We start from the raw sequence: 144,179 nt of genomic DNA, 5'->3' as shown, positions 1-144,179 counted from the left end.
AAAAGAGCAAGTGATTTATAAGGGAAAGAAAAGGAAGTTATCATCACATTCTTTGACATTATATTATTATGTCACAAGAAAATGGAGTAATACATTTAAGATGCTCAAGGAAAGGAATCATGAGCTAAGGATTTTATATTCAGCCAAACTGAATCTGAATTATAAAGGGCATACAGACTTCTCAGTATGTAAAACTTTAGGGAATAATGTTGCCACAAGCCCTTCTTGATCCTGAGGAATCGACTGCAGAATGAGTTTCACACAAATTATGAGACCATGACATAAGGATTGGTGATGAGCAGTAATCATATATTGACTTGTGAAACTAAACTTTAATGAGGAATAAAGGGTGAGAGTATGATATGTAATGACTGTATCTTTAGCTTACCTTTTTAAAACTGGAAAAAATGGGGAGAATGTATGCAAAAACTTTTAACTACTTTCAGTAGTTATACTAGTGATGGTATTAATACTGTTATTTTGAGACTGTTGTATATGTAATGTGGAAAAAGTAAGTAATTATAGGATATCCTAAATTCATCGTTTCGTGTGTCCTTGAAAGAATCATGATTTTCAATGTGCAAGAAAGGAGATAAATATGCAATATGATAGAGGCTAATAAGTAAAATATTCTGGGTATTGGAAATATCAGTTTAAACTCACAAAGTGTATCTACCTATATAGCTCTATCCACTGAATTGGTCTATAAGGACCAACCTAGTAGCTTTACACACTCCTAGCATTTAGACTGGTGTTCTGAAGTGTCACTTCTCACTTAAAGAAACCAGAACTCCTGGGAGAAATGGCAGGTTTCAGTTCCAGGACAGGAATTTACAAAATGAGCCTTAAACCTCCTGTTTAATCATGCTATATTCAGATAGCAAGAAAGCTATTAAAGATTTACTAGGGTCATGTCAAAGGCCTTGGGAGACACTTAAAGAGGCTCTCACTGGCCAAAGATTTGAACTTCAAAAAGAATAGTAATCGCAAATAACTGAAACCCAACAGGTATTTTAAATCCATGAGTTCATAATGACATCATATTATAAAATAAAGCCTAATAGCTTATCTTTGGGGGAATGATGGGAAACAAATTCATTATCTTAAAAATTGATAAATATAAGGAAAGAATCAAGCATTTATCTTGCCTTTCCTATATAAACTGTACTAAATTGCAGATAAAATTGCTACTTATAAAAGCATTCCGATAGATAGATGACAAGGAAATAAAAGAATTAGAATAGCACCATTTTGCTGCCCCAGTGAAATAATGGATCTATGCCTTTGCTGCATTGGTATCTGCCAACTTCACAAAAACAGGGACAACCAGACATTATGAGCCTTCCGTCGAGAGAACACACCACCAAAGGGATAGAACATGAGTCTCATTAAGCCTCTGGACCCAGCTGCCAATCTGCAGGAAATACAACCAGTTGTGATGTCATATGGTCTTAAAGATCTCTGCACTATGCAAAATCATGCATGAAAAACTACAGGACTTAGGGCAAAAGTGAGGTACAAAAAAACCCTTTCTCAGTGACACATTAAAATATAGAGTAACCTGATAAAAACAGTAACGGTTTAACATGTATTTTATGGTCAAGAAACAGAAATACTATAATAAATTTGGCACTCTACCTTGAAAGCTCCCTGATGTTTGAGGAGGTGGCATGGGAAGAGTTGCAGCTTGTGAGTGATGGTGAGGTGGTGGAAGGAAGGCTCTCTGAAATCGGAGGCAGGTTGTAACATCAGATGTGGCTGGATGTGGTGGATGTGGTGACCTGCGGCGGACGTCTGAGGTGTGTGTGTTCCTATGCAGCTCCGTTCGGCTGGGAGCCATTTTCTACATTTACTTGGTGTTTCTCCTAGACATTGCACATAAACACGGGCGAGCTTCATTATGCTCAGATGCTCCCAATATATCAATCAAGTTGAAACTAATATGCCTTCTCAACACAAGTATTCGAGGCCAAAGGACAGGACAGAGAACACAGAAACATACGGAAATGCCCCACGCAGGTGCAATCAGCAAATTTTGGACTGGGAAAAATCCTAGAGGTTAAACAGCTCCGGTTTATTAACAGATAAGAGTAAGTAAAGGGATAGAGGCAGACCTTGAAGATTAAAAGAGACTTAAAAGTCATAACAAGTCTTTTAAAATGGTAAAGACTGGGGTTCCTGGGTGGCTCAGTCGGTTAAGCATCTGCCTTCGGCTCGGGTCATGATCCCGGGGCCATGGGATCGAGCCCGCGTCGGGCTCCTTGCTGAGCAGGGAATTTGCTTCTCCCTCTCTCTCTCTCCCCCTCTGTCCCTCCGCCCTGCTCTCTCTCTCTCTCCCTCTCAAATATAATCTTCTAAAAAAGGGAAAAAAATAAAATGGTAAAGACTAAACCATACTACGCAGTAACTACTAATAGCTATGGACTAACTACTAACACTATTGACCTGAAGCCTTATCAAAAACATGAACAGTTGATTAACACATATTTTGTATGTTGTATGTATTATATACCATCTTCTTACAATGAAATAAGCTAAAGAAAATGTTAAGAAAATCATAAGGAAGAGAAAATACATTTACAGTTCTGTACCGCCTTGAAAAACATCCACATATGAGTGGACCCCTGCAGATCAGAACTAGTGCTGTTCAAGGGCCAACTGTATGAGGAAACATTAAGCATGAGAGCATTTAAAAGTCGGGAGTGGTTACTTTTGAACCAGACAAGGCACTTAAGCTGGACTGAGTGGGGATGAAAAGGGTGTTTCCCTTATAATAACTAATAAATATAACTATACATTAGTTTTCTATGGCTTTTGTGTCTAAATTTTAATACAATGAAAAGGTGTTTTTTTTTTTAAAAAGTAATACTGAACCAATACCAAAGTGAAGGGAAAAGGAAAAGCCAATTTCCTTCTAAGTGCATGTGGAGCCAGCTTTATCAAATGAAACCGGGTGAGTGACCCCATTTATTTATTTATTCATTAATAAAACACTCAACTCTTAGTTAGGTGCCTACATGGTGCTAGGACCTTAGGAAACAAAGATGATATGACCAAGCTTCCAGCCTCAAAGATTTTAGGTTTGGTGCAGACAGATACTTAAACAGATTAGCTTACAGGCACAGTGCCAATGGCAGTTACAGAGGAAGCACTGAGCACTGTGGGAAAAGAACCAACAGCTGCCTGGGAGAGTTGGGGGCGGTGGCCTGGAGTAGCTTTTGAATTGGGTCTTAAAATAAAAGATTGCAGATGGGGAAGGGATGTTCCTGGATGCTTTCCTGACAGGCTTAATCCCTGATGAGAATCCACCCTATGGGTCCACCCCACGGCTGCTGTCAGATCACCCGGACTCCTGTTTGGAGGCACAGTCTCAGACAACTTGGGCCTTCTGTCCAGCAGGAGATACATCTCTTAGCTCCTCTCCTTGCCTGCCCCCTGCATAACCCTGTGCCTCTGCTGATGGTCCCTCACTCCTATCCTTACACTGTTAGGGAGATTTAGTCTCCAGATGGAGGCGGCTGTCCTCTGGTGTCAGGGGGAGGCCCAGTGTGTTTAGGGAAGCTTCCATTACTCGGGATGTCTGCAGGTGCAGAATTAGAAACTCAGTAACCCATCAAATGAAAAGGAGAGATGCCCCCAAGGAGAGATGAGTAACTGCTCAGAACAACCATGGGTTTCCCTCCCTCTTTCAGGCCCTGGGGGATGTGCACACAGCAGCCAGCCGGTCCCTCCTCCTCCACATCTCTCTCATTGAACCCTATTACCATGAGCTGCAGGATTGAAACCCGGGGCTTGCTAAAAACGACTACAACCACAAAACTCACTTTTATTAAGCTGAGCACAGTGAATTTAAAAGAACGTAATAAATTATTCAATTAGATGATTATTTTATAAATTGGTTAATCATTTTTTTAACTTGAAGAAAGTCTATTTTGCTTTGTTTTGAATCACAACTTTTTAAACAGTCTTCCCAAATTCCATTCTGAATGTTAGAAATTATTAACCCCTTTTTCCCCCTTGTATAATATCCCTAATCCTTCTCACTGGCCAAGGACTGGCAATTAGGTGGTTTGGGCTGACTAGAGAAAATGTCATTTATACAAAAAGCAAAAGAAAAATATTTTAAAATACTGTATTATCCTTGTTACGTTAAGTAGACCAGTTTGTTAATATTAGCTTGTGCCCTAATTCACAGATACAGCACTTAACATCCATTTGTCTAATTCTTAGATCTCCTTGCCTTTAAATGAAAGTGTTCGGGGTGCCTGGGTGGCTCAGTCGGTTAAGCATGTGCCTTCGGCTCAGGTCATGATCCCGGGGTCCTGGGATCGAGCCCCACATCGGGCTCCCTGCTCAGCCGGGAGTCTGCTTCTCCCTCTCCCTCTGCCCCTCCCCCTGCTCCCTCTGCTCACTCTCTCTCTAATACATAAATAAAATCTTTAAAAAAATAAATAAATGAAAGTGTTCATTAATAAAAGACACAGAGCCTGATGTACTGTCAGTACTGAATAACTGAAAATAGTATGGTCTGGGTAGCCATTTAAGGGCTATTTTTTAAAAAATTGTGAGACATATATGGAAAGTGCATATGCACAAAACATAATTATGAAGCAAATCCCCGTATTACCAACCTTGTCAAGAAAGAAAAATTGCCAGCATGCCAGAAACACCCTATTTATCCATCAGCAATACTCCACCTCCCTCAGAGGTAACCACCAGCCTGCCTTTTTTCCTTGCTTTCCTTGATAGTTTAACCACCCATGTGTGTATCCCTAAACAATAGTTAAATTTTGCCCATTTTTGAATTTTATGTAAATGGAATTACACTGTAGGCATTCTTTGTGTGTCTTGCTTCTTTTGTTCATGCACTGCCTATGAAATTCATTCATGTTCTGTATAGCTGGAGTCCTCTCATCACCAGTGTTCAATATTATAAATACACCCTAAGTGTTTATCCCCGCAAGTGTTCATGAATACTGGCTATTCCTTCCTAATGTCACACACACAATCAACATGTTTACTTACAAATGCTTCGTTAAAGCAACAATTAAAACATGCTAAGTAGCACACTTTCATATACTTTTATATGATAATAAATAGTGAATAGCTGTTATCAAATATGATGGTAAAAATAGAACAGTTGGTTTACAAAATTGATACTGCAGGATTCAGGTCAGATTTTTACTTGATATGATTGCCTTCAGCAAATTACATGGAAATGTCCTAAACTGTCTGATTATACTTTTTTTAAAAAATATTTTATTTGAGAGAGAGAGAGAGAGAGCGCATGAGGGGGGGGTGTCAGAGGGAGAAGCAGACTCCCCGCTGAGCAGGGAACACCAATGGGGACTCGATCCTGGGACTCCAGGATCATGACCTGAGCTGAAGGCAGTTGCTTAACCAACTGAGCCACTCAGGCACCCTTGTCTAATTATACTTTTACCAGAGAGAATGCATGGCAGTCTTCCCAGACTTGTGGTAGTTGCTTCCTTTGTAAGCATCAATGAGCTTTATTTTAAACAGATTCAGAAACCGATTTTCTTCAGCACATAAAGTCTGATTTCTATTTCAAATAGTTACATGTTACCCTTCATGTTGTATGTTACAAATGATGCCAGTTTTGACCACAGAGCAGTAACTCGATTGTGTATCTTATGGTAAGTGGTAGAGGTGGGAATTCCTGAGTCACAGACAATGTAATGAGAGGGTCCTGAGATCCTACCATAGCTTTTAAACTTCCTTCCATGCCTCAATTAACATGACCTAAAAATAAAATTATGACTAATTTTGCAGGTTTAGCCAGCACTCAAATTTTAAATTTTTCTATTTTTGCCCGGCAATAAAAAAGACGTTTTTTGTTCTTCTTATCTCAAAACATTTTTTTGTAGGTTGCTGAAATTTTTCCTTTCCATTCAGAGCTGCTAATAGAGTGAAAATAATCTAGAATAGTTAATTATCCCACTCAGACAAAGTGGGGGGGGGGACGGTTGTTTGACTTATGGATCCGTTTTTTTCCCTGTCCTCAAAAAATTATGTGAGCACATTAAATTTACATTTTTTATATAACTGAAAAGTCTTAAGCTCTGCACTTAACCCTCAGAACACACTAGGCATTGTAAAAATATTTGTCAAATAAACAAATGTTGAATTAAACCTGGGATTTTCACTCTCCACCTTGTTACTTGTGAAAAAATATTTCTCTAAGGACAGAATTTTATTTCGAACTCCATCATGCTACTGGCTCTGATCTATAAGTGGATAATATGCTCCCGCGAGGCTGGGGGTCCACTCCATTCCCCAAGTGAGCTGTGGACGAGGCACCAATGGCCCAGTCCTAGCTGCAGCTCATGCTGAGTTCATATGGGAAGGCCCCCACCAGTAACTGTGTAGAGAACAGGAAGGGCGGGGGTTGGATCCCCTCCCCTCAGTGGGATGCTTTCCAGGAATAATTCTACCCAAGGGCCTTACCTGGTGTGGCAGAGTCACCGAGTGACTCCCCTCTGCCCTGCCATTACTGCCAATCTTGAAGCGACAAGCCTCAGGTCCTTAAGTTCCACAGCAACATTCTGTTAAAACAATCGTTAACATAGTTACTTTTCACCCATTTTTTGAGGTAAACACACTTTAAATTTGTAAGTCAAGGGCTGCCTATACCTATATATTAACTTTAAAAGTTAAATTTTTTTTTAAATTAACATATAATGTATTATTTGTTTCAGGGGTACAGATCTGTGATTCATCAGTCTTACACAATTCACAGTGCTCACCACAGCACATACCCTCCCCAATGTCCAGTTAATTACACCTTAAAATTTCTCCCACAATCATAGAACTTTGCGTAAAAAAAGGTTACAACCCTATAAATTTTCTTTCTTATTGCTTACAGAATTTAAGAAAAAATTTATCATATATCTAAGAACAATGACAAACACTGTTTTGTTAAAACTCTGAATCTTTACCTTGGGCAGATTTCTGTGCCATGTAATTTTCTGTAAAATTAATGGATTATTTCTTAATTCCCTTGAAATGAATATGGAGCATCAATGTGATTATATAGACTCATTTGTACAAAAGTGCTTTACTTGCATTTCACAAGATTTCAGAGGTTTTTACTCAGTTGCAATTTAACAAGCGAAAAGTAACTACTACGGATATGGCTTCATTGCTTAGTTGGTTTAGCTTTGAAACTTCGAATACTTAGCAACTGCAGCTTCAGGAAATCTTGACAGTTAATGCTCATACCTCTCAAATATTCCCAGGATTTTATAAGGTTACTGAATGAAAACTTTTAGTGAATTCTTCTTCCACCACTTCCTCTGTGTTTCTGAGTTTGGAGGTAAATCTTACTTTATGCTAGAAATGGCACTTCCTGAAAAAAGTGGCCTAATTCACCACCATACAATTCTCTTTACTTGCTAACCTTACACTAAAACAAAAAATTTGAAAAAAAATCACTTTCCACAAAATCTTGGTCAATCTATATAAGGTTTGAGATCAAAATTTATTTAAAGACTACTAAAAATAAGCATGACTTCCTTTCTTTTCATCCCCAACATTTAAGGCCACATATCTGCCAGTTAATGTGCTAGGAGGCCTTAGGAGCAAAGTTATATTGAGACCTCCTGCACACAGTAGAGAAGAAAAGCCATGTCATCAATGGCATAGGTCACAAAGACTACCACAGAGGCCTGTATAAGATGCCATGAGGGCAAGGGTCAGATCCAAAAGCCTTCTGGAAGAGGGTATTTTTAATGATCACAGTGGTAGTTTGAATGAAATACTACTGCCAAACAGCACAAGACAATGTGCTGATCTTTATTCCTCAGCGATGTCCTTCCTTTTACATTGCTAATTTTCTTAGCATACTTGTTTTTAGCTACAGTAATGATAAACTGAAGGTGAAGAAATGTTCAAAATAGTTCTAATGAAGACTTTCTAGCTTATCTTTTTTAACAGCCCGGTTGAGTGAAATATGAAACAGAATACAATTTGGAAATATTTTAATGACCTACTATGTATTGTCTTTCCTAGATGAAAACTTTTCAATTCCTCATAATAAAAGGGGAGTTCTTGGAATGGCCAACAAAGGCCGTCACAGCAACGGGTCACAATTCTACATCACACTACAACCAGCGCCCTATCTAGATAGAAAATATGTGGCTTTTGGGTATGTACATTATAAGCTTGTCTATATATATATATGGTTTGGGGCACCTGGGTGGCTCAGTTGGTTAAGCGCCTGACTCTTGATTTTGGCTCAGGTCATGATCTCAGGGTTGTGGGACTGAGCCCCAAGTCAGGCTCCGCACTCACCATGGAGTCTGCTTGTCCCTCTCTCCCTGCTCCTCCCCCTGCTCACGCCCTCTCTTTCTCTCCAAAATAAATAAATAAAATCTTTTTTTTTTTTTTTTTTAAATGTGGTCCAGGGGTGCCTGGGTGGCTCAGTCGTTAAGCGTCTGCCTTCGGCTCAGGTCATGATCCCGAGGTCCTGGGATCGAGCCCCGCATCGGGCTCCCTGCTCCGTGGGAAGCCTGCTTCTCCCTCTCCTACTCCCCCTGCTTGTGTTCCTTCTCTCACTGTGTCTCTCTGTCAAATAAATAAATAAAATCTTTAAAAAAAATAAAAATAAAAAAAAATGTGGTCCACATAGTTTATGGGTAACTGAAGATGTAATTTAAAAGCAAAAATAATACAAATACAAACATTTAGAATAAATATTTCCTAGGAAGCTTGCTATCTATAAAAACACAGACACCATTAAGGTACAGCCATTATAATGTTCTGACTATCCATCCATCCATCCTTCTATCTTCAGCCTCAAGGATATCGTCATTCTTATTTACTATGAATAATACCATAGTGCTTAATCACACAGATATATTTAGATGCAGAAGTGAGCTGAAGCCATTTAAGTGCCTGTCCATGAACACTGTGAAGAGATATATGAAAACTATCCAAATTACAAGTAACTTTTTTAACTGAACAATTTAAAATATGGAAACACCTCAGGTAATAATGACTCGACAATTATTAGCAAGTTGCTTATAGGCATGTGGACCTGAAATGGAGATGGACATACTCTTTACCACTCCAGTGTTTATGTCTCTATTTGATTAGTGGAGTGAACATAAGTTGAAGCTTACTTGGTCTTCCCTGAAATGATGCAGAGTGTTAGAGTTTTTCTGAATAAGGATTAGATTATTCCAGCTATTCCACAGGGATAATTACTGACTCTTCATCCCATGAAAAAATTTCATAGCAGTTTTGATTTAAACTACAATTATCCCTTCAGTGTAATGCAAGTGATATTTCTAGACTGAAAAAGCAGAAAGTGTATTTTCATCCAAAAGACGACTTTATATTGATAGATGCATAACCTAAAATGATGTTATCTTCTATTCTCCCTGGTCCTAATAAACTGTATTCTGATTTTGAAAACGCATTCTTCAATTATTTTAAAATCCAAATAAAACTCACAATTTCTTGGATCATTTAAGTATCTTCCTGTCATCTTAACCACATGATTAGGTGATCCTTCCTATCTTTCCAAAAGGTTCCTTTTCAAACACACACATGACTACTTTAAAATGTTTTATGTCTCCTTTTTCACCACGTCCACCCCCAGATGCATATAGCCTAAAGTCTAGAGTGGCATTCGGGGCCTTTACTGCTGACCCCACATCTATTTCAGCTTTCACTTCTGTTAGCCTCCTCATTCATTCAACCAGCATTTTATTAGGCACCTACTATATGCCAGTCATGGTGCTCAGTCCTGGGGAAAGAGTGAAGAGGCACAGTTTCTGCCCTTTAGGGAGTCTATAGTGTATTAGAAAACCAACAACTGTAAGTGAGACATAGGCAATGACAGTTCTGTAAGAGTGCACTGGGGGTACAGGAGAAAGGGAACACAGCACCCTCCAACTCCTCTAGTAAAAGCAAGCACAGATCCTTACATGGCAGGGGCGAGGAGGATGTGGTCTCCTTTTGACGATTGTTATTTTCCATGTGATTCACCTTCCTCCAAGGGAATCTTGCTGAATTTCTTTGTCACCACCACACTAGTTTTGGGGCGGGGCACTGCACCTCTCTTATTGTTCTAGCCCAAGTATGATCTCAATCGATCCCTTAAATCTCCAAATCAGAGCTGAGTCTGAGCTGAGATATTTAAACAAGACCTTAAAGAACACTAGGGAGAAGCACCATCATAGGCAAGTAGATGCTCTGACAAAGTGTAACTCCTTCAGGGGTATCATCCTTCTCCACTGTAGGGCTGCCTCTGGTGTTAATGCTTTTTCTTCCGATCGTCTCAGAGCGTCCCCAGGTTTATCTGAGCTTCTGGAATCCCAGACATGGTTAGCAAGGTCCAGAGACAGACCCTCCTTTTGAGCCCTAGTTTCTGGTACATGAACTTGTCCCTTCAGCTGGATGACACTAGGAATGCCCTTCAGGGGAGACTGTCTCGCCCAATGGTTTCATAGGGAAAGAATGTCAAAACACAAGCCTGTAAGATCCCCATTCACACGCGCACAGGTAGAAGGAGTACATGTTGGGATAGTGTGGGGGGGGGTTGATTTCGTTATAGGGGACTCCCAAATGGGGGGTGGTCACAAAAAGCTTCATGAGAAGGTGAGATGAGTATTGAAATTCAAGTAGAAGTTAGCCAGAGGAGGCTGAAATCAAAATGAGTAAAATCAAATTTTAGGAAGAGTGAAAAGCCTTTGCAGGGGTCCCTAAGGAATAAGGAGAGCCCCTTATCTATAGTTCATTTGGTCTGGCTAGAGCTTAGCACCCTAGGGGTGAACGGAGGGAGAGAGGAGGAGACGGTGAGGCCCAGGGCCCAAAGGGCTATGAGTGCCATGCTGCCAAGCAGGTCCCCCACCCGAAGAGGATGGGAAGCCATGGAGGAATTAATTGGGAGCAACACGACCAGGTTCTTGTTTTGAAGAAATTCTTTTCAGCAGAAGTGGGGAAGTAATTGGCAAAGGATGAAAATGAGATTGGCAAGTCCAGTTAAGAAGCGATGATAATAGTACCATAACTGAAGTTCCGGTCCAAGGCACTGGCAGTACAGAGAAGTGAGGGATAAACAGAAAGACTCAAGAGATACTCAGAGCTTAGATTCAACAAGACTCTATTGACTATTTCGATGGTGGTGGTGAGGTCATGAGCAGTGGTATGTAACAGAATCTTCTGCAGTGATGCAAACGTACTACAATCTGTGCTGTCCCGTGTGACAGTTGCTAGCCACTGAGCACTCAAAATATGACTGGTACAACTGAGGAACTAAATTTACTAAGTTTTAAATTTAAATACCCACCTGTGGCCAGTGGCTACCATACTGGGTAGTGATGGTCTAGAGAAACTCTTAGGATCTTAAAACTGTTTGGATGGTTGATGCCGTTCACCAAGATAGAAAATATGAGGATATGGGAGGTAAGATTATGGATTTAGGATGGACAGGTTATGTTTCAGATTAGGATACCTACACGTGAGACAGAAGGCAACTCTGGGATACCATAAGCAGGTATTCAAGGGGGCGCAAAGGCTGGAAATGGAGATTTGGAAACACCATGGCAACTGAGCTGCAGCCAGACCAGAGTACCAACACTCCCGGGACAGCCTCTGGGCCTTTGCTCATCTTGTTCCTTTCGGCCAAAATCCCGTTCGAGGCTTAAGTCAGAAACCTCCTGATTACCAGAATCAAACTGCTTCTTTGTCCTCCTTGGCGCTCTGTAAAAACTTGCATCTTCTATTCTAACACCCGTCACAGCGGAGAGATGCACACAGTAGGTGCTCCTTCAGTATTTGTGAAACTGGTCTGGAGACCAGGCTCTACATCCTCTTTGGTCAGAGGTGAATCTGTCCATTTATCCCTTGCTCCTCATCCTCAGAATGTACCTTGTGTCGGGCACTGTGTCATGGTTTCTGACTGGGACAGCAGGGAGGCGGACAAAGAGATGACTACAGCATGCTCAGTGTCAGCACTGCTGTGTCCATATACAAGTTCATGTAATGGACATTGTACCTTCCCCTCAGCCACTGCCTCAACTCAAACACTGGCAAAGGGAACCAGTCCTACGTGTAGGGCTGTCTTTCTAGCCCATGTTACTCTCTTGCAGTTGAGAGAACCATCTTTTTTTTTTTTTTTAAAGATTTTATTTATTTGAGAGAGAATGAGAGACAGAGGGCACGAGAGGGAAGAGGGTCAGAGGGAGAAGCAGACTCCCCACTGAGCAGGGAGCCCGATGCGGGACTCGATCCCGGGACTCCAGGATCATGACCTGAGCCGAGGGCAGTCGCTTAACCAACTGAGCCACCCAGACACCCCGAGAGAACCATCTTAAGTCCAGCTCCTCTCAGGGAGTTCCAGCTCATGGCCAGTGAATATCTACAGAGATCCAAACTGGCATGGCTTTGAGCTTTTATTCACGTATTCAGCGATGTTGATTCAGTGCCTCCTATGTGCCAGGCACTGTGTTAGGCACTGGGTACTAAGTAAAAGCATGAACTATGTCCTCATTGGAGAATCAGAAATTAATCAAAGCAGCATACAAATAAACGTCAAATTATCCCCAATAACTCCTCTAAAGACAACTGGGAGCTTGACATAAGCAAGGAGTGATGAGGAGTGACGACTGAGCTGAGATCTGAAGGAAGACCAGGAGGTAGGGAGGTGAAGGGGAAGTGGGGGGCAGGAGCACAACAGACAGACGTGGCAGGAGAGCAACATGGGATACTGAGGTACTGAAGTCAGTCCAGCTGAGGCAGAGAGCCAGCGGAGCAACGCCCCAGGACAGCACCAGGGGGCAGCGGGGAGGCAGCCCATGGCAGGCCATGGTGGGAGATTTTTGGTCTTTATCATAAGGATAATGGGAAATTACTCAAGTATTTTAAGTGGGGAGGTGAGAGCAGACTTGCAATTTTTTTTTTTTTAGGTTTGCATTTTTAAGAGATCGCTCTGACAGCAGTGAGGATGACAGATTGAAAGGGTCCCAGAACAGAGGTGGACGAACCATGGCAAAGTGGACACATCTAGGGCTATTTATATTTATGACCGATAATCTGATTTATAGGAAATAGCCATAGCTAAACAGAATAAGACTGGATTTAGGAATGGAAGCTAATGTGAAAATTTCTGACTAAATTTTCCATTTTTTCCTTCTATACAGGCAATTGACTGAAGGAATCGAAGTTCTTCAAAAACTAGAATTGGTTCCAACAGAGAATGAAAGACCAAAACAACGGTGTATAATTGTTGACAGTGGAGATCTTTATGCCTGATTTTCATATCAATATTTTCTGACAACTTATTATTATGCATCTGATCAGCTGTTTCCATATTTAATTAAACAGTACTTGATAAAATTTAATTTGAAAGCTGTACAGATGCTCTAGGTTGGCCCTCCCAACACCCAATCCCTCCCCATTTTCCTTTCTTGCCTCTGCTGCAGAGACTATAAAAAGCAAAACACTTAATTTCCCAGCCTCCTTTGCAACCAGTAGTGGCCATGGGATACCATCTGGCCCGTGAGACAAGAGTAGAATGCCAGTGGGCCTGTCCCTTCCCCTCAACCAGTCTTGAATGCAGACAGGTCAGAGCCGTGAAGGAAAGGCCAAGAGATCTGGAGATGTCAGCCCCAACTCTTGAGCTGCAGAACTAATACCAGCAAGCAGCTATCTCTGGACTTTTTACTGTGAGACAAATAGGCTCCTGCTTGTTGACATTACTACTGGTTGATTATTTTGCAACCCGTAGCCAAAACCACTCAATTTAGCAGCAGTACCTACCGGCCTTCCAATCCTAAAGCATTTGGAACAGAACTGTGTTGTTTGTAAACTACATTTCTGCCCTAAGAAACATGGTAAATAACCAAATAGAAAAGAGGCAATAGAAAAATTCATCATAATATTTCACAGTTTATACACAGCATTCAGAAAAAGGCATATACCTTGGATATTGTTATCTGACATGAAGAGAAGGCTTAGCTCTGAGCTACACCAACCATAGGAAAACCAAGGGCTTGGGTTAATCATCCCAACCCAAATAAACCCTGTAGTGGTTGACTCCTGAGATGTTACTGGGGATCCTGCTTTATCAGCTGCTCCTTAATCTGAGATTCTCAAACCCATCACCTGGGGAGCTTTTAAAACACAGACTGCTGGACCCTGGCCTTGATCTACTGAGTCAGAGTTTCTAAGTGTGGGAAAGGGACTCTGTGCATTCATTTAGCTCAACCCAGAGGTTCTTGTTTAGCCAGCTGGGCACTAGTCATTTGGGAATCACTTTAAGACATAAGTAACTGGTTTCAGCCCTCTCTTTGTAGTTACTGAAGTGCATGACTCTTGTTGGTGGTGACCTTGCTCAGCTGCCTCCACCGCCACTGCCACCGCATTCACGCTCTGCTCAAGGCCATTACATTTTGAGTTTTTCTTGCCCTTTGCGGAAGGTCTGTCTTCCAAGAATGAGCTCTCTTTGAGCCAATCTTAAGGAGACAGGTCTCTAATTGACTTGAAGGTTGCCAAAAGGAGGCATATTTTTTTTTACTTTTCATTATGAAATGATTATAAATTTATAGGAAGTTGCAAAAATAGTACAGAGCAAGCAGTCCTGTGTACTGATCACCCAGGTTCTTCGATGGAGATACGTTACACAACTAGTGTACAATATATCAAGCAGGCAACTGACATCAGTACCGTGTGTTATCATTTTATCATGTGTAGATTCATGTGACTGATACCACAGTCAAGTCATGGAACGTTTCAAAAAGACCTCCCCTGGGCTACCCCTTTATGGTTACACTACTCCCCTGCTCCCCACCATCCATCCCTAACTCCTGACAACTGAAATGTGATTTTTTTTTTTTTAAAATAACAGCTTTACTGCTATGTGGTATACGGTTTTATACTAAGATTGGAGGTGGTTGGGGAGAAAGCATACTGCCTATGTCACATTCTCAGGTGACCCAGAGGCAGCAGAGTGTTAAGAATGTGTGTTCTGGAGCCAGACAGCCTGGGTTTGAAACCTAGCTCTGCCATTCCCTAGATGCATGGACTCAGGCAAGAGCTTCCCTGTGCCTCTATTTCTTCATGTCAAAGCAGAGTACCTACCATACAGAGTTGTTGTGAGGGTCCAAGGAATCAATAATTTGTAGGCAGGATCTAGAATAGGACCTTTTTATGCTGTATGTACTCATTAAATGTATGCTCAACAAATTACTGGTGTATAACCTTCAGGGGTTGGCCTAGGAAGTTGTGTTTTTTAAAAGTTCCTCAATGACTCTGATTAATAACGAGATTTGAGAAACACTAAAGAGGAGACGGTTCCTCTTCCTGTCTTCTGAAGAGGTCTGGCCAGCCTGAGAGGTTAAGCTGTTTGCATGAAGTCTCCAGATCCATTCTCTGGACCTTTGGATGGGTTCCTCTGGTCATACCGGTGACATTCCAAAGGGGAGCTAGGCCTGCCACGGGGCCTCTCACCTACTAGTGAAACATGTGATGAACGAAACTGATGCTCTGCAGAGATCCTAGTTAAAACAAATTAACAAGCATTAGTCATGTAATAACAAGCAGCAGAGCAATTCTTACTTGCTCTTACTTACTTGCATGAAGCCGTATACTAGGGAATTAAACATTTTATCTGATATTGTGAAAGAACTGAGATATTTGCATGGGTGTAAGAAACTGATTCCAGCTCTCTTTTTTTTTTCAACTTACCTGCAATGCAAAGGTAGAACTCTGCCAACCTTCTAAAGGATGGCAAGTCCCCGGTCCCTTCGTCCGCTCCCACTTCCTACTCTCTGGCTGTAGAAACTTTAATCACAGATCTGTATATGCAGTGGTTCTTATTACCACCATTTAAAGGTACACACAGTGATACATCTGTATCAGAATGTATTCTGTATCGGAATATGTATGTTTAACCATGTCATTTGAAGAAATTGATTCAAGGATTCAAAAGCTTATCCCAATTAACTCCAAATATAAGACTTTGATTTAATCAAATTGAAAGACTCTGATTTGATTAAACAGAAGGAATTCTAGACTTTTCCGTGTCTACAAATATGAAAGTAAAGGCAGTCTGATGATTTATACAAAATGTTATGTGATCTTGCCCTAACTGCTGATATGGCAAAGTCAAACTCATATCCTGTAACTTACACTAAGTCATGTTAATAAGGGGAGTGTGGTATCTGGACATTTTTCTCACTTGGGAGATTTGAGATAAACATTTAAAATTCTATCTAAAGAATTTGTTTGCCCCAACTGCAAACCATGCCCATTATTTGTTCATGAATGAACCAATCTGGCAACCTCAGGATTCCGTATTTTGAGTTTTTGCACTTTATACATATCTTAAATTAGGAGTGTCTTAGTCCCGGTTACCTAGAAATGTAGCAATCACATAACTTAGTCTTTCACCTTCCTTGTAGAAAGAAGAGTTGGAAGAAGCTGTTAGCTCTGACTCTAAAACTTTAGAGATTCTCTGAGTAAATTTATGAAATCAATAACAGTACTACTTACTTTGGGTTTCAATTTCATTAGTAAAATGGGGATACATCTTTCTCACAGTGGTCAGAGGGCTGAGATAATACGTGAAGACACTTCTGATGATGCTTGACATGTAGCAACTATCCAATAAAAATTAGCTTCCCTTCTGGAATGTTAACCCACAAAAACCAGTCAAGCTGCCACTGACTGAAAGAATATCATCATCATCACTTCAGGAAACACCAAGTCCCTCTTATGGTCAGTCTTAGCTATTGTCCTTAACATCACATTAATTTTCAATTGACTGAATTCATTCAAAAGTATATCCTCAAAATTAAAATGGATTTCCATCACACTTAATGATATGCTCTCATTTTTTAAAATTACTAGGTTGATTATATTATCCACCACCCTTCCTAAAATGGAATAACTTAAATTGGCCAACCTAGCCAGTCCGTATCTCAAATAAATTTTAAAGATCATACAAAATTTCTGTAACAAACTCGAGAGTAACATATACAACTTAAAGTACAAAGTTTGGTATTTGATTAGAGGGCTTTGAAAATGTGATAAATCATAGGTTCTTTTACTTCGGTGTGCATGAGAAATGCTTGAGCCTACCGACAAAAAACAGGTTCCTAAGCCTCACCCCAATTTCTGATTCAGTGGGTCTGGAGTGGGCCAATCTGCATTTTTAACAAGTTCCAAGTGGTGCTGATGCTGCTGGTCTGGACACCCCACATTAAGAACCACCGGCATGTATTAAAGACATAGATAGGGGGCCTGGGTGGCTCAGTTGGTTAAGCACCCAACTCATGATTTCAGCTCAGGTCACAATTTCAGGGTTGTGAGATCAAGCCCTGTGTTGGGCCCTGCGTGACAGGGGGGGGCTGTTTGGGATTCTCTCTCCCTCTCCCACTGCCCCTCCCCTTGCTTACACACGGTGTGAGCACATGTGCTCTCTCAAATAAATCTTTTTTTCTTTTAAGATTTTTTTATTTATTTGACAGAGAGACAGCGAGAGAGGGAACCCAAGCACACGGGGAGTGGGAGAGGGAGAATCAGGCTTCCCGCTGAGCAGGGAGCCCGATGCGGGGCTCAATCCCAGGACCCTGGGATCATGACCTGAGCTGAAGGCAAACGCTTAATGACTGAGCCACCCAGGTGCCCCTCAAATAAATAAAATAAAAAGACATATTCGAGACTTGTGGCATGCAGGTATGTGCAAGAAAAGGTTATAAAATGCAAGATGTGACAACAGAATAGAATAAGAAAAAATGATGAGACAAAAAACTTTGATTTCATCAAGGCAGCATAGACATGCAAACATTGACCCATCAGAAAGGACAGCAACTAGAGGCCGGCTTCAGGGTCCTGGAGCTCCTGCTGGACTAAAGGTGAGCCCTCCAACTGCAGGAGAGGCAACAAGGCAGAGGGGTCTTAGGTCAGGGGGACTGGACTCTTAGCACTCAGGACAAAATCCCCTGAATATTTTAAAAAACCAGAATGTCCACCTGGGAGTGTTCTGGCTGAAAATCAGCTCTCCAAGACAGGATGAGGAGGAACCCAATAATACCTGGGCACAGGAGGAAGTTGTAGTAATGCATGGTATAAGAAAGCTGCCTGGGGCGGGGGGTGGGGGGGGCGCGCCTGGGTGGCTGAGTCGTTAAGCGTCTGCCTTCAGCTCAGGTCATGATCCCAGGCTCCTGGGATGGAGCCTCACATCGGGCTCCCTGCTCAGTGGGAAGCCTGCTTCTCCCTCTTCCACTCCCCCCTGCTTGTGTTCCCTCTCTCGCTGTTTCTCTCTCTCTGTCAAAAAAATAAAAATCTTTAAAAAAAAAAAAAAAAGAGAAAAGAAAGCTGCCCGGGGTGTAGTTTAGCTTGTACTTGGGTTGTTCCAAAGGGATATGTTAGAAAAACAGATTCCTTCTGTTTTCTAAAGGACTAAGAGATATAACGGAAAAAATTCTAGCAGACCCGGGGTTTGAAGCAGAGTAGAAATAAAAATAAATACATCTCAGGTGCCTGCCTAGACAGAATCTACATCCAAGAGTTTTGCATTTGTACCCTGCCCTTATATTTGTAAAACAAAACAGAAACTTTACAAAATGTTTTGCTTGATGTCATCTTGTAGATGAGGCACTATTAAGAACTGCAGCAATTTAGGAGGATAATTCTCCACAGGTTATAATGTAAAGCAGTCTTCTCAAACTTTAAAACATATGTACATATGGACCTCAAAAAAAAAATGCAGATTACCATTTGGGAGGTCTGAGGTGAGGCCCGAGATTTTGCGTCTCTAACAAACTTTTGGGTGGTATGAGTGTACCAGTTCGTGAACCACACTTTGAACAGAGTAAAGCTGTGGTGTTCAACTTAAATTGCAGATTAAAAACACCAGGAGAGCTTTTAAAAATCCTCATGCCCAGGCATTTTTCCAGAGTAATTAAATTGGTACCCTGGCATCAGGATTTTTCAAAACTTCCCAGGTGATTCCTATGTTCAGCCAAGGTTGAGAACAACTGCTCTCAAGCATAATGCTCCCTTCTGAAACCCCAGAACAGTTATGGAAGAAATATCCATAGTCAAAGTAAAGAGCTTACTTATGATAGTATCTCCAGTATTTTATCATCAATCTTAATCACAGTGTTAATAGTTAAGAATGTGAATCTACAATTTCAGCTATTAATCTTCGATTTATTACAATCCTTTGTTGAAACTTAAATATTACAATGTTTAATATATGTTGTTAAAACTGTGTTATAGACGCCAGTCCTTGCTCTGGAACAGTGAAGTGACTTTGGAAGTCTTCCCTGAGCTAGCTCAACAGATGTCATGAAAATAAAATAAGCCAATGCTTTCCTAGTCTTAAGAGAGTGAAATGTCCTCTTATAAAGACTATAAAAATCTGAAGACTAGAGTTGAACACCCAGATGACAAATTGTAAAACAATGTCCTCCACAATGGGGCGGATTGATCCTAGGGTGTAAACAAGGTGATCCATGGGGGTATGGGAAGAAAACAGAACTTCTAATTATGTTTTTAACCTTCCAAAAACAAAAACAAACTTGACTAGTGCCTTTCTTTGGGCGTCAGATGGTACTGTGCATACTGTGGAAGCCATACCCTGAGAAGAGGAGAGGGTTCAATGAAAGCGGATAATGGGATCTCATTTAAATACTTGGCTGCACTTTCAATTCTTCTGGCCATAGGTTGGATCAAACATCGCGTCTCACGTTTACATCAAGCGAATCGCCAGCTGGTGTAATCAATAGAACAAATGCTCATAGTCAGGAGGGTACAAAAGAGGCCGACTGATTAGATTCTAGAAAGTTTTAAAGCCCTCAAATTGAAACGAAAAAAGGTTAAAACGTTTATAGAGTCAACTTTTTTGGCGTTTTCATAGCAAAGCGGATCTCATAAAAGCAATTAATGCTCGTGTTTTATTTTATTAGGGTAAATGTGCATAATTAAACTTCCGCGATAAATACAAATAACTGAAAAAAACCGGCATTAAAAACAGCTTTTTAATCCAATTTCTACTCGTCAAAAAAAGCACGATGAGTATTGTGAGACTGGACATCAGATGGCGCTCACCTTTCCGAAAACCCTAAGCAGTGGCAGAACATTAACGGGCATTTCAAAATTCAGTCCTGATGTCAAGCATCGTGTTTCGGTCAAGTCACTCTTCCTGAGTCTCGGTTTCCTCACCTGTGAAGTGGGGGTGGGAGCGGACCAGACGCATTTCCAACCCAGCTCGTCTTTGATTCTCTGTAGTGGTGGCGTTGACTGCTGCTATCGCTGATTGAAATAGCAAGAAATTCGGAAAAGACAGGTTGGGAAAGTGGGACGGAGGTAGACGGAGTACAGCTCTGGCTGCAAAGCGGGAGGCCGCTTTCGGTGTTTTGGCCGCTCACACTAGGTGGGTGGCGGAGCAGAAACTCAACCACGTGGCTTCTTCGTTTCCCTGGGGGAACCCAAAGCAGGGTTACTTCCAGAAAAATTCAAGGGAGAGAAGCGCGGGTCCTACTAACGACCTCTGCAAGCACCTTCGGAACGCGGGAGCACACCACAAACTTAATTCACGGGCTAGTTCCAAACGCACCCCACCATGACCAACACCCGTCGGACTCGGGCCCGGGAAGCGAAACCCCAAAAGTCACGTGGGACCGCGGATTTACGGCCTCCCTTGGGTGTACGCCGAGCGCCACCTCATGTAGGTTATTCCATCCAAGCCAGGGTGGGATCTTTCCCTGTCGCAGGAACTAGAACAGCCCAGCTGTATCTTGGGTGGTAATCTGAGGGAAAAGGAAATATGTTACTGCGTCTGGCGAGCTTCTTCGCTACATTTCAGTCGCTGTGAGGGACAGCCACCCTCGCTTTCCTCTCGATGTCCCTGTTCCCCCTCCCGTAGGAGTGCAGTTGGTATCGTCCGCGGCCCGCCCCCGCACGCCGTGGCCGGGAGGGGGCCCTCACGTGACCCCGGCGCGCTCTCGCAGGGGGCCAGACTCTCCGAGGCGGTGCCGCAGGAGACAGAGGGACTGCTGGAGCGGAGTGCGCCGTAGCTTTCGCCCGAACGCCAGCGCGGAGGACGTGATGTTGGGGCTCTCTCGCCAGCTGCCTTGGGCCGCCGCCTGCCTGGCCACGCTCTGTGTGCTGACCGCGGCTCAGAGCCCCTCCCCGGCCCCGAACGTGACTGTGATCACGACTTTAGCGACCACCACCAAGACAGTTCCGACGACGGTGACGACTCTTGCGCCGGTCACCATTCCAGCACAAGGTGGGCGCCGGCCCAACGGGCTTCCTGTACTCGCCCGCCCGCCGTGCCGAGCCGCCCGCTCTGTTCGCTCTGCGCGCGGGGCCGGGGCCGTGCTCCAGCAACATGGCGGCCCGTCCGAGTCCCGCCGGGGCCGGGATCGGAGTGACGGGGGTGGGGGAGCGACCCGGGGAGCAGGGGCGGCCGAGCCTCGGTGGCCGTTGGGTTCTTGGCCACCCCGAAGTGTCCGACGCCGAGGTGCTTTTAAAAAAGTGCCTCGTAATCCCCAGTCTCACTTCAGTTGGGGAAGAGGGGACGTGGCTTCCTCCCGCGGTGGTGGCAGTGGGGTTGATCGTGGGCGAGGCGACTCGCCTCCAAAGTTGGCGATCAGGTCGAACTCCCTCTCTTTGGTGTTAGTCATTTGCCCACCCAGGTCCTGTCTCCGAAAGAGGGCTTCTCAGGGACTTGGCAAAAGAGGGAAAGAAAGTGAAGACGTTAATGCTCGCCTTGGGTGTCTCAGACTTGGGTCTGAGAAAATAAGTTGCCTGCAATCTAACTATTTTGATTTTGGGAATAGGTGTGGGGTATATTTGAGGTTTGGGCATTTGGTTAATTAAAACTTTAAACTTTGTGCCAAGGAAGAAAAGTACCCCATTCGTGTACGCGATGCTTCATATATTCTTTTTGGTATTTTAGGCTAAATTGGAAGATAGGTGGTGAAATCTAGGAGGAAGATGGAGATAAAGTAACTCTGCTGGGAGTGTAGGTTTAGTTGATTGTGAAGGTGGGATTGGAACCCAGGTCTGTCGATTTTTTAAAACCCGATCAGGAACACACCCTTTGTTAAGCTCTGCAGTCGTTTTGGGTATTGGTTGAGTCGTACACTGAATCTTAAAGCAGAAATTGGCGATGCCGTGACAGCACAAGAGAGAGGGGAAGATAAATTTGAGGTGAAAAAGAACCCTAGGTATTTAAAATCTGAAATCTAGTGTGATTGGCTATTACCAATAGTTAATATCGAGTAAGGAGCAACTGGCATCTTGACCGAAGAATTGCGAAAGTGTCAGAATTTTTACCTTGCCCCCCACCCCGGCTGATCATACTGTTTTGAGTGTCTTCCTTTGGTTTTTGTGTTTTGTAGAAGTTTAATAAAATGTATAATTAATATTCAGAAAGATGTAGTAGTGAAATACAAAAGTTGTTAAATGAGGAAAGTACATTGCAGTACAGTACTGGACATTCTAACTGCACTGTTTTTAAGATGATAGAGCACAATATGTTTTGTCTTCTGCTTATTTGGCAGTTTCTTCCCAGAATTGTAGTTTTGGAGTGTGTGTTTTTCCAAAGTGAAGCTTGGCATACCCAAGTTAATTGCCTTTTTGTAATTGAAAGTCATACAAAGGAGATGATTTGTTTTCTGTAAGTAGCAGTTGTATAAAGCTGCAGCCTAAAATGAAAGGTAACAAGTTTAGTTCATTGTAAATAACATTGATTGTGCTATTCAGACATTAGTCGTTAGGCACAAAAGATTTTTAGACAACTAGCATTTTATATCAGTACACAAACCTCTGCAGAACTTATTTTTTATTTTGTGAACCCCTTACTCAAGGGTATTTTATATGTCCCAGTCCCTGATAAATTCTGGTGATAAAATAATGAAATGCATGCCCTCTGTGCAGAACGGGTTTTTTTGTTGTTTTTGGCATAAGGAAAGCAAATGTGAATGTTTTTTGGAGACATCTAGCTTCCAGGAAAATGGATAGAGCCCTAGTCTAGACTTTTGTAGCCATTTGGCCTAAATTATTGACAAAGACCCTGCTAATTTGTTAAATTGTATGTGCATGAAGGTAGCCCCTTCCAGATCTTACTGTCTTTTATCCTCCAGTCACAGGCACAGAGGACCCTGGACAGAGTGGATCATTAATGAATTACAAATCTCGGGTTTTCAGAATGGGCATCATCCGAATTTGGGTTCAACCTGTAACAAATCTTAATTACTATTAAAAATTTCAGTGTCTTAGCTGATGTTTGGGGGCAGTGATTTCCCTTTGTGTAGTGTTGGCCTTATAACACAGCCTTTTTTCCAATATTTTTATTTTTTAAGGATGCTTTAAAATGGCTCAAGAAACCCTGAGTGTCTGTGAAATAGTTGTCCTGTAGAAAAGGGTTGTTTAGATAGGTACTGAGCATTCCCAATAGTTTGTGCGGTTTTTTCCTTCCCTTTCTCTTTTTATTTCAGCTTCAGCAGTCATTTATAATGTTTGGAATTTCTTATTAAGCCAATTTGTGAAGTGTTTTTGTGTTTGTGGTTAAAAACACAACATGAGATCTACCATCCTAACAAATTTTTAAGTGTACTGTACATTATTAATTGAAAACACAGTGTTATGCAGAAGATCTCCAGAACTTTTCATCCTACTTGAAACTATACCCTGCTTGAGGAGCAAATCTCCCATTTCCCCACCCTCTAAGCAGCTATCATTCTACCTTCTGCTTCTGAATTTGACAATTTTAGATACTTAATATAGGTGGAATCATGCAGTATTTGTCCTTCTTTGAATGTCTGACTTGGCATAATGTCCTTAAGGCTCATCCATGTTGTAGTGTACAGCAGGATTTCCTTTTCTTATGGTTGAATACTATTCTATTGCAAAATGTAGAACACATTTTTTAAATCATTCATCTGTTGATGGACTATAACATTTTACCATTTTTCTGAATCAGTAAGTCTGGTACTGTACTTAATAGTCACTTTTGTTTAAAAAAGGTTAAGTTGTACAAACTCAAAGTGAGGTATCAATTGATTGGTTTTATATGCCCCTCCCCACCAGAAATCTGTGAAAACCGCAGCAGCTGTGTTTCCTGTTTCAATGTTAGCCTTGATACTCCTTGCTTTTGGATAGAATGTAAAGGTAAGAACCTTTGGGATTGCTTTAATTTTGAGAATGGAAACTGTTTTGTTATAACATTTTAAGATATTCTACAGGGTATTCCTGAACACTTAAAAATTATGTAGAAAATTAGGTATATTATGTACTATTTATTTTGAAAAACAAATACTTTTTTAAAGATTTTATTTTTTTATTAGAGAATGAAAGAGAGCACGAGAGGGAAGAGGGTCAGAGGGAGAAGCAGACTCCCTGCTGAGCAGGGAGCCCAATGTGGGACTCGGTCCCAGGACTCCAGGATCATGACCTGAGCCGAAGGCAGTCGCTTAACCAACTGAGCCACCCAGGCGCCCAACAAATACTTTAAAGTTCCTATTGCTTAACACTCCCCCTAAAATCTCTGGTCTCTCATTCTGTCCCCACCCCTTTAATTTCTTAGACTTGATAATTAAGGTTCAGTAGCTTTTAAAGGAAGAGAGATTTTAAAGCTTTGGAAGATTAAATGGACAAGTACACAAATCAGCTGTGAAAGAAAGTTGTGAAATTTTCCCCTGAAAACAGTTTCCCGGAAAAAGGAGGCGTTTATCTTCTGCATGTGTCCTGCTAGATGAACTATAGAGACCTTATAAAACTTAGTTGGATACTTAGATGTGGGAGAAGAATGAGATGGAAAGAGAGTTGGTGTTTTTGTTCAATCTTAAAATTAACCTTTAATTTGAGGGATAAAGAGCTAGTTGGAGATACTTTGAAATGCTAGTAAGGTTTTTGTTAGAACCGTGGGATTACAGCATATTCTGTTTTCTTAATGTAAGCTAGTTACTTTTTTTTTCTTATCAGTAAAACAGTTTATCTGGGGGGTGTGTGTATGTATGTGTATGTATATATAGACACACACACACACACACACACACACACGTAAAAAGCCAAAGCTTTATGTTAAGCTTTTTTATTCGTTAAAAAAATCTGAGTTCTGGGCATTATATCACTTCATAACAAAGCTTAAAAACTTCTTTTAAAATTAAGGTATTAGCTTAATTTGGGATTAAAATTTTTATTGTGTAAGAGTCACCTTTTTTTATGTCATAAAATGGAATTTAAGAGTGTATCCTTCCCCCCCCTTGTGTATGGCAGAGTTGGCATGTTTTGGGACTTGAATTCCCTACTGTAGGATATGTTGGGGAAGGGTCTCCTTTACTCTTGCTACAAGTTTGACCATCAGGAGAGCAGTTTTAGAAAAGTATAGAAAGCAGAGATCTGAAACAGAGGTCCGACCACTACTAATGGGGTACCTCCTGTGGTTACTAAGCCTTTATTAGATCCTGACTGCTCCCTATGATTCAGCTGTCTTGTGGATTCTAGCAGCCTTTGCTATATAGTAGTCCTGCCACAATTCTCTGATCTAAGTGTTCCTGATTTATCTGTTCAATGTATTCATGTGGAGTTTAGAAGAATATTTGGAGGGATCCTGTGTAATATTTCTTATTCAATGAGGGAAAGAGAATAACAGAGTATTTTCTTGGTCTGTGGACTTCTAAAGTGTTTGTGCCTGAGTTTGATTTTTGGAAGCAATTCTGGAGCTTAGTAACAAAGTCAAAAGATAATATAAACAAATGATTGGTGCTCTGTGTCTTTTCCCCCCCATAACAGAGAAAAGCTACTGTTCACATAATACAACAGTTAGTGATTGCCAGGTGGTGAATGGCACACAGTTCTGTTCTGGTAAGTATTCACATTGGCTGCTGGGGAAAGTGGCCAAGAGGTGAGGAAGATCTTTGCCTCAGGAAGTCTTCTTTTAATATTTGGTTTGCCATTTCCATAATTCTCATCTTGTTAGAAATTTGGATATAAACGCGTATTCGTACTGATCTAGAAGGACAGTGTTTTGAAGCTTAGTTTAGTGATTTGGGTATACTGTGGAATGCTATAGGTATAGATGACTCCTCCTTTACTTTTTTTTAACTCTTCTGGAAACTTACTGTAGTTCAGATCCTCTCTTTATTTGCATTTTACTGGACTGGACAATCTTGTTCTGGCCCTTCTCCTGATTATGGTGCTGGTGATTGTCACAGTCTCTAGCATAGTTTGTGTTTGGGTTGAATCTTTTCTGTATTCATCTGTTTTCTCATTTTTGTACTTTAATTTGAAGAAATTGGTAACTCTTTAACCTTAACTCTTTGCTCAGGAAATAGTTAAAATTCCTAGATGAAACAGCTGGTTTTTCTAACAAGATTACAAATGGACAGGGAAGTCAAACTTCCAATTTGATGCATAGATAATAAATAGAGCAAAAGAATTTTCTGGAGTGTGTCAGTAACCTTGAAAGACTACCTGTAACAATTTACTTTTAGTAAATTAGTCCAAACTTGAACTTCATGACTGAGAATTTCATTACTGTGACGTCAGTCATCCTCTTTGTAGAGTTCATATAATTTGGTTTAGGTGGTAAAAGAACATTTTTAGTATCTATTTTAATGTGTGTGTCAGAAAAGAATAATTATATCAAACCTGTGGTTTCAAGAAAATAATTGCTTAGAAATAAGGTTAAGTAAAACCTTTTAAAAGATACTAATTTAGAGAAAAATTGAGTAATTCTACTTAATTTGATGATGTATCAGAATTAGTTTGTACTGTGTAGCACTCTACATCCAATAAGGACCCAGGCTGTTTACTGTCATTGCTCAAAAATATCTTTGACCTTATTCTCCGAGGTGAGTGCTCATGTTCCAGCCATCAAATTGGTTTTCCTGCCAACAGGAAGAGGAAAGAGGCCTGTATCTACCTACAGATGCTTTCTAGAAGTTATACTGGGCTACCTACATGCAGGGGAGGCTAAGAAATGTTTGTCTTTCCCCAGGGGAGGGAAATTCAACTATAGATCAGTGCTTCTATTTCTGAAGAAGGGGAGAGCAATATTGGTTAGAGCAACTGTCCGTCTCCTCCACAAGGTGGTACTTAAATGTAAACATCGGAAAAGGGGTATTCAAATGACTGCAATTTGAAAAATAGTGTAATAGATTGTGATATTTTAGATTGCTTTGACTTAATGTTTGTTTGTTTTAAATAGCACCCGAGCCCACTCTGATGCCAACGAATTCTACAGGTAATACAAGATAATTGACTCTTCCCCCCTTTCACGATTTGTAAGGTCTCTTGATGGACTTTTTAGTAATTAAATACCTAAAAGTTAATATAATTTAAAAACTTAGTAGATGTATTTGGTCTTGGACCATAGTGATCACATTAGTATGAACTGCTCGTGCCACTGGCACAGAACTCTAGCAATTCACATTTATTGAATAGGGGAGGATTTGCCATATCTTTGGACATTGAGTCCACAAACTGCTTTTTGTGGATTTTTTTGAAGATCTTGGGAAATACAGAAGCCTAAAGGAAATTAAACTTTCCTATATATGTTCCCATCATCCAGAGGTACCCCAGAGTGTCTTCAGTAATAAGGTTCTCCCAGTCTTCTCTGTGTGTATCTCTCAAGAGATGTACTTATTATGAACTTGGATAATATACCCATGCACATTTGGATTGTTTTTTCTCTTACATTGTTGTATACACTTCACTGTCCTACACTTGGTTAGATAGTTAGGTTGTCTTTCATTCTCCATGTAGCAGATGTCCTACAGGGAAATATTTGCTCTTATCCTTGATAGGTTTGATTCAAACAGCATTCTTAGGTCAGAGGATAGGATTATTTTAAGACTGAATATTGATTGCTTTCCAGAAAGATACGCTTTTCATTTCCAAGAACAACTGGAAAGTTTTCACTACCCCTTCAACAGGATTAGATAATTTCTCCTTTCAAAAATCTTTACCAAAGTGATAACGAGGAATAAATCATTAAAAAACAACTACTCCAGGACAGGTAGTAGGTAGGCTGGATGATAGGGATTGGAAACAGAAGACGGCATTTCGTCTATCATAGGAACTGTGAAAAGGGTAAGTAAGCGCAGACATTTGTAGGAAGGTGTGTATATGGAGTAATATGGCAAATATGGTGACAGCTTCCTGGAGATGCTGACTGAATCTTGAAATGACCCTGGTAAAACCTGAGGACAGCTTCCCCAGTGGAGCAAGGCGGTCAGTATATGTGAAGGAGATGTGAAAGAGTATAGTGAGGTCAGGGAATTTCATTTGGAAGTGCACGGTGAGGAATGGTTGAGCTGGACAGTCAGCAGGTCAAGAGCCAGATTGGGAGGACAGATTGGAACAGGAGACAAGAGTGAACACAGGCAGATTAGAATAGATAACCTGTGCTGGGATCTGGAGAACTAATAGGGGAAGAGTTGCAGGTGTATGCAAATAGACTTGGGAAGTAGGAGGGATAGGACTTGGAGGTGATGGCAGACTCTTAGCTGAGAGTGCGGTGAGCTGATCAGTGTTAAGGCAGGACTGTCCACTGGCGCAGCTTGTAGAGAGACCAAACTCCAGGCGACGGTAATGTCTAAGGGTTGAGAAGACCAGAGAGGAAGCTGAGTAGGGAGGGGCAGACAGGTGTGTCCAGGAAACTGTGTGTGTGTGTGTGTGTGTTTTAGGTATAGTTTTTCAGAAGAAAAAGTGGTCAGATGATGTAGCAAGGACCAGAACTCATTTTGAAAGACTTGGGCAGTGGTGAGCTAGCTCATAGCAGGTTTTGGTAGCCAGCCAGTGATACTGTGTTGGTAGCTTGAATTACGGTGGAAATATTCGTGCCATAGAAATCTGCAAATGCTTCAGAACTTTTGGAGAGTACACAGGGGTAGCACGCATTAGAAGTCACTGACTAGGAGGATGTTAAAGACTGATGAAAGCAGAGAAGTTGAGAGAAAATTAATTTCCAGAAGGTGGGACGTGAACCGAAAGGCGGAAAGGGGGGAAACAGTTTCTTCAAAACCACTGTGGGTTCATTTTTAATTTCTTCTCCATGAACCTTGATGTAGTTTTCATGCTTGATCCACACTGGGTTCTCCAGTGAAGTACCATGGAGTCTCTTGTTTTCTCTCTCTGGTTCTGTAAGTGAAAGGAAACCAGGGCTTGCTTATAGAAAATGCATCTGTTGAGTGGCAATTAGTGGTTGAAAAACAAACCTTTATATGGTCTCTTTCCATGGCTACTGCTAAAAGAGAGCAAGTGAGAAATTAAGGGATTATTAAAGAAAGGATGCAAAGAGAATCTGATTTATGTAGAAAGGTGCTTATTGGGGTTAATTAAAATAGTCTTCTGTTAGTACTGATAAATAGTATAAATAAAAATACTGGTAAATAACCTCTTACAATAGAATGACTAGATTATGTCAGAAATATAGTGGGAAATATTCATAATATATTAAGTGGGAGACAAACCACTAAGTTCTACTTTTTAAATTTTTCTGTTACATAAATGCCTAGAGAAATGGCCGGCAGGAAGTAACATGTTACTTTGAGTGATGGGATTACTAAATTTACTGTATTTTTAAAATTGTCCATCACCAATAGCAGCTTTTGTAACTGCTGAATTATTATTTTTTTATGAAAGGAACATACTGTAGGTCAATAGAAATATATTCCGTAAATATTGTGTAATCTTGAAAATTTTGCCAAAGTAATACTTCGGTCAAAAGTAAAAGTGTGTAAATGTTTTGCCTATTTACAAAAAATAGAATTAGTGTGTGCGGTGTTCATAGGGTTGGTAGTAAGAATCAAAAGGCAAATTTGCAAACTTGTTTCCCTACCATTGTCAGACAAAATTTAAAAAGTATTTTAAGATTGAAAAGAATATATGCTTGTTTAGTTTGTAAAGTGTTATTTTTTGCAGCAACTTTTTAAGGGATTAAAAATCTGAAAATAATCAGACCCTTTAATCTAGGAATTATGTTTAAGAATCAACCCTATGAGAGATGAGATCAGCTATTTCCCTGCCAGGTGTTTATAGTATGGAGAAATGAGAGATGACCTAATTGTCCATCCAAGAGCAGGGTAGGGAAAATGTGTGCGGCAGTGCTCATAGTGAGAGAAAAGGATACAAATATGTAACCCGTCAGTATTCTTAACATGTCATTGACTAGAATCTGTTAGTAGTTATCAGTACTAACAGAAGTCTGTTACTACAGTGCTTTGGTTCCTGAAATGTGTTTACATTCAAATTAATTCTTCTCACAGGAGTTCATTTTCTTTACAGGCATCATCAGATAATTTAAATTGGGGGATCTGTGGCCCCAAGGGACCTGTTCTTAAAATTTTATTGGAATGGAACGATGCCTATTCATTTGCACGTTGTCTTTGGCTGCTTTTGCACTACGCACTGCACAAAGCCTAAAATATTTACTCTCTGCCCCTTTAAGAAAGTCCGCCAGCCCCTTCAAGTGAAGAATATAAGCCAACCTTGATACTTGCTTGAGAGATCCTGAGCCACACTTGTTTCTTACCATGACTTTTTAAGTTAATAGTTTTTGTCATAGAAGCATAAAAAAACCTATAGTTCCCTCACCTAAACACTGATTCTTGCCCTCCTGTGTGTCTTTTTGCAAAACTTTATCTAGATGTATACGTAGATTTCCTACTTAGATATATAGATTGATGTTAACATAGATAGAACTTCATAATTGCTTTGTGTTTTCAAAAGTGTAATTTAAAGGCTAGTAGTCTGGCTATGTAGGTGTGTTAGTGAACCACTACCTGAAATCTGGCCTTTATTTAAAAAATGGAAAGCATGTTGAAGTTGGCAGCATTATTTTAAAAAGACAAATGGCTAGGTACTAGGAGGTTTGGAAATGTAAGTTTGTAGTAAGTTTTGTTTCTATCACAGCCAGAACCACCACCCTGCCTGCCTCTACGACAGCCACCACCACGGCTACTACATCAGGTAATGGGGGTCACACTAACGGTGGGGTAGGACGGGCTGCAGCCCTGCCTTATACTGTTTTTGCCACCATTTTCCAGTTGCTTTCATGAATGGCTGTGAACCAAACATTTGGAGGACCAAGATTGTAGGCTTTTAATGCAGTAATGGTAGGTTGGCTGCGAGTCCTCAGTTTTTAATGTGTAGCCACGTTTGGCATGACACATGAGAGTTAAGAGAGAGTGTTTTTCTAAAATCCTTTTACTACGACTTGTAGGTGAGATCTCATTTCTTATAAATTAAATACTGATGACTGTTAGGGATTAGTTGTATGCTGTGCTAGATCGTGGCAATTGCAGTGAAGATAGTAGAGCCGTCCTTTTTGCTGAGAAAGGCCTAAAAAGCCAAGATCACTGCAGATGTGCACCTCAGCCATATTCCTCACTGTTTCTTTACATTCCTTTATAACTCTTAAAAGTGCATGTGAAAAGTAACTTTACTAATTAATGAGTTGATGTATTATAAACTAAATCATATTTAGGTGATGCCATAGGACGTTGCAGATAACACAGGTTACGAATCCTCTCTATCCCTATTTAAAATACTGGTGTTTGTTTTTGTTTTTAAAGATTTTATTTATTTATTTGACAGAGAGAGACACAGCGAGAGAGGGAACACAAGCAGGGGGAGTGGCAGAGGGAGAAGCAGGCTTCCCGCAGAGCAGGGAGCCCGATGCAGGACTCAATCCCAGGACCCTGGGATCATGACCTGAGCCGAAGGCAGACGCTTAATGACTGAGCCACCCAGGCGCCCCTTGTTTTTGTTTTTGTAAATTCTTTTGGCTTATTCTTGTGCTACCTCTCTTAGATTCAGGGAAACCATTTTGTCTTCGCAAGAATTACAGAACGGTTGTAATTAATTTTAAAGCTTGGGGTGCCTGGGTGGCTCAAGTCAGTTAAGCATCTGCCTTTGGCTTAGATCCTGGGATTGAGCCCCACATCGGTCTCCTTGCTCAGCGGGGAACCTGCTTCTGCCTCTGCCCACCTGCCACTCCCCCTGCTTGTGCTCTCTCTCTTGATTGCTGTCTCTCTCTGACAAATAAATAAATAGATAATCTTAAAAAATTTAAAGCTGTCCAGCTTACTAAACAGCCACCAGAACCAGTGTTTATTTGAAACTCCACAAAAAAATTTATTTTAAATCTGAAATTGCTTTTTATTAAAATGGTGCTCAACTTGAAACCTTCTACTCCCTAAAAAGAAATTTATGTTCTGTTTCCTCTTAAAGCATTTTATTCCCTGAAAAGGGAATTCAAACTTTTGTGCTTTTATTCCATATGGTTTGGTAGTGCTCATAATACAAAATTTTAGAGTAAGATTTACAATACCTTTAATAACAAGTTCTTTTGTTTGTTGAAATTATAAATTGCAGATACTTAAGATAATTTTTGTACTTTGAAAAATTGCAACTGAATTTTTGCTTACCTTGTATATTTAGTAAAATTCAAAAGTTATATGAATTCCCAACACAGATATTAATATTTACTGTAACAACAACATGTTATCTGAAGAAATTGCAAATTTTTAAAGTGCTTGACACGTTCTCAGGGCATAATTTATGTACCAGGAGAATCTTTTTCTGTCATTTCCATATTTGAATTTCTATGGCAGCTTTGACCACTTGTTATCACTGGATGGAGTAAATGGGATCAATTCTAGTTGTAAAGACTTGACTCAAGAGCAAATACTTTATAGAATTTAACTCATGGCAAAGTCAAAGTAGAAGCTCAGGTGGGTCTTGAAATTATGGGGAGAGGATCATGGGACTTCCTGAGTCTTGTTATTTTTTCCTTCTTCTTTACCAGGTACAACTAATACCACTTTAACTCCAACTTCGCACCCCGGCCGGAAGTCTACCTTCGATGCAGCCAGTTTCATTGGGGGGATTGTCCTCGTCTTGGGTGTGCAGGCTGTAATCTTCTTTCTCTATAAATTCTGCAAATCGAAAGAACGAAACTACCACACTCTGTAAACAGACCCATTAAATTAACAAGGACTGGTGTGCAACTCACTGAAACCAAAATATTCTCTTTCAAGATGTCCCACAGGGAAGACGCTATTCCGGGATCTTTACATGTTCAAAGGATGCATATAGGATACTTGGGAGCATCGTCCTCGAAGAAAAGTCACTTAGGTCATTTTGCTCAACAGGAATATTTCAAATACTCTGCATGAATCCTTGTGGCTGTCTTCTTTTATTTTAAATGGCTGCTGCTGTGGGATTATGTTATCTCTTCTTGACGTACCAAATGTAATTCTGTAAGTGAGGGGAAGCATCGTCCTGCACAGACAACCTCATGACTCTTTTGGCAGTTTAAATTTAGTCATTTTAAAGCCTGAAAGCTGCATTATTGTCATCCTATCTCAGGATGTAGTTTAGTGACCAGAATTGAGAAGAATGTGCCAAATGAGCATCAATCGGGTGGACTTTGGCTGTCCTTTCAAAAGTGGAATAAATCTATAAATTTAGTATCCTTAGAGTAACATTTTGTGCTTGATGACAGTTATTTTTTCTACATTAGAAATAAGATGCCACACAGGGAATTACATTCCAGATTTAAAGAAACAAATAGGATACAAACCGTTAACAAATAGCAGGTTATCGCTCATATCTGTAAAGCACCTTAAATCACTGAGAAAATAAAGAACAGTGCCTTAAAAGACAGACTGAAAGGTAGACTGTAACTTCAGATGTTTGTGATTTGTTCTTTCCACATTAGGGAAGGTAAAAGTTGGTCTGATGATGTAACTTGAGCTGTAGCAAACCTGCTTTTAGTAGATACCATACTGTTAGCATTTAATTGAAAACTTACTATTTTATTTCAGACCTGAGCAAGTTAAGCTAAAGGATGTTCTACAAAGTTGAAAGCCTTCGTATATTGTACTTCCCAACATTTTTCTTAGGCTGTTAAAAAGTATAAAGTTGATGTACTTACATTTTCCTTTGTGCTTCACGAAGTATCCTGACACTGTTATACCTTGAAAGGATTTTCACCAAGTTTCCTTGAAAACTTTTTCAATGAGGCAAGAAGGAAATCAGTTGTTTTAGGGTCATTTACTAACTCTTGAATGAGACAAACATTTTAAGTTTTGAGACCAGAAATGTGACCAGTGTAATTTCAGAAAATCTAAGGATTTTCACTTGATTGGATTAATGTAGATTTTTGATGATGATTGCGCGGATAGACAGGTGGTGCTCTCTCTCCCCTTTCTCCTCTCTCCCATCCTTTCTTCTGAGTTTCAATTCCTGTAGTGTAATAAGCATGCAGACTACAGTTTTTTGTTTTAGTTTTCTTAGGAAGCACTAGTTTTTTTAGTTTTAGAGGGATACTTCTCCCCTGCCTTTGACATATTGGATTAGTTCAGAGGTTTTCATTAGTTTTAAAAGAAGCTTTTGCTTTTGTAGGTCATTAAAGTTTTTTTTTAGTTTCTTTAGCCTATAGAGGCTGAGTTTAGCACTTGGTTTTCAAATATTTTGTAGTAGGAACTGATGAGTTGCTTTGGTCCATTTCATAAGCCAAAATTCCTTGCATTTAGATATGATTATATTCAAGGTTCTTAAAATGAAGATTTTACTGTTTCTTTGTTACTGCCAGTACAGCTAAAGTTTGTTTTACTTGCACATTTGTACGTACACTTAATGTTTTCAAGTGCCTTAATTGTTTAAAATCTCTGGCTTCAAAGGTTTTTGGGAATAGGTAGGATTTACCTCACATTTTTGTGTTTTCATTAGTAATATTCTGATATCAGTTCTAGGAACCTCACAGAAATTTTTATTATGGTGCCATGGCTGTTTTTAGTGAGTGCTGTAAGATCCAAGAATCATTTGAAAATATACAGAATATCCATTTCTCCCAAAGTGGCAAAATTTAGCTACAGTGGTATATAATTATTATTTGCCTAGATGCGAATACCTTGTCACACATAAATGTCAATACATACAGCAATTTTTGTGAAAATGTAGCTGATGAAGCTTCTCCTCTTCTCCTCTTCTGTAATTCTGAATACTGCTCTGACAACAAAACCGTAATATGAAACCAGTTAGATTTTGCAAGAAGAGCTCTTAACAACAGAACTCATGGCCTTCCACCCCTCCCCCTTCCTTTAGTATCTTGAGCCATTTGGGTTGGTTTGTTTTTTTTTAATCCAGAAGGTATATAGAAACCTTTTCAGATTTTTCTCTTGATTTGTTCATGTGGATGTAGTTCTATCAAAACACCTGATTTTACCTTACAGATATTTGTTGCACAGGCAGACGCTGCTGTATTTAGAAATTCCTATTTCGGTTCATTAAAAACTGCAAAACCAATCTGTATCATGTACCAAACTGATTTAAAATAAATCTACATGTTTATTGAATTAATCTGTTCCTTTTTATTAACTGAAGTGTTTTTGCATTTTGATTATGAAATTTAATGTTAGTTGAATTTACCTTACCAGTCTGTTTGGGGATGGGTTGTCTACTCTCTTTTTATTGCTCTCCAAGACCAGCAGATCGTAAGCTACGCATTCATCAGTGCAGGACAGAGCTTTAGAAACTTGCAGTGCTTTAGTGCTTTCAGCACTTCAATGATGTCGTTCCGGTGTCTTCTCACTCGCATCGTTGTTCTCGGGAATTCTCTCTCGCATTGTTTTCGGGGAAATCTCACTCGCATTGTTGTTCTCGGGGAAATCTCACTCGCATTATTGTTCTCGGGGAATTCTCACTCGCATTGTTCTCAGGGAAATCTCACTTGCATTGTTCTCCTCGGGGAATTCTCACTTGCATTGTTGTCCTCGGGGAAATCTCACTCGCATTGTTCTTCTCGGGGAAATCTCACTCGCATTGTTCTCCTCGGGGAATTCTCACTCGCATTGTTCTCCTCGGGGAATTCTCACTCGCATTGTTCTCGGGGAATTCTCACTCGCATTGTTCTCGGGGAAATCTAACTCGCATTGTTCTTCTCGGGGAAATCTCACTCGCATTGTTCTCCTCGGGGAAATCTCACCCGCATTGTTCTCCTCGGGGAAATCTCACCCGCATTGTTCTCCTCGGGGAATTCTCACTCGCATTGTTCTCCTCGGGGAATTCTCACTCGCATTGTTCTCGGGGAATTCTCACTCGCATTGTTCTCCTTGGGGAAATCTCACTCGCATTGTTGTTCTCGGGGAATTCTCACTCGCATTGTTGTTCTCGGGGAAACCTCTTCATCTTCTGTTCCTCTGCACGTGTCTTTGTTTTCCTTTGTTGCTTTTTGAGATTTTTCTCTATCACTGGTTTGAGCAATTTGATGATGATGTGCTGTGCTATCATTTCTTGTGCTTGGGGTTTGTTGGGTTTCTTGGATATATGCTTTTCATCAGCTTTGGACATTCTCCGCTGTTAATTCTTCAAATATTTTTTTCTATCCTTCCCCTTCTCTGGTGGGGATTTGGTCATCCATGCACTGTTTAGTTTTTTAATCTTTTTCTGTTTCATTTCAAATTACTGTGTTCAAGTTCACTAATGGCTTGAGTTTATCTGTTAATCTTACCCAGCGTGTTTTTCATTTCAGATGTCTTCATTTCTAGTTCATTTTGGATGTTTTTATATCTTTCATGTCTACATATCCATTCTTTAGTTTTTGAACATACAGTGGGTTTCGTTGGTGTTTTTTTTTTTTTTAATGCCTATGTCTGCTAATTTTAATACTGGGTCAGTTTGATTTTTTTGCTCATCATGGGGTCATACTTTTCCTGTTTCTTTGCATGCAAGATGTAAGTTATAACCCGTTGGGTGCTGGTTATTTTTGTTCTGGGACAGAGAAAACAGTTTGATCCTTTTTAGGTCTTGAGTTTGAACTTTGGTTAGGTGAGAGAAGAGCAGCATTCATTGGAGGGCTAATAGTTGCCCAGTTCTGAGGCAAGACCCTTCTGAGTAGTCAGTGTCCCTGGATTATGAGGCTTTCTAGTCTGGGCTCTGGGGACAGGCTCTGTTCCTAGCCTTGTGTGGGCTTCCCGGTGCTGTTTCCTGGGAACATTTGCCCAGGCGTGGGTAGTTAATCTCATGCGTATGCTGATCAATATGTTGCTGAGACTGCACTCTGCAGATCTCCGGAGTTCTCTTTCTGGGGCCTTCCACCCTGGTGCTCTGCTCTGGAACTCCAGCTGCCTTCAGCTGCCTTGACTTTCAACTCAGGAAGCTCACTGGGCTCTGTCTGCGTGTCCTCTGCCACATCATGGCTTAGAAATCCAAGGCAGGCTGGGTCAATAGTTTCCTGTCTTTCAAGGATTGCTGTCCTTTGCCCAAAGTCCAGTGTGTTGAAAACTACTGTTTCGTGTGTGTTGTCCAGTTTTTCAGTTTGAGAGTAAATGCGGTCTCTTACTTCATTTTGCCCAGAAGAAAAAATTCAAGATAGGGATTTTAAAGTTTTAATTTTTAATTCAAGGAACATACAAATACATACTCTTAAGTTTTTTTTTTTCTTAAACTATACAAGATAAGTGTGTCTGCTTTGACCGTCCCTCAATCCCTTCCCCTTGCTTGTTCCTTCACTTTGCAGAGGTAATTACTGGAACTGGTCTGATGTTAAACTCCCCCTCTGCCAGCATTGTTTATATACTCTCTGTATCCTTAGAAAATACATAATGTGGATTTTTGTTTTAACATCAGCCTGCAACAACTTCTCACTACTTCTTGGAGATCTTTCCAAGTTAGTGTACGTAGCTATACCAAATTCTTAAATTCTCTTAAGGTCATATGTAATGTGAGTATCATAAGTATCTACCTATTGAAGGATAGTAGGTTTGCAGTTTTTAGTTTTTAGTAACACTTTTGCAGAGCGTATCTTTGCACCTGCCCCCTTGTTTATGTGTGAATTTCTCTCGAGTAAACATGGAGAAGTGGAGATCTGCATCATAGGGTTTGCACTTTGAACTTTTTATATTTAACTCATTTTTTTAACTTAAATTGATATATAGTGTATTATTAGTTTCACAGGTGGAGTTCAGTGCTTCATCAGTCTTATGTAATACCCAGTGCTCATTACATCATGTGCCCTCCTTAATGTGCATCACCCAATTACCCCATCCCCCGCCCCCTCCCCTCTAGCAACCCTCAGTTTGTTTCCTATGACTAAGAGTCTCTTATGGTTTGTCTCCCTGATTTCATCTTGTTTTATTTTTCCCTCCCTTACCCTATGCTCCTCCGTTTTGTTTCTTAAATTTCACATGTGAGTGAGATCATATGATAATTGTCTTTCTCTGATTGTCTTATTTTGCTTAGCATAATACCTTCTAGTTCCATCCACACTTTCTACATTTTAACAGACTGAGATTGCCTTCCAATTTCCACCAGCCAGGGTACCTGAGAGTTCTATATCCTTTCCATCTGATGTTGGCAAAGTTAAATTTTAATACTCTGGTGAGTGAAATGATTTACTTGGTTACTGTCCTTAATTTGTACTTCCTCTGTGAATTGTCTTTTTTTATTGTTTTTTCTTAATTGTAGGATTTTTTTTAAAGTTTTTATTTATTTGAGAGAGAGAGAGATCACAGAGGCCGTGGGAGAGGGAGAAGCAGGCTCCCTGCTGCACAAGGAGCTGGATGCTGGGCTTGATCCCAGGACCCTGAGATCATGACCTGAGCCGAAGGCAGACGCTTAACTGACTAAGCTACCCAGGTGCTCCTTAATTGTAGGGTTTTTTATCTTAAAATGTGCTGGGTTCTCATCTATGGTCAACGGATTTTCTTTAATATTTTCTTCAAGTCTTTGTCTTTGATTATCGTGTCTGTATCACCGGATTACAATCAGGAGATAGAAGCCACATAATACAAACAGAGGAAGTTTGACCTAAGAGTGGATTGGAGTAATAGGACATATTATCTGTAATATTTTAAGAAATACAAACAAAGCAGTAAAGCATTCTAAAGAATACTGGCATGGAAATAGAAGTGGCCACTATCTGTTCTCCCTCAAGCCAGAAATAATTAGGAAATAGCCGTGACTCTCTGGATGAAGTTTGTGGTAGCTGCAAATCCACTACCAGGCAGCTATGGGGAAATGATATACCAGTGGTAACCTGTGAAGTTATCCAAGGGATGCAAGGTAAGCCATGCACAGGAGGTACCACACCAGGGACACCCCACTGCTAAGCTGTGTGCACTGCTAGAGTTTTGCCCAGAACCAGGAAAAGAAATTCCTCCAGTACTGTCTACTGACAAAACATCATGCCACCTAGCAAAGAAGTATTCACTCATATGGTTCAACTCCATTGTCATAATGGTGGAGTGGGCAACAGGTGGATTCAAAGCTTAAAGCCCTTCTTTCTGTTGATTTATGACCTCCCACTATTTAATATTTATTTTGCCCTTGCTGAGAATCTCAAGTGGTCAGTTCTTTTCCTGGTGGTGACCCAAATATTACTACCAAAGGGTCTGAGTCTTCCATTGTTCTACCTGTTTTGGTTGCATAGTTTTTCATTAATCTTTACTATTGGGTATGGAACTACTCAAGCACCCAGAGAACCCTCTTGTTCCAGATACAGTCCTTGCCTCCATTGTGTACCAGCAATACAACCTCCCTTTGGTAATCAGGATTGACCATTCCAGCCAGTAGGGGTAACACCTTTTGCGGCCTATTGGTTTAGTGGCTTATGAATCCCAAGATGGTCAAGTGGCAGTCTCATTTTAGGTCTTATATCAATAGAACCATTGTTGTGTCCCTGGTTGAAACAAATCTTGGGAACTAAGACCTCCAAACCAGCTCAGCTTAAGGTTCCTGAGATGAGAAGTATAATTCTGAGGAGTCTTGCCCACTTCTACCCCTGATTCCTGGGTTCATATGCTACCTCCTGTGAGACAAGTCCATCCTTTCAAGGTGGTATCTCCCAACAATTCCAACTGAGTTTTCAATGAATTATTCCACCTTTCAATCAGACCAGCCCCTTCTGGGTGTTGGGGGATGTTAATTTCACAGGCATGAGTTCACCTCAACATTTCCTTTACTGTGAAATTGATTCCTTAATTAGAAGCCGTGCTATAGGCAATGCCATGACAGTGGATAAGGCATTCTGTGAGTATGTGTATCAGATAGTAGTGCTGGCAGAAGCCTTATAGACCATACCCAGAATGTGTGTGTATTCTACTCAAGATGAATCTCTGTCCTCTATGATGGAAAAGGCCCAATGTAACCAAATTGCTATCACATGGATGGCTGTTACCCGTGAGATTAATACCATATTGCAGCCTCAGTATTGGCCTCAGCTCTTGACAGATTAGGCAGTAGTGGGTAGTGCATGTCAGCCTTGGTAAGGGGAGATCCATGTTGTTGAGCTCATGCATAGCCTCTAGCTCTGCCACCATAGTCACGTTGTTCATGGGTCCACTGAGCAAGTCCTGGGGTAGCTGGGGAATGAGACTGACTGACACCCGTAGAGTGCATTATTTTATCCACCTGATTAATAAGAGGCTTCTTTGCTGTAGATGCCCTTCAGTGACATGGGCTACGAATATCTTCACAGTGTGTTCCCATTCCGAGATCCATCCACATACCTCTTTCCACATTTACTTGTCACCAACCTTTACTATTTCCTCCAAGTCTCTGACTCTCCAACCAAACCATTAGCAACTACCCAAAAATGAGTGTGAATTTGTACTTCTGGCCATGTCTCAGATCAGACACAGTGGACAGTCAAATGTACTACTTGCATTTTGCACAGGGAAGATTTTCTTGCACTCCTTTTATTTAGGCTTGCTCTTGAGTGGAGGGTGGGGGTACAGCTGTCCACCTTTGGGTGGATCCAATATATCCTACAGACCTATCTATAAACCAGGTTTGATGTTTTTTTTTCTTGGCTAGCTAGTTGTTAGAAACACCCCAGACCAGAGGTATTGACTGAGGAAGAGGAGGCAACAGGAGTTGGTGTTGAAAGAGTCTGAGCCACATGTTCATGGAAGCTATTTGTACCTTTCAGAAGTGTTCCAGCAAGTTAACAATTGTAAACTATTTCCATTGATGATAGATTGCTGCTGTGCATGCTCAAGTTTATGACTAGGTAGATTCTCCAACACCCAACTCATGATGTGAAGGTCAGGCTACCTGCTCACCTACCATCCCATGGCTGGGTCATCAGTCTCTATAAGGCATAAAAGGAGAATAGTTATCTTCAAAAGAGGGCATGGATTTGCTCCAAAATCCTAGGGTTAAGCCCTGTGTTTCTGCTTGACAAAGGCTCTATACATGCCGGGACACTTTTAGAATCACCTGCTCTGCTGGATCATAAGACCTATATGGCAGAACAGCTTATACTGTAACTCAAATTCATGACAGAACCTTCTCTTGCTCTGCTCACCACTCAAAATTGGTAATCTTATAGGTAACTCTAGAGGTGGGTTGAAATAGCAAACTCAAATATGGTACATGTTGCCTTCAAATCCAGAAAGGCCTACTGAGCATCATGCCTTTTTTTCATGGTATATAGTGTGAGCTGAAGCAAACTGTCTTTCTCCTTAGAGGGAGATATTTAACATGCTCGAAACCACTGAACCCACCCAGAAACTACACGGGTTAATAGCCCTAAATTTCTGTGGAATTGTTTCTTTTACCTTCTAGTTCTTGCATGTTTTACTAAGGCGCCAAAATATTTACTGCCTCCTACTCGTCATATCCAATCAGCATAATGTTACCAACATAGGGGACCAATGTGATTTTTGTAGAATATCATGATGATCAAGGCCTCTACAGACTCTATCATGGCAGAGAGTAGAATTGACAAAGTCTTAAGGCCAGACTTCAACAGTATACTGCTGCCGTACCAGGTAAAAAGCTAACTGCTCCTCATGGTCCTTACAATTTGTTACGGAACAAAAGGTGTAAGAAATTGGGTCAACAACCCCATAACAAATGCCAGGAGGATACTCATTTGCTCCAGTAAAGATACTACATCTGAGATAGCAGCTGCAATTGGAATCACCACCTCATTAAGATGTGAACCTGATAGTCCGTAGTCATTTTCCAAGATCCACCTGTTTTCTGCACAGGCCAAAGTGGTGATTTAAGTGGCAGTGTGATAGGTATCATCACCCTTGTTTCCTTTAAGTTGTGATGGTGGCATTAATCTCTGCAGTTTCCCCACGGATATAATATTGCTTCTAGTTTACTTTCCTGAGAGGGGAAGTTCCAGGGGCTTCCAATGATCTCTTCCTACAATAATGAGCCTTCAACTCATGGGTTAAAAACCAATATAGGAGTGTTTTCAGTTGTTATTATGTCTATTCCAATTATCCATTCAGGAACTGTGGAAATAACCACATGGTGGGTCCATGGATTGACTGGGTCCACTGTAATTTGAACCTGAGACTCCTTCTGTTACCTCACTGTAAGCCTTCATTTTGACTGGTGAGCCACAGCGTGTTTTGTGTTCCCAGGAATTACAATTTTATTTTTTAGGAAGGTTCCATACAAAATGTGGGGCTTGAATTCATGACCCTGAGATCAAGAGTCACAACGCTCTACCAACTGCGCCAGCCAGGCATCCCTTGTGTTCCCAGGAATTAGAATTAATTTGGAGGTAGTGCCTATTCTTCACCAAATAGTCTAGATATTTCTTTTTCTCTGATGAACAGTAACTCTAGGAAATGATTACAGATCCCTTAGGAAAATGTTTTGAAGAAGATTTATGATGTGTACCTACAGCAGTGGTATAGGGTCCTTTCTCAAGGGGATCCAGCCTCCCAAGAGGTCAAGGTCTGTAAATTGACTTAGGTATGGAATCTGAGAGACTATGACTCTCCTCTGTGCTAACTCAAGCCAGGTGTTTGGCTACCAGAGTCTTTCCTGTTGTATAGATCAAGCAATATTTTAATTGGCTGCCCATATGATTTCATTCAGGGGGACACGCTAACCACCAAAGATACCTAAGTGCCAGGTCTATAATCTGAATACTGATATGTCCCTGATGCCCTTTATAATAGACATACCCACCTTGTCCTTGGCAGTTGCCTTCTGCTATTCTGGGATTGCACCATGACCATTGAAATGAGAGCCCATCTCAATAGCAATGAGAAATGACAGGATTGTGATTTCAACTGTCATTATCATTTAGCATTCTGCACAATTAAAATTTATGCTTGATTTTTTAGCAGTATTACCCCTGTGACTACAAGAAATAAGAGATTTTTTTTTTAAAGGGTGCCGTGGAAGCTCTCTGGTTTTCAGACCATGATCTGAGCTGAGAATTAAAGGACCAGAGCTTGTCATTTTCTTCTGTAAGTGCTAAAGTGTTATACGCAACAAACGAATCATTGAACACTACATCAAAAATTAATGATGTAATATACAGTGGCTAATGGAACATAATAAAATAAATAAATAAAATGAAGTGCATCCAAGAAAGTCCATCCCACACCCCAGTATTTATGGTCATCATTATTGCCATGAGAGTCAGTATAGTAGCAAATTAGGCTCCCAAGGCATATGCTTCAGTAGGCTTCATCACAATCAACCACGGGTAATAACTTGGTAAGTTGTCATGCCACTGCATGCAAAGGATTACTAGTATTCCATTTCTTATTGTCAAGGAGCTCAGCACTGTGTTCAAGCCCAAGGGTGCAATGAAACAAATCCCCAAACCCCATTTTTGTGAGTCTGTCCCCTAAGACCACTCCACTACTGGTATCAGTTCTGTATTACTCATGGGCCAATTAAGAGATAGAAACCACCCAGTAATCAAATTGTGAGAAAGTTTAATATAAAGGATTATTAACTATAACAAGGGGTTGAAGTAATGGGAGGATTGGCTGGGAAGCAATAAAGAGAACTCTGAAGAATATAGGGATAGCAGAAATAGTGAGCAGCCACTACCCTCCAGAGCTGACATCCATTGGAGAGGGTGTGACCAAGGCTCACTGGATGGCAGAGAAGGTCATTGAGGCTGGGAAGCAGCCCTCACAGAAGGGGAGCAGGAGGAGAAAGCCCTTCACAGAAGGCACCATGCCAGTGGCCCTCCACCAGGAAGCTGCATGCTCTTCTGAGCATTCCTGCACTGAAGCCTGGTGCTACAGAAGCCATGGACATGGCAGGAGCCTGCCAAGAGGAGCACCCCAGAACCTCCTTCTCCAAGGTCCCTTCAGTACTCTCCCCTGACAAAGCTTAAAATCTTGCAGTGGGCAAAGAAGAAATATTTACAGGGTCCATATTAATCATATCACAGCAGACAAGAATGAATTTAGAGCTGAGAGGCATAAATTAATAACTGGTACCATACCTAGTCATGCTGAATTTTTAGCTTTGACATCAAAGTCATCAATCTTCCTCTTAGCTTTTGTTTTTCATGTTCTATTTCAGAAATAAGTTTGTGTGTGTGTCTTTGTGCATGTGTGTTTGTGTGTGTGTGTGTGCACGCATATAGATCTTGAATCCATTCGGGATTCATTTTGTATAGTGTAAGTGATAATTTATTCTACTTCAAATAGACTCAACCTTATCCTTAATTTGAAAAACTATATATATCATATTTAAGTTTATGTATGTAGATGTTTCTCTGGTCTGTTCTGTTCCAGTCATCTACCTATTTATTCCCTTACCCAGGATACATTTTCTTGTCTGAACAATAAGACTTGGATCAGGACTTTACAAAAGTCTGAAGAGGGTTTCAGTATTTGTAGGAAGGATAAAAAACTGTTAAGAGAGGATGATGTTTTTAAGTGAAACAAATAGAAATAAGTGCTCTGAAGTTTATTTAGATTAATCCGTTCTGGTTTTTCATTTGCTAATAAATACTGCTTAGCAGCAATGCCCTCTCTCCTGGTTCCCACCACCTCATCAGCAATCTAGAACCCATAATGAGAGGCTGTTGCTTGACCAAAGGCAAGGCCTAGGTTGTAGAAATGTGGATCAACTCTAAGTTCTCAAAACCTAAGGCCAAACCCTACCTCACTCGGGACATTCGGATATAATCATCTCAGTCCTTCCACACTTAGTACTCTTCATAGTACTTTAATAAAAATTAGGTAAAGTTTTAATGGAGGTTAGAATCATTTTTATTCATTCAAATGCTCAAGGAAACAAAATGTGGAAAAGCATATATGATTACCAGTCAGGTCCTTATGGGATTATAGATGGAGCTGTGCGAACTTGAAAAGCTGAATGTTGAACATTTTCTGCCACATTGGGTAGAAAGACGTTGTCAGACCTTTTTTTTGTGTTTAATAGGTACCTGTAATATAAAGATTAAATAGATATTGGAGATATCATTAAAAGTCACTGTTACTCATAAGACCAAGATCATTGGGTCAGTCTGGGTTAGGCCATTTAGGGTGCCTTCTTGTATTTGCCACTTGTCATAAAGGGAACTGGTCATGAATTAAATCTATCAACAGAAAGCCATTTTCATCTAAGGAAAAAAGATATCCCATATGTGGAGTAATCTAAAAGTTCCTTAATAGTTTATCATTTGTCTTAGTGCAGTGTTTTGTTTTATAGAAAATCATTGGCGGTCTTACATTCCAGCTATGTATAAATTCCTCTTCAGTCTGTATTTATCTGATTTGTCTCATAGGCCTTTCTTAAGAAGCCAGAGCTTAGATTCGAAGAGCCTCCAATTCTTTTGTGCCTTTCCTGGACCTTAGGCTTTTTGCTTGGGGTTTTTATAGTGTACACGAGTTAATGGGCCACAAAACACTCTACTTATTAGGGTTTGTTTAGAGCATCACCCTTTTGAATCTTTCGAATACAGTGGATCTCCTCAAATGCATTTAGTGACTTAAGCAGCCTTCTTAGCCATGAGTTATAATCCTCAACTACCTCCATGAGAGCAACATTTGCTTTTGGGAGTGAAATGGGGATGGAGTGAATCTTAAAAGCCCTTGTGGTCCCATACACACCAACTGAATATTGCTTCCTTTTGGAAAAGGCTTTTTCAGAAACAAACAGCCATATACTAGAATTTCACCTTTTGGTGAAAGATGACTGCACAGAGATTGGTAAGTCAAGCAAATGGCGGGCATTAATAATGTGGTCCTACTTGTTCAAGGACCTCAAATGGATATTCCCGACCTGTTTCTTCCCTTTCTGTGTATGACTCCTTAACTACATGTTCAGAAATACTGCAACAAATGTTTGGTCCAATAACTAGACCCTCAGCTGCAGAATTACACCCTCAAAAAAGACCTTAGAATTGGCATATTTTCTCTGACAATATGATTAAATCTTTTTCTTTTACTTTTCCTCAAAGCAAGAGGCAGGAATTCTTAAATGTGTTGACATGTAAACTTCTGGAGGGGATTCTAAGAAACAATGGAGCAAAGAGTGTAATACTTATCAAAGTAGTGCGGAGAAGGCAGTGGAAGAGGGTGTAAATGTTTTACATAAACTAAAAGCTGAAATGTTAAAAAAAAATCTTCATATACGTGCTATACCTTGACCTAATCTGTGTTCCAAGAATTTCTTTGGAGGGTAGATTTCTCACATGTTTTTAAAATGACTTCTGAAACTTTCTGCTCTGCCAGGGAACTCAGATAACTGATCTCATGCTGCTAGTTAATTATTGTAGATGATGGAAGAAAAAGAAGAAATTCAGAGAAGAAATTCAGAGACAGAACACAGCAAGGTGTTGATACTGACTTCCACATCCATTTGTTTAATTGCAATTGAGTAAGTGCTTTTGGGCTGAATTGTTTTGACATCAGAATTCTATTACTGAGGAATAGCATCAGCAAGATGTCAGAGTGGGAAACCCTGGATCATCCTTCTTCCCACAAATGCATTGATTCAGAAACAATTCATGAACAAATTCCCCTGTGAGAAATCCAGAATTTTATTATCTAGACCCAGGTATCTAGATAAGAGCCTGATATTTTTAATGTAAGTTTGAAGTGAACCTAAAACCATAATTTCATATTTACATTTTCATTGTTTCACATATATAACCAAATTGATCATTACTTACAGTGTCTGGCCTTTGAATCCTTCTTGTTATTTTACTGCTCATAAGATTAGTCTTTAAAAGGTGTTGCTGTGAGTGTCTGGATGATGTGGGCGCAGAACGGAGGGAATACTGAGCCCGAGGTATAAGGCCTATAATGTTAAAAAATATTAAATTATATCTCTGGTTGCAGTGTATAGGCCTAGATTTGATCCATAAAATTTTAGAGCTTAAAATGAACATCTAATCCAGCTTCGTCAATTCTGAGTGAAGATGTCAAAACTTGGATGGAATCTTTTGCCTGAGGGTCACATGACCAAGTGAAAGAGAAGGATATGATAGGTGACTTGGACTGTGGTGGGTAGAAGTGGACAGACTTAGGGATATTCAAATTAATCAGACTCAGTAATTAACTGGATTTGCAGGGTGACAAAGAATAGCTCCTAGATTTCTGGCTCAAGCAACTGGATAGATGTTAATTTTATTTTATGGTGGATTTTATGATCCTGGCACATATATACTCAATAGGTCACAAGATTAGAAGGGTAGATGGGTGGGAAATATGAGCATGTAGAGAGAAAGCAGATAAAAATTAGTTCAAGGCCCCTGAAAAAGAAGGACCAAATGGGATCCCATGCATTGGGATTGGCCCCAGGAAGGGGCACCTTCTCCATTTTATCAGGAAGGATGGAGAAGCAGCTGAGTATCTAATGTAGGTGGGCTGGGTTCAAGATATAGTGGGGGGTTCCCACTGGATGGCTTTTAACTGCTCTGTGAAACTGAGGTACGGTGTTGGCTGGAGAGGAGGACAGTGTTTGAAGGTCTGAAGAGGCCAGGAAGATTTAAAATAGTTACTGGGAAGAGGAGAGAGTGAGCTGACCCCATCCTCAGCTCCAGGGGAGGGACATGTGAGCTGATCCTAAGCGCACTGAGCGTCTTAGTCTCTGGCTTTAGTGATTTGCTCAAACCCGGGCACGTGACTCGAGTCAGCCCAGTCTGAGGCTGATTCTTTTCAACTGTCCCATCTCCGCACTGACTCCGGCCCCAAGAGCTGAACAGAGCAGGGGAGCTACAGCGGTGGCAGCCATCTTGCTTCCCAAGGCGCTCCACTTCCTCTCTGCTCCCAGCATTCTCAGAGCCCAGAGGCTGTGAGAGAGAAATCAGTGCTGGTGAAAAACGTCAAACCGGGATCAAGCGAACTGAAACCAGTCTACCTCTCAACATTTCACAGTTTTGTCAGCCAAATGATTTCATTTGTTTTTCCCTTAAGTATTTTAAGAATAACTGCACTAGAACATGTTATAGTTTCCCAGGAGTTGTGAGATCCTAAGGGGAATCCATGCTAATGCCAAGTAAAGAGAGCTCGCCCCTTAACTCTGTCCTTGCCTCTGATGCTTCTGATGTTGGGAGCATCATAATCAACATTTGCACAGTTATTTAGTGTTTTTAAACAACTAAAACAAGTGTTTTAGTGTTTTTAAACAATGTGGCAGACGTGCATTATTTCGTTTAATCCTCAGAATACCCTTTTGAGGTGGAGAGTCCCAGTTTACAGAGAGGCTAAATAGCCTGTCTAAGGTCACATAGCTAGCAGTGACAGAGTCAGGATTTGAACCAAAGCTCACACCCTCAACCACCAGGCTACACCGGAACAGAAAAGCAGAGGCTTGACTGATCTTAATAATAAGTCAGTTGTGTATACTGATATTTGATGATACTTTTGATAGATCTAGAAAAGAACTTAGAATGTATTTCATCCTCAACTTATAGGGGAGGAAGCTAGTTTAGAGACATCCGGGGTTTGACCCCTGCTCCGTGCTGCTTGCTAGCTACATTGCCCAGAGGGCTGTTTTGATTGCCATTTCTATAGGACTCCTCCGGTCCCCAGCTCCCACGAATCATAATATACTTTATAAATAACATCTGAGAAATGTGGTCATTGATGTCCCAAGGCATTAAGACAAAATATAGTGAAGTACCCAATGTTCTGTAAGTGGTATATTACACACTTCTGAGACCAGTTTTTATGACTAAAACCTTTTAGTATAGGATGTCAGTACTCTAAGGTGAACTAAAGTAGAAAGTTATGACTACAAATCAGAATGAAGTTTTTTTATTCATGTATCATTCATTCATTCAACAGCCATCATGGAGCACCCACTCAATAACCACTGCGTTGTTATGGCTAGACCCTGAGATCCTCCTCATTGCAGACCCCAGACCCTGGGAGTTTGTGCTAGCCAGAGTAGGGGACCTGCCCACCACCTGGTGAGCTCATCTGGACAGACAATCGCTCGGCATCATTAAGCTGACTTTGTAGCTCTTGTACGCTCTGGAAAGCATCCAGCTTCACACTGCGCTCCTGGGCAAGCCGGCTTCTCATCTGAGGGGAAAAGTGCTTAGGAAGCAGAGATACTTTTTGGTGCATACTTTAGTTCCTGGGGTTCCTCGGAGAGTGTGGGTCCAGGCTGCCCCAGGAATACAAGCCCTCATACAGTCCTGGTCAGGCTGAACTCAGCCTTCTAATGAGAGCTCCAAGAAGGCCAAGAACTTAACCAAAGAGGAACAGAGGCAGCCCTTGGATCCCCTTATTACCTTATCATAGCCAGGAGTTCTCTCACAACATTTTTATCTTTTATGTTTATATCACCACAGGGGAGGGGAGGGGAGGGGAGGAAATGGAGAAGGGCCCAGTTCACAGAGGACCTTGTGGGTCAAAGCCACGAAACTACCCCAGGGATGGGAGGGAGCCCCTGGGCAGTTTCAAGCAGAGGAAAGACCCGATCTCTCTCCCAGATCTCTGTTTGGTTCAGCTCATCATCTGCAGGGACGCCCTGAGCACCGTCTCCCAGGCCTTATGCGAGGCCCCTACCAAGAGGTGACCTTTGTATTTACTCATGTGGCTCTCTGCTAGCACAGCTGGCCCTTAGACCCCCAGCCAGAGTGTGGCTGGGTCCAAAGTGCACCTCATCCACAGAGAGCACAGGTAGTTTTTTCTTTTGAAACATTTTTATTTATATAAATATAAATTTATATAGGTTATACCAAGTAATTTAATTATAAAAATTACTAAAAGTATAAAAAGTAATGTAATTATAATTATAAAATTAAAAAGTATAAAAAAGCAATAATAGTATAGTGGATTGAATAGTGTTCCCCCCACAAAAAAAAATTCACGTCTACCTAGAACCTCAAAAGGTAACCCTACTTGGAAACAGTCTTTGCAGATGTAATTAAATTATGATGAAGTCATATTGGGTTAAGAGTGGGCCTTACATACAATGACTGATGCCTTTATAAGAAGAAGAAAGGGTTCAGACACAGAGTGACACCTAGGGAGAGGGCCATCGGAGGGGGAAGGCAGAGATCGGAGTGATGTCCGTACAAGCTAAGGAATGTCAAGGGCTATAGGCTGCCACCACAAGCTAGGAGAGAGGCAGAGAACAGCCTCTTCCTCAGAGCCCCCAGGAGGAGCCAACATCTTGATTTCAGCCTTCTGGCCTCCTGAACTGTGAGAGCATACATTTGTGTTGTGTTAAGCCATCCAGTTTGCGGTGATTTGTTACAACAAACTAATCCACATGCTAATATCAAAAATTCAGCCACATGTGTTTTAAATCCTACTCCTGTCTGCATGGACCCAGTGAGAAGGCCTGTGAACTCCTGAAGCTGTGACCACAGGCTCGTCTTACAAATGTTAAGGGGCAGTTTCTTGTGTGTACAGATGCTCTCAAGTGTGGTTTAACTTTCAGTAGGAGATCAGATCCCCAGAGTTAGGAAAACGTCCTAATACAAATTAGGCCCAAGGTCCCTGTATGTACTCTAAGTATTGGTGTAGGCTCCCCAGTCCCCATGGGCAGGAACCAGGAAAAACATGTCAAGACTCCCTGAGCCGGGCTGGGGCTAAACCAATTTGAAGAATATTCGCAAAGGAGAAAAACATGCTTAGGAAGGATCTTGTGTTGTGTTAGGACCTTAAAAAGGATCCCAGCCCACTTCACAGAGGTAGGTGCAGTGATTTGCCCAAGATCCCACAACCAGTTAGTGGCAGAGCCAGGATCTGAAACCAGGTCAATCTGTTTCCAAAATTGTCCACTTTCATTCATATTCCCAGCAAAAAGACATATAGCCAATATTTATCAAGAGCTGTGTATCAGTTTCAGTTCTAAGTGCTTCATTGGAATTACCTGAGTTAATCCTTCTAAAAAATCCCACGAAATGAGTATATTGTTCTCCATTGTACTGATGAGAAGACTGAAGCACAGAGAGACCATGATCTAGCCTAAAGTCATGCAGTGGAAGGCCCCGGGGTGTGAATCAGGAAGTCTGACTCTAGGGCCTCTGCTCTAAATGGTGGCCCCAGGAGCAGGAGGTAGGCAAGGACAGTCATGCTCTCCAAGGTCAGATGGTCAAAATCTGCCCTTGGAATTGGAGGTTGGAGATGGATTAAAGAAGTCACTGTGGGTCGTAGGGGCTCTTGCTGGCTGAGGGTGGATTGCTAGTTGGTGGGGAATGGGACAGTAAGCCCAGGGGCACAGGGGCTGCCAGCAGAGGTAGAGGGGTGGTTTAGGTTGTTACATACATATACTAAAAACATGTATTTGTTGAGAGAAGCCTCAAAACATTTGTTTTGACTACTTTTAGATTCTTTACCATTAGACAAAAATTAGTTAACTAGAGAGGACTTTGAGAAACTAACACTTTATGTATGTATGTATGTATGTATGTATTTATTATTTATTTATTTTTAAGTAGGCTCCATACCCAGTGTGGAGCCCAATGCAGGGCTCAAACTCATGACCCTGAGATCAAGACCTGAGCTGAGATCCAGCAGGACACTCAAACGATTGAGTCACCCAGGTGCCCGCTAACACCTTATTTTTGTGGTGGTTTTTAGAAAAGCATAACTTGAAAGATAAATATGTGACACCAAAATTTTCTTAAGGATTCAAGTCATATTTTAGTTTAGTTTTCATAAAATAAATGTGAAATTCTAATTTTCTTTTAGTCTAAAGCTACTCGTTTTTTTCTCCATTTCTCCACAAATATTTTCTCTAGCATTGCCTCAATTCAATTTTTGCCCTTTTTTATTTTTGTAGACTTCTCATTGATCTCCTCTTTAAGCACCTGAAACACTTGGCCAATAATTTAATTTAACTGTCCAACTTCTGTTTCCTAACATCTCTGGTGAATTAATTAAGTGATTTATTCCTTTGGCGAATGCATGAGAAGTGCCTGCTCTGGAAGGTGCTACTTCTTTTGCCTTTTATATTGGATTACATTCTGTGGTCTCCTTTGTTGGAGCTTGCATTAATCCACATCTACATCTATTGTTTCTTCCTTTTTTTGCTGTAGGGGTATATTTAACAAAAGTATATTGTGTCTGGAAGTCACTTTTGCCTTTCCTTTTTGTCTCTGAAGTTCCAGAAATACCTTGAATAAAATCCTCTTATAATAGCTTCCATAATACTTTCTGCTCTTCCAGATTAACTGTTGGAATTTTCTAAAGGATCCCTAGTTCAAAAATTATAGCCAAGTGGAAACATGTTTTTCATGTGGGTTATAAAGGTGCCAAGATTCTGGGCCTTGAGGCAGTGAAGCCATCATCCTCCTCTCTCACCATAAACAGCCCGAGCATCACCGCAGCGTGGGCAGAAGTATTTCCATTATCCTGGTGGGCCTAGAAATGACAAAGGTGAGGGACACCAGAGGCATGGAAAATTCCAGAAGAAGGCCCCAGCTCTGTCTGGTGCATCCTGATTGGCTTCCGAGCGGCAGCTTCCTCTCTCTGGAGTTACCTGTTGGAGTTCCCTCTGACTTCTCTTCTGCTGCAGCTGGCCCAGTCTGGAAGCCCTCTTAGCCACTTCCGTCAGGAGCTGCAGGTGCTGTTCCTTTTGCTCCACATCTTCCAAGAGCGCCCCCATGCTGGGGGTTTTCAGTAGATCCATCTGTTGCTGGTGGCGAGCCTCCTGGGTTGCTCGGTGTTGCAACTCTCTCAGCAGTCGAGCCTGTGGCAGGAAAAGGCCAGAGGAAACGAAGAAGGCACAGAGTCTTTCCTCTCAGCAAAAGGCAGGGAACGAGAAGTTGCCCAACGGGATAACCATCCCCTCCAGTAGGGCCCAGGGGCCCGACTCTGTGGCGTACTCCTGGGCTCAGGGTCCTAGAGCCCGGCCGTTCAGGTCCGGGCTAGCAGGCAGCAAGACTACCAGGACCCAGGCCGGCTTGGCATTTACTGTAAGCCCCGAGGCAACAGTTGGGGAGGGAAAAAAAGGAACAAACAGGAAAAGCCAGGCAAGTGGTAATGCCACCAGCAATACCAGGTCAAACAGTTCGGACTTCCGGTGCCCAAACGTGATGATATGTATGTTACTCAGCTTATTAACCACATAGTTCTATCTACCTCATAGTACATGTGCAGTGTCACTGAGCATTAATCACAAGATAGCAGGGAAGGGTTGGCCCGTGGAGAAGGGGTGATGTAATACACGCTATGAGTGGACAAAGGAGGTTCTAATCTTGCCTCTGTTTTGACTTCCAGAATAGCTCTGGGGAAGCCAGGTTCCAGATGGCTAAAGAAGGAAAAGAGTAGTAACAATTTGGTCCTGTTCTGAAATTTTTCTAAGCAGTAGCACCATAAGCACCAGAGGGTCCATCCTCAGTTGTAATACTAACACTGTTTGTATGGTGACGTTACAGTTTGCATAATTATACACCATTGTTCACCTGATGCACAATAATGGAGGATGTAGGGTCTAGAAGGAACAAATTATATGTTAGGTTTTAAATATGCCCAGCTTTCCCAGGCTCTTATTACACTCGGCTCTTCTCTCTCTACACCTAGGGTCTTTCTGCTTCCTTCATGATCAGAGAGTTGGCACAGTTATCAAGGGCTTAAACTTGGAAACACCTTTCTTTTGGTGCTGGCCCCTCCTGAGCAGCAGTAACTTCTGAAATGAAGACTTAGTATGGATCATCCGGAAAGGACGCAAGACTCAGTTTGGGGAATAATGCTGATGGCTGGGCCACACTCCACATGCACAAGGTTGCTGTCAATGGAAAGTGTGCTTGGAGATGGAAGGACTGTGTAAAGGGCAGAGACCTCCACCCCAAGATGCCCTCTGGGTAATAAGATCCTCAGAGAAACACACACGTACACACTACACTGAAGAATGGTCTTCTGTATGGGTAGTACTTGCCCATCTTAGCCAAATACAAACAAAACCAAAAGCCTTTTGGCCACTCTCCTTGGTTGCTGGGCTAGAGAGGAGGGAGAAGGGAAGCTGAGGTCTGGGCAGTGGTTCTCTGGCCGTGCTCTGTGCTCGGCCTCACACTGTGGAGCCCCGATGACTGCTCTGGGCAGCTATGGTGCTGCTTCCACTACCACATGCAGCTTTGCAGAGCGAGGTTAGAGAGAGGGAGGCAGAGGGCTCCTGAGGCTCAGATACCTGGTTATCCTGCCGCTCGTGCATCCTGGTGTTGTCGGCCTGAGCCCTGGCCAGGGCCTGCCTTAGAGCCAGTAACTGTTGACGAAATAAAACCACTTCTTGTTCTGCCATAAGCTGGATGCTCAAGCACTCTTTTTTACTTTGCAGAGCTTCCTGTGAACATCCCAAACACAGTGAGATAGAGAATAAGTTTCCTTTCCATAGTTTTAGTTTATAAGAGTCTCTAGACCACTTCAGTTACCATTGTTTTTTAAAGCTTCCGGTAGCAAGGAGCTCCCACCGGTCACTTCTTCTCTGTCTTTGTTTAAGTACAGTGTGACAGATCAGAGTAAACAAAGACTTTCAGAAACACTAAGTGAAAGTGTCCAAACCACTAGTATTTTGTGTTTTGGTTTCAATTCGCCTTGAGGGAGATTTTCGATTTGTTACTTCATTTTCCTCAGATAATCATGTTTGAAACTCAAAGATTTGCAGTATATTTTGATGAAGCTGCCTCAAGCCCTTGGTAAAGTCTCCCCCTCCATCTTTCCCCTTCCCTCGTGCTAAATTCTCTGATCTGTTCTCCCATTTGCTTCTTTGCCATTTACTTCTGGCTCTTTCCTGTTTCTCTGGAGGCTCTGACACATTGCCACTTCCCAGGAAAACTCCCCAACGGTCAGATCCTTTAAGCGTGTTGGTCTTGCCACGGGCCACCAGGCCACTGGGGCAGGGAGGCCGCCAAGGAAGCCAGGCGCCACCCACCTCACGGCTCCCTGCTGGGTAGGGCCTCCCTCCCCTGGCGCTCACCTTCTTTGCCCTGTTCAGCTGGCCCTGGAAACGAGCCTGCTGCACAGCCAGCCTCTAGTGGCCCAGGCTCCTCACTTTGCACACAAGTGCAGCCAGGCTGCTGCTGTCCTGCTCCAAGGCCTGCAGCTGCTCCTGCTGAGAGAGGCTCACTTTCAGGAAAGCCTGCCCCCAACACTTTTCCCCGGAGGGAATGGCACAAATCCTAACATCAGAACCATGCCTTCCAGAGGATGACACAATTGTGCAGTGAGCCCCAGTGCCCCTTTTAAATGCCTGATGCAATGCTTTCTCGGGGAAACCACAGACTGGAACTCATACAGAGTGAGCTAGGGGTCAGATGCTGGGAAGAAATGCTGGTATCTCATTGCTAAATGAAATCACGTACTTTGGCTGGGTTTTCTTTTGTTCCTTCATCAGGTCTGGCAGAACCGCATTTTGTCTTTAGGCCCTTCAAATTGTCAATCCCTTCTGTTCTTACTTCGCCGATGAGCTCACACACTTTCTGGATCAAATTAATCTGATGCTCATCCAGCTTTTCCTGCAAATTGCAGACTCAAGTTCAAGAAGGGCAGGGAAGGAAGAGTCACTTTGCCTTCTAAAACCCAACTTTCAGAAATGATTTCATGTGAAAAAACCATCCACCCAATTATTCCCTCAGGTATTATCTGGGAGTCTCACTAGCAGCCCCTTTAGCGTTGTCTTCAATCCCCAGGGCTTCATTATGTGGACCCCTACACATCTTAAAGCTCAGGCTGTCAGCTGCCAAGGTAAGTTGAGTGGATAGAAAAGTGGAAGGTCACAGGTAGAAAACTGAACCACTCCTCTTCTCCCAAAAGGTTGCTTGAGAATTTGAACCTAGGGATTTTTGCTATCAGGTTGACTCAGCAGAATCCGACCAGATAGAACACTATAGATGAGCCACAAATGAGGAACTACATTAAAAATAGATAAAGTAGAGGAAGGAATCAGGCTGGCTACCTTCCCATTTAGGTTCCAGCAGAAATCTCATTATGAAACAGCCTGTTCTGAATGGCTTGTGGATAATGGCTTGTGGTTGGAAGGGCTTGATCATCGCTAAGTATAACTACAGACCCTGCATCCTTGGGTGAGGGGGGAGAGTTGGGTGTCCTCTCATCTCTGAACCACTTCCCTGGAGAGGAAAGCAGGAGGGTATTGCCCAGTCTGGCAGCCATGGCAGGATGTCTGGCTGCTGGCCACATGGCCAAAGCTTCACCATCCACCTGGGACCCTGGGGTAGAACAGGGATTCTCCACTTGTGGGGGCCTGTGGAACTGGTTTAGCCTGGGAGAAGTAGAGAATCCACTTTCTGTCTAGGAATCAGGCATAAGTTAAAAAAAAAAAAAACTTAAGAAAATTTTCAATAATTTCATACCCAAAAGATGACTGAGCAAATCCCAGACTTCACTGGCTGTTCATCCCTCTCCTGCAGTACAAGGCCCAGTGCATTTTGGTTTTGACCCTACAATATTTGTAAGCATTTGTATTTTGTGGCTCCTTCATAAGTAGGAAGGACTCTCCAATCCTCTCTGACACCCACCAAGGCAGAGCACTGGTGGAAGCTCCTCTCAATGGAACAGCTTCAGGGACTGGCTGGAATGCCCCAGGAGAGACAATGAAGTACAGACTCATTGAGGGGGCTGGCTCTGGGAGCCATCCAATAGCAGGAGAGGGGGCAGGTTTGTCCTGAAGTTCACATCTGTGGGGCAGCTGGACCAGGCTCTGTGATGGCCCATTTTAGGGCCTCCGTCTTACAGCTGCTCAGACATCATAAGAAAGCGACAGGCTTTCCAACCCCCACCCCCCTGTGTGGGCATATGGGCACCCCATCTCTCCTCTTCCGGATGGACGACCTTCCCTGACAGGCCAGCGGCTCCCAGACACTGGATGGAAGAAATAGGCTGACAGGCATTTGACGGGTTGAAAACCTCTCTGAAAGCGAATTCAAATTCTGAATCTGCCCAGTGAGTTTTCAGAAGGCGCCTCTCGCTACCGACACTGGAGTCTGGCCTGGCTCAGGGCACTGCACTCTCCTGTTTGGACGGTGGCACTCAATAGACAAAACCGTGATATCAGCTATTGGGATTTCAGAGGAGACACCCCCCACCCTGCCTTAACAGCAATCAGATGGCAGCAACGGCAACCAGCAGCAGAGTGAGGAAAACAGCAACCATCTAAATTGTCTAAAACTCATGGCAAAATAATGACAACCCATTGCTGACCCCTCCCTGCCACGAACACAGAGTGCTGGAGAATTCATGGGCCCTGTAGGCTCTTGTTACCACACACACTCTGTCGTTGATCGCTGTGTGTGCAGCGGCTGTGGAGGTCACTGAGCCTCGGCTCCCACGGGATTGCCCAGACGTCCGAGACAGGTCACTTACTTTTATGTGCACACATGTCACAAACAAAGCTCGGATTAAGGCTTCGTATTCTTCCTGGACTTCTTTTCTAATCTGCTTGTTGAGATTCAGATTTTCCTGTTCCAAATCTGTGAGTCGAGCTCTTAGAGCAGTGATTTCCATGATCATAGTAGGACTGAGCTCTGCAACCTAATGGCAGAAATATTGTTTTAATGGAAGATAACTCAAGCAATCCAAACTGCCACTATAGAATAGTTCTTTGTATATCAGTGTCAGATTTGCTCTTCTACCTTAAATCTAATGAAAGAGGTGAACATCCTGTTGTACAAATATGGGTGAAAGAATCTAAGGCTGGCTTAAGGGTCTCGGAACAGAGACAGACACATAGTAGGTGTCCAATGAATGGTTGCTGAATGAATGACCCCAGAAGAGACACACTTAAGCACTTTTTAATTGGATAAAATACTTCAGCTGTCTTCGTCTCCATTTCCAAATGGGCCTTCTTTGACACCTCAACCTAAATACCTTTACTTTGGAATTCACTTAAGCTGGCCTCAAAAGAAGACAAACGAAGCCCCCAACCCCAAACCCAAAACTAACAATAAAAAAGAAAAATCAAAGCAATAAAAAATAACAAAAACCACCAAAAAACTAAGAATAAGAAAGCCCTATTGCTTAAAAAGTGAAAGCACACTCCTTAGGTGTTTCTGCAGTAGATCTTCAGTGATGAGAATTCTATAGGCCACTCTTGACGGGGGGCACAAGAAAATGACGCTAGGAAGTCCCCTGTCTGGCTACTGCTGAGAATGTGGATTTGTGAGTTGGAAAAGAGAAGCTTTTTGGTAAGAATGGACCTACCTGACCAGCGTTGTCTTCAAGTGGATCTGAACTTCTTCGGATAATATCTAATTCCTGAACAGGAGAAAACAATGCACAACCAAACTCAAACATTTATTCTTCCAACCATGGCTCAGTTCAGCACAACATGCTCCATACACCTCGTATTTGTGTTAATGGAGCTTCATTTTCAGATCCTTGGGCTCCATCTGGAGCTTGACTGCGTTTGTTGCCCCATTGGACTTTAGGACGCCTAACATGAAATCAGAAGATAGCATTAACTTCCGGGTATCCACACTAATGCCAAAGACTTGGCTACAGGGATAAGCCAAACTGGGGGTGAAGCTGAGACTCATTTGATATTTGAATGCTTCATTTGATTTTTTTCTCAGACTTGTGCACTTTTCTTAGGTAAAAAGTAATATAACATTGAACCTCTAATGCAATCCATTTAAAACAGTGTGCAATCTAGGACAGGAGAAGTGACTCTTGGATCCCACCAGGGGGACCTCATTTTAAGGAAGTCTCATCAGTGAGACCCATGATGTACATCCTGAAGACAGAGTTTACTCAAGGATCCTGGCTTCTCTGCTAGACCAGGAACAGCATAAGGTGCTTTGTGTTTGCTGAGGTGAGAAGGTAAGCTATGTATCTTCCCTGAGGGGCAGCTCCTTTGTCACTAATGTTTTATATTCCCCACTAGACACTTCCAAAGCACACAACCCAGTGTTGCTGGGCCATCACCCTTGCAGCTGAGAATACCAGAGCCCAAGAAAATGAACCAGTAGGAGGAGACATTTGAGGAGTAGCTTTTACCCTCTGTTCTTGCATGAGAACATCTCCCCCACCCTCTGTTCCAGTCTCCTCTTTGGAGTGAGTCCTGGGCCTCCCTACCCATACCTTCCCCATCACACTTCTTGTCTCTCTGGGAACATACCTGCTCTTTCTGACAGAGCTTCTGCCTAGCATGCTCCAACACATGCTCATAACACATGGAGTAGCTCTCGAAGTTGCTGTGTTCTCTCGCCATCACATCACAACCCAAGGAAAGGAGGCAGGCCTCAAGGTGGTCTTTTCTGAATGTGATCTGAAAAGGAAGGGGCATTATTCACAGCAGCTCCAGTAGGATGGACTCACGTGCCAGGGCACATGTTGCCTTAGCTCCCAGACCCTTGTCCCTTTCTCCGCCACAGAGAAACATGGGCTCTGGCCTTGCGAGTCTCTCTTTCGGGTCCACTCTTAGTATTCACAGGGCAGGGACAAGAGTACAAATAGAGGCCTACATGCCACATACCTAAGTATGCTAGATATTTAAGGGCTATAAGTCAAACTAATAAACTATTAATTCTCCTACTTTGAAAAAAGATCTTCAAAATAACACTGAAGGGCAGGTTTGACTTTATCATTCTTGGACTACTCTGGGTTCTATGCTGAAATGGGGTGACTTGGAGAGAACTGGCTCACCAACTTATAGTTTACAGTATGACCCCCTTCTCTTCCCACCTCTGGCCCCACATCACACTGTGGAGGGCTCTCATATGCACACAGACACTCTGGCCATCTACACCCCTACACAGCTGCTCCGGACCACCCCTCAGGCTGGGGTATGCACACTGTCAGTAAGGCCCACTCTCCCTCTGGGGAGCAGGATCGGGAGAACTTCCAGGGAGAATTCCAGGATGCCAAGCTCCTGAAGTGTGGTCTAGAAGGAAGGCCAGAGATCTGAAGGGGCATGTCCCCTTGGCTGTGGGTATTTCTCACCCTGTGAGGAAGAGTCGGGCTGGAGATGAGCCAGAGGAGCCCTCTGAAGAATGAGCGTCTGGCAGGGGCCCCTCTTGCTCTGGCTGAAGGGACATACTGCTACTCTTTCGGCGGTCTCCTTCCGTTTCTCTAAGAGATCGGGCTCCCTTTTGAAGAGGTAGCCATTAAGGAACAGAGGAAAAGTCCATCTCTCCAAGGCAAGCTAAGATTTTGGCTCTGGAGAGAAATGGGAGCCAATGTATAGAAGATAGGACAGATATATCTGCTTAGGGCCTGCAAGTCCAAGTGAGTGCTCGTGGGTGTCTCTATGTGTCCATATCAGGGAGTGCATCTGCGGCATTTGTGGATGTTTGTGTGTCTGTATCCGTTAGTGTAAATGTATATATATGTCTATGTCTCCGTGGATGTCTCTGTGACTGTCTGTATATGTCTCTGTGTCTATGTGTGTCCCTGTGTGTATATCAGTAAGTGTGTCTGTGTGTGTACCTGGGTGTCTTAGGGGGCCTACTCTAAGACCCAGCCCGCATGCATACATGAGCTTTATCTGTGATACTTCCAGAGTCAGGAGGGCTCCAGGCTCCCTGGCAGTGTGCTACAGAAGTTTCTGGCCTGGGGTGGGTCCTGTGTCTCTGACTTGCTTGTCCCCGTGAGGCCCAGTACACCTCCGTGCCCCCACTGACCTCCAGAGAAAGCCCAGCCAGGCTTTACCAAGGTGAGTTACTGAGACAAACTGGCAGAGACGGCAAACAGTGATAGAACTCAGTACTGATGGAGTGAGGGAAGTGGCTCACTCACCACTGCTGATGGCAAGGGAAATCAGGGTGATGTTTTGGAGGGCAGACTAGCTGTATCTGTGAAAAGATTTTAAAATGTTTGTGCCCTTTGGCCCAGTCATTCCTCTGCCAGAACTTCATCTTTAGGGGATAATAAAAGTGACACACAAAAATATGCACAAGCAGATGTTCTTTATAGTAGCCTTTCCAACAAAAAGAGAAATGGAAACGATCAAAAGTTCCTAATAAAGGGAAACAGGTTGACTCTTTCTCACCTCTCTGTACAAACGAAATACTAGACAGCCACCAAAAATTCTGCTGTGGACATAAATGTTTATTGACAAGGAAACATGTTGATAATATGTACTCAAGTGAAAATAAGTACACTATAATAAAAGGGCATACAAAATGATCTAATTTGGTTTTAAAAAGTTAACGAATAAAAAAATGACAAATAAAGTTTGGAAGGAAATATGCCAACATAATAATAGTAGTTGTCAATGAGGGTAAGCTGATGAGTGTATTTTCTAATACATCATATTTCTATTTTCTAATATAATCACAATATGCATACACAATTAAGATAATTATATATGAAAATGTATATGTAATAAAATGTATACCCTAATGAAAAGATAGTAAAGCTTTTGTAAAGATCATCAGCCACAGCAGCTTGGGTGCATTGAAGAGATGCAGAATGGAGACGGTAGATGAAGCCCTCTGCTCATGGGGGATTTCATGAATAGGAGCCAGGCAGTCAGGGCAGGGTACTCAGCCAACCTCCCTCATCTGGGGCCTCCTCAAGGGGCCCCTTCAGGGGGGTGGGAGTGAGGGCAATCCACCCTGCTCTGGAAAGTAAACAGTAAGACAGCCAGATTGAGCTTCTGACATCAAGGCAAGGGGAACCAAGATTCCATTCCCTGGCCCTTGACTTCTTAATGGTGACAGGGTCGAGGCTACGCAAATTTAGTAATGACAAAGGAAACATTTCCCAGACTGAATATGATGAAAGCCTGAAACATTGAGGAGTTGTGAGACCATATTCAAGGCCATCCAGGCATGGCTGGTGACCCCGCCCAGGCAGGCTGGGCCCAGTGCTTGGAATCAGCCACAGTGACTCACTCCTCACTGTCCTGGACGGCAGGCTCTGGACCTGAGCGTGCCAGTAAGGCCTCCAGCAACTTTTTGGCAGGGCCAACACTTCTCAAACTAATATTACCATAGCCATCATAGCAGATATAGGATCCCAAACAAACAGAAACGCAGATTCGGACCGCAATGGCCTTCTACCGTCCCCTCTTAGCCAGTGTAAGGCACCTCTGTGTGAGTCTGTGTTACACCAGAGGTGTAGGAATGGCCAGGACCCCCTTGAGCATCTCCAGAGGCCAGAGAAATTGTATTTTGTTATTGTGTTTCTTAAAAGCTCTTCTGCAACCTACCCTTGCCTTCCTAGGTCACTAAATGTCAGCTCTGTCTCAAAATGCAGCATGAAGTAGGTTCATCTTCCAACCTCCCCTTCAGGGCAGATCCCTGGGTTCCATAAAACCACAGACTGAAGACCATGCCCTCCCATGGGCTGATTTCTTCACCAACAGTGAAACCTGAACTGTGATGAATGGCACTGGCTGGAAAATCACCAGATTCTTCTGGAGAGCCAGCCTGGGGTGAAGCCTGGCAGGTGCTAGGCCTTGTTTTGGCAAAAGTCTGGCTTTGCTGGGAGCAAATTGCACTTCTGTGGTTTGTTTCATCTTGGAGCCCCTCATAATTGGTCTAATATCAGGCATGCACAAGGTGTTTTGATGATGTTTCTAAAACCCACCTCTGCTGACAAAATGCTTCAGTGACTTCCCACTGACTCTGGGATGAAATCCAGACTCCTAAGGATTGCCTACAAAGCCATTCAATAACTGGCCCTGTCCACCTTTTCAATGTCCTCCTCTGAACTCTGCTATACTCCCTTCTTAAATTTCTCTACCTTCCTGGCCCTCTTTCTCTTCAACGAGGTGGTCGAGTGGTTTGGTGGCAGCGGCCTTGCGGATTCGCGCCAGCAGAAGCAGAGATGCAGATCTTTGTGAAGACCCTGACGGGCAAGACCATCACCCTCGAGGTCGAGCCCAGTGACACTATTGAGAATGTCAAAGCCAAAATCCAAGACAAGGAGGGCATCCCGCCTGACCAGCAGCGTCTGATTTTTGCGGGCAAACAGCTGGAAGATGGCCGTACTCTGTCAGACTATAATATCCAGAAAGAGTCCACCCTGCACTTGGTGCTTCGCCTCCGGGGTGGCATCATTGAGTCTTCCCTCCGCCAGCTGGCCCAGAAATACAACTGTGACAAGATGATCTGCCGCAAGTGTTAGGCTCGCCTGCACCGCCGTGCTGTCAACTGCCGCAAGAAGAAGTGCGGCCACACCAACAACCTGCGCCCCAAAAATAAGGTCAAATAAGGCCCCTCCACCGGCTCTTCCTTTGCCCACAGGGCAGCTTCCTGCCCGAGCCCCAAGGGCCTGGGGCCTCAATAAAGTTTCCCTTTCATTGAAAAAAAAAAATTTCTCTACCTTCCTTCCCCAGCCCCTCTTCATCTGGATAACTCCTATTTGTGCTTTAAGACTTGGCCCAGACAACACCTCCTCCAGGAAGTCTTCCCTGACTATTTCTTCCCTACCCCCTAGGTGGGTTGTATCTCCTGTGTATGCCTCTCTCAAAGCATTTAATGTAAAGTATCTTTTCCTGACACTTCTGGGTCACCTGATTCCATAAACTCTTTGAGGGCAAGAACTGTACCTTTTGCCTTTAATCTAATACAGTGCCTAGAAAAAAAAAGGAGATCTATAAACACTGGCTAAATGAATGAATGACTTTTGGCATACGAATGGAAATGGTTCTGGAATCCACACAATAGACTATTATAGTTCTGATTTGCAATAAAAGTCAGTCTCTAAGTTTAGGTCAGTGTGTTTGGTATAAAATTTGGGCAAGATGTTAGAACTGATTGTGAAAGGCTGTTTTTTTTAGAATTTGGAGAAGGAAGAAAAGATCACTAGAGGCCAATATGGATTCAAGAAAAATCAGGTCAGATGAACCTTTTCAGGAAATAGAGCGCATGCGGTGTACCTGGATTTCAGCAGGGTATCTGGAAAGGTTCCTCATGATGTCCTTGTGGACCAGTGGAGAACATAGACTGGGCGACAGTACAACGGATGGGCTGCATGGATGGGGTGCTGGCCACAGAAAGACTGTCCCCAGAGAGTGGGGTCAGCCTGAAGGGGACCCCAAGGGGGTAGCACAGGGCTTGGGGCCTGTCCTGGCATACACTGTCAGTAATAACTTGAATGAGGAGACCGAGGGCAGGCTGACATGAACCCGGGAGGGAGTGAGAGTGTGCTGGATGATAAAAATCCAAATTTTTAAGGATTTCAAGAAGTTCAGAGTGGACTAAATTGAGTAAGAACAAGGCTAATAATATGGCAGCTGCAGGATGCCTGAAGGCAACGTGTGGGCTTCAGGTGACTGTTAGCCTCATGTGTCATCCGTGAAGCAGCTGCCAATACCCAGCACACTCATGGGCATTAATCAAAGCAGATCACACAGGACAAGTACACTTTCCACTGGTCAGACGATCTTGCATTTAGAGGGGCCTGACCAGGATGGGAGGGCTGCTCATATAAAGTGACTGAAGGACATGAAAGAGGTTTAGTCTGAAGAAGAGAAGGCTGGGCTCAGGTCCTCTGCACAGAGGCGCCCAGGTGAGGGAGGAGTCCCGTGCCTGCTCCCCTTTCCAGTTCATGTGCCCTGGCTTGGGCCGCACCCATCTGGAGGAAGGTGTAACAATTTGTAACCCACCACCCAGAGGGGCACCCATTTGGGTTTGTGCTATCAGAGCAGGCCCTTCGTTGTAATTTTATCGAGGCTTCACCCATGCTAGCAATGGTGCTAATTGAGTTTCTCGGACTGACCTGCCTTTGGATACCTAAAGGCTTGTTGTGAGGGGTCAGAACCATGACCTATGATGTCCCAGGGACAGAACTAGGATCTCTGATGGAGATTGTGGGGAGGCCAAAGCCAACTCACTAAAAACTGCTTAAAGCAAGAGCTACCAGGAATGGCTGGGGAGGGCGGGTGGGCTTGCAAGAGAGTGAGTTCCCGGTCATTGCAGATGATCCAGAAGAGGCTAGAGGTCCATCAGGCATAGAGTTTGGAGGGCTCTAACGTCCTGGTGTCCTCTGATTCCAAGACACTGGCAGGCAGTCACCAACCTCTTCAGGGTACCTTGGGTTTCAGTTATACCCGATATGGGTTTGCCCTAATATCCACATTTCTTTCCTAGACAATCCCATCTTCAATGTTGGAGTAAAGCATATACATAGGGGTTGAGCAGATCTTGAGCCACAGACTTTTTGTTTTTTTTTATTGTGGTAAAATATACATCACATAACATTTGCCATTGAAACAATTTTTTTTTTTTAAAGTAATCTCCACACTCAAGGTGGGGCTCAAATTCTTGACTCCGAAATTAAGAGTCACATGCTCTACCAACTCAGTCAGCCAGGTGCCACCATTTAGACAATTTTTAAGTGTAAAGTTCAGTGGCATTAAGTACATTCATACTGTTGTACAATCTCTAGAACTCTTTGCATCTTGCACAACTGAGACACTTGTTCCTACTAAACACCAACTCCCCATCCCCCTCCCCCCAGCTCCTAACAACCACCATTCTACTTTCTGTCTCTATGAATTTGACTACTATGGGTACTTCACAGAAGCGGAATCATGTAGCATTTATGCTTTTGTGACTGGCTTTTTTCACTGAGCATAAGGTCTTTAAGCTTCATCCATGATGAAGCACATGTCAGAATTTCTTTCCTTTTTTTAAGGAGAGCCACCAAATTTTTTGCTTCAAACATATTTCTAAGCATGCCCTACCCTAATCACTCTGGTTGAGAACGTCTGAGCTGCAGGGACCAAAAGGAACCACTTCACCTCCTCATCAGAATACACAGGACCACATTTGGGTGTAATTGAAAACTTAAATGAAATATGTGTAAATCATCAAGCTCTGAGGAAAAAGTGTCCCTGACCAAGCTAGTGATTTCTCTACCTCGTAATTAGAAACTGAAGTGTTTATTACAAAATTATGGGGAATATTTGAAGAGCTTAGAAAAATATAAGTTTGATGGAAATATTGTTTTAAAAAATTAAGCATATTTTACTAAATCAGGTTTTTAAAAAATGGTTGAATTTCAAAGGCAACTGGATTCATATCTACCTAACGTACTTAATGCTTCATTTGTTAATGATCCTGAAAGCTTTGCTATGACCATAGAGCCACATACACTCTCTCTCTCTTTTTTTAAAGATTTTATTTATTTATTTGACAGATAGAGACATAGCAAGAGAGGGAACACAAGCAGGGGGATGGGAGAAGGAGAAGCAGGCTTCCCGCAGAGCAGGGAGCCCGATGTGGGGCTCAATCCCAGGACCCTGGGACCATGAGCTGAGCCGAAGGCAGACGCTTAACGACTGAGCCACCCAGGCGCCGCGCCACATACACTCTCTTATTCTGCCTTTTCAGCACTGTGTAGAAATAGTCAACAGTTGAAAACTCCAAGGACTGTGTATATGTGTATTGTATGTATTAAATACATATTATTGTTATTAAATATATATTATATACAGTTATTATGGATCAAATATATATACAAACACAAAATAGTGTTGATACTGGTTTCCTTTGTCGGGAGAGAACTGGGGATGGTACAGTGAAGGAGGGGTGGAAATGTTACCTTTCTGATTTTTTTTTTTTGTATTATACATTTAAAAAATGTTTTCTAGGTAGTGGAATTATAGGCTATTTTAGTTCCTCTCTTCTAAATTTTCTATATTAAAAAACTAACACAGGGGGTGCCTGGGAGGCATAGTCAGTTAAGCCTCCAACTCTTGATTTCTGCTCAGGTCATGATCTCAGGGTCGTGAAATAGAGCCCCATGTTGGGCTCTGCGCTGGGCATAGAGTCTGCTTGGGATTCTCTCTCTCCCTCTCCACTTGCTCTTCCCCTCCTCACTGGCATGCGTGCATACGTACACGTGCACTCTCTTTTTCTCCCTCAAAAACTTTTTTAAAAAATCATAAAATAGGGGGCGCCTGGGTGGCTCAGTCAGTTAGCAGTCTGCCTTCGGCTCAGGTCGTAATCCCAAGGTCCTGGGATCGAGCCCCGCGTCGGGGTCCCTGCTCAGTGGAGAGCCTGTTTCTCCCTCTCCCTCTGCCTCCTGCTCTGCCTACTTGTGCTCTCTCTCTCTCTGTCTGATAAATAAATAAAACTCTTTAAAAAAATAAAAAAATCAACACAGGAAATGTTGCTAAAAACAACTTACTCATCAACAAACTCCAAGGTTACTTTAAAAAACTGGCCAAATCTGAAATTAGCCAGAATGCATATTCTAATTTCTCTCCCATAATTTATTAGAAATCAATCTTTTTCCAAAATTAAAATGATAACAAGTGATTACTACTTTGAGTTAAGCCTCAGAATTCATATCTTTATTCTAAGGGAGTAAGGGAAGCATTAGGAAAGGTGCTAAAGGGAAAGTCTTCCTTGTTTGGGTTTCTGTTACAAAAAAACACACTCTAAAATGACTAACTTTCGATACATACCTCTAGTCCACCATCCTGGTAATTTTCCATTAATTTCTGTTTAAATTTTTCAACTATCTGTGGTCTGCTAACGGAAAAGTTTTCTTTCATGACATGGTGCTTCCAAAGGTCTAGGGGGAGAAACGCACCAACACTGGTATCATGAAACATTAAACAACAATTAATGGCTACTCTCTGAGACATAACACTGGACACAAGAAACTGTTATTTCCAAATACATAAAAACTATTGGGTGAGGCAGGGGAGGGGAGGAGGTGGTTGAGGTCACAGAATCCTCCAGAACACAGGAATAAGGAAGATCTCTAACAAGATTCCTAATGAAAAGATTTGGAAAAGTACCTCTGAAGCCCAGTGAACAATATTCTGTTATCGTAACTAAAAATCCTGAATCAAATGTTATTGTTGATCCAACATGATATCTATTTTCATTAAGTCCCTACATATATCTGAACAATTATTTTGGCCTAACACAACTAACAGAAATAAATGAAGAGCAGGGCACCTGGGTGGCTTAGTCATTAAGCGTCTGCCTTCGGCTCAGGTCATGATCCCAGGGTCCTGGAATTGAGCCCCTCATCAGGCCCCCTGCTCAGTGGGAAGCCTGCTTCTCCATTTCCCACTCCCCCTGCTTGTGTTCCCTTTCTAACTGTCTCTCTCTGTCAAATAAATAAATAAAATCTTAAAAAAGAAAGAAAGAAATGAAGAGCTATTATATTTATAGTCATAGACTAGAAGTGTTGGGAGCTGACAGACTATGGATTGAAGCAGCAACAGGCTGACATATGAGATGAGGCATATACACAGTTATTCAGAGTAACATTGTTTAGGACAGCAGTAGCTTGGAAGCAACACATAAACTGTGGTATATCCTTCCAATGGAATAGTATGAAGCTATAAAAAAGAACCTTCTCCATGTATTGATATGGAAAGAACCATAGTTTATTATGTGAAAAACGCCAGGTGAGGAACAGTGAATATAAAAATATTCTCATCTTTCATAAGAAAGATGTGATAAATATAATAAAGGAGGGGCTATCGCCTCAAGCCTATTCAAGATTATCACTCCAGAAATACAGCATTCTCCAGTATCACTTCTCCCCTCTTTCCTGGGTCTTTCACAATATCACATATTATTTCTCCCACTTCATAAAAATCCGTCTCTTCACCCCACTTCCCCTGTCAGCTATTGCTTCATTTCTTTGCTCCCTTTTTTTTTTTTTTTTGGAAAACTCTCAGAAAGAACGGCCTATCTTTACTGTCTGTGACCTCTCAAAATCCTTCTTAAGCCTACTGACCTGCTTTTGCCCCCACAGCTTCCCTGAAACTGATTTCGTATTAAGTACCAGTGACCTCAACATGATTAAAAACATTCATTTTACTCGATTACCAGAAGCATGTCACATAATTTGTCACATTCCTCCTGTTTGAGAAACTTTCATCACTAGACATTGGGATACCACTCTTAGTTTTCTTCTTGCTGTTTTTTCCCTCTAGGTCCCTTTTGCTGGTTCTCCTTTTCCCTCCCCACCTCCAGGTCTTAACATTAGAGTGTCCTCAGACTCAGCCCTTGGTTCACCTCCTTTTTTTCTATCTGCATTCACTCCCTTGGCTATCTCATTTAGTCTCATGGCTAAACATCATCCATATGCTCACAACCTTCAAATTTAGATCCAATAGTCACCTGGTATCTCTTCTTGGATGTCTAAAAGGCATTTTAAATGTCATTTGGGCATAAATAAATTCTTGATCTTCCTTCCCTAACTTGGCATCTCAGCTGATGGCAATTCTATTTTCCCAGTTTCTCAGGTCAAAAATCTTGGAGTTATCATGGACTCTTCTCTTTGTCCCACACCCAATACATAATCCATTAGTGGTTACTTCAATAATATGCCCTGAATCTGACCACTTAATACTTCCACTGCTCCCATCCTTGTTTGAACCACCATCTCCCCATGTTCAGATTATTGCAATAGCCTCCAAAGCAGCCTCTCCCTTCTTCCACCCTTTTTCCTTTACAGTCCATTCTCAAACAACAGCCAGAGAGATTCTATTAAAATATGTCAGATCAGGAGCACCTGGGTGGCTCAATCAGTTAAGCATCTGACTCTTAATTTTGGCTCAGGTCATGATCTCAGGGTTGTGAGGTCTAGCCCTGAGCTGGGCTCCACAGTCAGCAGGGAGTCTGTTTGAGATTCCCTCTCCCCCCTTCTCTCTGCCCCTCTCCCCCTCAAATGAATAAATACATCTTTTAGAATTAAAATAAAATAAAATAAAATAAAATATGTCAGATCATGTCACTCAAAATCTGGGACAGGCTCCCCATTACGTTCAGAGTAAACGTTAAGAGTAGGCCCTATGTGATCTGTCCTCTTTTCACTCTTCCGCTCTGGTTTCATTTCCTACTACTCTCCCTCACTCTCTCCACTCCAGCCACACTTGGGTCTTTCTGTTCCATAAACATGGTAGGTACTTAGGTCCTCTGTGTGGGCTGTTCTTTTGTCTGTTTATCTGTCTGCCCAGATACCCACATAGTATCTAACTCCCTCATCACCTTCAAACTTTGCTCAATGTGTCACTTTCTCCATGAAGTCTATTCTGACCACCCTATTTAAAATTGCAATGTGCCTGCTTCCAACTTCCACACCACCATCTTCCTTACTCCATTGTTTTCTTATTTCTGCTGTTTATTGCTTATTATCTGCCTATCCCCTTCTAGATGATAAAGTCCACAAGAGTAAGGAGTTTTGCTCCACGAAAGTAGGGATGTATCCCCCAAACAGTGCCTAAAATATAGTAGTATGGCACATACTAGGTGCCCAGTAAATAGATATTGGATGAAAGAATGAATTAGTATATGCATAAAGAAGCACTGATAGTATATATTAAAAAAACTAACAAAAATGGTTACATGGGGTGACAAAAGGGGGTCAGTAGTGGCAACGAGATCTCTAAACATATATGTTTTATACTGTTTTGAGTTTTGAGTCAGGTGAATGTATTAGCTGTTAAAAAAAATCAAAACTTAATATGACAGTGCTGGAGCTGTATAAATATATCAACACTCTTTAACTTCCATATGGGAGAGCAAGAGCACATGTGTATGTTTAATTATGTTGGGTAGGGTCTACTTCCTTGTGCATGACCCCAAGGGAGTCTGGAAACAAAAAGAAACCTATGGAGTCAGAGATAGAAGCCAAGCCCTGCCCCCCTCCCTTTTCTGTTGTGGGGGTGCTGGCCGCAGCAAGAATACACACAGGGCCACTCCCTGTCTCCAGCTGTTTCTAATTTCAGATGTGATTTCCTACTCATACTTTCATTTTTTCTGACAGTAGATGTGGTGCACACAAGGGGAAACATCCAGCACAGTCCTCTCAGAAATGTGGTTTCACAGAGCAGGAGCCCCTTGCAATTATCTTATTTATTGGGTGGTCCTGATTTTGAAAATTCTGGGGTTTCAGAATTCCACAGTTGGCTATTTTCCATCATAAACAAGAAATCTGACTTTGTTTTTCCTTTAGGATAATAAAGGTGAGTAGACATAATACCATTGTCCTGGCATAGTTGACGTGGAAAATCCAATAGAGGTAATGTGCCTAGAAGTTCACACTTCTTAAGATGTTTAAGACTTTTTGTTAAGTCTAAGCTTTGACAAAACAGAGCTCATGTATATTTCAGAAAATTTTCAGACAAGAAATTGGATACTTTTTCCAGGGTACATTAGCGGTAGGTCTCTGGCTCACAGAAAAGCCTGGCAAGGGACCACATCTGCCACACACTCTGGTTTGGGGGCCATCACCTGGCAAATGCCCACAGAGGTGGTTTTAGGGGTTAGCTCTGGGCTAAGCTGAAGGGGACGTATTTTTTTTTTTTTCAGCTGAAGGGGAAGTATTAAGTATTTTACCAAAGTGCTGGGAAATCTTCCTGCCATACTTCTTCCTCATGAGTTCAAGTTCAAACATGCAAGTACTTCTGTAGGCAGGAGTCAGGGGAAGCCAGGGAGAGTCGAATTCATCCAAGAGAAGTAATTCCTGGCCAAGTAGAGTTTGTGGTCTCCAAATGGGTCTCATTTTCAGTGTGAGTGTGTGTGTGTGTGTGTGTGTGTGTGTGTGGTCATGGCTTCTTTAAGATGAAGCAGTTTTAGATGGCAGCATGGAGGTGGGAAGGAGACAGCACACTGGGGGTTAAATTAGCGTTTTGTTCTTTCCTCTCCCTCTGTTCCCAGGTGCTTTGACTGGAGGAAACTTTGACTTCCTGGTGGCCAAACCACTTCCCCTCTCTCCCTCTATGAACACTCTCCCTACCCTCTAGTCAGCCTCCTCCCTCTAGGAAAGGCATCTTGGTTTCGTAGCATTTCACTTCTCTAACACAACCACTAGCATCTGCCTAAGTGGCTCCTGGGTCCTGAGCTCAGCAGAACTGAAACTTGAAGGCATCCCACTGCCAAACAACATTCTCCTGACCAGCCGGGATACGTTGAAACCTTATTGCTTTAAGCATGTGTATGTATGTGTGTATTTCTACTCCTGTGTTTCTCAAACTGCTCCCCAGAACACTAGTCCCTTGAGTTGATGATAGATACTCATGAGGGGAGAAAAGTGTTCTGTGGTTAAATAAATTTAAAGAACATTACAGTGGGTGGGGGGATGGGGTAATTGGGTGATGGGCATTAAGGAGGACACTTGATGTAATGAGCCCTGGGTGTTATATGCAACTGATGAATCACTAAACTCTACCCTGAACCTAATAATACACTATATGTTAACTAACTTGAATTTAAATAAAAAATTTTTAAAAAATAAAGAATATTTCATACGCTCTCTTTTGGAGCGTTACAGTGCACACTATGATAGTAAAGGCTCTGAGAAGGCCTGGAGGAAAGAAACCTTTTTAACATTACTTACCACAAGTTTCTCAAACTTGTTTTGGCAAAAAACAAATAAATAAAATCTTCCCCCTCCCCCCAACCCTTGCAAAACACAGAAGTCCTTTCCTTGCAATCAAGACTAAGAGTTGGTTTGTCAATCAAAAGAAGTCTGTTAAACCAGAGAATGCTTTAAAAAAATGACTTGCGGTATCTTAAACATTTTATTTAACTTAAAAATATACAAACATTTGCCAATTTTCTAACATAGAACTTAGGCCTTTTCTTTGTATGCACCCACTCATTGGAGTTCTGTACTATCTTTCTTCTAGAAACCATAACACATTGTGTGGTTTTCTAGTGTGTGGTTTTTATTGGTTTGCTTGTTTCTTTCTTTTTATGGAAAGAAAACTAAAAGACAATGGAACAATCCAAATGTATCATTTTTTTAGGGCAGTTTTTTTTTTTTTAAAGATTTTATTTATTTATTTGACAGAGAGAGACACAGAGAGAGAGGGAACACTAGCAGAAGGAGTGGGAGAGGGAGAAGCAGGCTTCCCGCGGAGCAGGGAGCCCGACGTGGGGCTCGATCCCAGGACCCTGGGATCATGACCTGAGCCGAAGGCAGACGCTTAACGACTGAGCCACCCAGGTGCCCCAGGGCAGTTTTAAGTTCATAGAAAAATTGAGCAAATAGTACAGAGAGTTCCCACATATTCCCTGCCCTCTCTACCCCCAACACACAGCCTCCCCAACTATCAACATCCTACACCAGTGTGGTGTGTCTGTTAAAACTGATGAGCATACACTGACATGTCATTATCACCCAAAGTCCATAGTTTACATTACGGTTCACTCTTGGTGAAACTATGGGTTTGACAAATGTGTAACTGGCATCTCTCCACTATTATACTATCATACAGAATAGTTTCACTACCTTAAAAATCCTCTGTATTCTGCCTTTTCATCCTTCTCTCACCTCTAAACCCTTGGCAACCACTGATCTTTTTACTGTCCCCATTGTTCTGCCTTTTCTTGAAAGTCATATATTTGGAATCATACAATATGTAGTCTTTTCAGGTTGGTTTCTTTTGCTTCGGTAATAGACATTTTTATCCATGTCTTTTCATGGTTGGATAGCTCATTTCTTTTTAGCATTAAATATTATTCCATTGACTGGATGTACCACAGTTTATCCATTTCGACTTGGTTTTTATAGAACAGATCTCTTTTTGTACTCCTATGTCATTGGTTTAAATAATACTTAAATTACTCAGGGGCGCCTGGGTGGCTCAGTTGGTTAAGCGACTGCCTTCGGCTCGGGTCATGATCCTGGAGTACTGGGATGGAGTCCCACATCGGGCTCCCTGCTCGGCAGGGAGTCTGCTTCTCCCTCTGACCCTCCCCTCTCTCATGTACTCTCTCTCTCTCTCTCATCCTCACTCTCTCAAAATAAATAATAAATAAATCTTTAAAAAAAATACTTAAATTACTCAAACACAATGACAAGCAAAACTGGCACGAACAGGTTTGGAGCAAACAATGATCAACGATACTAGGTAAACATAGGGAACCCAAAGACTGTGATCAGTGAGTATTTTGCCAGTTTGTGTTACCAAGGGAATGGAAAGCGTCAGGTAGCCTGTGAGTCTGTTAGTACAGGGTGATAGAGAGAACCACTGCACTAACATGTTAAGAAACTGGTGTTCTAGGGCACACTGCTGGGAATGCTGGCCTTGACCATGCTCTCCTAAGTGTTTGGATTATGCTTCCCTCAAGCAAAACATTTTTGTCCACTCACTGTTAACATGTGTATATTTATGTATTTCTAACTACCTACAATACTATCACTGGCTAATATTGTATAGCATGATATGCTTAGGGTGAAGCTCATCAACAATGAGACTGGATCTCAACCTACATTCCTAAAAGTTTTCTTGACCTTTTAAATTTTTTTGTCTGACTTCTTTTCAGATGTAGTTATCTTTTAAACCTTATAATGTGGCTGACAATAAGCATATACCAGGATTAGAAGTGTCTCCACTAATTCTTAGTGCTTGCTTGTGGTTTGCCTTAGAGTGGTCATTTCGGGACACCTCAGTGTAGAGTGTGACATGTGACTTCTTATATATGGATTTAATCTATTTAGAAGCTCTAATATTTTCTTCCCACACCCCTGAGATATAGGCACTCCACTCTGGAGATTGCTGACCTTATAAATGCTCAGAGAAATTGAGAAAGTCAATTAAGAATTACTTCAATGCCAAAATGTCAAATATGGGGAATAGCAGAGCCTTTTTGAATCCATGGAGCCCAACTCTCTGCTAAGCCAAGCCCTGAGACTTAACAAGGATGTCTGGAGCAACTTTTTAAAGTTCTCAGGGAAGCACCAGTTCAGCTCTGACAAACTAGCACTGGACCAAGTGTGACTGCCACATTTTCAGATGCTCACTGATAAACTGGAAACCCCTTCAGAAGTTATACAAGAAGATAAAGCTCCAAAACAAGGTGGGAAGGAGGGAGGAGACAGAGAAGTATTGGAGGGTTTCTTTCTGGCTGGTAATAAATGTAGACACCAGAGTTGGCCAACAGGGACAGAGAAGACCCTGAGGGGTCTGAGCTGGGGATGTCCCCTGGGTCTCAATACTCTCCATTCCCAACTCCCTCTTTAGAAACTCCTAGTGCCAAGCTAACCTTGGCCACAAAAGGCGGTCTCTGCAATGAAGAAGCAGCCCCTGTTGGAAGCCCCATCCACTATGGTGGCTTCTTGCTGCTGAGATGCACAGTAGTTGGGTGGGGATTCCAAGGTTTTATTGCCTTCTTTGAAGGTTCTCGGTCCACAGGTCTCAAGAAGACTACACTGAAGAAATGTCTATAAAAGCACCCCTGGCACACAGCGGGGACTCTGTCACTTGCCCTGGGGAAACTCACTACGGGAGGACACCCACATTGAGTCATGCTTAACAGGCCAAAAACAAAACCAACAATAACAAAACACCTTCACTATTGGCATTTGTTTTAAAAGTCATGAGTATAGAATCTGAACAAGAGCTTAGAATTGGCCAGTATACTCTAGCCAAAGTAAGTTTTGGTAATATCAACCTTACCACCATTAACAATAACTCTACCCCTCCCCTCTGCCTGACTCCCACCAGCCTCTTACTGAAGGCTCTTTCCAAGCACGGCTGACAAGCACCCTGTACCAGGGGGCACACAGCAGAACCTCAAAGCAAAAATGCTTCCTCCTTTCCCCCACTATCCTGGTGTCTCATTAAACCACAGCCTGAAACATGCACATGGTTGCACCTGCTGCATGCCTGTGGATTTTCTCCCAAGACTCGAAGGGAGCCACCTGGATGCAGCAAACACAGCACAGACAACAAGTGCTTTGTGTCTTGTTAAATGCTCTGTAATTGAAGTTCAACCTCACTTAGCTCTCTGGTGACATTTAGCTCTCTGGTGACATCCCCAGCTGAGAAGTGGCTTGCCCTCTCACTGCATAGCCTTTTCCCAAAGCCCTGTTGACAGAATTCAGTTACTCGAAGCACTGAGAAAAATGACAATGTCTTAGGTGAGGATGTAGATTCTTAATGCACATTACAGTATCTGTGGACTTTGGCTCAAAAGAAAAATCTAATTGGGTTTCCTAGTTAAACAACTTCTCTGTCATTTAAAGGTTATGGATTTTTCCTACAGAATTAGTAGGAGTCAGGAGTAGACATTGAAGTTTAGACAGGACCAGCTACATAATCTATGACACCGTGGGCAAAATAAAAATGCAGGGCTTCTTATTCAAAAAGTAGAGGAAAAAAGCACCACTATAGGTACTAAAATATGGTGTTTCCTTTCTTCTGCAGTCTCTTTCTTCACCTGGCATGGTGTTTTTATTCATTTTTAATGTTGTACTCCTTGGGCACAGGAATGCTTGTAAGGCAAGTGTGACCCTCCAGGCACCCAGGGGCTCCAGCCTGTGACCGGAAGCATGAGTGTATATGCAGCTGCGGGATGGCGGCCCCATGTCCTGGCCAGGGGCAGAGAAGTTGAGCCAGGCAGCTTTCCTTCCTTCCCACGGGCCCACTGTGGACAGGCCAGCCAAAGGGTATTGTAACCTCCATCCCAGGATATTGTACAAATCTAAGGATAGGCAATAGGCTTGCTCCCACTGAGTCACCCATCAGATGTACCATGATGTTGCCAGACTAGGGTCCTTGAGATACTACTAGGTACACATATCCTGATCTTCCTCTTGCTCAAGCCCCTGGTGGAGAGAAGGGTGGCAGCAATTGCTGGGTGGGGATGCTGAGGGGGAGATTGGGGGTGCCTAGGGTGCCAGAGAGCAGATGAGTAGGCAGCTGAGAACCCCTCCTGGCAAGGTGGGGAGGCAGTAAGAAGTAGAACTGTGTGTAAGGCAAAGGCTCCAAGTCCTTGGTGCATGCTCCAGGGACTCACTGAATTCCAGTTACAAAACACAAATTCTAAGTTAAAATCAAGAGTTTCAAGATGGTACCCATAGAGCATTAAACCCCAAGTACTCCTGGGTCCTATGTAAGTGCACTGATCACATGTCCGTGAAGTGAGCCTGACTTTAGACTTCAGATGAAAGGAAAGAATTTTGATTGCCTTCCCACCCCAAATACATGTTATTTGTGAGATTTTGACATGTATGTCATATATATGTGTGTATATATATATATATATATACTTAAATATATTACAAATAAGAAAAGCTTATGTGTTTTACCCATTTTGACTTTATTTCAGTTATGAGTTAACTAGCAGAGTTGAGACTGAACTTAACGAATGTTTTCTATTTTAAAGACTTTAAGTAGAAGGAAATATATCAAAGTGATAATAGTTCTCTCTGGGCCAAGGTGTTAAAAAGTAATTTTTATATCATTTTCTGGGCATTGTGATACTTTTTTTATGATGAAAATGATACATGGATTGCTTTTATAATTAGGAAAAAAAATAAATGCTATTTTGTGAAGTAATAAAATAAACATACTTTACCTGTAGGGAGGGAGAGTACACTGCTCCTTGGATTTTTTTGATACCACTAGTGCTATCTCTCTGTTAACTTTTCTTAATACTTCTTGGATCATATGAATTTCAAGATTTTCCAGAAGTTTCTGAAGCTAGAGTAAGAAGTTTGAGAGTCACTTTCTACATTCAGCTTATACTCTGAGGTCCTAAGTCAAATTCCTGCTGATGGGTCTGGGGCTAGGTCCTGTCCTTCAGCTACTCTCTCTCAGGGAAGAAGGAAGGGTTCCTTTCTTGGGTTTCCAAGTGCTTCTGCAGGGGTAGATATACCTCTCTGGAGACCAACATCTTTTCTTCCTGGCCCACATCCCAGTTGATAAAATACAACCCTTTTTTACCAAGTCGTGATAAATTGCAAAGTGCTCAATGTCTGAGGTGATCTCATGTGTTTTGGGGGTCTCTTAAATGTGGTCAGGAATTTCATGAGATGTCATTACAAGAGAAACCCCTGGGCCTGAAACTCAATTTAGATATCAAGGAGGATTTCATGAGAAGTTTTAAAATTCCAAACATGACCAGGAGAAAACTCTCCCAATAACCATGGGCCCTTTACCCATTATGCTTGTAGAGCCGATGTTTCTCCCTGTCACAGGACCCTAGGTACAAGAGAGAACCAGGGCTCAGAAGGGTAAGCAATGGGCTTGGGACTGGGGTGTGTGTGTGTGTGTGTTGTGGGGCGGGGGGCAGATTGCCACTGAATTTTTGATCTTCAGGGGATGAGAATCTCCACTGATACTCAAACAGCTAGAAATTTGCTTGCCTGTTACAGTAACAAGGAGAACACAGCCTTGCCTGTTACAGACACAAGGGAACACAGGCATGTGGAGACTGTGTCCCAGGGCCAAGGTGAACAAACACTTGGGAAAACAACCTCTCACATCTAGCACACCAAATGGACTAGTGTGTAAATCATGTTGTCTTATTCTCAGAAAAACAATCACAGGAGCTATTTTGAATATTCCATTTTCATGGGTGTGTGTGTGTTGGAGGGAGTGGATAATTGTGTGCTAGATTTTAAGTTTAAGATGTTAGTATGTTCTCTATCATAGTCTCTTTTTTTTGTGGTAGTCTACCTTAACTAGAGGAAAATCAAAATATGAAGATCTAGACTTACAAAATGGAGGTATTAGCGATAGTTATTTGCATAATCAAAGCTCCACATGCTTTTAAATACTTAGTTCCCTCTGAGCCTGTTCAATGATTTACATGCCTTCAATCTCCACTTAATGTCTTAGAAAAAAATGCCACTTGGGTGTACCTGTAGTTTTACATGCTTATGCCATAAAGCAAAATTTCAAAGTCACATTCAAAATAGTTCCTGCATACCTGCTGGGTTTTTATTTCAATTTCTGAAGCTCCATTGGGGGGAAGAATAGACTGACTACTTATTATAATACCTACGAATTCATCTTCTTTCCCCATCCGCCTAGCTATAGCTTTCATGCTGGGGTAGAGAATGTCAGTTCTATTGAAGAAGAGAGACAGAAATTAGCAGACAAACATATGTTTTTCCTATTCAGATTCTCTGACAATCATTTCCATTCACATTCTGTTTTCTGTCATCACGTATAAACCTCCCAACCCATTACAGTCACTCACATTGACATCTAATTTTACCACAGTTGCCACTCCCTTAGTCAATATTAAATCCCGAGGCCTTTTCCCATTGGGTACATATAACTTCAGTCTTCATTCTTCAAAATATTGACAAGTTCTCTCATTCCCTAGTTACCAGGGAAGTTGACCATAATAACTTGTAAGATAGACCACTGGGACTATGCCACCAAAGAGAACCTTCTTGTGCCCAAGAAGTAAGGTCAGATGGTGAGTGGATGCTTAGTGAATGCTTGTTTGATAACAGACACATGGCAAAAGCAACATGTCTTTCCTGCCAGCTAAGTCATCCTAGCTAGAGCCTGAAGCTGTGAAAACACCCCACCATCCCACATACCTAAAACCTCATGTTGCACCATATTATACCTCTGGCGGCAATTCATGAAACTCTCAGAGACTCAACACTTGGGTCTGATGGGGCGGAAAATGGGGACTAGTTTATGGCAGCATCATCCCCCTACCCAGTGCTCACTGGGATCCTATGAACTAAAAAAGCTGAGGAGTCAGCACCATGGGCACATTTGAGAAGCTCAAGTTCCCAGAGACAGAACTCTAGGTAAATGATACACAGTGTTCCTTAGTGGAACCCGGCACTGTCCCTGCAGTCAACAGAACCCAGCTTTTCCTGTAAAGCGCTGGTTATAGGACACATTGCTCAGCTTCCTCTGCGCTCAGTGGGGCTGGGTGTACCAGGATTATGGACCAAATCTCACCCTCAGAGTAAGGGGAGGAATTTAGCAGACCCCAGATTCCACTCATTCACAAAAATTTCTACCTCAGCAACACTCACTCGTAGAGTTCTGAGAACTGTTTGTGGAAGGAGACAGAATCGCTCTCCTGGACTTGCAGTTTGAGTCCGCCCCAGTGCTCCTTTAGCAATTCCAGCTGCTTCCACAGCACCAGAAATGATCTCAAGAAAGCAAAGGACATCACTGCATTGCATGGGCCCCTCAGCAGCCTGGAGGCTTTTGGGCTGCTTTGGAATGGACTTCTGAATACTGGCACTCTGGACAAATCTGCCTGAAAGCATTACAGAAATTCTTCCTTATTAATCATAGATCAATATGGGATAACTTTTACATATAGCCCATGCAGAACGAACATTTTGGAAAAGGCCTATTTTCCCCAGAAGGAATGATTCATGGGTTTACAGCACAGTTAGAGCTTAGAAAGGGTAAAAGCATCCTTTCTAAATAGATAGGACACTGGAAAGAGGGAAATGTCTCCATTTAAGCTTTCTGCTGAGTCTTGAATCACTCATTTTAAAAACTCTTACTTGGGTACTAACATTTTACCTGCCTTTGAAAAATTGAACCTTTCATGTTTAGCCTCTGCATTCTGGAAAGTGCCCTTCAACACACTTGAGATTTAATTCCCCATCACGGTAGGGCTGTAATATAACCTCAGATTAGGGATTTTACTTGTTTTATGGATAAGGAAATGGAAACGTGAGTTTATCTTATTTCCTATTCCTTCTCCCATCCTTTAAAAGTTTACATGTCTCTTAATTTGAATTTATTATTCAACAGGCAATTTTCCTTTAGAATTATGATTTGTTTATTCATTCATTGGTACTTTCCCTAAATCAGTGTTTGTTGAGGGGTTGCTCTGAGCCCTGGAGGAGTGGAGGGAATGAGGTTTTCAGGTTCCCCTCTCCTGCAGCCAGAGTGTAAAGAGGGCCAGAGTCACCCAGAGAGCGACAGACAAAACGGGGACCTGCATCCAGGCCCTCACCCTGATGACAGGGTCTCAGTCACAAGAAAAGGAGCATTGCTTTGCAGACGAAGATGGCAAACCTGGATCATGCTGTTATGGCAAGAAGGGCCTCAGAGAACATTCAGGTAACAGCACCTCAGATACTCAAGTTTCCTGGCTCAGAACAGGAAGAACACCCACGTAGTGTAACTGGATCAGTGCTATTAACATATCTACATAAAGGCACAGCTGCCAGAAAGAAGGTTGGTCAGAGGTGGAGTTGGCAAGCCAGACCCAGGGGAGAGCCCACAGCCCTGCACACAGCTGACAGCCCCTCAAGTAGCCTACCTCCTCACTAAGCAGCTAACCCAAGATTTCCAGATTTGTTTTATCCTCAGGAAACTTTTCATCAAATAAAACCTTACAGAGTGATGGAAAATATTCAACAGACCAAGGCTGAGCATGGTGACAGGGAGGGGACAGCCTACGGGCCATGTAGCCCCCTCTGCTCAAAAAGCCCCAAGATGCCCCTTTTAAAGGGTTTGTGTGCAGTTTCACCTGAAGACCCAGCAAAAAAAATAACAGTTTGAAAAGCACCTACACTATACGTGTAGGAGATTTATTGGCTAATCTAAAAGCAAATGGAGGGGAGGGGCAGATGAACTCTCCCCAGAGATGGGAGATGTCATTGGCAGATGCCAATATTTCACCTCCACTTACCCTGCTAGCACAGGTGAGCGAACTCAGAGGCAAAACCCTCCTACCACCACCTTGCTAAGACAAGCAGGGGCAATTGGCTGCCTTGCTGGAGCCAGAGCGGGAGCCAGTTGCAACACTTCCCTGCTCCCTAGCTGGGGTAGGCAAGAGCAAGCAGCAGCAGCATTTTCCCACACCTTAGCTAAAGCTGGTGAGCACAGGGGGTTGCAAGACTCCTGCACTCTGGATGGGGCTGACAACTGTGAGCAGTCCCAGCATTTTCCTGCTCTCAGCCTAAAGCCAGAATATGCACACAGACAGGATATTCCTTCCTCCTGTTGCCGTCCCGAAGCCCCCAGGCACAGGGAGTTAAGACATTTTCCTGCTGCCTTTCTGAAGCTGGAGTGTCCCACCCCCTACATTCTCCAGCTGCCTAGTTAAAGCCAGTGGATATATGCAATCCACACAGGGGATGCTCCTTGACTGCCTGGACCTGGGGCCTAAGGGGGCTGACATTCCCGAGCTCCAAGGCAATGTAACAGTCAGAAAGGCAGCACCTGGCAGGCCACCCCTTCAGGGCATGGCAGACAGCAGACTGAAGCACAACCCTGTCTTCCTGTGAAAAAAGCCTATTTACGTAGCCTGCAGCTTCAGCCTGAGGAGCAGGCTTCAGGTTTTCCCTACATCTAGAGGCTACAGAGATGCTCCCAGAGAACATAAGCAGGAAGACACCATCCTTGTGCACCTCCCATGCCTCGATACAGCTCAGTAAGTCTTCCCAGAAAGAGCTTATACACTCATGTAGAGTCCCAAGTTTTGCAACTGTCACCCAGAGGATATCTTCAGATCTTTTGGTCTGGAGGCCAGCAGGGATTATGATTGTGGCTGCACAAGACTATATTTGCATATATTTTTTAAGAGATTTTATTTATTTATTTGTGAGAGAGAGAGCACAAGTAGGGTGAGTGGGGAGGAGGAGAGGGAGAGGGATAAGCAGACTCCCCGCTGAACAGGGAGCCTGACATGGGGCTCAATCATGACCTGAGCCCAAGGCAGATGCTTGACCTACTGAGGCACCCAGGCACCCCAATATATTTGCATATTTTAAAAGCTGCTGCCTGAGGGTCTAGCTTCAGGTTAGCCTGAAACTTGGTGCTAAATGAAATTTCTCCTCTTGGAACACTGACAGGCCTTGGTACATCCTCAATAACAAGGACATATCAATAATAAATTAGGCTGATTAGACAATCACAAAGTTTCAAGAAACAACCAAGAGCTGGGGCAAGGTTGAACGAGAAGTTTCATCAGCTACACAAGGGCACTCCAAGACTGAGAGACTCAGAAAAAGACCATAATGCTATGGAGCTAAGTAATCTACCTGATAAAGAATTCAGGGTAAATGTCATAAAGATGCTTACCAAACTTGGGAGAGGAATGGATTAACACAGTAAGGTTTCAACAATGAGATAGAAAATATAATAAAGTACCAAACACGAGTCCACAGAGCTGAAGAATATAATAACTGAACTGAAAAATACAGTAGAGCATTTAAACATCAGATGTTTATCTATTTATCTATATAGCAGATGAATGGGTCAGCAAGCTGGATGCAAAGAAATGGAATTCACCCAGACAGAGCCACAAAAGGAAAAAGGAATTTTAAAAAATGAAGATAACTTATGGGACCTATGAGATAACATCAAATAGAATAACATTTGCACTATAGGGGTTCCAGAAAGAGAAATGGGCAGAAAATTATTTGAAGAAATAATGACTGAAAACTTCCTTAACCTAGGGAAGGAAACAGGTATCTAGGTCCAGGAAGCCCAGAGAATTCCAAATAAGATGAACTCAAAGAGATCCACACCAAGACACATTATAATTAAAGTGTCAAAACTTACAGAGAGAATCTTAAAAGTAGTAAGAGAAAAACCAGTTGTTACATACAAGGGAAACACCATAGTCAGCAGATTTCTCAGCAGAAACTTTGCAGGCCAGAAGAGAGTGACATGATATATTCAAGGTACTGAAAGGAAAAAACCTCCAGCCAAAAATACTCTACCTGAAGGTTATCATTCAGAATTGAAGAAGAGAGAGTTTTCCAGACAAAAGCTAAAGGAATCCGTCACTCCTAAACTGGCCTTATAAGAAATGTTAAAGGGACTTCTTTTAGCAGAAAAGAAATGGCACTACTTGTTAACAACAACAACAACAACAACAAAAAAGCATACAAAAGTAAAAATCTCACTGGAAAAGGTAAATAAATAGTAAAGGTAATGGGTTAATATATAAAGCTACTATGAAGGTTAAAAGACCAAAGTAAAATTAACTAAAACTACAATAATTAGTTAAGAGATAAATAAAGGAAAAAGATGTAAAATGTAACATCAAAAACAAACATGAAGGGGTGTGGTAGTTAAAATGTAGGGTTTGGAAAATGTTCAAATGTAAATTGCTATCAACTTAAAAGAGACAGTTATATACATAGGATGATATATGTGAACCTTACAGTAACTACATAGCAAAAATTTATATTAAATACACAAAAGAAAATGAGAAAAGAATCTAAACATAACACTAAAAAAAGTCATCAACCAGAAGGGAAGAAAGAAAGAGAAGAAGGAAGGAATAGAAGGGAACTATAAAAACAGTCACTAAACAAGTAAAAAAATGGCAATAAGTACCTACCTATCAATAATTAAAATAAATGCAAATAAATTCTCTAATAAAAAAAATCACAGAGTGACTGAATGGATAGAAAAGCAAGGCACTTTTATATACTGCCTATAAGAGACTCACTTCATAAGTAAGGACACACACTGACTGAAAGTGAAAGGATGGAAAAAAGATATTCCCTGCAAATGGAAATGAAAAGAAAGCTGGTGTAGCTATGCTCATATTAGACAAAATAGACTTTAAAACAAAGACTATAATAAAAGACAAAGAAGGGCCCCACATAATGATAAAGGAATCAATCTCAAGAAGGTAAAACATTTCTAAATATATATGCACCCAATGTAGGAGCACCAAAGAACATAAAACAAATATTAAGAGACCTAAAGTGAGAGAATGACAGCAATACAATAATAGTAGGAGACTTTGACATCCACTTGTATCAGTTAATAGATAGTCCAGACAGAAAAATCAAATAAGGAAACATTGGCTTTAAATGACACAAACAAAGCCCAAGTTAGTAAAAGGAAGGAAATAATAAATATCAGAGCAGAAATAAATAAAATAGAGACTAAAAAGATAATTTTAAAAAATCAATGAAGTGCTGGTTCTTTGAAACAATAAACAAAATTGACAAACCTATAGCTAGACTCACCAAGAAAAAAAGTGAGAGTTTAAAGAAATAAAAGAAATAAAAGAAATAAAAAAACAGAAATGAAAGAGAAGTTACAACTGATACCACAGAAATACAGAGGATTGTAAGAGACAATTACTAACAATTACATACAAATAAATTGGACAATCTAGAAAGATAAATGCTTAGGAACTTACAAATCTTCAAAGACTGAATCATAAAAAAACCAAAAAATCTGAATTGACCAATTATTAGCAAGGAGATTGATTCAGTAATCAAAAACCTCCCTCCCAAAAAACAAAAGTCCAAGACCAGACAGCTTCACTGATAAATTCTACCAAACATTCAAAGAAGATTTAACATCTCTCCTTCTCAAACTCTTCCAAAAAATTAAAGAGGAGGGAATGTTTCCAAACACATTTTATGAGGCCAGCATTACCCAGATATCAAAAACAGACAAGGACACCACAAAAAAGAAAATTACAGGCCAATATCCCCAATTAACACAGATATAAAAATCCCCAACAAAATATTAGCAAACAAAATTGAGCAATACATTAAAAGGATCATATGCCATGACAAAGTGGGATTTATTTAAGGAATGCAAGGATGGTTCAACATTCACAAATCAATCAACATGATACGCCATATTAATAAAATGAAAGATAAAAATCATGATCATCTTAATAGATGCAGAAAAAATATTTGAAAAAACTCAACATCCATTTATGATAAAAATTCTCAACAAAGTAAGTAGAGAGGAAATGTATCTCAACAAATAAAAGCCATATATGACAAACTCACAGCTAATATACTCAGTGGTGAGAAGCTGAAAGTTTTTCCTTTAATATTGGGAACAAGACAAGGATGTCCACTCTCCTCACTTTTATTCAACATAGTATTGGAAATCCTAGCTAGAGCAATTAGGCAAGAAAAAGAAGTAAAAAACATATGAATTGGAAAAGAAGTAAAATTGTCACTGTTTGCAGATCACATATTATATATAGAAAACTCTAAAGAGTCCACAAAAAAAAAAAACCCAACTATTGGAACTAATAAATGAATGCAGCAAAATTGCAGGATACAAAATTAATATACAAAAATCTGTTGTGTTTTTATACATTAATAACAAACTATAAGAATGAGAAACGGAGAAAACAATCCCATATACAATCATATCAAAAAGAATACCAAGCAATAGATTTAAACAAGGAGGTGAAAGACCTGTACACTGAAAACTATAACTTGTAGATAAAAGAAATTGAAGAAGACACTAATAAATGGGAAGGTATTCCATGCTCATGGAATTAGAAGAATTAAAATTAATATTAAAATATTCATACTAGACAAAACAATCTACAGATTCATGCAGTCTCTATGAAAATTCCAATGGCATTTTTCACAGAACTAGAATATAATTCTAAAATTTATATGGAACCACAAAAGACCCCCAAATGACCAAAACAATCTTGTGAAAGAAAAAGAAATCCAGCAGTATCATGCTCCCTGATTTCAAACTATACTACAAAGCTATAATAATCAAACAGCATGGTATTAGCATAAATATAAATACATAGGTCAATGGAACAGAATAGAGAGCCCAGAAATAAATTCATGCATATATGATCAATTAATTTATGACAAAGGTAAGAATATAGAATGGGGAGAGGATCGTCTCTTCAATAACTGGTACTGGGAAAACTGGACAGCTACCTGCAAAAATTAAAAGAGACCACTATCTTACACCAAATACAAAAATAAACACAAAATGGATGAAAGACTTGAATGTAAGACCTGAAACTTAAAACTCCTGGAAGGAAATACAGGCAGTAAGACCTTTGACATTGTTCTTAGTGATATTTCTCTGGATCTGACTCCAAAGGCAAGGGAAACAGCAAGGAAAACAAAAGCAAAGCAAACAAGTGGGACTACATCAAATTAAAAAGCTACTGTACAGTGAAAGAAACTACCAACAAAATAAAAAGTAATTTACTGAATGGAAGAAGATATTTGCAAATCATATACCTAATAGGGGTTAAAATCCAGAATACATAAAGAACTCATACAAGTCAATAACAAAAAAACAAAAAATTTAAAAATAGAGGGTCTGAATAGACATTAAAAAAAAAAACATACAGATGGCCAATAAGTATATGAAAAAATGCTTAACATTACTAATCACCAGAGAAATGTAAATCAAAACCAGAATGAGATATCACCACACACCTGTCAGAATAACTATCATAAAAAAGACAAAAAATAACAAGTACTGGCAAGGATAGGGTAAAAAGGGAACTGTTGTGCAGTTGGTGGGAATGTAAATTGGTGTACCACTATGAAAAACAGTTTGGAGATTCCTCTTAAAAATAGAGCTACCATATGATCCAGTAATTCCACTACTGGGCATCTACCTGAAGAAAATGAAAATACAATTTGAAAAGATATATGCATATTATGTTCATTGAAGCATTATTTGCAACAGCCAAGATATTGGAAAACCCTAAGTGTTCATTGATGGATGACCAGATAAAGATGTGGTTACACACACACACACACACACACACACACACACACACACACACACAAACACACACACATGAATACTACTCAGCCATAAAAAAGGATAAAAGCCTGCCATTTGTGACAATATGGATGGATCTTGTAGGTATTACACTAAGTGATATAAGTCAGTCAGAGACAAATACTGCATGCTTTCACTCACATGTGGAATCTAAAAAACAAAACAAAACAAAATTAAATCAAGACATAGATATAGAGAACAGATTGGGGGTTGCCAGAGGAGAGGAGGTTTGGGGGACTAAATGAGTAAAGGGGATCAAGAAGTACAAACTTCCAGTTATAAAATAAAAAATCATGGGGATGTAATATACTGTTTGGGGAATACAGTCAATAATATTATATTAACTTTGTATAGTGATGGACGGTAACTAGACTTACTGTGATGATCATTTTGCAAGGCATATAAACATGGAATCACTGTGTATTATTTTTTTTCATTTTTAAAGATTTTATTTATTCATTTGACAGCAATAGGGACAGTGAGAGAGGGAACACAAGCAGGGTAAGTGGGAGAGGGAGAAACAGGCTTCCCGTTGAGTGGGGAGCCCAATGCGGGGCTAGATCCCAGTGCTTCCTATTGTCTATGAATATTTAAAAACAAATCATGAAATAAAACTAATTAAAATAAATAACTTTAAAGCAAACTATTTTGTTAATATATTCATAATAAGAGAAGTCTTCTCTTCCTAAGTATTTTAAAGGATGAAAGAAGGAACAGGAGACAGGATAAAGCATGAAGGTGGGGGACAGTGGGGAAGTCAGGGAAGGATGACAATTCATCAAAAACAGGACCAAGAAATAGCAAATAGAGGGCCCAGAGGGCCCAGCATGCTGCTTGATCTTGGTACTACTTGGTGGCAATCCTGCTTTGCAAATGCTCCCTCTGAGTGAAACATCTAATTCTGTTGTGGAATTTAGATGGCACATCTAAACATACTTCCTTTTCCCCTAATTTGCCTGAAGTAGACCTGTGACTCAATTTTAGCCAGTAGGACCCAAGGAAAATCTATTAGAAGGCTCTGGGAAGGATTTTCTTCCTTGGTAGAAAGTTAAAGTCCCTTAAGGAGAAAGCTTTTTTGCCCCTGTTTTCATCTTACAAGGATGAAAGAGACATTTTTCAGACACACCCATGATGGCAGAGCTGGGGCCTACACCAACCTGGGTGACTGTACCAACCTGAACCACCTCCTCTTAGACTTGTTTTGAAAGATTAGTGCCCTTTCTAATTTAAGTCATGGCTAGTAGGACAACTGTCGCTTATAACAAGTGCACCCTCATTGGCACAGAGGGGCATCAGCTCAAAGGTAGAAAATCTGAAAAAGCTTCTGGAAGACTGGTGTGGAAGCTGAAACCTGAAGGAGAAATAGGAGTTGATGAGATGGTGACGTAGAGAAGGAGGAGGACGAGGAAGGACGTTTTCCAGCAGAGGCGCTGGCTCGCACAAAGTTACTGGGGAGAGAGAGCACGGTTCATTTGATAAAATGAAAGAAGTTGAGGGTAGAGATGTCAGCAGGGGACAGGTGGTGAAGGTCTGGTTACAGCACTTGGATTCCATTCTTGGGGCATTTGGAAGTCATTGAAGGGTTATAAGGGAAGTGACGTAATCAGGTTTACATTTAAAAATATTACCCTGGTGAATGTACAGGAAGAAGGCAAGAGTGAATATATGGAGTCCAATTGGAGGTTATGCTCATAGCTTAACATTAGGAGATGATGCTGATTGGGGGTTGGTGTTGGAAGATGAGGAACAGTAGACAAACTTGAGAGAGATTAAAGTAATAGGATAGTAAAACTTAGCATCTGATTGTGGGGTATGACAGAGAAAAATCAAAGATGGGTGTCCAGATGTTTTGGCTTGGGCGACTGGGCAGATGGTGCTTCACTGACAGGGAATATGGAAAGAAGAGCAAGTTTTGGGCAGTGAAATAAGCTCAGTTTGGGAGACACGGACTCTGGGATGGAACAAGGAAGTGAATGCATGAATCTGACAGGATTGAAACTTGGACACGACATGGAGATGGTCATTGCATGAGTCATCATATGTAAAGTCGTCAAAGTTACAAAAGCAGATGAGTTTGCCTAGAGAGAGGCTGAGAAGTGGAACAACGTAGTGGGTAAGAGTAGAAGGGAGCTCCAGGGCCAGACTGTTCAGCTGGAATCTGGGTTTCTCTCCTCACTAGGTATGTGACTTTGGGCACATCACTTAAACTTTCTGAGCTTCAGTATTACCTGTAAAAGGAGAATAATGAAAATACCTACTTCATGGAACTATTGTGATGTTAAAGAAACTAATAATTACCAAAGCATTCTGAAAAGATCTCAATCGTAGCCAATAGTAGTATTAATAGTGTTTAGGAGACGCTTATTGACCAGACACAGAAGGCACAGTGCCCAGGGCCCACAGGGTGTTTTAATTTATTTTAAAATCACAAAATAAAGGATATTGGGGCTGAATAAAATGTTTTAATATAGGATATTTTTTTTTATATTAACACAGTTGTAAACTATCACTTTTAATGCTTTTTTATAGAGGAAGGGGCCTACAAAGACAAAAGTGGCTAACATCATGGAAGTCAAAATGCAGACCTGGGAGTGTAGCAGCGGGACAGAACCCAAAAAATAATGCTTTGGGGATTGCGAGAGGAAGAGGGGAGGCAGGAGGCAGAGGGGAGTCTATGGGAAAGTCTGAGAAGGCCTGGCTACCAAGGCTGGAGGAAAACTAGGAGGGAGCTGTGCTTTGGAAGCCAGGCACAGGGAGACTGCAAGAAGGACACGCTGTGTCAAACGCTGCCAAGGGGTCAGCATGGAAGGGGACTAAAAAGTATCCGGGGGATTTAATGACAAGGACCATGGTGCTCTCGATGAGAGCAGTCTCAGTGGTGATGAAGTGCAGTTTCTGAGGAGCGGACTGAAGGTAAGGAATTGGAGGGGGCTGCTGCAGACCTCTCTTGGAAAGGTTGGCTTGGAAGCGGAGGCTCTTCAGATGGGGGCACCAGCTAGCTTCCCCTGTGTCCAGACAAGTCTCTGTCTGGTTCCCAGATATGGGCAGAATTGTTTCCAGTCATGATAAGGTGGGCTAGAGGCTCTTGGTACCTCAGAGCTTCAGAGGGTCAAGTTCAGAGAAGGCAGCACCTAGGCATCCACAGGCTAGCTGAGTGATGAAGACGAGAGCCCAGGCTGGAGGGGTTCAACCGGAGCCTCTGTCATACCCCTCCAGTCCTTACGACTCCAGTTCTAAATGTGTCTTCCGACTCTAAATGTGTGTGACTCCTAAAGAAATCCAGCCAGTTGGATTATTTGTTCCATTTGGTTTCAATGGGCCGCCCACAACTTTTGTTCTATTTTTCAAGTGAAAAGAAATGAATATACATACCATGGACCACAGGTGACCCCTGCACAGTCCTGGGACCCATTGGGAGACACTGTTGGACAGAGGTGGCTCTCTGGCCCATCTCCCAGAGAGGAAATTCCTTTAGTACAATACAGCACTGGCCAATTATGTCCCTGAGAGTGTTTATCCAGTGTGGCTTGCTGTCTGGAGGGATCCTCTATGATCATGTGATCACTGCTCAGAAGTACATCTTCCAAAAGCAGCTGCACGCCCACCAGCTCTCCATGAGCCGCCTTAAGGTCACGGTTGCTCAGCCTACAGAAGCACATCTAAAAACAGAAAAAGAACAAAACAAAACACCCGTTTTGAAGATCTCTAGGTATCCTTTAATGATTTTGGGGAGAAAACTAGGAATAATTATGAGTATAAGCCCCGCCCTCTTGACTATTAGAAAATCCATAAAAATCAGAGTAACATTTCTAGCTCAAAGTCCTTCTTGAACATATCAGACTTTTGGCTTTGTGTGGAAGTCCAAGTTTCCCAGCACTTTACAGTGGTATCTGTACGTGGTGAATGTATTGTATGGTATCAGTTTTCCTTTAAAAGTACAGATATAAACACATGTATGCATAAGGAAAATACTGGAAAAAATAAACCAAAATGTGAAGTGGGGCACTACAACTGATTTTCTTAACCATTCTTACTACTTTACTTTAAAAAATCCAAACAACTTTAATTTTGACCAGAAACAAAAGCAAACAGTATCGTTCCCATCACCCAGCCCTATATGGCCAGTCCTGCCCCTATCCCCGTCACTCCCCACTTCCATATTATTTTGAAGCAAATTTACGATTGATTTTCATGTTTTTCTTAATATTTTTTATATTTTCTATTTTTAAAAATGAGAACACAATGATATTTGCTTAGGTAATAAGGGGGAAATACATAATTGAAAGAAATTCTCCTTATGGATCCTGCTTAAAGAGTTCTTTTCCTGCCACTGTTCACAGGCAGGCCAGGATCCTGGTCCCACAGCCTTGAACTTCCAGCCTGGGTGTTTCTCTAAGAGGCCCAGAGAGTGATTGGAGATGGATGGCCACTCTCCCAGATCATTACTGGCCGTGGGAATTGCAGCTGAGTCTACAACAGAGGCCCATAGCACTGAGAACATGATTCTCTTCTGTCAGAAGAAAACATGACTCACCTTGTATCATTGGGTTTATGGCTTCATAATCCCATAAACACCCCTGCTTATCTCATAAATTATTCACCACTGACCTATGGACCCAATGACACCTGCCTTGCAATCTGCATTCAGTTCTCTCTGTGACAAATGGGAAGACCTATCTTACCTGCATATTATATTCTAGGGTATCTGGGCTGCTACTCATGACTGGAAATAGTCCTCCATCTTCCAGAAATGCTCTCCAAGGGAATAGCACAGATGCCTAAAAGAACCAAATAAGAAACGCGATAATGCTGTACTGTGTCCATAAATAATAAACATCTTATATGAACAGGGTTTCTGTGTCTGTACTCCAAAACACCGTGGGATGGTTGGCTTACTATGTAGAAATAGTTTGTAATAGAAAGTCCCTGATAATGTAGAGGAGAGAGTAATAATATTTTTTTTTTCTTTTCCTCCAGAATCTGGCCAAACTTAGAAGGGTACTTAAGACTTCAGTGTAACTAGTCAGCACCAGTGTTTGGAAGTTCCAGAATACTATAATAACAATGGGACACATTTACATCAATAAATGTAAATTTACTCAAATGTTCTCAGTATTAGGAACCTGAAAATGTTTTCCTTCATTACCATTGTGTTCCAGTTCTCAAAGCCAATGTTACAACATTGACATGTGGGCCTCTGTCCAACAGCCAAGGCATCCCCCAGTCCTTGTGGCACCACATGCAGCACTGGACATAGTGACCTGTCCATCTGACCCTATTCTATACTTGCAGACTTGGTACTGGCTTCAGACAATTCAGAGTTGTTTCAGGTAGCAGGAAGCCAGGACACTTGCATCTACCTAATCCCAGGCAAAATCCAAAGGCAGTAGGAACAGGCCCAATGGTCATGGTCAATCCTGTCTTCTGGGACTAAATGAGAGTCAAGGCTTGGGCTAAGAGTAATTGTCTTGTTGCTAGGGAATGTAAAAGTGTGGGACTTACATGGGGGTGATGTTGGCATTACTTGGCTTAACTCTGTAACATATAAACATTAAGTTGGAACTTTTGGAGTCAGAAGACCTAGGTTTGTGAGGTGGTTTTAAATATATGTCCACAACTTCTTTGATACTCTTCCCAGGAAGAGGTGGAGTTTAAGTCTTCTCCCCTTGAGTGTGGGCTAAAATTAGTAACTCACTTCTAGTGAATAAAATATGGCAAAAATGATGGGAAGTCACTTCTGAAATGAGGTAATACAAAGACTATGACTTCCACCTTGGGTTCTGTCTCTTGTTCTCTCTTGAATTGTTTGCTCTGGAGGAATCCATCTGTTTTGTTGTGACGAAGGCCTGTAGAGAAGCCCACATGAATGAGCTTGGAAATGGCTCTTCTGAGGCCTACCAACAGCCCTGTGAGTGGGCTTGGAAGCACATTCTCCCCCAGCAGACCGGACTACAGCCTGGGCCCATACCTTGATCGGTGAGAGATCTACACAACTAGCCAGAACTACACAATAAACTGTTCCCAGATTCCTGAGCCTCAGAAACAATATAAGATGATGAATATTTATTATTTTAATCTGCTAAATTTTGGGGTAATTTGTTAGCAATACAGTTTGTGACCTAGTACAACCATGACTGCCCAGCAGTCTGATCTCTGGCCTGCCAGAACCTTAACCTTTTAGTTGTAGAAAGTGGGTAAGATTGTTGGTGCCTCAGAGCAATAGAAGTTGCCAGGATTACATTTGATAACACCTGTTGTAACCTGGGCTCTTCAAAACTCAGCTGCTGACCTAATTTATGTATTGTGATTGCTGTCATTATTATTTATTAAATAGAAAAGATCAACTGATGGTTTTGCTACCAGCTGTGAGCAGATAAGCTATCGCCCCAGTTTGCCTGTTGAGCAGTTTGGAGGCAAAGACTCTGGCTGGGAATAACAGTGGGCCCAGGCTGCTCTACCGTGTCAATGAAGGGGAGCCAAGCAAGGCTAAAGAGCTCTAGAGCAGGGAGAGACCCTGTAAAATTTAAACTACACGGAAACAAAGTGCCAAAATCCCCGATGTATAACACACTGTTTATAGGTATAAAAATACCTCTCAACGTACCTGTAGGCTCCATGGATCCAGTGGCTGGGGCGGGCTGGGCTGTGAAGCAAAAATGCTTTTCACAAGAGAGTTGCTCAGTGGTGGCAATCCATGATACATGCCGTCTGTGACAGACTGGTAGGCAGGAGCATTTCCAGCTGCCAAAAATGTTCTTCTACCCAAGCATGGAGGGCATCTCATTAAAAGCAGTTATTAAAGCTTCTCAAGCTCAAAACTTTCTTCAAAGTTACTGCAGCAGGATGACATTCTGAGACGTACACAGGTTTCTTCCTCAACGACCTCAACCTTCACCCCTCTTTCTTTACACACTGCCCTTCACTCACAATTCACCAACCCTCAAGGGAAAGGTGGATATAGTCTAGACTAGCATTGTTCAAAAGAACTTTATGAAATGTTCTAAATTTGACTGTCCAGTATGGTAACCACTAGCTACACGTGGCTGCTGAGCACTTGAAATGTGACTACTATGACTGAGGAACTGGATTTTAAATTTTATGTCACCTAAATCAATATTAATTTAAACTTTTAAATTAAATAGCCACATGTGACTATTGTTTTGGACAGTTCAGCTGTAGCTCTAGAACAAAGACATGGATTGTTTGTTGAATTGACTATTTTAAGACCAATAGCAGAGATAATTCTTGATATGTAAAACCAAATTTTAAATTAAATAATAAAATCTTGGGGTTTGAGAGAGGAAGCTTTTTGTTTTGCTTTGAACAAAACATGGCTTTGCTTATCAAGAACGAAAAATCCTGAAGACTAGTGCATGAAATTTATACCATAAGTCGTAGAGAAGGAAGTATGCATGATAAATTACAATGACTTTTTTTGCACAAAAGGAAATAAGAGTTTAGTAAGCAAGGAAAGACTATTTCTAGAACTTAGGTCTAGTGAATACCTAAAAAAAGATGCTGACACAGGATACACTGAGGAGAGGGTATCCTGAAACAGAGGGGACCTTTTGCCTGGATCTTCCATGGGCTTGGCCCAAGTCTTACATAAAGCAGAAATCAGAAATAAGGTGATTAACCATGACTGACGGAGGTACTAGCACTGAGGGAAATGAGGCAGTCTCCCAGAGATGAGCAGACAATCAGAGTGTTGGGGAAAGACCTGGGGAGTGCCTGAGCCCTCACAAGAGAGTGTCTATGTGTGGTGCTGAGCATCAGGCCAATCAGAAGAGATCTGGGGTTGGACTAGATAACCCACGATAGGTAGGTGAAGTAGCCTCTCCTCCTCAACTGCTATGATGATTTATAAGCACCCCCAGGCACTTACATCATCCGTCTGAGAGCAATGAAGGAGGAGAAAAGTGTGGCGTAAGGCCTAAAATTAAGGTCCACTATTATGTGCTGCCTTCGCACCTGGTAAAATCAGAGGGCCTTGAATGGCTTAGTTATAAGTTCGCCTCTCCATTCTGCTCCCACAGATAAGGTCTCCTAGTCCAATAACCTTCCTTCTCTAAGGGACCCAAGTGCACTTCCTGCTTATCCCTGAGTAGTGGTTTCAGTTCCCTGCCAGATCACAAAAGTATTCAAATGAACCAATCACATTCTCCTGCAGAAATGAGGGGACGTCACACCCTCCTGATACTACAAAGCCTGTCTCCCGCAGTTGTGGTTGTTTCTGGTTGTTCAGTGTGTTCCCAAGTGCAACTCCTCTGTGGCTCTGCATTGCGTGCAGTGTCCTCTTCCCTGGGCTGTGAGTGTATATAACTAGTAAACTGCTCTTGATCTCACCTGTCCAGTGTTCAGTGTCATGTGTTTGGCCATCTCCGTAACCCCCAGGGCAGAACCCCTCCCTTACCAATAGGGTGAATAGGAGGCAATTAAAACAAAGGGAAACGGGGATTAATTAACCTTGAATTAATTAATTTTAAATCTCAAACTGACCACTTTTAAGCTCTACATGTGGCTGAATGACTTGGAATTAGAAAGTTTAATCTTTTAGCCATCAGCAAAAGGGGCTTGTGAACTTTACTTCAAAGACAGATAAAGGGATTTTTACATCAAACCATTGTACTAGTACAAAAATCATACCACCTTTTCACATTTTAATGAGAATTTAAAAAAAGATAATTGAATATTATTTTATACTCAGAGACTCAAAAAAATATTTGATTTATCCGGATATTTCAAGGATGAGCCTGGAGTTGCTCAATGAGAACATTTTCTCCTGTTCTTCATATCTTTCACATGTTTTCTAATGATTCACCTACTATGTACAAAGCAAAGTGCAAGAACTATCCAAGATACAAAAATGGGTTTGACATTCTAGCCTACTTGGAGCCCAGTGAGGCAGAGTTCATTATCCAGCTGCTTCTCAGCATCCTCTAAACTCCCATGGTACTTTCTACAACCATACCTTTGTATAGATTGTATGGATCTCCTCAAAACAATGGTACCAAAAAGCAGAATATTCTAATAGAAACATTTATTTTCAGCCCAAATCAAGAGCACAGAAGCCCATACAACCTCTGCCTGGTTGGCTCCTTTCATATCATTCCTGCTCTCCTCTCCCACCAAATCATAGAATGATTTCTCTTTCTCTTTCTTGGCCTCTGGGTCCAGCTTTGTTCACATCTTACCTGTTCAATCCTTGAATGTAGTGCTTACATTTTTAAATTTGTTTTCTGTTTATTATGGATGTTTTAACATCTTTAAAGACCTTTCTGGCTAAGAAAGAGACTGCCCCTCCTTGGGCTAGCCAGTTCTTAGAGATGGCAAAGGACTCAGCAGGGAGCATGGCTTTGATACGCAAACCAACCAATCCAAAGCCATACCATTTCTATCTGACCCTTGCACGTAGGGAGGCAATGGTCCTCTGCTTTATTCATCCCAGGGCTAGTCAACAGACAACTAGAGACCACCTCTGCCACCCAGAGCCCACTGGAATTATTCAACCCAGCAGATCTTCAACTGTTCACCCTGCCCTGCCTTGCCTTTCCAGGCCATGGCCTCAGCACTCTCCTGGCTTTCCCGTGTGGCTGTGTGTGTCATGGCATACACCCTGTTTCTAGCACCTATGAATATAATAAACTTTGTTTTTCCTGGGTCTTTTCTGTTCTCTTCTTGTGGCCATACCCGACTGACAATCACATAAAAGAACACAGAACACTGACGTGCTCTCTTATCCTGGCAAGTTTGTGCAGAACTTTGTAACTACCAAGTGCCACAAACGAACACAATGTCTGACAGTTTTAGAGCCCCAGACACAGCTTGGTGTACATACTAGGTCTATTAATTTATGGATGCTTGGAGACTATTCAAAAATATAACACATTCAGATGTGAATATGGCTGCTAGCCCAAGCTACAGAATCATAGACTATGATATACTCTCTAGAGAGACCAGAGTCAAACTACAGGCAGCACTACTGACCAAATCACTGGCTATTCTTTTCCCCACTTTTGTCCTTCCTCAGTCTGGATCACTGTCCTTTGTAGGACCCATCCCGCTCCTATCAATAGAATGTTTCTTTCTTTTTTTTTTTTAAGATTTTATTTATTTATTTGAGAGAGAGAATGAGAGATAGAGAGCACGAGAGGGAAGAGGGTCAGAGGGAGAAGCAGACTCCCTGCTGAGCAGGGAGCCCGACGTGGGACTCGATCCCGGGACCCCAGGATCATGACCTGAGCCGAAGGCAGTCGCTTAACCAACTGAGCCACCCAGGCGCCCTCAATAGAATGTTTCTAATGCTATGTGAATAAAGGGGTCTCAAGATGATACCCAATATATTTTAGCATAGATCTTCTTTTATTTCCCCCCTCCATGGACCCCATATTTTGAAAGATTTTTCTACCAAACAGCCATTAAGCATTTTCCCAACTTTAACTCAACACCACATCAGCCTCCAGCCCCAGCTCTGAGCTGCAGGAAGAAATGAAGAAACATGATATAAAGGAAGGAATAGGGCTCTGGAGTCGGACAAACTGCACGATGGAAGCTCTGCTACAACAGGCTGTGTGACTGGCCCAAGTTATGCAATTTTTCTAGTCTTTATTTCCTCATCTGTAAAAATGGGGAAAACGATTTCTATCCCACAGAGTTGGCACATGGTGGGAACTCAACCAAAACAAATGTCTTCTCTCCCTTATCGCAGTTCTAGAATTCCAGTTAAAAAAAAGAAAGAAACTTGACATTTTGTTTACCTGCAGAGCTTTTGGGCAAATGTGTCTTTTTCACCATGCCTTTTGAAATACTGAACACAGGTTATGGGGTCCTGTTGCAACTCACTGAGACCCTCATTTGGTAATACCTAGGCCTGTGTCTTCTGAGAGGGTATGTCTGATCAGCACAGCTTGCTGGCAGCACTCAAGAAACAAGGAAGCCCACCGAAATGAAAGGCCGGCTTGTTGCTTGGGTCAGGTTGCACCTGCCAACCTAATAAAATCCCAGAATAGATACACAGAATTCTCCAAACTGTTCTGCCACCCTCCAGCTGCCTTATTGTCAATAAGCAAAGGTTTCCTAACACACCAGGCATCCTGTGTGTAAGAGATCTACCTGTGGCATGATCCCAGGCAAGCTGGTTCAAATCACAGGGAGCAGGAAATTCATAAGGCACATGCTAGAGTTTTTCCTGGATGTAAGGATATAAAAAAGAAAGAAAAAGACAAAACAACAACAAAAGCACCTGCAAAGTAGCCCAGAGGAGGCCAGGCAGAGGATGTGGCTCTTCATTTCTCAGACACTGGGGACCAGGACCATGGTCATAAGCCAGGCCTGGCTCACAGGAGGCTTTCTCTGTATCTAAGAAATCTCCAGATACCCTGAAGCACACTTTAATATCTCTGTGTTTAGAGACACTTAAGCTAGATGAGCATAAAAATAAATTTAAAAATGAAGGGAAAACCCACAAAACTTTAAGGACTGAGAAGGTGGTGTGGCTTTCTTTAGAGATCCCTTCTGTACTCCCAATTCCGGCTTGCTGCAAAAGTTACTGGTACCTTCAGGGTTTCGCCTTAAGTTTCTCCTTTTTTGCCCTAATCACTCCAAACATGAGCAATACATTCAGATTAATGGCACCTCCCATGCCATATGTTTTATTCTGTTCTACAGAGTTCCTATAAAGGGACTTTTTGTTTTGTTTGCTTTGTTTTGTCTCCTTCCATTAATGAATTACAAAGGAATCCAATCCTTTAAATCTGGGGTTGGCAAACTTTTTCTTAAAGGGTCAGATAGTAAATATTTTCATCTTTGTGGATCATATGGTCTCTGTTGCAACTACTCAACTGTGTGTGAAAGCAGTCCAAGATAATCTATAAATGAATGGGCATGACTGTGTTCCAAAAAACTTCATTTATGGACACTGAGATTTGAATTCCATATAACTTTCATATGCCACAAAATAGTACTCTTTTCTTGAAATTTTTTTCCCAATGATTTAAAGCTGTAAAAGCTATCCTTAGGCCAGAGGCCATACAAAAATCAGGCAGGGGCCTACGATAGAAGTTTGCCAAACAGATAAGATCGATTAGACCTGCTGTACCACCCAAGCATTTTCTTTCAACACAATGATTACTTCACCTAAAATTAAAGATAAGCTCACTTCTCAGGCATTTCTTGCATCAGCTAGTAAATAACTCCTGCAGGTTCGTGGACATGCCCAGAAGTGACAGGCCCTGGGCAATGTGGTTCCAATGGTTTTGGAGGACAATACCACTTTCCACCAGGAGCTTGGTAGAGGGCAGGTTGACAGGGACAGAGTGAAACTTTTGTGCTTAGAAACGTGCATCTAACAAAGGTAGTGATCTGAAGGGGCACCTGCACCCCAATGTTTATAGCAGCAATGTCCACAGTAGTCAAACTATGGAAAGAGCTCAGATGTCCATCAACAGATGAACGGATAAAGAAGGTGTGGCATATATATGTACAATGGAATATTATATAGCCATCAAAACAATGAAATCTTGCCATTTGCAACAACGTGGATGGAACTAGAGGGTATTATGCTAAGTGAAATAACTCAATCAGAGAAAGACAGTTATCATACGATCTCACTCATATGGGAATTTAAGAAACAAGGCATAGGATCATAGAGGAAGAGAGAAAAAAATGAAATAAGATGAAACCAGAGAGGAAGACAAACCATAAGAGACTATTAATCTCAGGAAACAAACTGAGGGTTGCCGGAGGGAAGTGGGTGGGGGAAATGGAGTAACTGGGTGATCGGCATTAAGGAGGACACATGATTTAATGAGCACTGGGTATTATATAAGACTGATGAATCACAGACCTGTACTGCTGAAACAAATAATACATTATATGTTAATTAACTGAATTTAAATTAAATAAATAATAAATAAATAAAATAAATAAGAAACGTGCATCTATCCTGCTACCAGATCTGATCTATGCCACATATTAGCAGGAGCCAGATATTAGGTGATCACAGGGCCACTATCTTGATGTCCTTGAGCTACCTCCTTCCTCACTTCCCCACAGTAAATAGAAGCATGCTACTCTCATTCCAGGTGAAAGTTCAGTTCTTCCTTTTCAAATTCTGGAGAAGCCTTCAGTTAACATAAGCAAAAAGTTCCCTGGGGTCAACAGTCAGATTTTCTCAGAGTTGCTAAACTTTGGGGAAGGGTGAGGGAACTCCGCCATGCGCTCCTGTCTCTTGATTATCTGAGGACTTTTCCTTGTTTGCAGGTTTAGCAGTAGAATCAGCAACTAGAATCATCAAGTGGGATGACATTTATCTTTTCATTTCTCTTTTTCTCCTGTTTCCTGCCTTCTCTCCAGAGTCTGTTTTTCTCTCCACACTGCTGTCTGGCATCCATCCTAGTTCTCAGGCTTGGGAGTCAAATGCATGTAGGTTCTAGTTCTAGTCTGTCACTTACTAACTGTGTGATTCCAAACATATACACACTCTGAAGAGCCCCAAATGAAAAGGCTAGAGGAAATGCGATAAATGAGGGACTCATGGAGATCTACCGTCCTGAGCGGTTCCCTCTAAAGTCTTTTGAAAGATATACTGAATCTACTGAAACCAGACATAGGACACAGTGCCCTCCATTCCTGCAGACTGAGTGTGCCGGGACAAAGAAAGCCCCTCACAGCAATTCCTAGAGGAAGCAGACTGGTTCCCCTGGGAGAACAGTAGCAAGTTGAACCCTGCACAGCTGGAATCCGAAAAGAACTTCCAGGGTATAGTTCTATTTCTTCATCCTATGTAAATTTTCCACAAATTCTGGCTTGGGCTTTCAAAGTCAGGGGGCTAATGAATGGCCCTCCTGACAACTAGGGTCTTAACATCCTACCCGCTTGACTAAAACTACAGCTCAGAAAGCTGTCGATAAAAAGAAACTGAATTAGTCTAATTTTTGTTGTTGTTGTTGTTCTGCTGAATTAATTTGAATCCGGAGACCCCGGATACTCAGAGTAAAGAAAATGCAGAATAGAAAGAGAAAATAGAGTTCAGTTCAATCCCTACATTTCCATTCTCTATGGATGCCCATGCTAATAATGGTGGAATGCAATTGCAATCCACAGGTAAGAGCGTAGCCTCCTGAGGTCCCCCTGATTGGCTAAATGCTTACACTGGGAATTAATCACAGGAAGTTAATTGATTTTGACAATTTAAGAATAAGCAGAGATGCTCAGGCCTGACCTCTTCCCTTCCCATACAAAACTTATTATTTATCCTAGAAACAGTATGACTCTCAATCCAAACTAATTTTCTCATCAGTCATGACTAATTAACTAAAGAGACTTTGTTTTTTGTATGCAGAGTACTTAATAGCTACAATTTATTTATTTGAATTTATAAATTTAACTCAGGTAGGTAGCCAATTCCAGGGGCTTCACAAGTGCAGTGAAAATTCTGTTCTTTTGAAAGGTAATTAAGGGCTAAAAAGAATAAACAAAACTCTTAAAATCATCTTCAGAGGTATAAAAAATATTATTCCCAATTAAACAACCTGAACAGTAAAAGCAGCAATTGCTTTTATAGCAATTAACTATGTTTATTTATTTTTTTTTAAAGATTTTATTTATTTATTTATTTATTTGAGAGAGCGACAATGAGAGACAGATAGAGAGCACATGAGAGGGGGGAGGGTCAGAGGGAGAAGCAGACTCCCTGCCAAGCAGGGAGCCCGATGCGGGACTCGATCTCGGGACTCCAGGATCCCGGGATCATGACCTGAGCCGAAGGCAGTCGCTTAACCGACTGAGCCACCCACGCACCCCAACAATTAACTATATTTAAATCACATTTAATAAAATCAAGACTATCATAATCTGAAAAGAACACATTCTACATGGACAGGCTTTGCAGCAAGACACATTTGGTAGTCACAGTGTTCTGGATCAGGTTGTGCCCGTGACTATTTTAAGCTCCTTATTCAATCTTGCCAAGAGTGACCTCCCCTGATGGTGGAAGCACATGCCCTACACAATTAACTGGACAGGATTCACGCTCCAGCCCTTACCGGATGAGGTGCCTCACTGCAGCATCAAACTGCAAAAATATAACCTCCCTTCGAAGGAGGAGTGCCTGGGACATCTGGATAGGGTCTTGGGGGTTCTGGAGGCTGTCAATCATTTTCTGCAGCTCTTGAAGCTCAGACCCTGGAAGACGGATGACATTTCAGTCAGATAGTGTGACATACAGGCCATGACAGCTAACCTTATGAGCCATCATTTCACCTCTGAAGCTAACTTTTTACCTAAATGTACTTCTTTTTGTTTGAGCATACTAATTATATATTTTGCAAGACCAGCAAAGTCTTACGTTCTAGAGCCCAAGGTCTGATTTATCTTTCCTTCCTTCCTTCCTCCCTCAATAAGATAAAAATTTGCTTTGCTTTTCAGCAGAATAAGAACATACTGTTGAATGAAAGTTCTAAATTTTACAAGGTTACAGCCTCTAGATTAAAAAAAAAAAAGAATCACAAGGAATGGGAAAAGTCTCAGTAGATTTGTTAGGGGCTTAAAGTTATTATAGATTATAAACCAGCATTCATTTCTCATAGCCATGCCATACAAATCAACCCCTCTGTCACTGGCTCATCCTGTCACTGGCTCATGGATTAAAGAAGACTCAAGACCATCCAAGGCAGGGCGCCTGGGTGGTTCAGTCATTAAGTGTCTGCCTTTGGCTCAGGTCATGATCCCAGGGTCCTGGGATCAAGCCCCGCATCGGGCTCCCTGCTCAGCGGGAAGCCTGCTTCTCCCTCTCCCACTCCCCCTGCTTGTGTTCCCTCTCTCGCTGTGTCTCTATCTGTCAAATAAATAAATAAAACCTTTAAAAAAAAAAAAAAGACCATCCAAGGCAAGGAAGGAATATGCACTCACTCCTGCATGCGTGCACACACACACACAACCTCTTCTAGGAGCTTCTCATCATTTTAGGAGTAGGTGTGAGAGATCCTAAACTGACTTATTTCTTGGACCCTTACTGCAAAAGTCGGCTGGATATAAACAGACTTATATGTGTTTGGAAAGGAAATTTAATTTAGGGGCCTTTTATGGCACTCAATGCCGGGTTGAGGAAACTGACCTAGGTCTAGATGGCTGGAGTAGCATCTCTATTATTGGCCCAGGAGAGGAGCTAGTCAGAATGGGAGAGCACAGCAAGAAAATGATGAGTTCTTAGGGAGAGTGGGGAAGTGGGTGGGCCCACACTTCCAGGGCTATTAGAATGATCTGAAATGTTCCTCAACTCCCAGTGAGGACAGTGATGGCTTCCTACGTGACAGAACATCCCTGCTATGGGAAGAAGATTGTGGAAACTGGTCACTGTGGTCACTGTGCCTGATATATAGCCTGAGGCAGAAGAGAGACAGGATAACTATGAGGCATTTCCAGAGTTACTCTTTCCATAGCTTGTCCAGACTTGAGCAGCCTTCTACCTTATCTGGTCTGGTATTGGATATCTTCCCACAACCATGGGAGGCAGAGGAATTGAGGGAATGGGGAAGCTGTCCATGAGAGCCTGACTAGAGCAGAACCAGGACTGAGAAGAGTTGCTAATACTTGCAACAGACGCCTTTGGCTTTAGGATGAGATGAGCAGTCTAGGTTTCCTATCCATCTGATGCTTTACGTACAAGAGAAAAATGTTTTTTAGGTACTCGTCCAGCCCCTGAAAAATTGGATCCAATCATTAAAATTTTTATGACTTCTCTATAAATCTGATGGTCATGTTGGACTGAAAAGAAACTTCCACCAGACAAGCAGTCATGTTAGAGTGAATTATACAAGAGTTTTAGTGGTGGATGGGAGGGGTATTGTCAGTGAGCCTTATTTGTTGAAGGCCTAGCATGATGGTCTGTAAGCAAGACATTCTGTCAGGCTAAGTAGCAACTGGGGGAAGGTTTAGAGTCCTCTGCAATGACAATGAAAAAAGAATATAAAGGTGCACACACCCTATGATGAAAGCTCTGTTAAATGTAAAGTGTGTTTGATGTAATGATGTAATGTATGGTGATTAACATAACAATAAAAAATTGTAAAAAATGTAAAGTGTGTTTGGACAAGGGCTAGAAGGTAGTAAAGACAAACAAGAATCTCTCTCTTGTTACAGTCGTTGGTTACAGGTACTTTTTCTCTTTTCATTTACGTGCAGGCTATATGTGCATCTTTATACCATCACTGCCCAGCAAAATTGTTCTGTGCTGATAGGTAGCAGCAGCTTTATCACCAAAACACAGATGTGGAGGTGGGCACTCCACTTTCTTTGTGGTTTACAGATTTTAGGATCCTCATTTAGGCTTCCCTTTCTTAGTGGGATCAAGCTGCTGCTGGGTGGGAGGGAAGGTAGCAGGCAGGGCAGGGCAGTCAGCTTTTCCGTGAGGATGGGGCAGATGGTTGCCGTGTAGTTGTGGTGGGGGTACGGGGGGTTGGAGTAGACCCTCGGCCAGAAAAACATCAGGAAACAAATGAGCCTTTCCCCAAGAGGGTCCCATTTGGGAAATTAGAGAGAGAGAGAGGAATCACAATGGCCTGTCTCCACGTGAATACTAAAGAGCCGGTACACTTTGTGCTTAGTTTGTCTCAAGAGTTCCTGAAACCCTAAGTTTAGTGGATAGTATTTGGGCTTTAATTGGCCTCCTAAACCTTTACAAGGAAATCACAGTGTAAACTCCCACATGCTGATTACATCCTCTGCTGATCCAAAGGGAGTTGCTGGCTTTCAAGGAAGGAGAGGATTTGGCAGGGTCCACAGAGCTCATGCTCAGTGTCAAAGAGCTGCTTCCTCAGTCAGGTGGGAGGACCAAAGCTGAAATGTGGAGTGTCCCCTTAAAAAATATTTTAAAGCCTATAAGCCCACAAAAGTCATTTTCTCTAACTCCAAATAGCTTGGCAATAGCTGAGAAGAGTTGGGAGAAGATATGAACAGACTCATCTCCTCCGTTCACCTGACTTCTCCTTGCCTCCTTCTGGGAAGGAGGCCAGGAACTGAGCAACTGAGGCTTTTTAAAAAAGATGATTATCTTAGAGTGGGATTTTTCTTTCTTTCTTTTTTTTTTTTTTAGTTCAGTTTGCTCTTTATCTATTTTCAGCAGAGCAGAGTATGCAAAACTTTGCACATTCTCCCTGGAGCACAAATGTTTTCGCTGGCAACATGACACGGTGCATGCCTCTAATTGCACACCTTGGAAAGCCTGGGCCCCACATATTTCAGTGGTTTCTGGTTCAGAAGCATATAAATAGTAAGAAACTGATTTCCTTCATCCTGAATTCTAGGTCCTCAACAATTTGGCCTCATATCCTACTGTTGCTCAGTGTCACACTGGTAGGTTCACCCGTCTCTGGACTGGCCATGTGCAGTCTGGCCTGTTGCCTTTGCCAGTGTCCTTTTCCTGTCTTGCCAAGACCATCCCTCTAGTTTTCTCCATTGATTCAAGGGAGGACAAGTACCCCCAGATCACCTTCCCTGCAGGCTCTGCCCTCCCAGATGCTGGAGGAGTTCCTATGCAGGGTCTTCCTTGGGAAAGATGGCTCTGGCTCTATCTCGGCTTCTGTCTCCCTGTCTCAAGGGCAGGGAGGGCATTCTTCCCATGCCACCCTTTCTCCTGTCCCTCATATAAAGCCCAGCCCCCGCACCCTCCCCAAATCCAGCAGCTCCCGTAAGAGTATCTTAGCTTATTTTCTGAGTAAACCCCTTATGTAACAGTCCCGGAATTAGTAAAAGGCCCTAAGTATGCTTTGGAACTTCTCTACTCTCTTGATTCTTACATTGAAGACACGCTAGTAGTTTTGAAATGTCATTAGTTTGTTGACAATTCTGTGTTTTCTGCTGAGTCAGCCCCAGTCTATCCTTTCTTCATGCTGCCTTTCCTCAGAGACAGGCATCAACCTTCCTCCAGGATCACCACTCATACCCTTCCTTAGGTCTCCCATTTGAACGTTTACAGATTCCTTCAGTGCTCAGTAGCACCCTGCAAATCTACCAGCAAACAAGTCAGGGTCTCCCACAAACACCTTTTCTTTATGCGCTGGCCAGAGAGGAACAGACTCAGAGTATTATACATTTGTTTGAAGACTGCTAGTTTTAAATAGGCATATTATTATCTCATTCCATTGGCTCTTCTCATCCTTTAAAATCCTTGGCTACTCTGTTATAATATATTGTGGTTAATTAATATTTACATAACTAGTGACATAATTTGGCTGCGAGTTAAGTTATTAAAATAACAAGATCAGTTTCCCTACTTTTGATCAACCCAGCTTACTAAGCATTTCAGTCTTTAATTTACCTTGTGCATTTATCTTAGAACTCAGTGCTTATTTAGGGTTTATGGATTAGGATAAAACTAAAGTCTCAATCATTCTTACTTCAGGACTATCAGGCTGCTGTTAGCTAACAGAAGACTGTCTGCAAAAAATTCTTGACAATAAATGCTTGGCTCTGACCTTGACATATTAGCTCACAAAGGCCAGAAAGGGGATGAAAGAAAACTAGCATGTAGAAGGGCATGTACATTCTTGTAGAAATTTTACATAGATTTTAATCCACAGAACATCTCCCTGAAACAGGTGTTATCACCCCCATTTTATAGATGGAGAGAGAGACCCAGAGAGTAAAGTGTCCAGCTTCCAGGAACCAAGTGGCAGATACAGGGTAAAAATCCAGGCTGGCCCATTCCTGGCTTGCTTTACTTTGTGGTTTAACCTGTAAATGTGGAATTAATTAGTTTGGAGACAGTATATCATGAGGTTTTGCCCTTTGCCCTTCTTCTCACTGTCATTTATGAAAAAAAATATTTTAGTTCTATCTTTCCAAGTATTAAGAGCTTCATATTAATTAACTAGATGGGGGAATCTTTTCATGATGTATGTGTATATCAAACCATCACTTTGTACTCTTTAAATAGCTTACAATTTTATTTGCCAATTATACTTCAGTGAAGTTGGGGAAAGAAAAGAGCTTCATAGAATTTGAAGTGAATCCTGAAGGTGATCTGAATCACCTCTAATCACTTACCAATGCCCTCAGTTCCTCCCCAGTCACCTTTCAGGGGGTTAGCACTTAGAGGAAATTCAAAGCATGTTGGACAATTTCCAAGTTTAGCAAAACTGAAAAGGTAGGCCACAATGTCATGGAGAGGGGTTAACAGCTGTAGAGTTAGCTGTAAGCCTCGAAAAGCTGCCTGTGGGTAAAATCAACAGAAAAAATACATTTTAAGACGTTTCTAAGAGACACATAAAAATATATGAGCATTGATTAGGGATAATATCTTTAAACAAGAATATTAAACATTTTCACAATACAATACAGGATAATATCTAAAAAACAGAACAACAAACCCATTCATCAACCAGGTTATATGCCTTTGGACAAGGTAACTCCTGGAGTGAGGGATTTAAAGCAATGTGTTTCTCTTTGCTTAAAGACATTGGTGACCAGAAACACAGCAAAATGTGTTTGTATGACCACTGATAGATTACAAGGGTCACAGATAAACTCCTAGCAGGAACCCATATTCAGACACCATTGCTGTGAGGGAATACCTGTAAGCAAAACATAGGTATTTATCAATGTAGTTTAAACACACAACTAAAAAAAATCAAACCCTGGATCTTAACTATTAACGTTCAAGTGAAGGAAAAGTGGAAAATTACGATCCAACTTAAAGAAGGTAGTATTTATATATATAATATATAATTATTTTTATAATTAATAATTATAAAATATATAATACATATTTTAAAACTCCTAAAATTCTTCAGTGAGAGAAAGTTCTATTTTTAATTATTTGAGGAAACTCCATACTGTTTTCCATAATGGCTGCACCAACTTACATTCCCATCCACAGTGCGCAAAGGTTCCCTTTTCTCCACATCCTTGCCAACACCGGCTGTCTCTTGTTGTTTTGACAATAGTCATCCTAACAGGCATGGGGTGCTCTCTCGTTGTGGTTTTGAATTTGCCTCTCTCTGAGGATTAGTGATGTTGAGGATCTTTTCATGTACCTGTTGGCCATCTGGTTGTCTTCTTTGGAAAAATGTCTATTCATGACCCTTGCCCATTTTAAAATCAGATTTTATTGTTGTTGTTGAGTTGCAGGAGTTCCTTACATATTTTAGGTATTACCCCCTTATCAGATATGTGGTTTGCAAATATTTCTCCCATTCTCTAAGTTGCCTTTTCATTTTGTTGATTGTTTCCTTTGTTGAGCAGAAGCTTTTTAGTTTGATGTTGTCCCATTTATTTATTTTTGCTTTTGTTGCCTATACTTTTCATATTATATACAAAAAATCATCACCAAGACCAATGTCAAGGAGATTTTCCCATTTTCCTCCAAGAGTTTTGCAGTTTCCAGTGTTACATTTAGTCTCTAATCCACTTCAACTTAATTTTTATGAGAGGTGAAAGATAGGGGTCCAGTTTCATTCTTTTGCATGTAGAACTACCATTTAATCCATTCCCGGGTACATATCCAAAATCAGTATCTCAAAGAGATTATATACACTCTCACGTCTATTGCAGCATTACTCATAATAGCCAAGCTATGGAAACAATCAAAGTGTCCAGTGGATGGATAAATTGATAAAAAAAAATTGAAACACACACACAGAGGAATACTATTCAGACATTAAAAAAAGAAAATCCTGCCATTTGCAACAACATGGATGAACCTGGAGAATATTATACTAAGTAAAATAGCCGGATAGGAAAAGACACATACTGTACAATCTCATTCATATGTGGAATCTAAAAAAACAAAATGTTGAACTCATAGAAAGGTGGTTACCAAGGGGTGGGAAATGGATAAACATTGGTCAAAGGGTACACATTTTCAGTTCTCAGATGAATAAATTCTGAGCATCTAATGTACAGCATGGTGCCTATAGTTAATAATAATGTATTGCATACTTGGAATTTGCTAGGAGAGTCGATAAGTGTTCTCACCACAAGCAAAAGAAGGTAAGTAGGTGAGGGGATAGATATGTTAATTAACTTAATTGGGGTAATCATTTCACAATGTACACATATGTTAGATCATGTTGTACACTTCAAGTACATACAATTTCCTTATTAGTTACATCTCAATAAAACTGGGCAGAGGAAAAAAAGGGTAAGAAACCTAGGTTGTTAAAGAAAAGTCAGAATGTTCCCAAATGGCCATTTTTCAGCACTGCACTTTACTTAAAAAATACTTATTTGAGTACTCTGTGTATTTCTAGATCTACTTCTTTTTTTCATGTTTATCAATATTATCCTCTAACAGTAAGTTAGGTACACAGAGCAACCCCTCAAAAAACAGGCTGATTACTAGGATTGTGATCTCGACCTGTCATTAGCTTCGGGGCAACAGAGTGGGATTTTCGTGAAGGGTGTGGGAGGAAATTGAGGATTAATAAGGAATGCGGGAAGCTCAAATTAGCGTTCATTAGTGACTAGGGAGAAACAGAACTCAGGGAAATAATGAGGCCCAAGAGAAAGGATTATAAAGCAGGCAAAAACACTGGGAGCTGTGTGAAGATTTCAGGTACTAGATATCCCTGGAAAAAAACAAGAGATGTTCTCTGTGATTGATATGCTTAACCGTGAGACATAAAAAAGTCCCAGCCAGTTTTCATTCTGGCACACATAGAGAAATACAAACCTTTTCTGGCAGAGGTTTGAACATACCCAGCACTTCAGAAGGATGTGGTAGGAACCATAAATTGAGGAAGACTTTCCCATCAGCAGACAGCAAACACCGAGGCCGCGGCTGAAAACTCCTGCGGCATTATAAGAAAGTTTGGGTCGGCACAGCATTTCTCTTGGAAAAAGGAGGCGGCCCCGATGTGCACTATTTATAGCACCGCCCTGCGGCCACAGCGCCAGAGCCCAGGCTGTGGTGACACAGGAGCCCGAGGCTGGCGTCCAAGCCTTGGCCCGCACGTCTCCTTCTCAGGCCGCTCATAGGGGGCCCGGGTTATAAATAACTGCGGAGAGGAGCAGGGAGGCTGCTTTTAGCCTCAGCTGTGTTGGAGGAAGGAGTGGGCTTGGAGGGCAGGAAAGGTGTGGTAAAAAAGCAAAGAGAAGACATGAGTGAGGTGGCTGGCACCATTCTGGGGTTACGTATTTTCTCACTGAATTCTTAAGTCCTTAGAATGTACTTGTTCTGTTGTTTTACAGATGAGGAAATTGAGGCCCTATGAGAGTTTGCCTTCCCAGCTCCTAAGAGATGAAACTGAGATTTATTTATTTTTATTTATTTATTTTTATTTTTTAGAGAGCACACAAACAGCGAGGAAAGGGAGAAGTAGGTTGCCTGCGAGAAGGGAGCCCGATGTGGGTGGGACTTGATCCCAGACCTGACCTGAGCAGAAGGCAGATGCTTAACCGACTGAGCCACCCGGGTGCCCCTCACCGGCTCCTTGGAAGCCTGATGTGCACCTCCCTGGTGGCCCTCGGAGAAACCACCATCCTGAATTTTACATTCATCACTGTTAAGTTTTTCTTTGTGGTTTTACCACAAATGGATAAACCATTAAAAGATTATTTTGTTGGGTTTTGCGAGTTTTTAACCTTCACACCAATGGAAGCCCATGATCTTTCTTGTATACCCGCCGGGGGAAGGTGGCATCTTGACCTGGTTTCTATGTCATCTCAGGAATGAGGTGGCCACTCTAACAGAGGGTTGGTGAGGGGACTGTTTTCCATTTGAATGGTTTGATGCCTTTAAGTCTAATTGTGTTCATCTGGTGTGAAAATGGTGCTATGTGCAGTTAACAGGTGTGGATTCTGGCATCAGAGGACCCCATTTTGAGACCAACTTCCATCACCCACAGCTGTGTGGCCTTAGATGCACTACCATCTGAGTCTTTTCATACATAAAATGGGGATAATGATTCCTAACTCACAGAATTGATGTAAGGAATAATTTTTAAAATGAGTACCAAGCATGTGAAAAGTATTTAATCAACTATGAGGTGCTATACAAAGTTTGTTATTAGAATGCTAAGGTGAGGGTATCTAGCAAAGTGGCCAAAAGTGGGTGGGGGGCAAGGGACACCTGTGGCCCAGTAGAGAGGCATGGTAGGAACCCTTGGGATTATTTGTTAACAACTGGGAACCTGAACACGCTAATGAGAGGATGTCCTAGAATTGAGGGTTCTAGGGCAAGGCCAGAGACGAGTACCACCTCAGACCCATCTCGGTTATGCTAGACAAGGCAAGCCTCACAGACAGACAGACAGACAGTGGAAGGAGGTGTGCAATGGGTGTGGAGCAACCCCCATCAACCCCTGTCCAGGGAAACTGGGGTCCACCTCAGCCCTCTGCTCTGCTCTTCCCACTCTGCCCCTAGTCCTGGACAGTTGTGTCCACTCTTCTGGCTGCAAATGCCATCCATTCACCGGTGACACCTGCATCCACCTGTGCATGCCTGGTCCCCTCCACAGCTCCACACTTCCAACTTGCTTCCTCTTGGCTGACAGGGTTTCAGAGCATCTCAGCCAAACAAGGCAGAACTGAACTCCTTACCCTCTTCTACCCCAATCCTGTGCCTCCTCCTGTGTTAAAAGAGCCACAACCCCCAGGCCCCAAACCAGAAATCAGGGAGTCACTTTTAGAGCCTCTCTTCTCCTTTACTCTTCAGGTCCTACCCATCCCACTATTCTCCCATACGTGTACCTGGTTTTCACGCCCACTTCCGTTGTCCCCAGCAAGGACTCTCGGTGGGAGGTTCTCACCTTCTGGCAGGCACTTTGGAAATCACAGGGCTGTTTTTTTACTTTTGTTATTGTTTCTGGGTCTCTGGGAGAGATTCAGATGACCCTTCCACTTATTAAAGTAAAATGTAATTCATTTTAACTGAGGGCTGTATGTTTTCAATATCACTCAGAGTATGAGACTTTTTGAATCATTAAAAATCTATGTGAAGTGAATCACTGGCCTTAAAGCTACCTTTTAAGTCTCAGGGTTTTAATCAGGTAATTTGAAGCTTGGGAACAAAGGATGGTGTTAGTTTGGAGAATTTCTTTATTTCAGCAATCACAAAGTCAGACGATCCTGTCCTGGAGCAGATCAAAGCCAGTGTAATCCAGTCTTATCTCTATTGTTCAGTTCACAATGTCCAAAGGTGCCCCAAAGAAACATCAGATATCAACAATAAAAAGTCACCAGGTCTGCAGCCGAGCACACGAGGTTGAGGGCCAAGGGGCTGGCAGCAGCAGGGTGACTGAACCAGTCCTTGGCCTCGGAGAAGCACAAACATCCCCGGAGCCGCAGGGCCCTCTACCAAGTGTTACCCTCTATTTCTCTTCCATTCTTTCCTTCCATTTCCACCCTTGCCTGCAGCGAGCAGCCATCTGCTGAGGAAGGACAGAGAGAGTAGCAGCAAGCTCTGGGTGCAGAGTACAAGAGTATAACCTGGTTCTCAGTCCCGCAAGGAGGATTCCTCCCTCCTCCTTGTGGATGGCCCATCAACTCTCTAGCCTGTCAGTTCCTTGACCTGGTCAGTATCATTCCCCCTTCATCTTCATTCCCCTTCAGCCACCCACTCTGGGGCCACATTCCAGACCTTATCATTACCTGGGATCATGTCACCTCCAAAGACTTAAACTCAACATCCCACTTTCCCATCTTTTCCTATCCCAACCTTTTATTCCAGTTTTCTTACTTATTCACTCCCAGTAAACCTCCATTATCCCCACAAAATATGCTCCTTGACATCGTCCAGCCCTCTAGTCTCCCCTTCCATCTGTCAGTTCCATTCTGACCTCCCTCCTTTCCCTGCCCAGACTGGGTCTAGCAGTCAAGCAAAGGAACTACTCTCTCACCAGAACTTTCCAGTCTCTGATTTCTTGTATTCACTACTCACCTACCTAGCAAAACCCCAACTCTGGATCCCTCCAGCTATTATGCTTTCTGCTTCTAGTTGCATGTTGCTGAGCACAGCTGGAGGAAATCACACCACTAATTGTATTGATGCAAGAACGAGTAAATGGTTTCCAGCCTGAGCTGTGTCACCCTGGGACAACCCTTATTCTTTCCTTTGATAGCTCTCATGCCCATTTCCTTTTCTAATAATTCCAAGACTTCTTTCAGCCTCATACCAAATTCCTGCCAGTAGATGATGACACGGTCTGTTATTTCAAAATTGAATTAAAGGCCATTGGCTGGAACTCCCCCTACTTCCTGTGGGCCCTTTCCCCCACCCCCGTCCTCCCCTTCAATCAAGGTCAAAGGCAGAGGTACACACCTGGGATATGAAATGAAGATGGCCACTGCCCTCAGGGCTCTTACATTTCTGAGGCAGCTAGATGTGCAAGCATGATTTATGATAGAAGCATGGTGGAAGAAGTACAGTTGGCCGTTGAACAACACAGGGGTTCAGAGGGTGCTGACCCACCTCAAAATTGAAAATCTGTGTATAACTATTGACTGCTCAAAAACTTCACTACCAATAGCCTATTGTGGGCCAGATACATCAATAGTCGATAAACACCTATTTTGTATATTGTATATATTATACACTGTATTCTTATAATAAAAGAAGCTAGGGAAAAGAAAATGTTATTAAGAAAATCATAAGGAAAAGAAAACACATTTACAGTTACTCTACCATACCTATAAAAGACATATCCATGTATAAGTGGACCTGCACATTCAAAGCTGTGTTGTTCGAGGGTCAACCATATCTGAAAGTGCAGCAAACATCTAGAATAGGGAGAATCCGGGACCTGATGGGAGGTTATTGGAAGAAATTCACCGCTGAGGCTTCTGAGCTGGGATTCATTATCTCCCTCTCTACATTTCTTCCTTTTTATGGCACTGCCATTTTTCCCCATTTAAAGAAATTGTGGTAAATATACGTAACAATATTTATCATTGGAACCATTTTTTTTAGATTTTATTTATTTATTTGACAGAGAGAGACACAGCGAGAGAGGGAACACAAGCAGGGGGAGTGAGAGGGGGAGAAGCAGGCTTCCCGCCGAGCAGGGAGCCCGATGAGGGGCTCCATCCCAGGACCCTGGGATCATGACCTGAGCTGAAGGCAGACGTTTAACCATCTGAGCCACCCAGGTGCCCCTCATTGGAACCGTTTTTAAGGGTACATTTCAGTGGCATTAAGTACTTTCACATTGTTGTGCAACTGTCATCACCATCATCTCCAGAACTTTTTTCCATCTTCCAAAATGGAAACTCTATACCAATTAAACAATAATTGCACTACCATCTTTTTATCTACCCAAGCCAGAGACTCTGGGTGAAACCCTAGATTCCTCCTTTTTCTTTAGCCTCCCATTAAATCCAGCACCTGGCCAACTGATTTCACCTCCTAAATATCTCCTATCTGTACAGTTTCAGTAGCTTCCTAAATGAGATCCCAAACAATCATCTTACTCCCCCTTTTCCTGCTGTTGAAGGGCAAATGCCAGACTTCTGGATCTTGCCTATCATTCTGTATGTTCCACTTTCCATTGCTCATCCTCACATACCCTGGGTAGGAGCCACTCAGGAGTTCACGTGCTATCTCACATCTCTGTGTCATTGTAACTGTGAGTCTCCCAGCTTGAACTGAAGTTCTTTTCCTGGTCTACCTGAAACACTAACCATCCTTTAAGTCCCAGGTTAAGCATTCCCTTTTCCCTGCAGCCTGCCTTGCTCCCCATCCCCACCTCCCCAATTCTTTAGATAATACTTAACATTTCCTGGTGGGTGCTTTTATTATACTCTTATTATATTTTACTCTTTATCACAATGTACTGTAATTACCTATTTTCCCAGGGTGCCTGGGTGGCTCAGTTGGTTAAGCATCTGCCTTCAGCTCAGGTCATGATCTCAGGGTCCTGAGATGGAGCCCCACGTCAGGATCCCTGGTCAGCAGAGAATCTGCTTCTTTCTCTGCCCCTCCCCTCACACACTCTCTCGTTCTCTCACTCTCTCTCTCAAATAAATAAATAAAATCTTTTTTAAAAAATTACCTTTTTCCCCTTGCATGAAGGTCAAGGACCATGTCTATCCATTGCTGTACAGCACTTGGCACCAAAGTTACCATGTACTGCTGTTCAGGTTGTGCCCTAAGGCAGCCAGCAGTGGCTGAGATCCAGCCTATGTTTTACTTGCCAAGCTCTGCACCCTGGCACGGGGCTACACCTACCCAGAGGAAAGAGTACCTTCTTTTAATGTGCGTAAAGCACCAGATGGGATCGTGGTGGCTCTACCTGTCACATTGTAAGGGTTTGATTAATGTGAATATCCTCTCTCTCCTTTCTTCACTCCTCAATCAGCTGACACCACTGCTCTTGGAATGTGGCCAAGCATCAACCCAGTCTCCAGATTCTAGTCTCCTCTGGAGCCATGAAAAGCAAGAAGGCCTAAGGGGCATCCTTCTTGGGAGAACTCCCCTTGGCTCCTCTTCTATAGAGACTTTGGTTTGAGGATAACGCGGTCTCTGTTAAAACTAAACACAGTACATTACAGCCTTTAGAGGATTAAATAGCATCTTAGGATTTTAAACTTACAGAATTCATGGGGCTCTTCTGGTCAAGGGAGGGCAAACACAAACAGGGAGGCCACCTTGCCCCTGTCCTTGGCCATGACAGACATTGTCAATCAATTACAACACTCTCATAAGCTTGGAATGGCTCAGAATCCTCAGCAGGGCATTAATTGTTAGAATTGACATTTAAAGGAAACTTATTTTTTATCTTCAACCTAACCCAACTCCATATTTTAAGAATGAGGTGAGTGAGGACTTCTCTCCTCCATGACCCTCATCATTCCCCCACTCTGTCCCTTCATCTCTAGTTAAACTTGTCCTGGGGGTGATTCTCATCTATCATTTCATGAAAACTCTTAAATGGCCCCTTTCCAGGAAGTCTTTCCTCAGCAGTTCCATTCCTTGGAATCAAACTCTAGATATCCTAGCACTAAAAATCTTAGTATGTTTAACTTCAGAGAGCTGCTTTAATTTCCTCACTCATCAGATGAAGAGTTGAGGTTCAGAGACTGAAGAGAAGTGATTAGCCTGAAACCTCAGAGCAAGTTATAATTGAGCTGGGTAAAGTCCAAATATTCTAACACCAAGGCCATGACTCGTTCCATTCTACCTCCTTGTGGCTGATGTTCATTTTTATTAATACTCAGTACATGGAATCACAGACTTTGGAGTTAAAAATAATCTTATACAATACTTTTTTAAACTTCCACGTAAGACAGAAGTTCATTTCTCTATTGTTCCATTCTCTGTAGTGTATTAAAAGGGACATGTTGAAATCTAGAGAGTTTCGGAAGTAGGAGACAGGTATAGTCGAAAAGTACTGAATCTTTATCAGTCACTGCTCATCCACTGTCTAACTCTATGACTTGGGCTCTGGGTGAGCACTTACTTTACTCACACTTTTATTGACTAAAGTCCTGCCGTGAAATCATCACACAATAACTGACCAGATGATTTAGGGCTCTAGGCTCATCCCCCTTCAAACCAAAATGATGGTTTCTTTTGATCTTTAGGAAACACACAGTCATCTACAATAAACAATACAGGAATAGAGCAAGACCTGTAAGTTAGATACATTCTTTTTCTTTTTCTTTCTACTTCCTGACCTCCTTATTTGGGTGCTTCAAATAAAAACAGATCAGAAATAAAAACAGACTTCCTGAATACATTTTATCCTAAACACAAATGTAGTGACATGTGGTTAGACTTCTGGAAACTATTTTAAAAATTTGATCCCAAATATAGATAGGGCTTATAAATGGTTGACTTGGCTAGTGGGTAGATGAGATAATGAAAGAAGTCTTAGAGGATTATCCTGTGATGTTTCATAGGAGAGAAAGATACACTTCAGCCTCATTGGGCAACAGGTGTACAGTCAAACCCTTCAGCAAAATAGTCTACTGAGGTGTATTTGCCCTGCCCTTCCTTCAAATGCATTCTTCCATTGGAAGTCTCCCCAAGTGAATGTACTGGCTGAGCTCATGAGACAGACACTGGTATCCACAAACTGGGTACCTATAAAAGTATCAAGGTAGGACTGGTCATTATTTTGGTAGTCAGCTATCAGTTAGTCAAGGGCTTACAAACCCAAGTGTTTTTCATTCTCCAGATTTCTCTAGCCTGTTCTATCATCCCCATTTTTTTTTGGTGAGCTCCAACTTACCTGTCACCTCCTCTTTGAATTTCTCCCTTAGGCCATAGGCTACAGTTAACACTCCCTCTTTTGTGTCCTCACAGAACATTTCACATAACTCTAGCAGGTTATCTTTAAAATCTTTGAAGTTACTTTTTTGTTTACAGAGCTTTCCCCCACTGGACTGAATTTACTGCCAGAGTCAGTGGCTTATTTACCTTTGTAACTCCAGCACATAGCAAAGTGCCTGATATTAAGTAAGCACTAAATAAATGCTGGTTGAATAATGCATGAATGAATAAGTGAGTGAATGAGTGGTCTGATACATATGGTCTTTCAATTCACTTTCATCTATCTGTTCTATGATCATATTTCTTGAGTATTACTATTACTCAACACTAAGCTCTGTACCTTAGGAGGAAAGTAAGCTCACCCTGCAGGATGTTTTTGCTCCCCCTTGGAGACTGCAGAACTGTGTAACATCCCTTCTTTCTTTCTTTCTTTCTTTTTTTTTAAAGGAAACGTGGTCGCTGACTGCACAGGTATACTAACTCCTCCAACTAGGTAAGTGAACTCCAGGCAGGTTGAGTTAAGAACATTGGGAAACTAGATAAGGCATGATAAGGAAATATGGAAGCAGCTCTGCTCTTATCACTTAATATCACTCTACATGTATTTTTTTTCCTCCGCCAGAGAAATACAGAAGGACAGATTTATCTAAGGCACTGGTATATCAATGTGTGTGTGTGTGTGTGTGTGTGTGTGTGTGTGTGTGTGTTTCTTATTTCTTCTGCTCCATTGAGTAAAATATTTGAAGTCAGGACAGCTCAAGATCAAGTTTACTTATTTGTTTGCTTATTTTAGATGCCGGCTTATGTAAAAGGGTGTGACTGATGGAAATCTCTGGACTCTCCAGGAGAAAACAAAACTGCATAGATTAAAAAAGCAGTGAAACAGCTCACAAAGAACCTCTTCTGGGTTCAAATACAAAGATAGTGTTATTCTTAGAGTGTTAGCTCTTTCTTTTGCCCTTCTGAACCAGAAGATCAAGGTCAAATGCAGTAAAGAAAGCAAGATTTCCAGGGTACCTGGGTGGCTCAGTTGGTTAAGCGTCTGCCTTCGGCTCAGGTCATGATCCCAGGGTCCTGGGATCGAGTCCTGCATCGGGCTCCCTGCTCGGTGGGAAGCCTGCTTCTCCCTCTGCTTCTCTTTCTCTCTCTCTCTGTCTCTCATGAATAAATAAATAAAATCTTAAAAAAAAAAAAGAAAGAAAGAAAGATTCCCATACCAAATTTAACATGCCTCCTCCCTCTTCCCTGGGAGGAGTAGGGTATGGAGGGGGAGTAAAAAGCTCTAAAGGAAATTACACACCTGGGGTCAGCCTTGAGGCTCTCCTTGGAGTCTCTCAACCCTTTCTTTTCTTTTGGTTGGCCCACCATGAAAAAGGTGTCCCTGATGGTAGGGAAATCTTCCACCAGGGCTCTCAGGCTATTGCAGTATGCCATAATCTGACCACAAAGAGCATAGTGAGACACGGCTGTTGAACCTGAAAAGTCAGAAGAGATGGTGTCCACAAAGTGAATCAAAGTTATTCCATCCCATTCCTTCTCAGAAGGATCTACTTCCCTAAAAGATCTTTCAAAGATAATAGAGGACCTCATCAAGAAGAAAGTTCTATCTGGGTCAGGTTGCCATTGCCTGAAGGCAGAGGCATGAACCTCTTCAAAGCACCTCCCATCCTTCACTTCTAAGTGTCAGAGAATAGTTTGGTTTGGTTTTATCCAAGAGAATTGTGTTTATTTAAAAACAAACCACCTAGTGATCCGAAGGGGCACCTGCACCCCAATGTTTACAGCAGCAATGTCCACAATAGCAAAACTATGGGAAGAGCCCGATGTCCATCAACAAATGAATGGATAAAGAAGATGTGGTATATATATATATATATACAATGGACTATGACTCAGCCATCAAAAAAAAAAAAAAGAAATCTTACCATTTGCAATGACATGGATGGAACTAGAGGGTATTATGCTAAGTGAAATAAGTCAATCAGAGAAAGATAATTATCATATGATCTCACTGATATGTGGAATTTAAGAAAAAAAACAGAGGATCATAGGGGAAGGGAGGAAAAAATAAAACAAGATAAAATCAGAGAGGGAGACAAACCATAAGAGACTCTTCTTTTTAAAAAGATTTTATTTATTTATCTGAGAGAGAGAGATGAGGGAGTGCACAGAGGGAGAAGCAGGCTCCCCATTGAGCAGGGAGCCCGATGCGGGGTTCTATCCCAGGACTCTGGGATAATGACCTGAGCCAAAGGCAGATGCTTGATTGACTGAGCCACCCAGGCACCCCCCATAAGAGACTCTTAATAGTAGGGAACAAACTGAGGGTTGCTGGAGGGGAGAGGGGTGGGGGATGGAGTAACTGGGTGATAGACATTAAGGAGGGCATGTGATGTAATGAGCACTGGGTATTATATAAGACTGATGAATCACTGAACTCTACCTCTGAAACTAGTAATATACTATATGTTAGTTAATTTAATTTAAATTAAAATATGTAAATAAATAAATGTTTGGTAGAAAACAATAAATAAATAATTAAGAAAACCACCTGACTCATTGTCTGGATTTCTACATAACACTGCAGTTTATTGAATTCAGAGGCAGAGAAATTAGCATATGTTGTTCACATATACCATACTTACTTCTGACAATATTCAACTATAACGTCTCTCTTGACTTTACCAATTTCATCCTGTAATAAAAGAGAATGATAGTTCTTCTATTAGATGGTTGGCTATAAAAACTCTCCATCCTAGTAAATGTATACAAACTTATCAAACTTAAAGTAGGAAAAGGCCGCAGAGTTGAGATATTCTTTCTGAAGGCCAACTTGCTGAGAAATACTCCTCCATGGTTCTCTCCCATTCCTGCACACCTTGCTGAGTATGCCAAGAATGCAAAGCCCTGACCACTCTTTACTTGGGCCATTTCTCAGGGTTCTGTGTGCAAAGAGCAACCTTGAGGGATGGGTAATGTCTCCTTCCAGGAAAAATAGCAAGCTTGCCACAAAAAGAGGTAGATTCCTTAAGCTCAGTGTCATTTGACTGGGACAAAAACCCACTGCATACATCTAGGCTCCTCTCTGTTGCCCTCTTGGGACTTGGGAGGCAAAGAAAACTGATACAAACATAAAAGTCATGTCACTTGCTCTGCTGTGAGTCATAAAGTTCTTTGTCTATGACCTAGGAGTCCTGTGTCTTCTAATCTGATAGGCACTGGATAATCCTGAAGTGCAGTTAATGAGCTATAAAATTTTTCATTTGGTCAATATTTTTTTAATATAGTAGTAAAAAAGGTAATTGAATATTTCAATTACTTATTAAAAGGAGTCCTCTGCCTCCATTATTGCTCAGCAGTAGTCTAGAAGTTTGGCCTCCCTCACATCCCATTTGTAGAACTGGATTAAGGGAAATTTAAGTCTTTCCTTTTCAGTCATGGATAGGGAAGAAGCCTAGAGATTGTAAACCTATGATTTCTCTCCCAAAGAAATATACATTAGTCTAGTGACTTCCTCCTCAAAAAATTAATGAATAATGAAACCTTATTCACAAAATTAAGCAATACTTCAAACTGCTTAAAGGCTTGAATTTTGTATTTTCCAACAGATTAGGCTAGTATAAAATCCTTAAATAGAAACACGTCATTAATATCTGGATAATCAGATAACACATGAATTAGGTAGTAAGAGCCCTTGCTCACCTTGTCTAAATCCCCTGAACATCTGTGGGTCACTCAAGAGTGGGCTAATGTTCCAGAGCAGGTGCTAAAACTAGTTCCGTTTAGAAAGTGACAAAATAAAATGTGGTCTTGGAAAAAATGTGCATATTTTAAAAACTAGACTGCAATTAGCTTGAATTACTTCCTTTCTATTTCTTATTGAATTCCCTTTTACGTTCTTTATATTTTCAATAGTCCTATCCAAATAGGCTGAAAGCAACAGATTACAAGTTAAGAATTTTTATTTGCTCAAATGTAAAAGATAATGAGAGCTTTAGAGAGCCCTTCTCACTAAACTCACAAGGCTCTTCATTCTGTCGGCCATGGTTTGTTTCCTGAGGAGGAAGGTGTCAGCATCGTGTCTCCCGCAGCCCCACCTTTTCTAGTTGAATAGACACAAAAGCCTCCGGAGCCCTGACAAGTGAAGACAGACATCTGAGCCTAAGGCAGGAAGTAAGTGTACATATAATAAGAAGACAACACAAGAGCTCCCTGGAGGACAGGAAACCTGGGGCTGAGTATTAGGCATTGCAAAAGGAGAGCAGGTGGCTCTGTCTCCATGGTTCTCATCTTCTTCAGATGTTTCTGATTATATTCACTAGGGATGCTGATGTGTCACCACCCTTCTTGTGGTCCCCATGTGCCTAGAGCACGTACCAGCAGTCCCTCCTCTGTCCCGAACTCCAGAGCCTGGCTCAGTGTTTATGCTACCCAGGTCCCTACCCTGGCCTCTACTGCAGGGGTTCCTGGACTGAAGTAGCCACGCAAGGGTCCTCTTGACTAGACATATTGGTCTTAAATCTTCCATCCACATGTTGGGAATGTGAACTTAGGGTATTTGAACTCTGGCCATATGTCAGACTGATGACATCTTGGATAGTAGAGTAGTTTTGCTTGTTTGTTTTTTTTTCCATTTTAAATTTGCCAGAATTAAATTAAACTATCATTGGAAATACTCAGAATATTTATTATAGAATACAAATATCTCCCTTTCTCTGTCATGGTAGAGAGATCAGAACATTATAGGACATTCCTGATTTATAGCCATCTCTCTGTAGAGGCTCTAGCTCTCTGATAATGCAGCACCTTATTATTCTAAGCATTGGTAAAACCCTTGTTAGAGTAGTGAGGGGCAGTTCCATGCTTTTCAGTCTAAGATAAACATGGAAAATTTGGAGAGGCCCATATTCTTCTTCCTTGTGTTCTGTCTGTCTTCATACAAGGTCTTAAAAATTAAACACATGCTGGTCACTTTGGGAATTTAGACATCCTTCAATCCCACAGTCTATGTTATTAACTGACTTAAAAGCAGACACCTTTGTTATTTTAAACAAACACCTAGGGTAGTACCTTTTAGTAGGCTGGAGTCTTTCTGAAGGATGAGTAAGGGTGTCTGGCACTTTTGGAGTTGGGGCTAAGTTAGTAAGTTCTCTATGCCATTCCCAATTCTGGAATTTCTTCTTCTGGCTGGACCTATTCCATCATGATTTCTCAGATCTGAAGTTATTTCCTAAAATGTTTTAAACCAAAGTGAATTAAATTTGTTGGATTTGTAAGTCCTGTAGTACTGGCCGCAAAATGATCTCACGGTCACAACTGACCGCAAATACACGTAAAATGCCCGAGTATGTGGGGTCCAGATGGGTTGGAGTGGAAGAGAGAGAGGAGAAGGGTAACAGAGGGGAGGAGAGGACAGAGTACAAGAGGGAAGGGAAGAGAGATTTTGCACAATATGGGGGTGAGGCAGTAAGTGTAACTATTTCTAGAATAAAGTGCAGTTGCCTAAATTGCCCTGAAAAAAAATTCTCCATTCTACAAGATAGCTAGTTGGTGTGTTCTGACTAGAGTGGCCTCTCAAGAAACACTGCTGATGGACTTCATGGCTGCAAGGTCTGAGAAACTGAGGCGGGGTACCCACTGTGGTTCAGCCTAACCAATGGAGGTAGGCTATATATGCTGCCATGAACAGGTAATGATAAAGGGCGGAGGAGTGAATGTGGAAGCAAAACTTCCTATGGTATTATGTTGCGGCAGCCTAGGTGGACTGACACAGGAACAATAAATGCACACTGCTTCTATCCTTCTATCACCCTCTCACTCCTTCACTCTGACAGCCCTGCTTTCAAGCAAGTGTTGCTTTCAGCCCCCTTAGAACTGCTGCCTCAGTCAGCAATGAGCTTTTGAGAATGTCAAATGGCCTCATTCTAATCCCTGCTCTTCTGGTTCTTCCCTCTACATTTAACTCTATCAGCTTTCAACTTCTTATTCCTTTTTCCTCTTCTTTTAAAAACAATAGCTTTACTGAGATATAACTGACATTTAATAAACAACACATAAAGTGTACAATTAGATAAGTTTCGGCATATGTATACAGCTATGAAATCATCACTGCAATCAGAATGACCATCCCATCCAACCAGCCCCCTTTCTCAAGCAACCCGCTGTTCTCTGCTTTCTCTGACTATAGATTAGAATGCATTTCCTAGAATTTTATATAAATGGAGTCATGCAGTATGTACTCTTTTTTGTATGGCTTCATCCATATTGTTGTGTATCTCAATAGTTCATTTGTTTGTATTGCTGAGTAGTATTCCATTATATGGATATATCACAATTTGTTTATCTGTTCCCTTGGTGGGGGACATTTGGGTTCTTTCCAGGTCTTGGCTATTTTAAATAAAGCTGCTATAAACATCTGTGTATGTTTCTGTATGAACATGTGTTTTCATTTCTCTTGGATAAATACCTAGGAGCGGAATCCTGGTAAGTGTATGTTTAACTTTTTAAGAAACTGTCAAAATGTCTTCCAGAGTGATTGACCATTTTGCATTCCCTTCAGCAGTATATGAGAGTTCCAGATCTTCCACATCCCTGCCAACACTCAAAATGGTCAGTCTCTTAAATTTTAACCAGTCCTTTAAATTTTAGTGGGTATGCAGTAGTTTCTCACTGGGGTTTTAATGTGCATTCCCTAACAACTCTAATAACTATAAAGGTGTTAAACACCTTTTTATGTGCTTATTTACCATCTGTACATCTTCTTTGGTGACTCCGTTTCTTCCTGAAACATTCCTCTCTTTTGGTTTGATAGCAGTGCACAATTTTGTTCTCTCCCTGTCTCTCATCTCTTTCCGTCCCTCCTCCCTTCCCTCATTTCCTCTTGTTCCCTTTCGTTGTCTCTATCATTTATTCCTCCTTATTATACCATCAGTCCTCATCTTGTCCCACCCGTGTAGGAGAGCATATAAACACACACACATTCACACATTATTTCTATATATTCACACACATTACTAGATATTCATATATTACTATATATTTACATATTCATTCATATACATGTAAATATATGTACATAATACATATATATTACATATATGTAAATATATGTAACCCTAATGTCTTCCTATTCCTGCCCTGTGCTCCAATCCAGCGACTTTCAACATTTGCTTTTTGAATGGATCTTAGGGACTCAATCCTCTCACTCTCCATTTTAACAAGAATAGACCCACTTGTATCTGTCTTATATATTAGTATTCTTTATAAGATTAAAGTACTTGAATAAAGAATTCCTTATGTCAACTATGTATGAAAATCACCAGTGGTGGTCAAGCTGGACTCCTCATTTTTATCTAGTACCCATCTGCCCTTTCTGGTTCCTAAGCCTGAGTGATCTGAAAGCTCTTCTTTCTTCCTGTCAAAAAGCTCATCCTTCAGGTTTTCCCAAATGCCCCCTCTCTGTGCTGCCCTTCCTAGTTTCCCAGATGTGACCTTTCTTTTCTTTAAATTCCTTCTATAGCTTGTTAAACCTCTTTTATGCCTTGTGCTTAAACCACTTGTGTGCCTGTCCCCCTTATATACCCTGGTCTGTAAGTTCCTCAGGAGCACGAATTGTGCCTCAGTATTATCTGATGAGCCTAACTTATAGGAGGTAATTAAGGTTTGGGGGGTTTGGGGGTTGAGATTTAAAAAAATTAAGGTTTGGGGGGTTGAGATTTAAAAAAATCAATATAACTCACTCTATCCTTATTTTCTACTTCAGTATTTAATTTCTATGGGAATTACTATTTGGCAGTAGAAGCGAGGAATGAGTATGCTTGCCATACTCATAAATTTGGATTCTCCTATTAACATGAAGAGTAGAAATAGATAAATAGAGGTTGAGAAATGTGATAAGGGGTACATATGGTGAGCTGTATAGAATCTATAAGACTTAGTGTTAAAAGGCCACCTGGAAAGTTGATTTCCTAAAACCATGTTTAATTTTACTGGTGAACATACATACACATGAGAACTATACTGTTGCTTAAAAAAAGTGGGGGGAAAATCTCTATGAACTGATGTGGAGTGATTTTCAGGATATACTGTTAAGTGAAAAAACAAAGTCCAAAAGAGTATATGTAAATAAAATCCAAACCCCTTTCATGATAAAATCATTCAACAAACTAGGAATAGAGAGAAATGTCCTCAACCTATAAAAGGCATCTATGAAAAACCCATAATTAACATCATAATTAGTGGTAAAAGATTGAAAGCTTTCTCCCTAAGATCAGGAATAAGATAATAATACCCACTCTTGCCATTTCTATTCAGCCTTGTACTGGAAGGTCTAGTTAGGGCAATTAGGCAAGAAAATGAAAGAAAAGCCATCTAGCTTAGAAAGGAAGAAGTGAAAGTATTTCTATTTGCAGATGACATGATCTTGTGTATAAAAAGTCCTAAGGAGGAATGCCTGGGTGGCTCAGTCGGTTAAGCATCTGCCTTCAGCTCAGGTCATGATCTCAGGGTCCTGGGACTGAGCCCTGTATCAGTCTCCCTGCTTAGTGGGGAGTCTGTTTCTACCTCTCCCTCTGTCCCTCCCCCCACTGACTGTGCTCTCTTTCTCAAATAAATAAAATCTTAAAAAAAAAAATCCCAAGGAATACATACATACAAGCAAACTATTAAAACTAATAAACTAGTAAGGTGGCAGGATACAAGATAAATATATAAAAATCAATTGTATTTCTATACATTAGCAATAAACATCTTGAAAATGAAATTAAGAAAACAATTCCATTTATAATAACATAATAAAAAGAATAAAATATTTTGGAATTAATTTAACAAAAGAAGTATAGAACTTGTGCACTGAAGACTACAAAATACTGTTTGTTAAAAGAAATTAAAGACATAAATAGAAAGACATCCATGTTCATGGATCAGAAGAATTAAGATGGCAATAGTATCCAAACTGATCTATAGATTCAATGCAATCCCTGTCAAAATCTCAAATGTTGTTTTGTGTATGTGTGTGTGTGTGTGTGTGTGTGTGTGTGTGTGTGTGTACAGAAATTGACAAGCTGATCCTAAAATTCATATGAAAATGCAAGGGACTCAAAATAGCTAAAGCAATCTTGAAAAAGAAGAACAAAGTTGGAGAACTCGTACTTCTTAATTTCAAAACTTAACACAAGTCTACAGTAATCAAAACAGCAGGGGTATTAACATAAAAATAATAGACATATAGAACAATGGAATAGAATTCAGGGTCAGGAAATACACTCTTACATTCATGGTCAATTGATTTTTGACAAACGTGTCAAGACAATTCAATGGGGATAGATGGATTTTTTTCAACAAATGGTGCTGGGACAGCACACCACATGCCAAAGAATGAGGTTAGACCCTTTCTTCATACTACACATAAAAATTAACCATAAATGGGGCGCCTGGGTGGCTCAGATGGTTAAGCATCTGCCTTCAGCTCAGGTCATGATCCCGGGGTCCTGGGATCTAGTCCCGCATCGGGCTCCCTGCTCCTTGGGAGCCTGCTTCTCCCTCTGCTTCTCTCTCTTTCTCTCCCTCTGTCTCTCATGAATAAATAAATAAAATCTTTAAAAAAAAATGACTTTAAAAAAAAAATTAACCATAAATGGACATAGACCTAAATGCAAGTGCTAAAACAAAACTCTCAGAAGAAAACAGAGGAGTAGATCTTTGTGACTTTGGATTCAGCAATGATTTCTTAAATATGACACCAAAAGAATTAATGACAAAAGAAAGACTAGATGAATTGGACTCAACAAAATGAAAACCTTCTGGCCAAAGGATACCTTTAAGAAAGTGAGAAGATGACCCTCAGAATGGGAGAAAATATTTGCAAATCATATACTTGATAATTATACATATACTGATACTTGTATTCAGAATACATAAATAACTCATAATTAAATAATGAAATGGCAAATTTTATTTTATATAAAGGGCAAAGAATTTGAATAGAAATTTCTCTAATGAAGACATATAAATGGCCAATAAGCACATGAAAAGATGTTCAATGTCATTAATAATTAGAGAATGCAAATCAAAACTACAATAAGATACCATTTTACTCCTAATAGGAGGACTAAAATAAAAAAGAGACATTAACAAGGGTTAGCAAAACTCAAAACATATGTCCTTGGGTGCCTGGGTGGCTCAGTCATCAAGCATCTGCCTTCAGCTCAGGTCATGATCCCATGGTCCTGGGATTGAGCCCCGCATTGGGCTCCCTGCTTGGCAGGGAGCCTGCTTCTCCCTCTCCCACTCCCCCTGCTTGTGTTCCCTCTCTCGCTCTCTCTCTGTCAAAAAATAAAATCTTTAAAAAAAACAAACAAACATATGTCCTTGCAAAAACCTGCACATGAATGTTCATAGCAGCATTATTCATAATAGCCAAAATGTAAAACAACCCAATAACTGCCAGCTGATGAATGGATAAGCAAAATGTGGTCTATCTATATAATGAAATAATACTCACCAATAAAAAGGAATGAAGTACTGATACATGCTACAACATGGACGAAACTTGAAAACATGCTAAGTGAAAAAATCCAGATACAAAAGGCCATTTGTTGAATGATCCCATTTATGTGAAATGTCCAGAATAGGCAAATCTATAGAGCCAGAAAGTAGATTACTGTTTGTTAGGGGCTGAGGGAAGGGGGTGGAATGGGGAGTGACCGCTAATGGGTACAAGATTTCCTTTGAAAGTGATGAAAATGATCTGGAATTAGATAGTGGTGATGGTTACAAGATCTTGTGAATTATATACTTTAAAGGGGTAAATTTTATGTTATGTGAATTATATCTCAATAACAACCAAAGAAATCTGAGGGGGAAAGTGTTATACGTTATGTGTAAACTTTTGCAGAAAAAAGAAGGGACAAATGTCTCCGTTTACTTTTGCAAAAAGAAATGCAGGAAGAATAAAACAGAAAACAATAAAATTATTTATCTACAAAGGGTAGAGGTGGAAGAACATGATATTTTCTGCTGGCTGATTCTAGCTAGCCAATATTATAGAGTTACATACAAAGAAAAAATGGTTAACAAATCACTAAAAATTAAGAGACCCAGTAAGGATTTGGTCATGTGTTGACTTCACATTAGGAAAGGAGGGAAGGAGGGAAGATAAAATGATAGAAGAGAAGGGAAAGAAGGAAGAAAGAGAAGGAAGGAAGGGGAGAAGGGGAGGAAGGAAAGAAGGGAGGAGAGAGGGGGCAGGCTAAAGGGAAGAAGGGGCGGTATGGGTAGCCTGGCATCAGCTGTCCTAGTGGTAACATGGCTCAGGTTTCTCTATCTTATAGGCTGACCTTCACATCAGCAGGACAGTCCCACCAGGGCGTGTGATAGAAGGATGCCTGTTGGACAGCCACCATCAAGGCATTTTTCTGAGCTGCTTGGCATGCAAGGGTCACTTGCATATTTTCCACTCCTGAATGGAATAAGAGCTAAAGGAAGAAAATGTGAAAGATATTAGGAATTTCTGCTATAAATTAAGAGATGAAGTTGAGGATTTCAGATCACCACTTATTTAACATGTAAACATATGAATCAAACTGCAGGATGAGCTGAGATCCTTGCTCCTCAGCCACAGGACTGAATCTGGTCTCTAAGCACCATTTCATCCCGGAAAGCACCCTCCAGGCCTGATTTGCTCTGTAGCTGGACACCAACAGGTTTCTGGTCAGAAAAGGATGAGCTGGCTCTGATAAACTAGCAAACGTGCTCAGTGGCAGCCTTTTAAAACTGCCAAGATTAGATTAATGTTTAAAAAAATAAACACACAGGGGTGCCTTGGTGACTCAGTCAGTTAAGCGCCGGACTTCGGCTCAGGTCATGATCTCAGGGTCCTGGGATTGAGTCCTGAAGTGGGCTCCACACTCAGCAGGGAGTCTGCTTGTCCCCCTCCCTCTGTCCCTCCCCCTGCTCATGTTTTCTCTGACTCTCTCTCAAGTAAATAAAATCTTCAAAAAAATTAATTAATTAAAAAATAAAAAATACACAAATACAAACCTATACATACACACACAGAAGCAAAGAGATTCATCTGAGTGGAAAGGGAAAATAACAGTACCAAGTTTAAGAAGATCAGATAAAAGCTCCAATAATAGGTGCATGTTTTAAAAACTTGGTACAAAGATGATTCACTACAAGTGCTTCCTTTTAAAACCTAACAGAAGTTATTGCAAGGGTGTTGCAGTCTCTATGTTTCAAACCAGACCAATATGCACAACAAATAAGACAAGCCTATCATCATTATTTATGAAGTTGGAAGCTTTTTTTCTACATGGGAGCCAAATGTATGAATTAAATATGATGATTTGTAAAGAAATACATGAGCAAATTGCTTAATTTTACTTTAGTTTTTTTAAAAAAAATAACTTACCTTAAGGATGGCTTCTTTTGTATAAAAGCTAAACTTGCCAACCTGGTTATCATCCACCTCAGAGATGGCTAAGACAAGAGTAGTAGGAGAACATCTGCAAGAAGAAACATGACATTGTTCTATTGTACCATGCCGTTAGTCAAGAGATGCCCATTCTCATGGGACCAAACCATATGTGATCAGCTCTGAGACATCAGCAATAATACCAAGTGCAGATGTTACACAAGACTTGATATTTCTGCCCAAAGACTGAAGGGCTCTGGGGTCTTTTCAATCCTTATTGGACTTGATCTCCTTGCAGTTTCCTTGTGGTGACCACTGACTCCAAATTCTTTTCTCTTGATCACCATTCCACTGTTTTAACCTGTTTCTCTTTGTACCTTTGACCTCGTGTCCTCAGGCTCTTCACTGACTCAAACCCTTTTAACCACTCCCTAAAAGCTGTCCAGTTCTTTCTCTCTTCCATTGCCCCAATAATTATTTAAATGTTCTTTGCAACCATGTTTATGCCTTGGGATATAGTCCTTTGTCCATACTTAGGAGACTCTGTCAAGTAATTTAATATCTATGGATCTTGGTTTCTTCATCTGTAAATGGGAGATATCACCTATGTCATAGGGTTAAGGCAAATATTAAATGGGATAATATGCATGAATGTGCTTTTTAAAATGTAAGCCACTATGCTCAGGTTTGATATATGTTGTCGTTATAACAGCACTCCAAAGTGGCAATTTTAAGGAATTAACATACGTAAAATAAATGCAAACTCAAGAGACAAGATCCTTGGATGCACAAACCTTCCCCTGGTAATTCAGAAGGCTCCCCAGATCTTACAGGATTGTTGGATCATTGTTGGGAGAATCAATCACAGCTTGACCAGGTCACAGATCATTTGGGCACTTTGTGCTGATTGGTTGATTCCAGTTGAACAAAAATATGCCCTATTTTACATCAGTGCAGAATGCCAGCTCCAGCAGGAGGCCTTGAAGAGCCAGAGCATAGCTTGGCTCCAGGTTGGAGACCTAACTAGCCTCATCTGAGGCCCAATCATATTTCCTGCCTTCAGTTTCTGTGAGACATCTCTATATCCTTATGCTAAATTCTCTTTTTGGTTTAGTTAGTGTGACAGGACAGAGCAGGAAATATTTTGCCTCCGGGGGACATTTGGCAATGTCTGGAGACATCTGTGATTGTTATAATCGGGGAGGAGAAGGCCTATTACTGGCATCTGGGAGGTAGTGGTCGGGGATGCTGATAAACAACCTCTGCTGCACAGGACAGCCCCCTAGAAGAAAGGGTTATCCAGCCCCAAATTTCAATAATGCCAAGGTTGAGAAATTCTGGGATACCATATTCTATCATCCTAACCTTCTCCATTTTAGCCCATGGTCTCTTTGGAGAAGAGAGGAGTCCTTTAACATTTTAACACATCAGAGTTACATTTTGAGCACTGATCCACACTAGCAAAACAAAGGGGATTTTTCCTCCTTGGAGTCATCTTTGCTTTCCTTGGGCTGGGGCCAGTACCAAGAATCTCCAGGGACAGAGCTCTGACCCTCAGGGGAAGGGCAGACTAGAAGAGAAGGAAAGAAGAGGGAGACAGAAGTTTCTCCTCAGCACACATCAAAGGCTGACTCTGCACAAAGGAAAAAGATTCCTTTCCCCGACTAAGCAGACTCATGATCTGTTACTAGTAAGAGTGTTTTCTTTCCAGCAATGGGCTGAACCTATGGGGCATGAAGAAATTTCACTGCTTTGACTCCGCTTCTGCTGCAGGGCAACAAAAGAGCCTGACTGAGATACTGTCATACACGTTAGATTTGTACATTATATTAGAGTTTCAAGGAAACAGCTGCTCAAAAAATTTGACTGACTTCTTCCTGGTCTCAGGGGAAGTGGGAGAAGTGATCTGGACTTCTGATCCATGGTTCTTGCCCCATGAGACAAACCCTCATACATCTTTCTACCCAGAAACAACACGGTCAACCTGGGCAGTGGCTGCACCTGTGATCCTATCTCACTTGAGCTCTCTGATCCAATTGTTCCATTAATCAGTGTTTTTAAATTCAATTATCACCCTTCATTGAGATTTCTCCCCCTGCTCTGATGGACTCTGAAAAACAAACTGAGGGTTCTAGAGGGGAGGGGGGAGGGGGGATGGGTTAGCCTGGTGATGGGTATTAAAGAGGGCACGTTCTGCGTGGAGCACTGGGTGTTATGCAAAAACAATGAATCATGGAACACTGCATCCAAAACTAATGATGTAACGTATGGTGATTAACATAACAATAAAAAATTTAAAGAGATCTCTGCCCCCCTCTTAGTAAAGAAAAAAAGAAAGAAAGAAAAAAAGAAATGGCATCATGGCAGTTAGAATATAAGAGAGGGAATTTAGATATAAAATTGTATTTGTGTGTCCAGTGGTGATAGAAATTATTTTTCACTCGCTGTTCGTTCTACCACTACATTATTTTTACTTTGAACTTTTCAAGGCTCACCTGTCCACTTGATCACTGTCCTTCAGCAGAGAGGTAATAAAGACAGGAGGTGGATGGTCCACTTTTTCTTTGAGTGGTGCAAATTCAAAGTGAACAGGTCTCAGATACAAATGGAACTCTTCAAAACCCATCTCCCATGCCAATTCCTTATAGAGACTAGAAGGGGGGGGTGGATAAAGAACCAAGAGCATTTACTATTATTTTCCACTAAAAGAAAAGTAAGTGGTAAGAAAACCCAAAAAATCTGAATAAGCACAAAAGCAAAAGTCAAAACAAGAGTAAGCCAAGTCCAGTATAGAGCAAATGAGTTACAAAGATCTTGCATCCACTCTACACTATGACAGACAGTTAAATATAGAAGTTAAAGTCGGAGATGTGCTTGGGCACTTCCCCACTCTCATTTCCTGCAAGTTGGCTTTTGTCCTCAGAGTGCTCATGGGGTCACCAATACTGCTTTCAATACAAGGCTATTTTCTCTTAGAGCTCTTTGCAGCTGGCCTTGTCCTCTCTTTGAGGAACATCTTTGTTCTCTTGGATCCAGGATCTCCATGTTCCTGCCTCATGACCACTCTCTCTCAGTCTTCATTGGCTCCTCTTCCTCTTTATTTTTCAAATCCTAGTATTTCCTGGGGTTCCAAACCTGGTCCTCTTCTTATCTTCTCTGTCCCCTCCTTGGGGTGTTTATCTTCCAACCCCAAGCCCTAATGATCACCCCCTATTGTAAGAACCTGTGGCCCTACCTCTGTCTTGTCCCAAATCTGAGCTCTGCTCCCACATTAACATGGCTTGTAACAAGGCTCCGTTCAGATGCCCCTCTGGCATTTCAGCCTTAAAAGTCTAGAATGTCTTCCCCGGCCCCACACCCACATTCTCTAACACATTTCTCTATTTTGAGAAGTTGGTACATTAAGGCTGAATTCAAATGGCACCTCTATTAGTTTGCTAGGCTCCTGTAACAAAGTACCATAAACAGAAATTTGTCTCACAGTTCTGGAGCCTAGAAGTCTGGGATCAGGGTGTTGGTAGGGTTGGTTCCTTCTGAGGACCATGAGGGAAGGATCTGTTCCAGGCCTCTCTCCTGGGCTTATAGATGGCCGTCTTCTGCCTGTGTCTTCCCATCATCTTTCTTCTGGTGTATCTGTGTCCAAATTTCCTCCTCTTATAAGAACACCAGTCATATTGGATGAGGGCCCACCCTAATCATTTCATTCTTCTGTAAAGACCCTACCTTCAAATGGGGTCACATTCTGAGGCACTGGGGATTAGGACTTGAACATATAAAGCTGCCAGGGGACACAGGTCATCCCTCAACAGTGCCTCTTTTATGAAGCTTCCCTGATCCACTTACAGAGAATGAAATGCTCCATTTTCTGAGTTCCCATAGTATTTTGGTTGTATGACTAAAATATCATATTAAACTGTAGTAGAACTAACTTTTAATGAGCTCCCTGAGAACAAGGATCAAAAATTATGGGGAGGTAGTATCACAGAAGTTAATAAATATCTTAACTCAGTTTGAATTCTGCTTCTACTACTTTCTAGTTATGTGATTTTAGGCAAATTACTTAACCTTCTGAGCCTCTACTTCTTTGCTGGTAAAATATTAGTAAGGATCCTCTTAAGGATATTCTGGAAATTAAATGAATGACTACACATCAAGTCCCCAGGACAGACCCTGGCTATAGCAGGCTCTCGGTAATGGTTGGTGGTAGATGATTGGGCCCTTTAGGTCTATAGGGCCTCTCATGAGGACTAGAACATAACAGAACTCAGAACTCATACATGTTTGCAACTGACCCTTTAATTCCACATCTTTCCTGCTTCTAGAACATGTCCACTTGGATGTCTTCCCATCACCTCACACTCATACCTAAAACCTAACTGTTCAATCTCTCTGTCTCTCCCTACCTGTTGAGCCTTCCAAACCTCTGTCAGGCCTGAGGCTGACTGTCACTGACTCCTCCCTCTCCTCTCTCTAGTCTTCTAGTGCCTCTGCTCTGCTATTCAACTTCATCATAGTTAAGAGCAAATCCAGTAAATATTCAGAGTGACCGTGTAGGTCAGGCCTCATACCAGGTGATGGGACACCATGGGAAACAACATGGACAGTGTTTTTGCAATCAGGGAGCTGACACCAGCAGGAAAACTGATAAACCAGTATTAAGCATTTAACTGAAAGGTAATGTACTGAATGGAGAGGAAGCCCCGGTGCCAAGAGGAGCGCCTAGCCTCGCTGAGTGGTCAGAGAGGCATGTAGGGAGGCTTGTGTGGAGAAGGAACAAGGGAACAAGGTGGTCATTTCAGCCAGTTAGAAAGCTCACTCTGGCAGCCCTGGGGCACAGAGGGAATAAGACCTGTAGACAGGGAAACCTGTGGTCTGTTCTCCCCCATCTGGATTCTCAGTCCCCCTACTGACCGAGCTAAGTGTACACTCTCCAGACTCATTTCTATCAGCGGGTGGCGGAGGGTCACAAGTTCTAGAAGTTTAGAAAATGTCTCCAGGAGCAGCACAGGAGAATCTTCTTGGCTTTGGTTCTGTCCTTTGTCTGCTGCAGACTTGAGTGCGAGCAGACCAATCTCTTCCAGGAGAAAGGGATCTCCCATTACTTTAGCTGAAAACAGCTGAAAGAAAACAAAACACTTTTTAAAATCTAAAAAAAAGAAAGTTCACATATTAAGAAAAACACTCTCCGTGGCACAGCCTCTGGATCCAGATTTCCTGGGTTCAGGTCCTAGCTCTGCCGCTTATAAACTGTGAAATTTTGCTATCTCTCAGTTTCCTCAGCTGTAAAGGGGAGATAAGAATAGTCACAGTAGCTGAGAGGAACAAGTGGATAAAAATTACCTAATAGGATTGTTGAGAGAGTTAAGTGAGTTAATACACACAAAAGTGCCTGGTACATAGTATTTGCTGTTATCATTATTATAAATATTTTAAGCCAAAATAAAGAATAGAAGTAGAAGTCCCTGATATTTTCCAAGTATTTTAGAGGCCAATAATAATAATAATTTCCTATAAACTCTTCTAACTGCAGTTTCAAATTTTCAAAGTGTTTTCACATATATTACCTCATTTCTATCTTCACAAGATAGGGACCATCAAGCTCACTTCCACCCCCCTCCCCTCAAATACACAAACATAATGTTAGAAAATAGGAAAGGGAAGCTCAGAGAGGCTAAGAGACTTGTTAGAGTCACACAGGAAATTAATGGCAGGGCTGAACTTGAGTCCAGGTCCCTGACTCCTCACTTAGCCCTCTCTCTCCTCTACCAGATCTCAGCTCAGGACAAAAAGAGGGAATTTCAGGAAGAGTCTCAGTGGAAATAAAATATATAACTTTTAATTAAAAATGTATATTGTTAAAATATATATTATATATATATATATATATTTATATGTAAAATAAGCCAAAAAAAAATTCCCACATATGTACATCTCCCTTCTAAGTGTAGCAATATCCTGATAAAGAGGAAACTTTAACCAAAAGTGAAAAAAGAATTACATAAAAATGTTGGCAAGGCCTAGACTATGATCTGTCTCTGGCCAAACAGGGGAGGAACAGAGCCAAACAGAAAAACAAAGCTAAGTAGTAACATCTGGGTGGAAACGTTCTCTTCGCCAAGGAACGCCCCCTCCCCGACCCTCTTCAGAGAACCTACATCTCTCTGGAGCTGAGTGCTGTACCAGGACTGGGGCCTGGCTGGTGTGAGCCACATATCCAGAGCCAGGTGCAGCACACGTCTGTCCAGCAAGGTGAGGCTGCTGACGGATGTGGGTCTGCAGGTGTGGCGGGCCTCCCGGAGGACGTACTCAAGGGATTGGGGGATGAGTGATGCGAGACCCAGGGAAGGGTGGAACTCCAGCAGACAAATGTTTTCCAAGGCTGGGCTTAAAAAGAGGATTAATCAATGACAATTTTACACAATGAAGAACTTAATCTATTTCAAAAGATATTTGAATTTTTCATTTTTTAAGACCAATAAAACAGCTGCTATAATCCAAGGCATTATAAAAAACTGGGAGTTCAAAGGGGCCAAAGAGGCCATCCAGACTCCACCAGATTATATAACATGCTCTTTGCTTTAACATGAACCCCTTTAAAATTGGAAGCTGTAAGAGTTTATTCCTAAAAGTCCAATCTGATTCTTAAACTGTATATGGCAAACCTGTAAGCATTCCAATAATCGGCATTTAGTCAAATATTTGAAAACAAAATAACTTAAAATTGAAAATATAACTAAAAATAAAAATATTAAACAAATAATTTCCATGACTGGTTTCTATTTTTTCCCTGAGTCTTTATCCTTTTCCCCAAAAATAGTAATAAACAGAGACAAATTTTAAACTCTGTACACAACTGCTAGAATCATTCATGTTGCTATAAGAATGTTCTATTTTATAAATCGATGAGACCAGAAATGAGAAAATGCTAGTCTGTCGGTATTCCTTTGAAAAGAGAGGATACAGCACAAGTCAAGGGACTTTTTCTACCTACATCGAACTAAAGAGCATAAATACTTCTTAAACCTAGGCAAATGGGGATTCTTCTTTGTTCTAAATCTTAAAAAATACAACTCTAAGGTTAGAAAGGAATCTCATCAAGCAAATAACATTTGCTTTTGAGACTATTCTGACAGGTCTTGGTGTCCATATAATCCTAGCATGTTCTTTCAAAAAACCATTTCCTGAACAATAGAGTCTTGCCATACATAGCCAGCCACACACACACATACAGCTGATGTCTCAAGCTTATTACAGTGAAGAAATCAGTCCTGAAAAAGGTCTGTGGAGAACATGCTGTCTTGTGCCTGAACTCCCAGAGCTCTTTCTCAAGGGATAAGGTTAGAATGTAAGCTAGGAAATCCCACGGCATCCTGCTGGTACCCAAGAGGATTTCATCGCCAGTGTGGCAATGTCCTACTGAAAGTGTGCACTTGACGGGAGTGCAGGGCCATGCCTCTGTTGTTCACAACTGTGTCCTCACCTCCTAGCACAGTGCCTGGGACCTGTAGGTGCTCAACAGGTACTTGTTACATGTTGAAACGAGCTGGACAATTTCTCTACCCATTTGAAGACAAGCCCGGGGCTTGTCACCCACTTGCCGATTCCCTCACTACCCTTAAAGGCTGGGAAGGAATGGGGGTTCAAACTACATGTCAAAGGGGTGACTTAAAGTATGTACCTTCTCTGAGTGATCTCAGGAAATTTAATTTGCTCCTTAAAGGGGTAGGGGTCACAAGGTGAGTCTGCAGAAACCTTTTTAAAAGTGACACTTACTAGAATATATAGATTCCTTCTTAAGAAACTTTTAAGCCCATCCAAGTGTCATATACATTGGCTTATGTGGCACCTCTGATTAAACCCTCTGATGGCATTTTAAGAGTAAATGCTTTTTTTTTTTTTATAGAACTTCTCAAGAGAATACAGATTGTACACCTGGTGGTATAACTTTAATTCTAGCCTCCTATTCTTTTTTACTTACAAAGCAAATGGATATTGAGTATGCAAGAAAATCCCTCTTCTGGGGCTTTTATATCTACTTCACTCACCTTCCCAAATACTTGAGAGGTACTTTATAGAAGAGTATTTAAACTTAACACCATACCCTTAACTTATCTAAAAGATTAAATGTAAAATGTCTGAAGACAATGCCACCATACCAGCTATTGTTGATGGAAACAAGTTGTTTGCAAATTATGTTAAGGGGAAGTCCAAAGTTACTGCTATCATCCGGACGGCCTTCCTGCCAAAGCCTCTGGACATACTCCCGCTGACACTCTATCTAAAAATGTAGCATAAAAGTTAAAATTAGAAAAGTTAAACTTGCCCATGGATGTGAATTATGAGCCCTAGTATGAGAAGAACAGCAGTCCTTTGCATCCCTTCATTATTTGACTAATTTTCACCCAGACACGGTTTTGAGGATCCACTTACACGAAGACACACTGGTCTCTCAGTCTGAGCCAAGGGTCAGCCAATAAAAGCAAAGGCGACCAAATTCAGACAACCTTAAGAGGCACAGGAAAACTTCTTTCTGTCAAATAATGGACTACAAGGAAAAACTTCTAACCAGGTCTAAGGTAAATGCACTGCAACAGTCTATCTCCTGCTTACTTCCTGCCCCTGGCTTTTCCCCCAGAGGACATACACTTAATTTTTTCCTTTAGTGTCCTAAAAATAGCCACAAAAAAATAATAAACATAACTTTTTACATTAATGGCTTGTAAAGGGGTATGTTTCATCCTCCTTTCAATACCAATAAACTCGATCATCTAGTGAAAATAAGTTTTCTATTTTTTGTGGACCATTAAATGTAATTAGGGTTGGAAACTTCCTTTAAAGACCATAGTTATGCTTGGAATTCAACGATGCAAATGAGCTTACAAATAAATATGCTGTACATGCTGCCCTAGAAAACCTGGATTCTGAGTGTGCAACGAAAGGAAAACACTTTTCAGTTCTGGCCTGGGTTTTCTATCGTCTTCTCGCATGTAATATTTTAAAATCCAAATGTACTTACGTGCTGATTGAGGATGCCCCTCACGAGCTGCAAGTGAAGCCTGAGGCAGGTGCATGCATCTCGGTAGGCCTTAATGAAGTAAGGGTGGCTGAAATCAAACCTTGGGCGCCTGTGCATGATGTCAGTGATCACTTGTGCTAAGGCAAACCTCTCCTCAGGGTCCAGAACGTGCTGGTAGGCTTCAAAGTAACAGTCAAGAAGCTGCAGATAAGGTTTATAGTCAGGGAACAGCAGAGGCAGCCCTAGGCTCCAGCAAAGAGAGGTGAGCCTCTCATCCCCCATGCTTTGGAAAGCCTTGGAGCATCAGCAGGAGAGAGATGGCTCAGACCCTCCGGATACCAGCCTGGTGTGGGCAGCTACAGCACGGGGCAACCCAAGGGTCATTAGTAAACCCACAGAGGTAGGGAGGGCAAAGGAAGGAACACTAGTTTTGCCTGTGTCCCCTCTTCCTCTGCTCTCCACAAATAAAAGGGGGGTTATATAATGAATAATATAACATCTAATAGTTATAAGCTCCAATGAGACAGTGCATGCAATGCCACTTCATCAAATATATTTATCTGCAACACCGTTCTCCAAAGACTCATTCTCCCACTCCCATTTTACTCCATCACCAAACGTAGGCAGGTGGCTACTTACCCTCTTTTTTTTTTTAATATTTTTATTTATTTGGGAGAGAGAGTGAGCAAGAGAAAGGGTAGGCAGGTGGCTTCCTTCCCTCTTTTTAAAAAGGTATTTTTATTGGGGCACCTGGGTGGCTCAGTCATTAAGTGTCTGCCTTCGGCTCAGATCATGATCCCAGGGTCCTGGGATCGAGCCCCATGTTGGGCTCCCTGCTCCGAGGGAAGCCTGCTTCTCCCTCTCCCACTCCTTGCTTGTGTTCCCTCTCTCGCTGTATCTCTCTCTGTCAAATAAATAAAATCTTAAAAAATATATATTTTTATTTATTTGAGAGAGAGTGAGTGAGCGAGAGAGAGAGCACACAAGCTGGGGGCAGGGGAGAGGCAGAAGGAGAGGGATAAGCGGGCTCCCTGCTCAGTGGGTGCGGGACTAGATCCCAGGACCCCAGGATCATGACCTGAACCAAAGGCAGACACTTAACCGACTGAGCCACCCAGGCGACCCTCCTCCCCTCTTCTTATCCTCAGCTCCATTTCTGACCCCTTTTCTTTAATAGTCTGCCCAAATTTCACCTAGAAATGATAGGGAGTGGTAGAATGGAAGGCTGAGGTGAAAGTCCCCTAACTACAAAGGCATTTATCCCAGACAGGACTCTATTAGGAAGGGCTTCATGTACCGAACTCTCAAAGGCATCGAGGGAGTTTCTCTTCTAGTGGAGATCACAAACCTTTTCTAAAAACCAAAGAAAGCTCCCAGACACTAACCCAGTAACCATTGAAGAGGGTTCTCAGTGTGGGAATTCAGAGAGAGAGATACTCTTTATTTTGCTTTTACATTTGTTTGTGACCTTAAGAATTTATGTTCTATGTATAAATTCTGTTTGTGTGTAATTAGTCATGGTGCTAATCAGAAAAATGCTCTTCAGAGATCACTGGGCTGGAATCCCAAACAGGGACCTAAGGGCAAGACAAGCAGTTCTGAACAGTGTAACTACTGTTCAGGCCTGTCCCACATTATATCAAATACATTAAGACATGCTCACATCCCAATCAAATTCTTTCCTGTAAAAATGTTAAATGATATTCATAATTTTGCTTTTCAAGTTATTTGGCTACGAGCGACACATTGAATTAGTGATTGGTTCTAATTTCTGGGCAGTATATACTCAGAGGTTCTTATGAAGTGAGAAGATCTGAGCTATAAATTTTCAAATGCAATGAGATGTTTATAAGTGCTCAGTTACAATGTTTTTACATTTTACTGACATGTAATTAAGTATTTATTGATAACAATTTTGTATTTTCTTTTCATATTTCAGAGTAATGCATGTGTTTTTCCTCAAATTGCAAACATTTTCAGTGGTACCTGCAAAGCTCTTAGATCCTAAACACTGAGTCCACATTGCCTGACAGATAAATCGGCTCCAACTGGAAGCTACTGAGGCTTTATTCCATTCATTTCACAGCAGAACAAATTCCTTTCCTCTGCTGATCTAATCCAACACATCCTCCCTCCAGGGTTTAGCTCAAGAGGTCCATCCCCAGTCTTCTTTCACTAGCTCCTCTTATGGAGGCTTCACTCTTCTGGAAGGTGTCAGCTCCCATTGTAACCTTATCACCAAAGTCACATAGGCTTGCCCAGTGTGTGCATTTAATTGGCAGCAAGGAGTGAATTGTTAAGGTTGCAATTTCTACCAACCTGACAGTCTAGCACACTTTGACTTGCATCAGAGAAAGAGTGTGTCTTGTTTCCTTGGGTGTTGGTCTTTCCAGTGGCTTGAGGCCAGGAAGTCAGCCCTCGTCTTAACAAACTAAGAAATTTCCTAAAAGGAGATAAAAAGCCCCTCTCTTTGTGTGGAGTCCAGAGCTAAGAATGGAAAACCAGAAAGAACTGAGAAGGTGCAAGCACCACTTGAATACACATGGCAACAGTGCAGGAGGCAAAGGGGAATAAAGGACCCATGTGGGAGGAAAAGCCAGGAGTGTCTCCAATCTTGCCATTCATGGCTTCCAAGGCCCCCAAAAGAGGTAAACACTCAAGAATCAATAGCAGACCAGGAATCAAATGCCGCCTTATTAACAGATGTCCAGTATCTGGCCTTCAATGCTAAAGCACAAGGAGACTGGGGCACTTTATTTAGCATCGGGTTTTGCAGGATACCTTTTGGGAAACATTGGTCTAAGGGACCTTAAGTCAACCTTAGCACAAAAAGGAAAACACTAAATAAGGCTAAAAGCTCAGAACATACAACTCGCTCCGCAGGTTAGAAACTCACATATCTCAGAATGTGAAATGAAGGAAGGTGGAGATTGCCAGGCCTTTAAGTGAGTCCCAGGGAAAATGAAGCAGGCAGGGTGGTCTAAATTACCTGTTCCCTCCGCTGAGCTCTACTCTAGAATAGCATTCAATTATTAAATAGTAGAAGACAAAGCAGAAATGAAGGGTGATGGGTAAGACAGGTGTCACTCAATAGTGTGTGTGGGGGGGGTTGTTTAGGAAAGTAACAATCACCTCCCTACATCATTCTGGACTAACTTGAACATTTTTGACTGGGCCAAGGCAATCCCAAGAGCCGGTGTATAGTATTTGTATGCCTTGACCTGTTTTTTTGTACAAAGAGTCCTATTGTTTGGCTATTTGGCAGAAGTTCATGGGGGAGGGTTCTTGCCAGTGATTTCAATCTGCTGATACCAGGTTGCAGAGGTTGGCACTAAAATGCCAAGCTCACTTGTGTTGTTCATAGGATTGCCCAATTTAACAAAAAACATACAGGTCATCTAGTTACATTTGAATTTCTGATAAACAACAAACAACTTTTTTAGTATAATTATGTCCCAGGTATTGTCATATTTTACTTGGCAGCCCTAGCTTTTGAAAAGGTAAAAAGTGGCTCTCTTTTTACATTGAGAAGTCTTTCTCAAGCATTGGCCTCAACCTCGAGATGCTCTCAGATGGGCCCTTGCATAATTTTATTATTAATTCTTTCCCAACAGAGGTAAGACCATGATCTTTCTGCCTTACAGGTTCTATTTACAATCTGTTTGCTAACCGGCCCATTTCCATTTAAACTCTGGGCTGGTATTTGTCTAAGAAATCTCCCTAGCCTGTCAAATGTCACCTGTGTGTGTCAAGGGCCAACTCTCAGGCAAAATAATACGTGGTACCCACTGACGGGAGGTCTCAAATATTGGAGAAAATAGAAAAAAAAAGCTAAAATGAATAATCTCAAACCTGACTGTGTTTGTATTATTTTTACCTCAAACTTTTTATATTTCTGAAACTGAGGAAACTTAAAAAAATAGCATTTTAGGTCAAATGAAAGTGCAAAACAAAATCAATGCTAGGCACAATTTGTCATAGATTTTTTTTTTTTTTTTTAGTGCTCCAAACACTAATTCAAACTACCCCGAAAATGTGTCCTCTGGTGGCTGTAGACAGAATTAGCATTTGGGGCACGTGTCACTTAGCGGCCTGTACAGCTGATGCCTGGCTTCTCTAAGAGTTCCTTAATCCACCTAAATTCACATCAGCTCTAGTTTTATGAACATTTGTACATAATATGGTTACTTTAAGGATTTAAGACAACCCAGTGTGTTTGAGCAATTCTTAACTCTAGTGATTCCAATATATTTAACAATCAAAAACAGCTGAGCAAACTTGGCAGTAGAATCAGTACTGGGAGAAATCAATTGTACTCTAGATAAAAATATGGTTTATCCATTAAAAATAGGCTCTTTTGACAGAATTTCTGATTTAGAAGGCCACATTTTACAGTTTTGGCATAGATAGCTCAGTTTCTATAGAGAACTTATTGTCAGGGTGAGAAAGGAGGGAGACATTTTCAATGATTTTTTTTTTTTTTAAGATTTTATTTATTTATTTGACAGAGAGAGACACAGTGAGAGCGGGAACACAAGCAGGGGGAGTGGGAGAGGGAGAAGCAGGCTTCCCGCGGAGCAGGGAGCCCGATGCGGGGCTCGATCCCAGGACCCTGGGATCATGACCCGAGCCGAAGGCAGCCACTCAACCGACTGAGCCACCCAGGCGCCCGCCAATTTATCTTTTTAACTTTTTAATTTTATTTGTCATTTTTTTTAAAGATTTTATTTATTTATTTCACAGAGAGAGATAGCGAGAGCAGGAACACAAGCAGCGGGAGTGGGAGAGGGAGAAGCAGGCTTCCTGCTGAGCAGGGAGCCCGATGTGGGGCTCGATCCCAGGACCCTGGGGTCATGACCCGAGCCGAAGGCAGACGCTTAACGACTGAGCCACCCAGGCGCCCCACTGATTTTTTTCTTTTTAAGTTAAAATAATTTCATTTGCTGTAGAAGAAACTAGTGGACAGCCCTGGTAGCTTAGCACAGAATGAAGCGTGGGCCAAAGGGTAGAGAAATCGATTTGTTTTTCAGTCCTCTTCGCCCTTCTAGTCTTCTATTGCCATTGAGTCCTGTCCGGGGCCTCCACAGGAGGCCTAGGAGCCCTGAAAGGGAAGGCGGGGAGAGAGAGTCCAGAAAAGGGGGGCGGTTTAAAACTCATGTCTGGACCAATAAACTTGTTGAGTTTAGGGATTCTGTCTTATTTACCTTTAATGTAGCCTTTTCAACTATTATACTCAG

The 144,179-nt window shown here is 41.6% G+C and overlaps 4 protein-coding genes and 1 long non-coding RNA gene across 10 annotated transcripts in view; 3 read left to right on the top strand and 2 right to left on the bottom strand.

Moving 5' to 3' along the window:
* Positions 1-13,370, top strand: part of PPIL6 (peptidylprolyl isomerase like 6) — a 31,259-nt gene extending 17,889 nt beyond the window's left edge. For 3 of the 6 annotated variants that reach the window (XM_073893756.1, XM_073893759.1, XM_073893755.1), the window contains 3 exons: positions 2,864-2,953; positions 8,032-8,167; positions 13,170-13,370. In XM_073893756.1, the coding sequence (XP_073749857.1) occupies positions 2,864-2,953; positions 8,032-8,167; positions 13,170-13,281 (338 nt within the window). In that variant the 3' untranslated portion in view covers positions 13,282-13,370. Of the gene's footprint in view, positions 1-2,863; positions 2,954-3,692; positions 4,202-8,031; positions 8,168-13,169 lie in introns of those variants that run through there. The other 3 variants (XM_073893758.1, XM_025863971.2, XM_025863981.2) reach the window with 2 other exon arrangements.
* Positions 13,371-20,971: 7,601 nt separating this feature from the next.
* On the top strand, positions 20,972-35,354 carry CD164 (CD164 molecule). Its single transcript, XM_025864027.2, has 6 exons — positions 20,972-21,268; positions 24,076-24,156; positions 25,780-25,851; positions 27,197-27,232; positions 30,904-30,960; positions 32,801-35,354. The coding sequence occupies exons 1-6, from the start codon at positions 21,085-21,087 to the stop codon at positions 32,965-32,967; spliced, it is 597 nt and encodes a 198-aa protein (XP_025719812.1). The 5' UTR covers positions 20,972-21,084; the 3' UTR covers positions 32,968-35,354.
* Positions 35,355-45,057: 9,703 nt separating this feature from the next.
* Positions 45,058-105,683, bottom strand: LOC112813989 (coiled-coil domain-containing protein 162-like). The gene is given in 22 exon segments (XM_073894256.1): positions 45,058-45,141; positions 45,143-45,169; positions 46,901-47,028; positions 49,139-49,259; positions 52,675-52,884; positions 54,322-54,474; positions 55,108-55,239; positions 55,493-55,645; positions 57,510-57,677; positions 58,347-58,400; positions 59,263-59,412; positions 67,510-67,619; positions 77,376-77,505; positions 78,737-78,875; positions 79,815-80,051; positions 90,817-90,962; positions 91,986-92,081; positions 93,908-94,061; positions 95,189-95,274; positions 98,546-98,723; positions 102,348-102,486; positions 105,635-105,683. Coding segments are annotated over 22 exon segments (2,844 nt in total).
* On the top strand, positions 62,847-63,407 carry LOC112817098 (ubiquitin-ribosomal protein eL40 fusion protein-like). The gene has a single exon (XM_073893746.1). The coding sequence runs from the start codon at positions 62,919-62,921 to the stop codon at positions 63,216-63,218; it is 300 nt and encodes a 99-aa protein (XP_073749847.1). The 5' UTR covers positions 62,847-62,918; the 3' UTR covers positions 63,219-63,407.
* A 1,296-nt stretch (positions 105,684-106,979) lies between the features above and the next one.
* Positions 106,980-110,120, bottom strand: LOC141372899 (uncharacterized). Its single transcript, XR_012378418.1, has 3 exons — positions 109,999-110,120; positions 107,347-107,512; positions 106,980-107,034 (listed from the first exon to the last, which is right to left on the bottom strand). It is a non-coding gene; the product is annotated as an uncharacterized lncRNA (long non-coding RNA).
* Positions 110,121-144,179: the final 34,059 nt, after the last annotated feature.

This window comes from Callorhinus ursinus, unplaced genomic scaffold, assembly GCF_003265705.2.
Source record: "Callorhinus ursinus isolate GAN/ISIS: 27379988/994484 unplaced genomic scaffold, GSC_fseal_2.0 scaffold6, whole genome shotgun sequence".
NCBI lineage: Eukaryota > Metazoa > Chordata > Mammalia > Carnivora > Otariidae > Callorhinus > Callorhinus ursinus.
This window is presented reverse-complemented; position numbering and strand designations above follow the sequence as displayed.

Bases quoted from the DNA above. Each gene is read 5' to 3' on its own strand.
- CD164 (XM_025864027.2), top strand. From the start codon at position 21,085: ATGTTGGGGCTCTCTCGCCAGCTGCCTTGGGCCGCCGCCTGCCTGGCC. The intron at 21,269-24,075 runs GTGGGCGCCGGC...CCTCCCCACCAG, and splicing joins GGTCACCATTCCAGCACAAG to AAATCTGTGAAAACCGCAGC. The intron at 25,852-27,196 runs GTAAGTATTCAC...TGTTTTAAATAG, and splicing joins TGGCACACAGTTCTGTTCTG to CACCCGAGCCCACTCTGATG.
- LOC112817098 (XM_073893746.1), top strand. From the start codon at position 62,919: ATGCAGATCTTTGTGAAGACCCTGACGGGCAAGACCATCACCCTCGAG.